Source organism: Culex pipiens, chromosome 3 (assembly GCF_016801865.2).
Source record: "Culex pipiens pallens isolate TS chromosome 3, TS_CPP_V2, whole genome shotgun sequence".
Classification (NCBI taxonomy): Eukaryota; Metazoa; Arthropoda; class Insecta; order Diptera; family Culicidae; genus Culex; species Culex pipiens.
Genome location: NC_068939.1, coordinates 142,347,579 through 142,491,757, shown reverse-complemented (window position 1 = coordinate 142,491,757; position 144,179 = coordinate 142,347,579). Strand labels below are relative to the sequence as shown.

The 144,179-nt window shown below is 37.2% G+C and overlaps 1 protein-coding gene across 2 annotated transcripts; it reads right to left on the bottom strand.

Annotated features, from left to right (window-relative positions):
* Window positions 1-25,721: 25,721 nt before the first annotated feature.
* LOC120420950 (uncharacterized) lies at window positions 25,722-133,549 on the bottom strand. Of its 2 annotated transcripts, XM_039584085.2 has the most exons (10): window positions 132,667-133,549; window positions 122,714-123,145; window positions 98,516-98,697; window positions 89,086-89,150; window positions 75,493-75,582; window positions 61,966-62,208; window positions 61,683-61,867; window positions 45,469-45,575; window positions 45,008-45,161; window positions 25,722-27,355 (listed from the first exon to the last, which is right to left on the bottom strand). In XM_039584085.2, the coding sequence occupies exons 2-10, from the start codon at window positions 122,722-122,724 to the stop codon at window positions 26,134-26,136; spliced, it is 2,259 nt and encodes a 752-aa protein (XP_039440019.1). In that variant the 5' UTR covers window positions 122,725-123,145; window positions 132,667-133,549; the 3' UTR covers window positions 25,722-26,133. The 2 variants fall into 2 exon arrangements, with proteins under 2 accessions (XP_039440019.1, XP_052566283.1); XM_052710323.1 differs by lacking the exons at window positions 89,086-89,150; window positions 122,714-123,145; window positions 132,667-133,549 and having other exon boundaries at window positions 98,516-98,655.
* Window positions 133,550-144,179: the final 10,630 nt, after the last annotated feature.

The following is a 144,179-nucleotide window of genomic DNA, read 5'->3' as shown; positions in this document are numbered from 1 at the left end:
ATCTCATCACCGTTTCAGGCTGCAAATTATTGAAAAACACCTCTTTTTTCGCATGTTCAAGAATGAAAGGGGTCGTACCGCCCTTCCGTCATGAGATATAAAAAAACGAACCTCGGATTCGTGATCAGGGACAAAAATTACCCCTTAGGACAAAGTTTCACGCACATCGAAGAGGGGTCGGGGCAACTTTTCCCGATATCGTGTGTGTTGGTAGAGAATTACCCATCTTTTACCTTATCTTTATTAGTATTTTTTTTTTAATTTTTATGAAAATCAGTAAATTTTGTACGAAGTTTTTTTTTTTTAATAATTCTTTATTTTCCAATTACTTCCATACATTGTTACAGTTAACTATAATCATAATATCACGGACAAGATATCTTTAATTCGTTTTAATTCCTCTGAACTTAATAGCTTCGACTTTTCGTCAGTCCTTCCCTTAACTTTTAACTGATTCTTTTGATTCTTTTGCTTGCTTTGATCTCCGTCGGTTTTGTTGTTAACCTGGTCTGTTTTTACATTTCCTCCTGTTAATGCACCATTTTCTTTTTCGATTCCGTTCAACATACTTTGTTGCACAATGTCCAAGCTTTCCAGATTCTTGCTGTGTTGCGCAACTAGATGGGAATCTGGTTGAACTACTGCTGAATCAAAAATACCATCGAAAGAGCAACAATTTTCGTTAACAGAAGATGGTTGTCTATTGTTCTTCGGTCGACGTTCCAAACAATCCCTTCTCTGATGGTCTTTTGAGCCGCACATAAAGCATGACTTGCACTGTCCCTCGTAAAAAATCCGCGCACTCACACCATGAATTTCAACAATCCGTGGCATTTCCGAGGTCAACTCCATGTGAACTCCTCTGTTTCCATTCCAAATAGGATAACCTGTGTCGATCGAATACTTTTCCCGAACAACCTGTTGTACATTCCCAAACTTCGATAGCGCCAATTCAATGTCCACATTGCCTATTTCAGGTGGAAGTCCGAATAACCGTATATAAGTACTTTTCACGTTAGCATCATTAGCGTAAACCCGTTCCTTTTTACCATCAGCATAATCAAACATAAAAACACTTCAAATATCCTTCAAAGCCCTATTCATAATTCCTTGATTTTTGAATCTAACAAATATAAAATGTTCTTCACGATAAAACGCACTTAATTCACAACATTTCTATTTCTGCTTCCGAAATAGGTCAAACATTTCTTTATCAGAAGGCTTTCTAGCACTAGCTCCGAAATTTAGTCGCAAAGTAAATTCACGTGTCAACTCCATTTTTCAAAGATCCTTTTGTTCAAGTTCCAACTTAACCTTGATCCAAACAATGAGCTCAACGCTCTTCACTGCAGAAACACGTCTGCTTTCCTTGAGTTTCTGATCCAAACTGAGGACTAAAACTCACCAAACGATTGTTGAATTTAGAGTTTCCAAAAATACGTTGAAACATCAAGTACAATAAATAACATCTTGTCATAATTCCAAAGAACTCCCAACCCGACATCCTATCGGAACAGGCGGATCTTCTGCTCAGTTCAGGGATTGCCTCGTTTGTCACCAGGTTCGCATTGATGACTCCAACTCGTGTGCGACGGCGGACCCTTTGTTTTTTTCCCCTGGCTCAATGAGTGACAGCCGGCGCTGAGTGACGGGCTCCTCCGCGGAACAGAACTGCATGTAGGGTAGGGTAGTCATCAATGAGACACTTTTGGTTTTCAACTTTCAAAGATTTTGCTCATTTTTTCATCAGCATGTTTTAATGAGCTTTTTGTTGCATTTTCTTTCTTTTAATGTGTTCTAACATTGACCAAAATATGAGATCGATCCGACATCTACAGCCAGAGTTATTCAACTGTCTCATTGTAGATGCACTTGGCAGGAACAATGAGACAGCTGGGGAACAATGAGACACACTACGAAAATCAAGATTTTTCTAATAAAACATCATGTTTTGTATTGTTCCATTGCAGGTAACTTGCCTTGAACATTTTAGAGCAATTTTGCCAGCATGAAGCTTTAATTAACAAAAGTTATACTAAAAAGTATTTAAATTTTGTAAAATTCGTATATTTATACCAAATAACTTTGTATTTTTGGTTAAATGAAGTTAAAACTCTATAAATAGGCCAAAAATCACTTTTCATTCATGTTTTGAAAGATTTCCATAGATTTTGAAAAGTTTAATGAAGAAAAATCAAAGTGTCTCATTGTTACCCATGAGCTGCAATGAGTGGGGAACAATGAGACAGTCCTGTATACTGGGTATATTCTAAATTTTGGCCAAACCTAATGAAAGGACATTGTAGCCCAACTCAATCCCTATGGAACGTCGAAAGAAATTTGAAGAAATATTAGTTTTGGTGTAAATGGCAGCCTACGAGCGAAAAAGTAATTTTTGTCCATAATTTACTTTTACACCCCAGAATCAAACATTTATGAATAACTTAACTCAGGGGGGCGTCCATAACCAAAGCCACTATAATGGCAGACGTGTATCCAGTAGACACACCTTTCCCCCAAATATGAGCCTGATTGGTTGAAACTACGACTTGTGAGAGCCATTTTATCATTGTTCCCCGTGTCTCATTGATGACTACTCTACCCTATCGATTATTGTTTCCCCGTTCCGTAATTATACGGTTCCATTCCTCTCATTAGCACCATCTCCTGGTGAGGTGCTGATATTGGGAATTGATTAGCCTTGCGGAGATGAATGTTAATTAATGCATGATGGGGATTGTGACTAAATAACGAGAACGTCGCGAGGAGTTCCGCGGAACTCGGCGATGCCCGAGCAGGGGTAAATAACACGGGAATACCAAATTTTGGTATTACTTGGGCAAATAACAGCGACCAAAATGTGCCCTTGGTTGCCCAGTAATAGATGGTAAAATACCATGAAATCATACCAAAATCTTGTATGTGTAAGGGCACAACAATACCAAATCATGTTATTCCAAGGGTAAAATAAAACCTCAAAATAAAACCATTTCAATACCAAGTTCAGGTCTTCTGGATTTTTGAACATAGCTTGAATACCAAAACTTGGTATTGCCATGGTTTTATTTTTAGGTATTCCCGCGCCCTTGGAAAATCATATTTTGGTATTTCTGTGGTCTTTCACATACATGATTTTAGTATGATTTCATGGTATTTTACCATCTATTACTGGGCAACCAAGATCACATTTTGGTCGCTGATATTTGCACAAGTAATACCAAAATTTGGTATTTTCATACCATTTTTAGTGCAGCAGTTGCAGTTAGTGAAAAAACGGAAATTATTCATATGCAACAGCCAAATCTACTCACCTGATGATTCCATGTTGTTATTAGTGATATTCTTCACCACACCGAATGCATTTGTCATTGATGAACGGCCTGTGCTTGAAGTTCTTGAAGCTTTTGAAAAATAACAAGATTGAAAAATAAGTATTATTAAAATGAAACTGAATTGAAATTCACCAAAATTCATTAATCTGTCGATTGACTCGTTTTTCAAAGTATTTGGTTATCCCGACTTAGAGATATTTCAACGTTTTTGAAAAAAATATTAGTGGGTATATCACACTAATTTTTGAAATCATCTTTAACATTTTTAGGGTTTCAAGTCATTTTAGCGCAAAATTAATTAACTCGTAAATTCTTTTTAACAAATTTCCCATAGTTTCAGAGAAAATTGATGAAACCTTTCAATATTCAAATAATACCAAAATGTGCCATCCTGACTAGGAAAATTTTCCACAATTTCAAGTCATTTCTGTAGGGGGTATATCAAAAATGTTTAAAATCAAGTTTGAAATTTCCGGTTTTGAATGAAAGCATTCGCTTTGAGACATCATTTTAGCGCAAAATTAATTATTTTGTCAAAATTGGCCAAAATTTTCCCATAGTTGCAGAGGAATTTGATAAAATACTGTAATACCAAAAGAGTACCAAAATGTGGTGTTCGATCATTGACAAATTCTGCTATTTTGCAATATCAAAACAATACCTTAAATTGGTATGATACCACATTTTGCTCTTGCATAATCCTTAAGACAAATTTTAAAGGGTCCAAGAATACCAAAATTTGGTATTGATACCAGAGAAAGGTATTATTACGCATTTCCCTTGTTATTTACCCATGCTCGGGTGATGGGATAAGGTGAATCAGATTCCGGCAAGGTTAAGTTATTGGTGCGAGACTTGGATCAGATGTACTGTACAAAATAGTTGCTGTGCACATGCAAATCCCAACCCCATTCAAAGCGGCCCAACTCTGGAAATTATTATTCATTGCCGGAGGTCTAACGAAGATTCGCTGGTGTGTGTCTTCATGATCCGCTTTTTTGATATTACCTGTCGATAATGTCATAAGTTCGAGTCCACACGGGCAGTAAAAACAAGCCCATTTGCGACAGCCGAAGCATCTGCGCGCGAGAAAAGGGCGGCGCAGACGATTAAATGGCCTGACTGTTCCGAAGTGGCCATCGGAGATAATCGAGGGCGCGCTGATCGCCCAGGTCGCGGCCGTTGGGGTGCTCAACAAAGTAACTTTCGAGCAGTTCAAGTTCCTTCGAATACCACCTTGAACATCCCTCCACTTCTCGGTCGTCTTCACAGCTCGAAGAAGTGCTGTTTGTAGGCAGGTCACCAATATCTCGACATGTCCGCGAGCGCCCCCATCAGGCGGACCTCCAGATCGGCGATACCGCGGCCAGCATCGATGCTCCAGAATAAGGCCCAGACCGCAGAGACACATCGCCCAGGAATCGATAAAAGCCTGTCCGGGGTGATGATTGAAATATTCAATTAAATCTTTCCCCACCGTAATCCGGTCCGCAGATCATCTTTGTCTTTGCAGCGGCGAGAGAGCGGACCGATGAAATATAATCTGTTTATATGTTGGTATTCAATTTAGTTCCGATGGGTCCATTTGGCCGGGTGGAGGCCACTGCTGCCGCGGCCAATAATGAAAGCCTCGAGGAGGAATACGCGAGAGAGAGAAATAATCAATTTATGTGCGATAATAATCGTCATAAATATCGTCCGGACCGGGGCAAAAACTGAGCTGATTTACGGGAAAAAGTTGCGTAGTTTACGACCGTCGATGACGTTATCAGAATGTTTGGCGATCGGAAGTTTCACCTTGCTTGTGGTGGGAATAAACTGATTAGGATTTGTAATTTGCTGCGCCAAAACCAAAAACACCTTGATGAAATTCTTCCGCGAGGTTCGCCCTTTCTATTACGGTTGACCGCAGCGTGCAATCAATTGGATGCCAGTTTTTTTTTCTTTTCACTCGGCCCAGATAACCACAAAGATTATCTCGGCGCGATGCTGTTGGACGACGGTGAAGAGTGTTATTTTGCGCAGATGAACGCAAACCACAATCCAAATTAATCCTCAAAATTGGTAGGTTGATTGGCGTGGCTTATCCTGGGGTCAAGAAAAGAGCGTTCGATTTGATGTGATTTTCAATTCAAAGTTTATTTAATAGAATTTGTTTTGAGATTTGGTGATCATAGTTTGCAACAAGCCGTAACAGCTATCGAGCAATTCCAGCTCAAATCAGGAATTTTTCTGGTACTTTTGTACCCGACCCTCTCCGATTTCAATGAAACTTTTTAGGCATGTTATCCTAGGCCTATATAAGCCATTTTTGTGTATATGGAGCCAATTGTACTCGAAAATGACATTTGAGAAGGGCGTAAGTAATTTCAATATTTTTGTGTTTTGTAATTTGAAAATTACTGTAACTCAAAGCCGTTGCATCGTATCAAAAAGTGGTCAAAGACAAACTTGTAGGAAATTTGACGGGCTTTCTGAAAAAAATACACTGAAAGAAAAATACACGCCACTTCCATGAGATTTTTAAATTTTTAAGTTTAAAAGTTAAATTTGAAGGTGATGTCACGATTTTTTTTCGTTCAAAATTTTTGAGGAAATAGCCTAAAATGTAACAAAAAGACACACGAAAAAAGCAGGATGGTATGTCTCTCCTAAAAAAATACAAAAATCATTTGAGCAATTGGAAATGGATTTAATTTGTATTTTTTGATTTGGCTCAGACTTTGTGGGGGCCTTCCCTAAGACCAAATAAGCTATTTTGCGTTATTGGTTCACCCATACAAGTCTCCATACAATTTTGGCTGCTGTCCATACAAAAATTGTATGTAAATATTCAAACAACTGTAACTTTTGAGTGAATTTTCTGATCAATTTGGTGTCTTTGGAAAAGTTGTAGGTATTGTTGAGGACATTTGAGAAAAAATAGGTATACGGAAACAAATTTGCAGATTTTTTAATCAACTTTTTTTTCACTAAAACTCAATTTCCCAAAATACGTATTTATTGATTTTCGAGATTTTTTGATATGTTTTAGGGGACAAAAATCCGCAACTTTTGAGCCATAGAGAAACATGGTCAAAAAATCTGCCGCCGAGTTATGATTTTTTGGAAAAATAGCGATTTTTCGAAAAAGTCGAAGTTTCATGCAAAATCAAATTTCACATTATATGTATGATATGTCTTGGGTTATGCTGATTTAGCTTATCTCAGCATCGGCTTTTTCCTCAATCCCGTGGATAGCCATTCACGGCGTAATTGCTGGGCAAAATTCGAAAGAAAAAATAGTCATTGCTACTTTCAAAAGTGTCATTTAGGAAATTTTCTCAGCTCTAGGATACTTCAAAGAGCGAAATGTTTCATCGAGAAATATCTGTTTGCCGCACTTCTAAAGTATCTTATTTTATGTAAAAAATCACGAGAAATCGACTGGTGATACTCTCATTATCGGCAAATGACCCATTTTGCCCCATTTACCACTTTTTTATGTGTTTTTCTTTAATATCTCGAATTGCTCTAGTTCCCTAAAATTTGAATGTATGTTATTTTATGTAGAAAATCACGAGGTATCGATTTATGATTTTTGCATTGGCGGCAAATGAGAGCAAAGTCCTATTTCGCCCCATTTTATGTGTTTTTCCTCATTCATAACCCCATGACGAATAACACACAAAATGGGGTAATTGGGGCAAAATAAACTCTTGCTGCTATTTGCCGCATTATTAAAGTTTCAAGTTGATTAGAAGTTAATTGTTTGCCTAGAAAATTATATAAGATGTGGATTTAAAAAAAAAAGGATTGAGAATATGAAGTACATGTTGTAAAAATTTTAAAATTGTAAAATTTTTGATTTTTTTGAAAATCTTATTAAAATGCTTAATAACAGTAAAAATGGGTAACACGATACAATAGTCCTTGTAATCAGGATTCCGTGTCTTAATACTCAAACAGAAAAAAAAAAACATAAAAATCAGTCTTTTGAACGTAGCAATTCAGGGTTATGTTTTTGAGAAATGTGTTGTTGGGAGCATTTTCAGAACTCAAAAAACGAACATTTTTATTTTCTGCCAAGTTATAACCATTTTAATGTAAAAAAGATGCAAATTTTAAACTCAAATATGTCGAAAATATGCAGGCCAAATTTTAAGCGTCACGTTGCATTCGAAACAGGAGATCTAGCACTATAAACGCTGAAATTTTTTCTTTAAACTCGAGAAATCTTCATTTGAAAATGTCTTATTTTCAAAGGAAAAGTGTATGGGACCAGTGCTAGATCTCCTGTTTCGAATGCAACCTGGCGCTTAAAATTTCGCCTGCGCCGTTTCGAGATATATGAGTTTTAAATTTGCATCTTTTTTACATTAAAATGGTTATAACTTTTGACCCTGAAGTTCAAATTGACTTGTCATAAAAAAAATAAAAGTTTTAAAATTAGAACCTTTTTTACCTTTAAATGGCTGTAACTTTTGACCCTTAAGTCCAAATTAACTTGTCAGAAAATTAAAATATTCGTTTTTCAAAGCTCTAAAAGTGCTCCTAACAACACATTTCTCTAAAACTTAACCCTGAATTGCTACGTTCTAAAACTGATTTTTGAAGGTTTGCTCAGATGCTTTCTCTAAATTTGGTCGTAGAAGGCGTAGATTACGAGATAAAATGTTGATGTATTCGACAAAGTTGCATGGATTGGCAAGCCCAACAATTTTTTAGAAGACGAAAAAATTCCACCCTAATCGGTAACCACCCTTATTTTGAACCAAACCAAAAGTTACCTTTTTCCATTTGCAACAACTCTTCTCAAGACACCAAAGCTCCAAAACTTCACAATTTTTCGGAAAATCCAATTTCCACTTAATTGTGCGATCTGGACCACTGTGCATTGCTGTTACGGTATGTCATTACTCGCGTTTAAATGGGACGAAAGGCCGTAAGAGCAATGTCGTACCGCCCTTTTCAAATGTTGCTCCAGGTATAACAAAATTCAATAATTTTTAAGTTGTGTTTCGAATGCGACAAGCGATACTACGGCAAATTATCAAAATAGCTTACGAGGTTTAGTTGGTTGCATTAAGCCTTTTCTTCAGTTCTATTCGGTTGAGAATGCCATTTTAAGACCGATTCTAAGGAACAATGAAGTTTAAAATAGACTCTCTATCAGTGTCACTTTAACAAATGGATTTTACTTTATTGAAAGAACTCTAATCAATTTCAACATAAAATTTTAAAGGCTTTTTTAAAACATTTTTCATGTTTCGTGAAATTTCCTCGAATGTTTTGGAATTATGATACTCAAGAACATGTCAATCGTTAAGCCGAAAAAATCACTAATCCTATTAATGGTCATCCCAATATCCTAGGTTTACTATAACAGTCCATCACCTCTGAGTTTTATTCATTGGTTTTTGACCTTCCTTACCTCATCGAACCACGGTGGCTGATCCTGCAAAAGCTTTAAATTCGGAGTGAAAGATCTGGTGGATGATTCCCGTTTTGAACACATGTTCTTCAAAAACAAAAGCTCGTTCTATATTCTCTCAGTCCGTTCGCTGTACAATGTCCAGTCCTTGGAGGTCCTAAATCAGTCCACCAATCAGCCGATCAATCCAGCCCTCGAATCAGACAGATTCTTATCGCGCACTTACCTCCGTGATCGATTGATGTAATTTCCGACCCCCCGCACACACACACACACACACACACACACACACACACACACACACATGAGCCACGGCACACGTCTGACAGTTATTGATTTGCAATAAATGTGCTCTGATTTCAACGACGAAGCCAAAGATCTTGATTGGTCCCGTCGCGGAGCTATCAGTCGAGAGATCAAATCTGGGGACCCAGACTGTGCGGCATCGAGCAAAAGTCCGCTCGAAGATCGAAACATGGCAAAATTGGCTGTGACACTGCGGCAAACATGCGATGATTTTTATGTTGCGATAAATCTCACCCGCGGGACTATCGGTTATTGGACGGGCTCTCAAGTCTGTGCTGGCGGCCGAACCACGATCGCAACAGATCTCAACCGATCTCGATGGATCAATGAAAGCACATGTTCGGCCGACATGTTCACGATGGGCGGTTTCGCACGTATCAATAACTGCTAAACGATATGGGTGCGTTTATGGGGACATGGAGATATCTTGAATGGGATATTGTTTTTTTTCTATCTCCTTTGAGGCCTGACTTGTCATAAACACTAAAAAATCAAATAAGCAAAATAGTTTCAAAATTAATCAGCTTAAAAATTTTTTAGAAGATTTTTAGTATTCTAAAGTGAGACAATGTTTTTGTTGTAAAAAAAAAACCTCTAGTTTCAGCTGGGCGATGACGATGGACTTTAAGGTATTATTGTCTAACGAAGCCCACTCTTCTAAATGATGACAGAAGAGTAATGATATCCTACAAAGAAATCTCTCACTCTCTAAGCCTTTTACTCGTTGGCCCATTTTCGCCCCGCTGACATAACATCATTTATGAAATGTCGTTTTCGCGGATTTGAATAATCTGCAAATAAATGTTCGCGCGATGGGGACTTTCGAAATGAGCAAACGGTTAATGGAGTGCCGAAAAATGTGTCCCACCACAACTTTGGGGACGGGTAATTAATCTGGATCAATGCAGAAGGAATGACCTTGTTTGAAGATTTGCTACACAAAGTGGAGCCACTTCACAAATTTGAAGAAGAAAAAAAAAACGCTCCAAATAAACAAATGCACAACAACACATCGTAAAACACGTAATTTTTTCGTGAAGAATAACGAAATACAATGAAGAGAAAAGAAAAAAAAATCTGAAAAATAACAAATTAACAGCAGTCCCGCGATGATGACCCGACACAATCCGAACATGACCACCGGTTTTTCGACGAGAGGCGCCTTGACAAAGCTTACCGTGCACACTGAAAAAAGTTTTGAACCACCTCGCAGACAGACGAAGCGAGTACAACGAAAATGCACAAATACTTACGGTGGAGTCGTCGCCGACGCCGCCGCCGCCGAGCCATGCCGCGCTAATGTGCCGCGTGGATGCGATGATTAATTGCCTACATTATAAGTTTATCAATAACATTATAGTCTTGGCTGTTTGTTTGAATCATATGACAGCCAAAAATGTTTTTGTTCTTTCAGGTCACTCTACAGTGTTTTAGTTTTGCTCACAGTAAAATGGATTTTTTTAAACAGCTACACAGTAAATTTTTTAGTAAATTTGGAAGGATGAATATTACCTCTTTTATGATGTAATTTTACCTCAATTCGACGTCGTCTTGCTATCTTGTCGCACTCGCCATTTCGGCGTTCCGAGAAAAACGCAATTTAATGTTTGACCTTGAATAAACAAAAAACAAAAGCACGCAATGTAAACAATAACAAACACGTTTTGTATGGCTGACCATTATGTGCATTGTCCCGAAGTTTGGTTGAAGTTGGTTGCTGGAGTCCCGAGTTATAATTAGTCTAACTTGTGACAAGATAGCACGACAAGATTGAAAGTATTTTCATATGTAAAGTGACAAAAATGCACGGAGTTTTTTTTTCGGATTCTCAGGATTGAAATCGAATTTTGGGGATCTGTGAAGGTCATAAGGTGAGGCATTGTGAACTGGCCAAAATGGTGTTCTTAACTCAATTTGGCCTAAAATGCACGTACGACAAGTTAGCGACGGCGATGAATTCAGACTGAAAAAGTGACATTTCACCAGGAAAGTGGTAAAATTACATATTTTCAGAGGTAAAATCACACATTTTTTCTGACAAACAAGATGTACCCCTTCCTATATGTAATATTACCATCTTTTATTACTGTGTATCATTACTTTTCTTGCAATTATTTTAAGACTTTCTAAAATGTCTTGACTCCTTTTTTAAGAATATATCTTAATTTCACTTTCCTTTTGATTGCTATTATTTTGTTTGAAGCCTCTTCTTTTACTTTTAATACGGATGCTCAAGATTATGTTTCTTTAACAGGTTCGTGACAAGTATTACTTATAAACCGATAGTAACTTTTCAAAACGGCGAAACCTTAGATGTAAACAAATAATCTATACCACTTGTAGATCACGTTGCCTTTGTGTGGGATAACCCTTTTGAAAACCTACTACACACAGCTAAAAAAGTAGTAATCCAGCTGCGTGTAAAAGGCCTGGGTGTAAAAAAAAATTGCATTATTTTATGCAATTTTAATTGATTTTACACTCTGAAATATGTAGCCCATCAGTATGGGAAACCTACTTGACCGAAATGTCAAGCTCATATATGCGTTTATTCTTACAACTTTTCATCGATCTGGTGGCCGAGTGGGCTAAGGCGCCAGTCCTTACTGTTGGTGCTGGGTTTGAATCCCGTCGGTTCAAACTTGTTTTTTATTTTGAGTTTGAAAAAATTGTACATGCAGTGTGTAATATTAAGTGTTTATTTTGACGAAGGTGATGTGCATGCTTTTGCATGCGATTTAACCATCGGATTTTTTGCTGTGCAAACCAAACTCGCATTACTGAATTCAGTTAAATTTACAGAAATGTCAGCTAAAGTTCGAGAGCTCCATAAACATTTTTACTGATTTTTGTTTTGATTTTGTATTCAGTGAGTTCAAAAAAACTTTTAAAATTTCAAATTGAATTCAAAATATCATTAGAAACATTATACATTATTTTTCTCCGATAAAAATGTTTGAAAAATTGACAATTTTTAGCAATTTAAAAAATACGGGAAAAGGCTTGCAGCAATCTAAAAGCTCCTGATTTTGTATTCCCGAATTTTCCTTTTTCTCAAACAGTCTCGATTCAAATAAATACATGTAATAAAGTAAATATACCCTTTCTAATCAAACACACAGAAAAAAAGTTGAAAATTTGGTAGGTTGAATATTACCTCTTTTTTTGAGCAATATTACATAAAAAATGAGTAAAAATGTGAACCTAATGAATATTCATCAAAAACTGATGAAAACTCATCATTTTCTGAGGTAAAATTAATCATTTTTAACACAAAATCTGTCACCATTCCTGATGAATATTACCATCATTTTTTTCTGTGCACCTATCTTCGTCATATGAAGAGTTTGATGCTCGGTTAATGCTCCAAAAATACAATTTCGGCTATAAACTTACCAGCAACAGCACCTCCTCAAGTAAGCACGCAAATTTATGCCATTTACTGGCCAAAATGATCAAATTTAATGCACTTTTGATCATAATATCTATTTTGCAAGATCATTTCTCATCATTTTGGCGGCACACACATCCACACGCAACATGAGAGCTTAACTGCTAAACGAAAGTCGCCATCAATATCTTTTCACTTGCGCTAACGTTTTCAAAGCGCTTAAGATATAGAATTGCTTCCAACTACCGGCATCATGTTCTTTTGCACATTAGTTAGTCACTCACTTGAAACATAATCTCAAAACTTGTAAATAATTAGCAAGCGCCATAAAAAAAACAATTGTGCAAAGTCTTTTGACGTTTGACTTTTGACGACCCATTCCAATCGAAGGCTGAAGAAAACCGAGCGAGAAGCGAAGGCAAATGAAGAACAAAGGGTGGCCACCAACACCACCAGCAGCGCCTGTTGGAGTGGGCCAGTGATGCCAGGAAATTTTCTCTATAAATGTTACTTTTCGTGAGTGTTCGCTTAAAAATTCATCAATTTTGGCAGCACTAAACAGACCCAAAAGAGCGCTGGATAAAAATGAACTAAGCTGAAAATAGGAAAATGGGCGTGTCCTGATACATTCCGACTGATTAAAATGCATTTGGGAAATATTTTTTTAAATCCTTGTAAAAGGAATAGTATCATTTTTAGTAAAAGTGAAAATAAACAGAAATGTTCACAAAATGTTGCTCTACTCGTTGGTGTACTTGGTTTTAAAAAAATCCAAGGAACAATCCAGATTATTCAGCATCATTCAAACTCGACCGCTTATTAGGCTTAAAAAGGGCATATTTCCATTATTTTATGATAACAAAGCGGTTCCTCTCTGCTCGAATGGTAATCCTCCATTTGCCTTAATATGTAGTACGCCTAATGGGAGCTTTTTGGATAGTGTCGTATCAAAGACGACGGATTACTTAACGATTATGTAATAATATTCGGTTAATTTGGCTTTTTCTTGAACAAAAATACACTCAATTTACATCAATTTATCAAACATTTTCAATCGAAATTGCTCAAAAGTAACAAATACGAACATTAAAGATAGTTTGAAATCTATTCCCATTCCCTTCCAGTAAATCAATTAAGCTCCAGCTGGAGGTCACAAAGAGCAAATCCGCGCACCAGTTCGGAACATTACTCACATTGTGTCATAAAGTGCACTCCGAAACATAATTATTATTTCAGGCTCAAACGGGCTCTCCACAACAACCTATATGAATCGATCAGCTGAACCCATCGAAATGGATCGTTCCGAGCCAGAGTAAAACCCGTGAAGCCGAAGCCGGTGTGGTCCGGCCAAAGAATTATTTATGTGAGAACGGGTCGCACTTGTGGCCGGTTTCGGTCGGTCGGTCGGTTGGTGTGGAGCGAAACTTTGTTTCGTTGGTTTGGCGGAGTTTGGTTTTACCTTCGCGGGGGGAAAGCGAGGCATGAGCACATGTTTTACGAATATGGTTCACTTATTCCGTGAGGTGTTGTTACAAGTTGAAACATAAAAAAAACAAGAATTTTGTGAAATCAAAAGTTTTTGTGAACCCGAAATAATCCGTTTAAGTTCCAAAAGAGAACGAATTACCCTTGAAAAGTTTGCCCTCTCCCGTGGGGGAATGCTTTCGAAAGTTGACCTGTCGCTTCGCTATGTACTCCCTCTAATTCCTTCGTCCTTTCCCAACACCATCATCCGACACAACACACAGCATCCCCACTTCGTATGAATTATGATTTCATTGCTAATCATACGCTCTCGAGTGCCGTCTCTGGTTCAGGTTATGCGAGCACCATCCTTGGATGGCCTCGGCAGCTCTCTTTCTCTCTCTTTCTCTGGTTGACTGCAACATGGGAAGAGAGTTTGGGGTTGTAAAGTCAGAAAATACAATATTTATACTGAAAATCGCAGCACAGTTTCATTGTTTTGTCTTATATTTTGAAAATAATGCATGATTTATATTGCCCTAACTTCTGAATTTAAAACGTTACTTAATCCACCTTTAGGTGTTTGGTGCCTTCCTCACAATTTATAGAGTGATTCCAACTTCCCTAAAGTGTCTACATTGTTTATAGATTTCCGCTAACGTGATTGCAGCACTTAAGAGGTCCTAATAAAAATAAGTGATGAGTAAAAAAAACAGACTACCTACAGACTTTTTGTCAAGACTATACAGACAAAGCCTTTGAGGAAAATGGCATCTCTCTATACGGCTTTTTCAAGAATTTTATTGGAGTGGTAATATGGGTATCAAAATTCAGCATTTTCAAAAATAAGCTTTCATGGGAGTTTAGGTGTTAATTTCAAAATTCACAATGCTTCTGAAAGGGCTTAACAAATGCAACAAAATGCAGGGCATTTTAGGGAAAAAATAGAACAATTCTAAAACTCATATAACAAAGTGTTCCATTCAGATATCAACTCAGTTCGACCTGGAGCTTGTAGGGGACATCTGGGAATATCATCTGAGACTGAGAACGCTTTGGGTAAGGCAATTTAACATATTAAATAGACACTTTTTCTTTTAGTGATTTTTTCGTTTGTAATTTTTTGCTCGGGGGACCCCTTAGATCATATTTTCCGGGGATAATTTTATCCAATGGCACAATAGAAACATGCATACAAATCTTTATTGTTGTCCAATTTAACCCTTTCAAAAAATTAAGTCCTGTGATACGAAATTTTAATAAAAAATAAATTAAGTTTTTTTAAACTGTGCACCTTAAAAAATCTGATATATCTTTGAAACATAAAGAAACTGTACATCTAGCATCTTTGCAAACATTTCGAAACGATGAAAATGAGTTTTTCTGAGTGTCACCTGGCAACTGACGATATCTCGAAAACTATGGGTTCGATTTTATGGGTGAAATTTTCTGATCTTTTCAAAACAGAATTTTAAAATCAATTTCATTAGAAAAGAACTACAAATTAATAATTTGCTCATTTCATGTTTGAGACCAAAATCCGTAATCCAGTGATTTTTTTTTCTTGAATTAATTAAATTTCGGATCCTGTTAAGAGCGAGTTTTTCACCAATGTGTAACAGGTCGTATCGAGGTGCTCCGATTTGGATGAAACTTTCAGCGTTTGTTTGTCTATACTTGAGATGAACTCATGCCAAATATGAGCCCTCTACGACAAAGGGAAGTGGGGTAAAACGGGCTTTGAAGTTTGAGGTCCAAAAAACCTAAAAAATCTTAAAATTGCTCGCATTTGCGTAAAACTTCATCAATTCCAACTCTCTTAGATGCATTCGAAAGGTCTTTTGAAGCACTTCAAAATGTGCCATAGACATCCAGGATTGGTTCGACTTTTTCTCTTAGCTTTTGCAAATTACTGTGAAAAATGATTTTTTGTAAAACCTTAATATCTTTTTGCATCAGCCTCCAATACCCATACTCCCATAGGTCAAAAGATAGGTAATTACATGGACTATTAGCCTACGGTGTTAACTTTTTGGCCAATCGCAGTTTTTCTCATAGTTTTTAGATTTTTCTAGAACAAACATTTTACAACGTTAGTTTTTGCCGTGTAGGCCGCCATAGCGGCACTTTTTGGTCTCAATTTTGTCATATTCGGAATCCTCGGACAATTTCACGTAAGTTAGAAGTATTGGAATTGTAAATTTGATTGGAAAAAATGCCATTTAGAATGAATTAAAATATTTTTTAACAATTTGTTGGATTAGGGGTAAAACAGGTTTTCGCCTACTTGATACAGCATTTGACGTATTGATCATAGGGTAAATAAGATCTATTTCTTTTTTCAAAAATGTTTTATTTAATTATTTTTTAAATCAAATTTACAACTCCAATACTTTTAACTTACGTGAAATTGTCCGAGGATTCCGAATATGACAAAATTGAGACCAAAAAGTGCCGCTATGGCGGCCTACATGGCAAAAACTAACGTTGTAAAATGTTTGTTCTAGAAAAATCTAAAAACTATGAGAAAAACTGCGATTGGCCAAAAAGTTAACACCGTAGGCTTATAGTCCATGTAATTACCTATCTTTTGACCTATGGGAGTATGGGTATTGGAGGCTGATGCAAAAAGATATTAAGGTTTTACAAAAAATCATTTTTGACAGTAATTTGCAAAAGCTAAGAGAAAAAGTCGAACCAATCCTGGATGTCTATGGCACATTTTGAAGTGCTTTAAAAGACCTTTCGAATGCATCTAAGAGAGTTGGAATTGATGAAGTTTTACGCAAATGCGAGCAATTTTAAGATTTTTTAGGTTTTTTGGACCTCAAACTTCAAAGCCCGTTTTACCCCACTTCCCTTTGTCGTAGAGGGCTCATATTTGGCATGAGTTCATCTCAAGTATAGACAAACAAACGCTGAAAGTTTCATCCAAATCGGAGCACCTCGATACGACCTCTAGAACAAACCGAGCAAAATTTACAAATACTGCCTCTTAATGAATATACATAATTTCTAGATTAATTACGTAAAACACCCTGAATCATCTTAAACAAATCGATGCCTCTGTGCTCTCGTGTACAAAATGAGCTGGTTTGAATATCAAGTTAGCATTAAAGAGTACAGAGGTATTGAAATATTTTCAGCTTTAAGCGCTTTGGTCCCGAGGCGTTTTAATCACCAAATAAAATCTCCAATCGAAGTTTTTGTAAATCAAGTTAGGCCGTTGCAAATATTTTTCAAAATTTAATTCGCCCCCCCCCCTTCAAAATTGGTCCGAAAAATCAGGGGGCAAAAAAATATTTATTCAAAAAATATCAAAATGTCAATGGAAATAGAAATCTAATCAACCGAGAACAATCTTAAATGCTTTTTTCTGCATTGATAATCATATTTAATATGTTTGGACGCGTTTAAAAATATTTTGAACTTTTATGAAATAACATTGTACAGTACCGCAATTTTTTTTTCTCGCAAAAATATAATTTTCGTCAGTATTTAGAAATTTTGGAATTCAATGATTGCAAAACAACTGGACAGGTGTATGATGCATTTTAAAACCCTTTTTTGCCTTCCTCACTGAGGTAAGGCTATAATCCTATGTATGTATGTATGTATGTATGATCCCCATACCCGCAGGCAACTTGGTCCTGGAACACATGTGAGCGCTAGGTGAACAATTCGATCATCTTTTACTCTGTAATCTGTACACCCACGTGCATAAGTTTTTTTGCACGAATTTTAGTGCTACAAATACCGGCGCAAAGAATAAAAAGAAACCCCTTTCCCCTCCCCAAGCACCGGAAATTTGTAGCGGGTGTAGGGACACTTTGTATAGACGCCCTTGCTCCCATCACGTCACTGAGGGTATGGAGCGACGAGAAATTAATAAGCATGCCCCCCTAGTCGAACCTTCATTAGAGAAGCAGGCAATCCACAACTCACAGCGAACGACCAAAGGAACACCCTACCGCGTATATAGTAATATTGGCGTGGTTTGTGTTCATTGATGTGTGTGTATGTCAGAATAAATGAAAGTATGGTTGTCTTATAAAAAGAACGAGCTCACCAGTTGATAAAATTTTCAAAATCAGCTTCTCTTCAAAGGTCACGCATGCCCGAAATACACCGAAAAAGGCCGGTTCCTGCTTGGGCTGCTTCAGCTTGCCGCCGCCCCACTCGTAATCTGCTCCGTCGTCTTCCTTTCTCTCCTTTCGTGAAAACTGCGGCAACGGAACCTCCCCGCTACAACTGCGTTCCACCTCAACTGGTTCCGACGAACTAAACCGTGCGCCAAGGCTCCGATTCCCGTTTGACCTCGACGAGTCCATCCATGAGGAGACCGACGACCGCTTCGCTCTCTGCGTTCCTTCAGATTCCCGGAAGTTGTCCATTTCCAGGCGAACCCACATCCACCCTGGTCGTCGGGGAAGTTTCGAAGGCCTCCGCGTTCCATAGCAGTAGCGCGACCGACCCGGAACGAGCCACGTCCTTGATTGAACCGTCCTGTTCAAAATCCTCCGCTGGAACCATTGCTTGAACATTTCCACCACGAACAACACCATTCACCACTGCACTGATTAGTTCCGGAACCACTTTTTATTTTTTGGAACAAAAATTCAAAGAAAAGCAGCAGCGAAAATTTTTGACGTCTTTCTCCAATCGTAGACTGCTTCGATCGATCACTGAGGTAAGGCTATAATCCTGCTCTAAAAATGAACTTTCTATTAAAAGCTCCTAGACCCACCTTCATGTATACATATCTACTCAGAATCGAAAACTGAACAAATGTCTGTGTGTGTGTATGTGTGTGTGTATGTGTGTGTGTATGTGTGTGTGTATGTGTGTGTGTATGTATGTATGTGACCAAAATTCTCACTGAGTTTTCTCAGCACTGGCTGTACCGATTTTGATCGAACCAGTTGCATTCGACTTGGTTTAGAGTCCCATACATCGCTATTGAATTGTTAGAAGTTTCGATAAGTAGTTCAAAAGTTATGTATAAAAATGTGTTTTCACAAATACCCGGATCTCAATTATATGCATGTAAACGATGTCCGGATCCATCATCCGACCCATCGTTGATTAGGTAATTGAAAGGCCTTTCCAATGAGTCCAAGACATTGAAGATCTGGCAACCATGTCTCGAGTTATGACCACTTAAGTGATATTTATGTACTTTTTTGAAGCCGGATCTCACATAAATGTATGTAAACTATGTCCGGATCCATCATCCGACCCATCGTTGGTTATGTAATTGAAAGGCCTTTCCAATGAGTCCAAGACATTGAAGATCTGGCAACCCTGTCTCGAGTTATGACCACTTAAGTGATATTTATGTACATTTTTGAAGCCGGATCTCACTTAAATGTATGTAAACTATGTCCGGATCCATCATCCGACCCATCGTTGGTTAGGTAATTGAAAGGCCTTTCCAATGAGTCCAAAACATTGAAGATCTGGCAACCCTGTCTCGAGTTATGACCACTTAAGTGATATTTATGTACTTTTTTGAAGCCGGATCTCACTTAAATGTATGTAAACTATGTCCGGATCCATCATCCGACCCATCGTTGGTTAGGTAATTGAAAGGCCTTTCCAATGAGTACAAGACATTGAAGATCTGGCAACCCTGTCTCGAGTTATGACCACTTAAAAGGTATTTATGTACTTTTTTGAAGCCGGATCTCACTTAAATGTATGTAAACTATGTCCGGATCCATCATCCGACCCATCGTTGGTTAGGTAATTGAAATGCCTTTCCAATGAGTCCAAGACATTGAAGATCTGGCAACCCTGTCTCGAGTTATGACCACTTAAGTGATATTTATGTACATTTTTGAAGCCGGATCTCACATAAATGTATGTAAACTATGTCTGGATCCATCATCCGACCCATCGTTGGTAAGGTAATTGAAATGCCTTTCCAATGAGTCCAAGACATTGAAGATCTAGCAACCCTGTCTCGAGTTATGACCACTTAAGTGATATTTATGTACATTTTTGAAGCCGGATCTTACTTAAATGTATGTAAACTATGTCCGGATCCATCATCCGACCCATCGTTGGTTATGTAATTGAAAGGCCTTTCCAATGAGTCCAAGACATTGAAGATCTGGCAACCCTGTCTCGAGTTATGACCACTTAAGTGATATTTATGTACATTTTTGAAGCCGGATCTTACTTAAATGTATGTAAACTATGTCCGGATCCATCATCCGACCCATCGTTGGTTAGGTAATTGAAAGGTCTTTCCAATGAGTCCAAAACATTGAAGATCTGGTAACCCTGTCTCGAGTTATGACCACTTAAGTGATATTTATGTACTTTTTTGAAGCCGGATCTCACTTAAATGTATGTAAACTATGTCTGATGCACTGAGTTATCTCGGCACTGGCTGACCCGATTTGGTCCATTTTGGTCTCATTTGATCCGACTTGGGGTCCCATAAGTCGCTATTGAAAATGATAAAGTTTAATTAAGTACTTCAAAAGTTATGCTAAAAAACGAATTTAACATAAGTCCGGAAGATTGTAAAAAGGTTGGTTTTTGTAAGAAACCTCGTCATGTTATACATTTTTAGAAAGGTATTCGAAAGACTTTTTCAACGAGTTCAAAAGATTAAAGATCTGACAACCCTATCAAAAGTTATAAGCACTTAAGTCTTATTTATGAACTTTTTAGAGGCCGGATCTCTTATATTTCGATGAAAACGTTGTACGAATCTATCATGCGACCTGTCGTTGGATAGGTAATCAAAAGAACTTTCCTGCGAGTTCAGTAGATTGAAGATCTGACAACCCTATCAAAAGTTATAAGCACTTAAGTGATATTTATGAACTTTGTGGATGCCAGATCTCAGATATTACCTACACCCAAAGTTAAAGAACGAGGGGATAGTCCTCATGAAAAGAAACGTGAGGAAAGTGCTGTATTGCGAGAGTATAGTCCTCTCGCGTGTTCATTCGTTCATTGGAACAGTTCATCCTATGAGTGGCTTATATGGACAAACGACCGCCTCTTAGTCACCGAACCATGGTGGCCCATACGGCAAAGGCACGGTTCAATTTTCCGAAGGTCTTGGGTTCGAGTCTCGGTACCGGTACTTTTTTTTGATAGATGAACTTTTTTGGAAAATGAACCATGAGTAAAGTACTCTCGGTAATTTCCGGATTTATCCTCTCCGTCCGCACACAGTACCATTTTACTACCGAATCGTGCTCTTTATCCTCTCGTATGCCGATGCCCAGTTTTGGGTGTAGCATTACACTCAAAATGTGAGGAAGGCACCAACCACCTTATGGTGGATTAAGTAACGTTTTTATTCAAATGTTGACACCTTGGCCAGTTATTTAAATTTTTAGCTTTTTTATTTTTTTGCCCCCCCCCCCCCCCTTGACTTTGATCAGAGTCGAGGAACATAAACTTAAATACATAAATTCTCGTATGTTTGGCAGGTTAAGCATTCGTTCCTAATTCCATCCAATTTGCTGATTTTCACTATTTCAACAACTAATTTTGCAAAACTTTTGATAGAAACTTGCTTGCTCACTTCTTATTGAGCTATTTATCACTCGATTTCAGTTGAAAACGCTTTTAATTAGCTTTGATTGAATGTCAAAGTTTTGACCTGCCAACATTAGAGGCACGCTGGAATTAGATGCTGTTCCCCTAGTTATTGTTTAAATTTTATTACAATCGGTTACGTGGTGTTCTGTTTTCTTTTCGTTTATATACGTTGATCGTAATAATTTATTCCAATATTCGATTAAAAAAAACTTTTAAATAATCAATTAACTATCTTTCCGCAGCCGGCTGCCTAAGATTTAAAATCCAACCAAAAACAATGGCACTGCCACTTGTGAATCCTGACCTCATACCCATCTACTAACCCCCTCAAAACTCATGTGATACTTTGTCGGAGATGCAGTCGATTGGGCGGTCTCTATCACTCAAGTATCGGACTAACATTCCCATCCACTTCCCCGTGACCCTACCACTGGTCGTGGCCGGCGCCGGTATTGATCAGCATGATAAATGGTGGTTTAGGGGTAAGCGTGGTTGCCTCTCACCCAGTCGGCTTGGGTTTGATCCCAGACGGTCCCGGTTGCATTTTTCGAGACGAGATTTGTCTGACCACCCTAGTAACATTTTTAAACTTACAGGTTTTATCAGAGTTCTGGAAACCCTCATACGGCCTAAATAGGCTTTTATGACCTACTTAAAACCTAAAATGTTACTAGGGCACGCCTTCCGTCGGATGGGGAAGTAAATGTTGGCCCGGTCTAACCTAGAGGGTTAGGTCGTTAGCTCAATCCAGGTGTAGGAGTCGTCTCTCTGGGTCCTGCCTCGGTGGAGTCGCTGGTAGGCAGTTGGATTAACAATCCAAAGGTCGTCAGTTCGAATCCCGGGGTGGATGGAGGCTTAGGTGTAAAAAGAGATTTGCAATTGCCTCAACAATCAAGCCTTCGGACACCTAGTTTCGAGTAGGAATCTCGCAATCGAGAACGCCAAGGCAATGCTGTAGAGCAGCGATTCTCAACCTTCTTCTAGGCTGGTACCCCCTACCATGTAAATCAAGTAGGCCCGGTACCCCCGTTGAGAATCGCTGCTATAGAGCGAATAATTTGATTTTAATTTTTTTTATAGGGGCCTTTGAGAAGTTGCGAAGCGAGGAAAGATAGCTCCCACTCATCTTCCACGGCTCGTGGATGTACCTTCTGGAGGTCCTGGTCAATAACGGAGTAGCAACTGCGGGTGGGCACCTATGCTTATGCTTATGATTATCAAGTTTTACTTGAAAAGCTTCTAAGTATTATTCATTAAAACCTTATCACTTTTCTGTAACAATACGGCAATCTAAGATTGGTTTATTAGTTTCGGAGATTTAATCCTTGCGATTTTTTTAAATCGATGAAAAATGTATTTGATTTTCTGAGACCACCTAAATCACCATATAAAAATTTTCAGCCAATTTCCCGGGAATTTCCGGGAAATTTTAAATTTATTGAAAGTTGTTATGATCTTGGTTTTAATTAATTTTAGGCAACAAAATTGTATAGGACATCAACATCAATGGTTTAAATTAGTGTGAAGATCAATTAACAGCTTGACTGCATGTCAACTACAAGAAAATGTATTTTGGTATTTTTTGATGAGAAATTTTAAATTTGCCTCTGTGACCAGTTTATTGAAATGGGAAAAAACATACATGCAGAAATCATGTTTTTCATGACAAATACTGGTTTCAGCTCTTAAACAAATCGTAAAGCTTTTTAGTGTTGGTTTTACTTCAAACAACCTAATGTTTTCAAATATTTGAAGCAAGCTTTGAATATATTTTTGCATTTTTTGAGAACAAACAATAGATAGTAATTTTTCAATGATTTTTTTGTATTATTATGCAACATGATTTGAATTTTACGATAAATTAACATCATTCCACAAAAAGTCTTCTATTTTTTCACATTTAACACTCTAACACCTGTAGTTGCACCAGTGCTTCATAATTCTTTTACTTCAAATTGTAATTTCTTTAGTACTAATTAATTAATTATTTCTTTTTTTCAAAATTCGATTTTCATCTCATTTGATCATGGTAAACAAAAACGTAAAAAAAATCTCAATTTTAATTTGGAGGTAAGAAGTTAATATTGTTTTAATGAAATAACATCAATCTGTTAAAAGCTTATTTAATTGTAATAATTTAATACTCATTAAGCGAGATCTATTCCCAGGTGCTTAAAAAATTACTACTATTAAAAAATAATTCTGATATCATAATTTCTGATAATCTGATTATTTATATATAAACCAAACAATACATTTAATTGAACAAAATCATGTTGAGTTTGTTCATTTATTATTTTTTCAGAGCAATTTCAAAAAATAAATTCAAAAATTTAGGAAACTGTATACTTCCGCTTGAATTTCGGAAATTCCCGGGAAATTTGTAAATTTCCCGGGAAACGGGAAATATTATTTTTCGGGAAATCCCGGGAATTCCCAGGATTTTTTTTCCCGGGACGGGAAATTGGACGCTCTACTTGTTGCCTTCTTGATGCCACTGAAGGTATTTTTGATTTTAATCAATTGTGCTTCAAAATTTATATAATTTTGTGGCACAGTCATTGACGTCCTAGTTGGCAATCATTGTTTAATGACGATTTCCATAACTTTACAAGGAATGGGATAATCATAACCAAAAGGAATCAGCATGTGTAGAGCACTATTCTAAACAACTTGTTGAAGGAATTTTGTCAAAATATTGAAAGCGACGCAAGATTTATATCTTTGAGTGAAAAATCATGACAATGATGGAAGTCTTCACGTTAAGATTATGTACGATTAAAAATATTCTTTTGGTAAAAATTGCGTTTTCAATTTCATTTGGAAAACAGATCATTTATAATACCTTGCTTTCATCATAATATTTTTTTTATCACTTTCTTTTGTGCTGACGTTATAAATAAACAAAGTCGATATTATAAATTGAAAGAAGTTATATTCTTTAGTAAGAAATGCTCTATCTCACTCCTGGTGATATTAAATCGGGTTTTGTTTATCGGGTATACAATACGAATATTTTTTTTTACACTATTTAAAAATATGTATGCTGAAAGGATTTGAATGCACAAAAACTTTGTTAAATAAGATCTTTTTACTTTTAGCTGCATTTTTTTTAGTATAGATTTTACAAAAGTCTTTACCTTCCTGAATCTCCCCTGCAAAGTTCCGAAAGCGCGCGTGTGCCTCTCCGCAAATCCCCCGGGATCTGCCGCATTGTGGCCAAACGGCGCGCGCTCGCTTCCCAGTCCGGAGAATTCCCACGTGAGTTATGTATGCCGGTTGTTCCACCGGCCCCGATTGATATCCCCGAGAACCAGCAAAACCGTTTATGGCTTCATAATAAATATCCGTGAACTCGTCAGGTTCCTCCACAGCCACACAGCAAAACCTGTTGCGCCCACTTGAGGGTGCCCCTGCTCTGGTCCGTTTTTCACCTGTTGCAGGTCGTTTGTCCAACGTGGTGGCGGTCGGTGCATTACCTGATGGTTCTCCGCAAACTGACTATTACGGATCATAAATATCACACAGTTTTAATTAACTCGTTACAGTGCCAGTCCGGTAATCGATCATTTTTTCCCTCCGTGTGCTGCTGCTAAACGCTAATGTGGTTTGTTTAGCATCACGAGAGGAGAAGAATCTACGCGCGCAAGCAGGGTTTTCCATTCATCAGAGCCACATAATGCTGGCTATCCGGGTTAATTTATCGTCCCGCGATCGCATTACTTTGGTGCAATTTAGTACTGGCACTGGCCAATTTACCAGCGAGATGATTGATATTGCACCGGAGAAGGATGTTGTAAATTTACGGTTTTGTGTTTTTTTTTTTCAGATTTCTCGGAATTGATCAATCATAGAATCTTAATCTAATTGATTTTGTAACGAGGTTTTCTATTAAATGCAAAGCATTGTTGTAATTTTGGCTATGAAAGCCATAACAAATAAAGAATAATGTTTCAACCCAACACCCAATTATCAATTTCATAACCTAAGTGACGCGATAGAAACAAGGGCGTCTATGCGAAGTATGTTGGGGTGGGAAGGATGGAATCCAAAGTTGAACCAATAGCCAAAAATAACATTGATTTCACGAGTGAAAACGAGAATTTTGTGCCTGAATTATGATTTATTCTTACCTTTCCTCGTTGATCTCAACAAATCCCTTTAAATCATCGGAAACAAATATAGAATAAACAAAAATCGGTGAAGGCAATTTCGGCTGTTTTATTTAAAATGACAAACAATGATATTTTATAAATATGACATTTTTATTTAAAATAATTTCCTTATTCACAAATTCACGAACAATGACAAAAATAAATAAATAAAATACTGTTGGTAAATAAATATTACAAAGGAATCATAGTTTGAGGGGAAAAAACAAAATGCACGTTTCACGTGACACTTTTCCGCTCTTTTTGAAATTTTCAATCAAGAAATGCCAAACAAAAACAAGTTATTGCAGTCTGTTCGATTGCACATTGAAATGTTAATTAATTACATAAAACGAAAACTCTTATTTACACGCGTGCCTCTTCTTCTGCAAGGAATTTGTAGGTCCCTTAATCGCTAAGCTGTATTCTAAGGATATTCTACTGAACCGCAATACTGATACTGGATTTCATGGAATGGCATTTTCTGTTTGTTTTTCATTTTCGGAATCAATGAGATCGTTTGTACTCGCGAAGTTCGCCGGAACTTCCCTGCTGCTGCGGGTGTAAATGCTGCTCTTCCGGAGGTTTTCGGTCACCGGACGAGGACGAGGAGGCGCCGCTGCTGTCCAGCGCGAGAAGGCGATGGTCCGAGGGCCACGGTGGAGGTGGAATCTGCATGGGGACTGGCATGGGCAGGGACATTGCCGGGACGGGCAGGCCGTCCTGGGTGCAGGGAAGCGGGCCGGAGAACGCGGACGAGCCGGCAAAGCTGCAGTCGCTCATGATGGGCACGAACTGTTCGGGCATCCAGTCGAAGGAAAAGGTGGTGGGGACACCGCTGGTTAGGTAGTGGGGAGGGGCGCTTGTTGGGGTGGGCGGGGTCGTGGTCATGTACGGACTCAGCTCCTGGTGGGTGATGTCGGGGACCTTTTGGACGGTGGTGTCCGACCAGGGCGGGCTGGGGTTCCACTGGTCTATGAAGTCCGTGGGTTCCGCGGCGGTAATGGTGGCGGAAGGAGGGCCTTTGAGGAGTTGGCGATTGCTGCGCGTGTGCAGCGAGGTAGACAGCGTCATGGTCTGGACGGAACCGCCGGAGATGGGTTGGATGGGGATGCCGCTGTGGGCGCCAACGCCACCGTCCGGGTGTTCCGGATGGTTGACGGATGCGTGCCCCGGCGGGTGCAACTCGGTTATTGAACTCTCCGGCGAGTCCTGTCCGTTTTCGGGAATGTACAGCGGTTCCAGCCGATTAATTGCACGCTTCTTCACCGGTGGCGTCCCGTTCCGATCCGGTTGTACGCTTTGGCTACTGCCGGTACTCTCGCACCGAATTTGCCCACTGTAGTCCACCGGTTGACCCGGATCGAGCTTGTACGCGTACGGCCTGTAATGCTCCCCCCCAACTCCAGCCGTCAACCCATGGTGAAAGTGCCCGGAAGTCCCGTTGTGGTGACCTCCACCGCCACCACCTGCTTGCCCCACCGGCGAGTGATACCCGTAGGAAACATGGTGCGGCGGAGCAATGTACCCGTGATGACCCGCGGCACCGACGCCAACGCCGGCCGCCGAAATCGGCGAGTGATGGCCGCCCCCTTCGCCGTGGTAGTACGAAGTGCTCGCCGGAATCCGGGTGGCGCCCTCGAACGGAATCCCAAACTGCATCTTGGACTGTACCGTGTAGTAGTGGTACAGCCACGAGTTGGACAGCATCACCGAGGCTTCGCGATCGCTGCGAAGAGAGAGAGAGACGAGAGAGCAGCTTGTTAGTTTTGGCGCGCACAAAATTACCCGCATTGCGCGGATTTGAGGGGAAAAATTATGTTTCTGTCAGGTCGCGCTACCAGCACGTGATTGGAGTTGGTCGTGATTGGGAGTCTTTCGACACGGAGTCTTGTGTCGTACACCTGGTAGTCATTTTGAGCAGTGTCTCAGCAGCAGCAACCGCCTTGGTGGAATTTAATTGGCTTATTCATTTCCCATTGATAGATAAATCTATCTACTTATCGGACAACAGGTTGATTCCCGGCAGGGGGGTCCGGTCCACCTGCTGCATAGGTTAGGTGACCGACGCGGCCCGGGTTTTTTTCGCTTTCGCAATAGGAGCGCGCCCTGAAGGTGCAAACAAATGACCGCCATTTCCAAACTCCCCAGTCTGGGATAGCTGTAATTTTGCGCATTAGGGGCAGGGGTGCCAAATGAAATGAATGTTGAAAGACTGAAGTCAGGCTAGTTCAATTTAATGAATTTTGGTATGGGGGTATGGGTCATAACACAGCAATAAAGTTGTGGACTTTTAACTCGGTACAGTAGTTGTTCGGTAACTGGGCGCTCGATAACTGGACCGTAGCCCAGATAAAAAGCAGACAAACGTCAAAAAACCAAAACAAACCAAAATGACCGAGGGGTTAATGGATGCAAAAAAAGTTTTCAATAAATACAAAAAACTTTTTCAAACATTTATTTAATTTCAAGTCACAGTTCAAGAAAGCAAGCATTGTAAATTAATTGGAGTAACTTTTATTTTTATGTTTCATCAGGAAAATATTATGCATCTGTGGTCCCCTCGTGATTTTTCGTTCAGCCTAGTTAGCGAGTAGCATTCGGTGACTGGGCTACATTCTCAGCCCAGTTACCGAACAAGTACTGTATTTCTTTATAAATATATCTTAGAATTTCTTCCAGGTTAATCAGACTTGGCTAAAGTTACATTGGAGTGGTTGTATCCGTGTCCGTGAGTCTGTGTTTGCAAAAAAGTAATTAGTATGATACTTGAAAGGTAAGGTGTGGAAAAAAGTTGGACTACCCTGTCAAAAAATATGCGTACTCGTGAGAAAACAAAAACTTATTTAAATTGCGGGGGATATTTTTTTTAATTTTAAACATTACCAAGTTTAGGATACGAACATTTTCCATCAGATTCCTCGACTCTCAAAATTGCTATAAATCATATACTTAAAAAAACTTGCTTACTCTTTGCTTTCACAGCTATGCAAAACTCGACTTCAGTTCTTAGCTGTCGTGCTAACTTGTCGCACATGCATTTTTTATTTATACAAAAAATTTTCCTTCCTCATTGTTTGGGAAAACTTTGAAAGGGGTAGGAACAAAAACATAAATAAAAAACTAACTTAATCCACCTATGTGGTTGGAGCCTTCCTCACTTAATACCAACAATGGCTGATATGATGGGATTGTACAAAAATTTCATCTGTTTTTAAGATCCGGAACAAAAAAGGTGCAGTGGTAATCCTACAGGCATAACCATCATGACGAAGAACTTCGGACACAAAAGTAAATGAAATTTTTATAGTTTTTTAATATTTACGTTTCTTTGCCACAAAATCAATCACGAAATAGTTATTTCGTAAGATCTATTATTTTTGCTCAAAGATGGTCTCATGGTATTTTGACGTTTGATAACGTTTAAAACCTTCAAACGCTTCTTCAGCTTATCATAATGGCAAAATTTTCGGGCCAGTTGATATGAAATCATTTCATCAATTCTCTGTTTCGGCACTTTCGGCAATGAACAATTTTCAAGTAATATTTTGCAAACAATAAAATTTATTACAAAGAGTAATTCAGAACCATGTGTTAAAGACACATCACACAAACCCTAGAGTTTGATACCCATATTGCCCCAAATCTTATGGTTCCGCAAATGTCCCCTTATCGGAACATCCCCGGGGCCTCCGGCCACTCCAGGTGGTGGCCACTACTGCCAAAATGTCAAATTTTATGTCCAGTATCAAAATCCCTAAAGTTTGATACCCATATTCCCCCAACTCTTATGGTTCCGCAAATGTCCCCTTATCGGAACATCCCCAGGGCCTGCGGCCACTCCAGGTGGTGGCCACTACTGCCAAAATGTCAAATTTCATGTCCAGTACCAAAATCCCTAAAGTTTGATACCCATATTGCCCCAACTCTTATGGTTCCGCAAATGTCCCCCTATCGGAACATCCCCGGGGCCTGCGGCCACTCCAGGTGGTGGCCACTACTGCCAAAATGTCAAATTTCATGTCCAGTATCAAAATACCTAAAGTTTGATACCCATATTGCCCCCACTCTTATGGTTCCGCAAAAGTCCCCTTATCGGAACATCCCTGGGGCCTGCGGCCACTCCAGGTGGTGGCTACTACTGCCAAAATGTCAAATTTCATGTCCAGTATCAAAGTCCCTAAAGTTTGATACCCATATTGCCCCCACTCTTATGGTTCCGCAAATGTCCCCTTATCGGAACATCCCCGGGGCCTGCGGCCACTCCAGGTGGTGGCCACTACTGCCAAAATGTCAAATTTCATGTCCAGTATCAAAATCCCTAAAGTTTGATACCCATATTGCCCCCACTCTTATGGTTCCGCAAATGTCCCCTTATCGGAACATCCCCGGGGCCTGCGGCCACTCCAGGTGGTGGCCACTACTGCCAAAATGTCAAATTTCATGTCCAGTATCAAAATCCCTAAAGTTTGATACCCATATTGCCCCCACTCTTATGGATCCGCAAATGTCCCCTTATCGGAACATCCCCGGGGCCTGCGGCCACTCCAGGTGGTGGCCACTACTGCCAAAATGTCAAATTTCATGTCCAGTATCAAAATCCCTAAAGTTTGATACCCATATTGCCTCAACTCTTATGGTTCCGCAAATGTCCCCTTATCGGAACATCCCCGGGGCCTGCGGCCACTCCAGGTGGTGGCCACTACTGCCAAAATGTCAAATTTCATGTCCAGTATCAAAATCCCTAAAGTTTGATACCCATATTGCCCCCACTCTTATGGTTCCGCAAATGTCCCCTTATCGGAACATCCCCGGGGCCTGCGGCCACTCCAGGTGGTGGCCACTACTGCCAAAATGTCAAATTTCATGTCCAGTATCAAAATCCCTAAAGTTTGATACCCATATTGCCCCCACTCTTATGGTTCCGCAAATGTCCCCTTATCGGAACTCCCCGGGGCCTGCGGCCACTCCAGGTGGTGGCCACTACTGCCAAAATGTCAAATTTCATGTCCAGTATCAAAATCCCTAAAGTTTGATACCCATATTGCCCCCACTCTTATGGTTCCGCAAATGTCCCCTTATCGGAACATCCCCGGGGCCTGCGGCCACTCCAGGTGGTGGCCACTACTGCCAAAATGTCAAATTTCATGTCCAGTATCAAAATCCCTAAAGTTTGATACCCATATTGCCCCCACTCTTATGGTTCCGCAAATGTCCCCTTATCGGAACATCCCCGGGGCCTGCGGCCACTCCAGGTGGTGGCCACTACTGCCAAAATGTCAAATTTCATGTCCAGTATCAAAATCCCTAAAGTTTGATACCCATATTGCCTCAACTCTTATGGTTCCGCAAATGTCCCCTTATCGGAACATCCCCGGGGCCTGCGGCCACTCCAGGTGGCGGCCACTACTGCCAAAATGTCAAATTTCATGTCCAGTATCAAAATCCCTAAAGTTTGATACCCATATTGCCCCCACTCTTATGGTTCCGCAAATGTCCCCTTATCGGAACATCCCCGGGGCCTGCGGCCACTCCAGGTGGTGGCCACTACTGCCAAAATGTCAAATTTCATGTCCAGTATCAAAATCCCTAAAGTTTGATACCCATATTGCCCCCACTCTTATGGTTCCGCAAATGTTATCGGAACATCCCCGGGGCCTGCGGCCACTCCAGGTGGTGGCCACTACTGCCAAAATGTCAAATTTCATGTCCAGTATCAAAATCCCTAAAGTTTGATACCCATATTGCCCCCACTCTTATGGTTCCGCAAATGTCCCCTTATCGGAACATCCCCGGGGCCTGCGGCCACTCCAGGTGGTGGCCACTACTGCCAAAATGTCAAATTTCATGTCCAGTATCAAAATCCCTAAAGTTTGATACCCATATTGCCCCCACTCTTATGGATCCGCAAATGTCCCCTTATCGGAACATCCCCGGGGCCTGCGGCCACTCCAGGTGGTGGCCACTACTGCCAAAATGTCAAATTTCATGTCCAGTATCAAAATCCCTAAAGTTTGATACCCATATTGCCTCAACTCTTATGGTTCCGCAAATGTCCCCTTATCGGAACATCCCCGGGGCCTGCGGCCACTCCAGGTGGTGGCCACTACTGCCAAAATGTCAAATTTCATGTCCAGTATCAAAATCCCTAAAGTTTGATACCCATATTGCCCAACTCTTACGGTCCCGCAAATGTCCCCTTATCGGAACATTCCCGGGGCCTGCGGCCACTCCATGTGGTGGCCACCACTGCCAAAATGTCAAATTTCATGTCCAGTATCAAAATCCCTAAAGTTTGATACCCATATTGCCCCCACTCTTATGGTTCCGCAAATGTCCCCTTATCGGAACATCCCCGGGGCCTGCGGCCACTCCAGGTGGTGGCCACTACTGCCAAAATGTCAAATTTCATGTCCAGTATCAAAATCCCTAAAGTTTGATACCCATATTGCCCCCACTCTTATGGTTCCGCAAATGTCCCCTTATCGGAACATCCCGGGGCCTGCGGCCACTCCATGTGGTGGCCACCACTGCCAAAATGTCAAATTTCATGTCCAGTATCAAAATCCCTAAAGTTTGATACCCATATTGCCCCCACTCTTATGGTTCCGCAAATGTCCCCTTATCGGAACATCCCCGGGGCGTGCGGCCACTCCAGGTGGCGGCCACTACTGCCAAAATGTCAAATTTCATGTCCAGTATCAAAATCCCTAAAGTTTGATACCCATATTGCCTCAACTCTTATGGTTCCGCAAATGTCCCCTTATCGGAACATCCCCGGGGCCTGCGGCCACTCCAGGTGGTGGCCACTACTGCCAAAATGTCAAATTTCATGTCCAGTATCAAAATCCCTAAAGTTTGATACCCATATTGCCCCCACTCTTATGGTTCCGCAAATGTCCCCTTATCGGAACACCCCGGGGCCTGCGGCCACTCCAGGTGGTGGCCACTACTGCCAAAATGTCAAATTTCATGTCCAGTATCAAAATCCCTAAAGTTTGATACCCATATTGCCCCCACTCTTATGGTTCCGCAAATGTCCCCTTATCGGAACATCCCCGGGGCCTGCGGCCACTCCATGTGGTGGCCACCACTGCCAAAATGTCAAATTTCATGTCCAGTATCAAAATCCCTAAAGTTTGATACCCATATTGCCCCCACTCTTATGGTTCCGCAAATGTCCCCTTATCGGAACATCCCCGGGGCCTGCGGCCACTCCAGGTGGTGGCCACTACTGCCAAAATGTCAAATTTCATGTCCAGTATCAAAATCCCTAAAGTTTGATACCCATATTGCCCCCACTCTTATGGTTCCGCAAATGTTATCGGAACATCCCCGGGGCCTGCGGCCACTCCAGGTGGTGGCCACTACTGCCAAAATGTCAAATTTCATGTCCAGTATCAAAATCCCTAAAGTTTGATACCCATATTGCCCCCACTCTTATGGTTCCGCAAATGTCCCCTTATCGGAACATCCCCGGGGCCTGCGGCCACTCCAGGTGGTGGCCACTACTGCCAAAATGTCAAATTTCATGTCCAGTATCAAAATCCCTAAAGTTTGATACCCATATTGCCCCAACTCTTATGGTTCCGCAAATGTTATCGGAACATCCCCGGGGCCTGCGGCCACTCCAGGTGGTGGCCACTACTGCCAAAATGTCAAATTTCATGTCCAGTATCAAAATACCTAAAGTTTGATACCCATATTGCCCCCACTCTTATGGTTCCGCAAATGTCCCCTTATCGGAACATCCCCGGGGCCTGCGGCCACTCCAGGTGGTGGCCACTACTGCCAAAATGTCAAATTTCATGTCCAGTATCAAAATCCCTAAAGTTTGATACCCATATTGCCTCAACTCTTATGGTTCCGCAAATGTCCCCTTATCGGAACATCCCCGGGGCCTGCGGCCACTCCAGGTGGTGGCCACTACTGCCAAAATGTCAAATTTCATGTCCAGTATCAAAATCCCTAAAGTTTGATACCCATATTGCCCAAACTCTTATGGTTCCGCAAATGTCCCCCTATCGGAACATCCCCGGGGCCTGCGGCCACTCCAGGTGGTGGCCACTACTGCCAAAATGTCAAATTTCATGTCCAGTATCAAAATCCCTAAAGTTTGATACCCATATTGCCCCCACTCTTATGGTTCCGCAAATGTCCCCTTATCGGAACATCCCCGGGGCCTGCGGCCACTCCAGGTGGTGGCCACTACTGCCAAAATGTCAAATTTCATGTCCAGTATCAAAATCCCTAAAGTTTGATACCCATATTGCCCCCACTCTTATGGATCCGCAAATGTCCCCTTATCGGAACATCCCCGGGGCCTGCGGCCACTCCAGGTGGTGGCCACTACTGCCAAAATGTCAAATTTCATGTCCAGTATCAAAATCCCTAAAGTTTGATACCCATATTGCCCCCACTCTTATGGTTCCGCAAATGTCCCCTTATCGGAACATCCCCGGGGCCTGCGGCCACTCCAGGTGGTGGCCACTACTGCCAAAATGTCAAATTTCATGTCCAGTATCAAAATCCCTAAAGTTTGATACCCATATTGCCCCAACTCTTATGGTTCCGCAAATGTTATCGGAACATCCCCGGGGCCTGCGGCCACTCCAGGTGGTGGCCACTACTGCCAAAATGTCAAATTTCATGTCCAGTATCAAAATACCTAAAGTTTGATACCCATATTGCCCCCACTCTTATGGTTCCGCAAATGTCCCCTTATCGGAACATCCCCGGGGCCTGCGGCCACTCCAGGTGGTGGCCACTACTGCCAAAATGTCAAATTTCATGTCCAGTATCAAAATCTCTAAAGTTTGATACCCATATTGCCCCCACTCTTATGGTTCCTCAAATGTCCCCTTATCGGAACATCCCCGGGGCCTGCGGCCACTCCAGGTGGTGGCCACTACTGCCAAAATGTCAAATTTCATGTCCAGTATCAAAATCCCTAAAGTTTGATACCCATATTGCCCAAACTCTTATGGTTCCGCAAATGTCCCCCTATCGGAACATCCCCGGGGCCTCCGGCCACTCCAGGTGGTGGCCACTACTGCCAAAATGTCAAATTTCATGTCCAGTATCAAAATCCCTAAAGTTTGATACCCATATTGCCCAAACTCTTATGGTTCCGCAAATGTCCCCCTATCGGAACATCCCCGGGGCCTGCGGCCACTCCAGGTGGTGGCCACTACTGCCAAAATGTCAAATTTCATGTCCAGTATCAAAATCCCTAAAGTTTGATACCCATATTGCCTCAACTCTTATGGTTCCGCAAATGTCCCCTTATCGGAACATCCCCGGGGCCTGCGGCCACTCCAGGTGGTGGCCACTACTGCCAAAATGTCAAATTTCATGTCCAGTATCAAAATCCCTAAAGTTTGATACCCATATTGCCCAAACTCTTATGGTTCCGCAAATGTCCCCCTATCGGAACATCCCCGGGGCCTGCGGCCACTCCAGGTGGTGGCCACTACTGCCAAAATGTCAAATTTCATGTCCAGTATCAAAATCCCTAAAGTTTGATACCCATATTGCCTCAACTCTTATGGTTCCGCAAATGTCCCCTTATCGGAACATCCCCGGGGCCTGCGGCCACTCCAGGTGGTGGCCACTACTGCCAAAATGTCAAATTTCATGTCCAGTATCAAAATCCCTAAAGTTTGATACCCATATTGCCCCCACTCTTATGGTTCCGCAAATGTCCCCTTATCGGAACATCCCCGGGGCCTGCGGCCACTCCAGGTGGTGGCCACTACTGCCAAAATGTCAAATTTCATGTCCAGTATCAAAATCCCTAAAGTTTGATACCCATATTGCCCCAACTCTTATGGTTCCGCCAATGGCCCCTTATCGGAACATCCCCGGGGCCTCCGGCCACTCCAGGTGGTGACCACTACTGCCAAAATGTCAAATTTCATGTCCAGTATCAAAATCCCTAAAGTTTGATACCCATATTGCCCCAACTCTTATGGTTCCGCAAATGTCCCCTTATCGGAACATCCCCGGGGCCTGCGGCCACTCCAGGTGGTGGCCACTACTGCCAAAATGTCAAATTTCATGTCCAGTATCAAAATCTCTAAAGTTTGATACCCATATTGCCCCCACTCTTATGGTTCCTCAAATGTCCCCTTATCGGAACATCCCCGGGGCCTGCGGCCACTCCAGGTGGTGGCCACTACTGCCAAAATGTCAAATTTCATGTCCAGTATCAAAATCCCTAAAGTTTGATACCCATATTGCCCCAACTCTTATGGTTCCGCAAATGTCCCCCTATCGGAACATCCCCGGGGCCTCCGGCCACTCCAGATGGTGGCCACTACTGCCAAAATGTCAAATTTCATGTCCAGTATCAAAATCCCTAAAGTTTGATACCCATATTGCCTCAACTCTTATGGTTCCGCAAATGTCCCCTTATCGGAACATCCCCGGGGCCTGCGGCCACTCCAGGTGGTGGCCACTACTGCCAAAATGTCAAATTTCATGTCCAGTATCAAAATCCCTAAAGTTTGATACCCATATTGCCCCAACTCTTATGGTTCCGCAAATGTCCCCCTATCGGAACATCCCCGGGGCCTCCGGCCACTCCAGATGGTGGCCACTACTGCCAAAATGTCAAATTTCATGTCCAGTATCAAAATCCCTAAAGTTTGATACCCATATTGCCTCAACTCTTATGGTTCCGCAAATGTCCCCTTATCGGAACATCCCCGGGGCCTGCGGCCACTCCAGGTGGTGGCCACTACTGCCGAACTGTCAAATTTGTCAAAGAGAGATCAGCTTTCTGTGTAGCTGTGGATTCCGTCACCCCTCGCGTCCTTCCTCGGTTCCGTGCCTCCATGGCAAACACGATGCACGAAATCCGGCCGCTTCCTCAACCCGGATGGTAAGAACAGGTTTGATAAAGGATCATGAGCAGCAGCTACCTCGAGCTGTGAAATCCGTCACCGGTTTGGGGGAGCGGGGTGAAGGCAGCTCGCCGAGCTGTGAAATCCGTCACCCCGCGCGTCCTTCCTTGGTTCCGTCCCGCAAAATCTCCATAGCAACGTCGTCCGATCGTGGATTCTTCGTGGCTGGTTTCCTCCTCGGTCCAGCATCAGCAGCAGCAGGAGCTCCTTCCAGGTCGGCGTCCAAAATTGATTTGCCTTGATTTTGGATCGGCACCTCCTTTTATATCAAATCGTTTTGGCGTTTGGCGAAGCAGCAGCACAAAAGGAAAAAATCGCCAAATTGTGTCAAGGCCAAACGCAGGGCAAAGCATTGGGGGCGGAGTCAAGAGAGAGAGTGTGCGCGTGTGTGTGTTGTGTGCGTGCTTGCTTGCTGTGTGGAAGCAGTTTTATTAATTTAAACTCAGTTTTTAAGTGCTTTAACTAAATTTCATGGCCATTAATTAGGTATAGTAAGAATGCGTGAAATCTCCCCTTTCGTTTGGTGGGTACCACTTTTACGTGTGTTGAACAGGAGCTGAGATATTAATGTTACAAATCTTGCAGTCGCGTTTATTTTCTTTTCGTTACATTTCGCTCCGCGAAATTTTGGATTGCTACCCTGTATAGAGCCCTAAGACGAAGTTCTTCGTCAAAAGTACATAAATATCACTTAAGTGGCCATATCTCGAGACAGGGTTGCCAGATCTTCAATGTTTTAGGCTCGTTGGAAAGATCTTCTGATAACCTAACCAACGATGGGTCGGATGGTGGATCCGGACATAGTTTACATACATTTAAGTGAGATCCGGCATCCAAAAAGTACATCAATATCACTTAAGTCGGGATATCTCGAGACAGGGTTGCCAGATCTTCAATGTTTTGAACTCGTTGGAAAGGTTTTTTAATAACCTAACCAACGATGGGTCGGATGGTGGATCCGGACATAGTTTACATACATTTAAGTGAGATCCGGCTTCCAAAAAGTACATCAATATCACTAAAGTGGGAATATCTCGAGACAGGGTTGCCAGATCTTCAATGTTTTAGGCTCGTTGGAAAGGTCTTCTGATAACCTAACCAACGATGGGTCGGGTGGTGGACCCGGACATAGTTTACATACATTTAAGTGAGATCCGGATATATGTGAAAACACATTTTTATACATAACTTTTGAACTACTTATCGAAACTTCAATCTGTATAAAACTCGATCTATGGGACCCTAAACCAAGTCAAATGCAACAGGTTCGGGTCAAATCGGTTAAGCCAATGCCGAGAAACATGAGCTAGTTTGTTGGTCACATACATACATACACACACACATACACACACACATACACACACACATACACACACACACACATACACACACACATACACACAGACATTTGTTCAGTTTTCGATTCTGAGTCGATATGTATACATGAAGGTGGGTCTACGACGTTTTTATGCAAAGTTCATTTTTAGAGCAGGATTATAGCCTTACCTCAGTGAGGAAGGCAAAATGTAATGGAGTAGTCCAAAAATCTAAAGAAACTTTATCGAGAGAATTATACAACTTATAACGTCATGATTCGAATTCCCGGACGCTTCGAAACCCGGACACTTCAACTTGTTTTATCAATTATTTGGATATAAGTTCGCATTATGAATGTCAAAACTGTGTTATTTGATGAATTCTAACATCAGCTTTCATTTAAAGTTTGTTTGAACGCTGTAGTTAATGCCAAAACAATTAAATAAAATAAAATTATAAGTTTACCAAAAATGCGAAATATTTCAACGGAAATATTTCATAGGCGTCCGAAGCACCGGGAAGGCAAAGCAGAAATTTATGTTTTTGATTTCCTTAAATTCTAGCAAATTTTTATATAAACTATCGATTGTTTTGATGTTAACAGCTTATTTGAGACCTAAAGAATGCCATTCACTAACATTTCAGTCAAAATTAGTGCGATTCATAAGCAAATTCGAGTGTCTGGAATTCGAAGCAAAAGTGTCCGGATTTCGAATCAGCTTTTGACAGTGTCCGGGATTCGAAGCACAACAAGTCATTTTAATTTTCAAATTGTGATGAAAAATTGTTAGAAAAGATATATTTTACATGCATTCTCTTAAAACTGACTGTTTATACTTAATCCTGATGATATTTCTACATTTCCAACTTATTACATGATTTTTTGCCAGCTATAACAAAAATAATATGGTACTAAGTGTCCGGATTTCGAATCATGACGTTATTGGCCATGGGAAGCACCCACAAATTTTCGAGAGCCTTGTTAAAATGCCTAAATAAAATGATTTAAGGTTTATTTTCAGATTTATTTTCAAAGCAAGTTCAAAAACACCAAATTGTTTGAATTTGTTTGAAAATCTTTCTTCTCAATCTTCTCGGATGTTTTTTCATTGTTTCGGATATTTTATTTTTCAGCTTTGATTTGTGTTTATCTGATCTTTGATATAGAAACTCTGCGAAATTTCTGAAAAAAGTTTCGACTAACATTGAAAAAAGATTTTTAATCGCAACATTTCGTAATTAACGCTTCAAATTTGGTGTTTTTGAATTTGCTTTGAAAATAAATCTGAAAATAAACCTTATATCATTTTATTTACATTACACTACACTACAAATTAGATATTATTTTATTGAAATATCCAGTGCTGAAAATGTTAGGGGTCATGACGCGAAAATCGGGTACGCTGACACGAATTTTTCATCTTCATTCACCAAATCACAAAACCGTGACATAAACAAACCCGACTCAGTCGTAAGTGCCCTAGCTCACTAAGCAGCTGAACTGTGTGGCAGTCAGCTATGCCAGATATACAGATAAATCTGTATCATACTGATTTTTCGATCCCAAAAATCACAAAATTTGTATATACAGATTTTTTTTAAATGGCTAAATATAAAAATTCAACAGTTTTATAATTGGATAATGCTTTCATATGATTGAAAAATTTAAATCGGCTGTTGATAATTTTAGAAAATCGTTTATGGCTTCGAATTTGACAGGATACAGATTAAATACAGATTTATTATTAAGAAAATACAGATCTCTTACACAGAAAAAAAAATCATGGTAATATTACATCTGGGAAGGGGTACATCTTTTATGTCAGAAAAAAGGTGTAATTTTACCTCTGGAAATGTGTAATTTTACCACTTTTCTGATGTAACGTCACTTTTTCAGTCTAAATTGAGGTAAAATTACATCATAATAGTGGTAATATTCAACCTTCCAAAATTACAGCTTCCAAATTTACATTATTTTTTTCTGTGTATAAAATAATCTGGCATCGTTGGTGGCAGTAGTTGTCCATAGCTCACTCGTTGCTGCACGCACACACACATAAAAAAAACAAGTTTTTACACAAAAAGTTAGTATTTATGCGTGGAAATGTAATTTTTTGCACAGTCTAGAACAATTCATTTGCTTAAATGTAGTCAAAATAGTGTTTAAAGAGGATTATACGAGTCAGTCACACTCTTTTTTCACGTCTTTCATTCTCCAGCAGCCGACCGGCACGAGTCAGGCGACAGTGGTTGAACAGAAATAGTAGGCTTACAGTCACAAGCTAGCAGTGAACCGATTTTTTGGTTTGCTTCATGTGTACGCTGGGTTGGAAACTTTTTGTAGGCCTGGAAATATCATTAAAAAATTATCAGTCGAAAACAAATTGTAACTTTAGGCCATAGTAGTCTTGCAATAATTAATTAAAAAAATAAATATCTCACTTTTTGAAATTTATTTTATTTGTTCGTCGAAATCAAACAAACATTCGAAATATTTTAAAATGAAACCTAACATGCCTAAAATGATATTGAAAAAAAGTGTGTTGAAAATGAGGTTGAAAACTGTTTTCAGTTGTTTGCACTTTTGTTTCCATAAAAAATTGAAGGATTTGAAAAAAGCCCCTTTGATCTTTCAGGAGAACTTTCGAAGAGATGACATAAACTTTTTTCCAAATATTTGCTATGGCTCAATGTAAACAACAAAAATCAAGGACTGTTAAATAAGTTAAATGTGACTTTTCCAAATGTTTTGTTCCATGTAAAAAATAACTTAAATAATCATTCAAATGCATTTTTCTATTATCTTTTGGAAAGATAACAAAGAAATAAATTCTATACTCATTCATATTAAATAGAAATAATTGATCAATTCGTATTATTTTTAATTTACTAGGAAGTGGAAAAGCTTACGTTTAATCGTGAATGATCAAAATTCTCAATTCCGACTTTTGACTCGCATAAAGCATTGAACACCCCTGCCTAAGAGCGAAGCAAACTCCACCACAGCAGCAAACCATTGCAGCCGGAATTGTCGGTTGCTCTCGTGGCTAGGACAAATAATTCACACGCTCGTTTGACCACCGTGCTACTACCAACCGAGCACTCTGGTCGGTCCGGGAGTTGCTTTCGTAATTAATTGGCCAATAATCTCTAATGTGGCAAAGTACAACGCCAAAGAATTGATACGCAAACACCGCACCGGTGATTTCCACCGGCAAGGAGTTGTCGAAGCGGGGAAGAGAGAAGCAAGTTTAATTGAATTACAGTGGAAAACAAAAGACTTGTTGAACAAACGCACATGTTTGAATAAACGCGCGGTTCGTCGCTGGCGACGCCACCACCATGCGTTGAAGTCTCCTCGCAGACGGGGGCACGCGAATGGGTTAGCCTTCTTGTGTGTGTGCCTTATTTTCATTCATGCAAAGTTCACGCCAAGCCCGGAGAGTTGAAGCGCGATCTCCTCCCCTCTTTTAGGGAGGAGGTCCCCCCCCCTCTAAAGTGAGCTAAACATTAAGGTTGGAGCGTGTGGAATAAAATAAAATTTGATTGTTCTGGGGGTAATTTAGTTGGAATTTTTCAGTACATCGCCCGTTACGATGGCTCGTCGTGTGTGTGTGACTTTATGGAAAAGGGATTAACTTTAATTCTCTCTCTGTTGAAGTCTTGAACATTGGAAAAAAACAACGCTTCAACCTGAGTGAATTAAGGGCAATGGATATTGTGTCTGAGGGGTACAATATGCCTTTTTGGCCCCGAGATGGACATGGTCCAACTGGCGACGACGGTCTAAATCGACGAGACACAACGGGGGAACAAACCGGGCAAAGAGCACAGTGATTGTGATTGTTTGTTTGCGTTGAGGATGCGTTGCGTTACGGAGAATGCAGAATGCAAGAAGGACCAAGTCGCAAGACAAACTCAGACGAGTCAATGGAAATTGTTATTGCGGGAAATTGCGATTGCGCGATGAGGCAGGTCAATTTGGGCGACCGGTGAAACCAATTAAGCACAATTCAAATTCCTGGACTAATTTTGAAGTGGTTGTGGATCAACATGAATGATTCAAGAAGAGGATTTCCTTTTTCAACTGTTGATAGTTTTTTTTTCATCTTCCTTTATGCTAATTGAAATAAACTTTGATTATTTTCCTTAATAATTATAAATATTCTTCTTTTCAGCTAATAGCTTTTTATTTTTTGCTGATAACTCTTAGAATATAATTCTAGGATGAGGTTAATGCAAATATTTTCCAAACTTTATTTTCCTTGGCTCCTATTGTTTATTCTCCTTCAAAAATGGCCCGAAAAATCAAAGAGCACATTTTTTTTAGAAGACTTCAATTACTTTAATGAAAATAAAAGCCTTATCAACTGAAAACAATCTAGAATGCATTTTTTGCATTGACGATAATGTTCAGCATGTTATTTTTTTAATTTTTTTTAATGAAATTCCGACGCACAGCACCGCAAAAACTATTAGTGTGTAACAAAAATGACTTTTTGGCGGGCATTAAGGAGCTGGTTTCGATGGGCGTACTGAGGCCAAATCTTAAATACAGTCATCCCTCATATTCGGAACAGTTTACAGATCGTCCAATGTTCAAAAAATCATAGAAAATCGATAATCGAACTTAATGTTTCGCCTACGCCTTCATTTGAAAGCTTTTCTTGCGATCTTTCGATTGCTGTATCGAACAACTGCAAATTTTAACTCTTATATCAAGTTTTTGAAGAAAAAAATTGACCCTTCAAGAGAGTGTCCAAATAGAGATCCTAAAAATAGTAGGGTCGACAGAAAAGATGCGTTTGGCATGCTATTGACAAATTATCACAAAAGTGTTCCGAATTTGTGGATGTTCCGAATATGTGGGATGACTGTATGAGTTTTATTGGACGTAATAGAATCTAGCGCACCGCCCTTGAATATTAAATGAGATTTAACCCGTAAAAAAAATGAGATACTTTGGATATGCGTTTCTTCTTCTCAGACTTTATCAGCTTTTAGTGGTGAACAATTTTGAAAAGACTGAAGGAAATATTTTTTGGATTATTTATAAAAGTAATATGAAAAACGAAAAATTTCAAAACTATTTCGTGTCAAAAAATAAATTAAAAAAGATGAGTTTTTTTTAAAGAGTGTTACTCTTGTTTTTCTGAGAAGTATGAAGCACAACCTACAACTTTGCGGAAGATACCAAATGGATTAGAAAGTCAATTCTAAAGATACTGATTTTGAATATTTTAATGGCCGTTCATGGTCACCCGCGACAGACACGGACGACGAAACGCAAAAAGAAACTTTTTCAAAACTTTTTTTCGTAAAATCGCGATAACTTGTGATGTTTACTAGCAAATTCCTTATGTTTATGCATCATTTTTTGTAATTGTCTCCTCTAAAACTTTGTAGAATATTGTTACACCCTAAGAAAACAGCCCTGCAAAGCTACAAAAACACGAAATTTTGAAATGAAAATTTTTGTTCTAAATGAAAAATTACCCTTTTCTTAACCGGTAGATTCGAATAGAACATTACTACTGTGTTAAATTTTGGTAGAGTTTTTATAGTAGTTTATGAGTTGCTTACAACATTTTTTGCAATCCCGAAAAACACATCTTGAATGGAATTTTATGCCAAACATTCATGTGTTTAGTCAATTCACCGCTCAAAACAAAAAAATATTGAAAAATGTTACTATTCGAAACTAGTGTTGAAAAGTTCAACTTTTCAGCACCCTATTCAGTGTTGAAAAGTAGAACTTTTTAGCACTGGTATTGAAAGGTATTAATTTTCCATTCAGTTATTTTTGGTAGGGAAAAGTACGCCGTTTCGTTTCTCCAGAAAAACAGGAAAAATTGACAGTTCACAGCGGAATTGCAAAAATACTTTTTAAGTGTTTTTTTCGATGAAAAATACGTTTTTTCGGAATTTCGAGTACGCCATCAAATCGGGCGTCCAATTTTACAAAGTTTCGAAAAAAACGAAACTATTGGCACTACGCCCCCCGGGGCATGGCCTTCCTCTAACGTGGGATTTCTGCTCCAGCGCCTCTGACGAGACAGGAGAAACCGGGACCGACGTTTTACTTCACCATCCGATAGAAGCTCAGTGGATAAGGCGGGAATCGAACCCGCGTCTCATAGCATCATCGGGATCGGCAGCCGAAGCCGCTACCCCTGCGCCACGAGACCCACAAAGTTTCTTCGACACCAAATTTCTATCTCATTCTGCAAATTATTGTAAAAAAACCGCTTTTTTCGCATGTTCCGAGACGACCTATCAAAAAACGGATCACGAATCCGTGATCAGGGAAAAAAGTTACCCCTTAGGACAAAGTTTCACGCAAATTAAGGAGGGGTCGGGGCAACTTTTCCCGATTTCGTGTGAGTTGGTAGAGATTTACCCTTATACATTAAAATTCGGTTATTTGAAGGCTACGTGGTTTATGCACGACCCCCATGCTTGTTGAATTGAGATTTTGAACATTTTCTGTTATTTGGTTCAACTGAATTTTCAAAAACAGAAATTGCTCAAAATTGAAAATATTAGTTTCGCTTTATCGAGCGAAAGGCATACACCCATAACTGGGCATCGGCATACTAAAAAAAAAATAAAAAAAAAAAAAGTACCGGTACTGAGACTCGAACCAACTTTGGGTTAACTATTTTAAAGTTTATTATGGAATTGATTGTAAAAGTTTCAATTGATTTTATAAAAATAAAAATCGTGATATAAATATGTGTTGCACTTGGTTTGGCACTTAGTAACAAATCGAAATCTAAAATATTTAAAATGTCACAATCAAACAACTCAGACAAATCCTTGCAGCTCTCCAAATGACCAAAATCTCCCTAGATCTTGTCCCAGTCATTGCCGATACCGATCTCTTTATGAGGACCTCGCAGCTCAAATCAGCTCGATGGCGGCCGGTCCGATATCGATCGCGACTTTTTAATGCACTTTTCCCCACAAATCTGTCCGCCTGTCTCGCTATCGCCTTTTAGGACCGCAAGTCAATAACTGTCAAAGTGTGTCCAATAAACACGCGAACCCGCTCTGACTGGGGCTAAAAATTACATCCATCTCGATCGAGAGGGGCCTGGTAGCGATTGTGATCTCCCCAACAGAGATCGATGTTTAGGGCGAGATTTGAAACTTACCTCAAGACCTGGTTCGTGCACACGATCACCGACTGTTGGTTCGAGTCCTGGCCGTCGCGCACTTGCAGCACCACGTGCACCCAGATGAAGTCGTTCTGGCGACGCTGCATCCGGACCAGCAGGATGCACGACCGGTCCTGCTCGGATTGGGTGACTGGAAGTGGACATTTTTTGGAGGAAAGAGAAAATTGTTGTCAAATTATCGAATCACCCCATTTGTTACAGCACAATCACTGACTGACAGTAAAAAAGTGAAAAAAAGTAAAAAGTGTCGTACTATTTTTCATTTTCCAATTTAATTTTAGCAAATTTTACGCTCAAACAAAACCAAAACAATTCCCGCAGGATTCGATAACTTTTTATCGCTCATATCTGTCCAACCGTTGATTTCCGTGACAGTAATGATCACTCGTCAAATTGTTCAATAACACACACAAAAAAAAACTCTGACAGATACTCACTCAGTCGATGTTTGCTCTGCGCTTCCCGCGTCGATTCCCAGTGCAGCAGCTGGTACCAGGAGATGCCCTGCAACTCGCTCCGGCTGTACCCGAGGTGGAACTCCCCACTGGAAAAAGAAGAAGAAAAAAAAGTGTTCGATTCTTAGTGTTGTTGTCCAAGGAAAAAAAATGGAAACAGGTCCCCACCCTAAAAGTACACACACGGTTCGGATCGATATTGTCTTCTTATCGCACGGGAATCTTGGCCTTGCCCAACCCAGATTGCTGGAATTTTTGAAGATAATAATGATTTTGTCGACGGAACAGAGATGGGAAAATGTTTTCTCAGAAAATTATTTAAATCTTAAAAAACAAATCTAATTTTGAAAAGGTTTGTGTCTAGGCTAGTAAAAAAAAAAAAATCTGAAATAGAATATCATCTTACACAGAAAAATTCATCAGAGAATGCTGTCAGATTTTGAGTCAAAAAACGCATTTTTTAAGGTAAAATTACTCAAAACAGAGTTTTTTTTAGGTTTTGGTTCAACCAACCAAATTTTTAACCTTCCAAAATTCAACTGGCAATTAGTGCGTCCATCCCGGAAATTCCCAGCTTTTTTCCAAAACCAGGAATTCCCGTATCCCTGGAATTTTTAATATTTTATCCCGAGAATTTCCGAAATTTAAAAAAAAATCAAATTGTGGTCTCGAAATTTAGATTTGGTTGTGGAAATAGATGGACAGTTAATGGACAGTTGTATTTTGCATAGGTATATCAGCTTTAATTTGCCTTATTAGGAAAAAATCTGCTTTAAGAATATTGTTTTAAATTTTATATATTTAGATTTAAAACTTGTAATCTTACAGACAAAATCTAACTAATCCTTTTTCAGATGACACTATAATAATAATAATAATAATAATAATAATAATAATAATAATAATAATAATAATAATAATAATAATAATAATAATAATAATAATAATAATAATAATAATAATAATAATAATAATAATAATAATAATAATAATAATAATAATAATAATAATAATAATAATAATAATAATAATAATAATAATAATAATAATAATAATAATAATAATAATAAATAATAATAATAATAATAATAATAATAATAATAATAATAATAATAATAATAATAATAATAATAATAATAATAATAATAATAATAATAATAATAATAATAATAATAATAATAATAATAATAATAATAATAATAATAATAATAATAATAATAATAATAATAATAATAATAATAATAATAATAATAATAATAAATAATAATAATAATAATAATAATAATAATAATAATAATAATAATAATAATAATAATAATAATAATAATAATAATAATAATAATAATAATAATAATAATAATAATAATAATAATAATAATAATAATAATAATAATAATAATAATAATAATAATAATAATAATAATAATAATAATAATAATAATAATAATAATAATAATAATAATAATAATAATAATAATAATAATAATAATAATAATAATAATAATAATAATAATAATAATAATAATAATAATAATAATAATAATAATAATAATAATAATAATAATAATAATAATAATAATAATAATAATAATAATAATAATAATAATAATAATAATAATAATATAATAATAATAATAATAATAATAATAATAATAATAATAATAATAATAATAATAATAATAATAATAATAATAATAATAATAATAATAATAATAATAATAATAATAATAATAATAATAATAATAATAATAATAATAATAATAATAATAATAATAATAATAATAATAATAATAATAATAATAATAATAATAATAATAATAATAATAATAATAATAATAATAATAATAATAATAAATAATAATAATAATAATAATAATAATAATAATAATAATAATAATAATAATAATAATAATAATAATAATAATAATAATAATAATAATAATAATAATAATAATAATAATAATAATAATAATAATAATAATAATAATAATAATAATAATAATAATAATAATAATAATAATAATAATAATAATAATAATAATAATAATAATAATAATAATAATAATAATAATAATAATAATAATAATAATAATAATAATAATAATAATAATAATAATAATAATAATAATAATAATAATAATAATAATATAATAATAATAATAATAATAATAATAATAATAATAATAATAATAATAATAATAATAATAATAATAATAATAATAATAATAATAATAATAATAATAATAATAATAATAATAATAATAATATAATAATAATAATAATAATAATAATAATAATAATAATAATAATAATAATAATAATAATAATAATAATAATAATAATAATAATAATAATAATAATAATAATAATAATAATAATAATAATAATAATAATAATAATAATAATAATAATAATAATAATAATAATAATAATAATAATAATAATAATAATAATAATAATAATAATAATAATAATAATAATAATAATAATAATAATAATAATAATAATAATAATAATAATAATAATAATAATAATAATAATAATAATAATAATAATAATAATAATAATAATAATAATAATAATAATATAATAATAATAATAATAATAATAATAATAATAATAATAATAATAATAATAATAATAATATAATAATAATAATAATAATAATAATAATAATAATAATAATAATAATAATAATAATAATAATAATAATAATAATAATAATAATAATAATAATAATAATAATAATAATAATAATAATAATAATAATAATAATAATAATAATAATAATAATAATAATAATAATAATAATAATAATAATAATAATAATAATAATAATAATAATAATAATAATAATAATAATAATAATAATAATAATAATAATATAATAATAATAATAATAATAATAATAATAATAATAATAATAATAATAATAATAATAATAATAATAATAATAATAATAATAATAATAATATAATAATAATAATAATAATAATAATAATAATAATAATAATAATAATAATAATAATAATAATAATAATAATAATAATAATAATAATAATAATAATAATAATAATAATAATAATAATAATAATAATAATAATAATAATAATAATAATAATAATAATAATAATAATAATAATAATAATAATAATAATAATAATACTGTGGGTATTATACTTACGTATATTTAGAATCAAAGATTTAAAAAAAAATATCATATTTAATCATTTTTCAAAAAAACATCACCATATTGGGCAAATCAGGAAAAATATAACGAATTAATGCAGTTGTTCATGTCAATTTTCACGCATAATGTTTTGATCTTTGATTGATTTCTGTTAAAACAGGAACCAAACAACAAAATTAGTACTCGTATTTTCAAATTCATTGCTCCAAATTCTCCTGTACCTATTCAAACTGTGGTTCCAATTTTCCCCATTTGGTTTTAGTGACTTAACAATAATCTGTAAAGAATGTTTTAAATCAAACTTGAAATTGTACACTTTTTTGAAATTTACATTGACAGGTATACAACAAATAAAAAAAGGAAAAAAATATGAATGCCAAATTACATTGGATTACAAATTGTGGTTCATTTCAAATCCAAGACACACCAAAGAACAAAAACCATTTTTATTTAATTTTAAGCTTTCTAAATACTGCTGTGATTTAAGTGTAGATTATCACAATTCAATGGTATTGTGTAATTCTTTGGTTTTAAGCTTAAAAACATAAAAAATATAATAACAAAAACATTGATTTTATTTGTGTTTCATTTCCGTTTCTCGGAAAATTCAAAACCCGGGAAAATTGGACTGACAATAACAAACAAAAATATCAGATCTTATATCATCAAAATTCATGTGACATACAAAAACATTAAAATTACAATAAAATACAACTTTTTTGGCGGCACAGATAGGAATTAAACATTAGTGTTTATAAACAAACAAAAAAACGGGAATTCTAAGACATTTTATTTTTTTTACGGTAGCTTAACTATGTTCATAACTTAGACATTTTATGATACCGTAAAACGGGGAGACTTTGATAGGTTTGAGATTTTTCCGCAATATGATGAATACAAATTAAATACGTACGGAATGGTAGTAAATCATACTGAAAGTAGTAGAGAAGTGTTCAAAGTACCTCAAGAAGAACTTTTCATAAAATTTTGAAATGTTTGAAAAGTCAGTTAATTATAATTAAGAAAGTGTTGATGAATAGCAATATTTAAATCTTCTCAAAGAGTCATGTTTTTCTCAACGAACATGATTTTGAATCGGAAAACGGATTGCATTTTTGGATTCTTTGGACAATTTTCTGCTAAGAGAAGGTAAAATAAGTTTGTAAATAATAAATATTATGAGTTTTTGAAACAGTAATCGAAAAAATCCCTTGTTTTATAAGCATTTTCAGTTGAACAAATTTCATATGAAATGTGAAAACTTTTGATGTTTGCTTCTAATTCAGTTTGAAATGCAATATTAATCGATAATTTCATAACTAAAACTAGTTTCAAAGAATTTCAGGCAAATTTCAAACTTTTGAACCATTTTTCCTAAAATTTATATGTTTTTTAATAAAAAGCTTATAAACTTAGTTAACTTAGTTTAAACATTGATTTTTTCCTTGAAAACTATATTAGCAACCTTAGTAATGGTACATTTAACGTAAAAATAAAGTTTGAACACCTAAAATCTGATTTGAACAAGAAAAACGGAATTCAAACTAAGAATTTTTAACGTAACTATTTTTTTAAACACTATTGAAATAACTTTTTTTCAAAAATGGTGTATGGATCTCATGTGGGCTACACCAGTACATGTTTTAAAAATAATAGTCTTAAGAAAAACCTTACCAGTTGGCAAATATTCCAAAAATAAATTGAAATTCAATCAAAGTCACCCCGGTTTATGGTACTTTTTAGATGGATTAAGAACGGTCTTTTATAAACAATCTCATCTCAGAATTATGTGCATGAGTATTAAATATTTATCTGCGTAACGGATAATTTTTATCCATTATAAAATTGTGATTTTTGCGAAAACCGTTGAAAAACTAAATCAACACTCTAAACACTGCATTTCAGCTAAGACCACCCACCCTAATCACCAAACAAAAAAAATTAAGGGGTTACATACATTTAGAAAATACCGAAATTTCATATTACGGAAAATTTATCAATCCACTCAAAACATGATTTCCTTTCACTCCTCAAAGTTTCATGTAGATATTTCATGATTAAAGTAAGGTAATAGGTGATTTAAGTTTGATATTTTTCAATGCGCAAAGCGAACTGTCAAACTTTCTGAGCGTTTTTCTCGAAACACCGAGTTGATTTACGGGCGTCACGATATCTCAAGATTGGATGAACCAAATTGGATGAAATTTTTTTATATAGAGAACATAAAAATATTTTTATCTTTTTTTGAAAATCGGCCTTCGCCATGCACACGGAACCAGTTTAACAAGTCTGCACCAAAAATTTTAGCCGATTTGGTCAAAGCAGTGTTGAGATATCGTGGCACCCGTTTTTTTAAACTGCTAACTTGAAATAGCTATATCTCGGCAATGATACAACCAAATGTCTTGATATTTATTTTGTTATTAGTTAAAAAAGATATTATTGTTCCCTGAAACAGATTTAAAAATAGTTAAGATGTGTGCTCAAACCAACCCTTGAATTTTTTGCCGATTTACATGTAGTAACCCCTTAACTCAATTAAAAAAAATCTAACATATAAAAATGATTTGATCAAACTAAGAAACGCAAAGGCTAATAAGTTTGATTTCTTAAAAAAACAAATGAACTGCAAAATGTCAAACAAACGGGATTTCACTGTACTGTTACCTCCACTTCTGGCTCGATACTCATCGTTTGGTCAGGTTTTGCCGCCCTTTCTGAGCAGAAGATAAAGAGTGGAGACCAACCTCGGTGACTAAATCCGTCCTCCGGCAATCGATTGATCCGGAAAGATTTCACTGTTTGGACCCACCCTCGCACGGGGTGTACCCCATTTGGCATAATGGACATTTGGCATAACGGGTTTTCAAGATGGACGTTTGGCATAATGGACGTTTGGCATAATGGACGTTTGGCATAATTCGTTCAAAACCCATCAAGGACGTTTGGCATAATTTTTGCTAGCTATTTTGTTCCTTTTTTTTAAGCAGATAACTTTACTTTAAAAATGATTTTTGTTTTCAAGAAATCTAGTATCTTTGTCATTTTCTCCCAATAGATGTATATTTTTTTCCTTTTTTTCTTAATAAAGCTTGAAAATGCAATTTTTCATAAATATAAAATGCATTTTTTCATAAATATATAATATTGAGATTTGTCTTCTTTTGAAATATTTTGCAGCTAATTTTTTGTATTCAATTATTCCTTTTCTTATTTTAAATTCAACCTAACAAAGTGATGTAAGTTTTGCAATTTTTTCTTCTTTAATATTCATCCTTAATAAGGGATGTACATTTATTCTTTCTTTAAATATTTGACAAATGAGTTATGAAATTTTCCCTTCTTTTATTTTAAATTCAACTTTTAGAAGGGAAAATCTCTAAAAACAATACTTTTTGAATATTTGACAATTAACTTCGATTATGAAATTTTTTATAACATTTATATTTATTTATATAAAATTCAACTTATGGAAGGAAAAGTAAATTTAAAGATTCACATTTTGACACTCTTTAAATGTTTGACTATCGCAAAATTTTATGTTTTTCACCTACCTCTCTTAAAAATAACATATAATCAGCATTTTTTTTTTTGGGCAGTTGTCCCTTCTTTAAGATTAGTATTGAATAAATAAAAGAAGGGAAAATTCCATAAACAACTTTATTGCAAAAATTAAACCAACAGAGAAAAAATGTGCAGAAATTATATAAATGTTTAAAGACAACATCTATAAGAGAATTTCCCTTCTTCAAGTTAAATATAAAAAATGATGGGAAAATTGAATGAAAAAACTTAATTGCAAAATATTTAAAGAAAAGCAACATCGACATCCATTCACCCAAAATACAGGATCGAGAGTATAATTCCATCAAAATTTATAGAGAGCTCAATGCTAAACTCCATAGAATAATGGTACCAACTCACACCTGCAAAACAATTAATTTAATTAATTAATTGAAACAGTAAATCTGCAACATACATCGAAATCTGACTACTCTTGTGTCACCAAGCTGCTGTGGCCAAGGCAGTTTAGTCATTGAGTTAGTCTATTAAAGGTCTCTGGTTCAGTTCCCGTAGAGAACACTTTTTGTTTTGAAGGATGAACTTTTTCTTGAAAATGGACTCGAGGGCATAATTCTCTCGGTCATCTAGAACTGTGTTCTCTGTGTCTGTGAATCTTTCCGCTAGTCTCGTGTCGGATGAGTGCTGCCCAGTTTTGGGGTTTCTTTAGATTAAATTCGAAAAAGAAGGGAAAAATGAGAATTTATTTAGAGATTTCCTTCTTCAAGTAAAATTTTGATCAAAAGAAGGGAAAATTGCATTATAAAAGCTCAATTGTCGAAAATTTGAAGTGGTTTTTCTCATCATGAATTTCATATAAAATTGAAAATTTCATTTAAAAAATTACTGCTAATTATATTGAAAGGGGAAAAATCTTAAGCTAACAAGAGATATTTTCTTCTTTATACTAATTATTTAATAAAAATATCAAAATTTCATTGAAAAGATTTATTGTGAATTATTCAAAAAGGAAAGAATTGACTATTGGGGAAAAAATATAGAGATACCTAATTTTTTATAGAAAAAAATGATAATCTCTTAAAGTAATATAAAAAAGGCAAAAAATATACATTTTCGTTCGTGAAAATGACAAATACTTAACAAAAAAAAAAAAATAAGCTAGTAATAATTATGTCAAACGTCCATTATGCCAAACGTCCTTGATGGTTTTTGAACGAATTATGCCAAACGTCCATTATGCCAAATGTCCATTATGCCAAACGATGATGTCTTGGACCAATTATGCCAAACGTCCATTATGACAAACGTCCATCTTGAAAACCCGTTATGCCAAATGTCCATTATGCCAAATGGGGTACACCCCCTCGCACGTGTGGGGAATGTGGATTCACTTTTCATAAGGACGAATTTCTTCAAATTAATTTCAATTCTGACTTCAATATCTACGAATTCGACTAAATTTCTAATAATTTTCACAAAATAAATATTGCAAATGCCCTTTTACATTGTTACCCCCGGCCACATACGACCCGTATGAAGATGTTTATTATTTCCTTTCGATTTTCTGCATTAAAATTCAATAATCCTTCCCCAAAAGACCGCGCCACGGAGGGGAGTTGTTTGCGAAAGATCGAACCAGCTGGATGTGACCCCCGGGCGGTAGCAGCGGTGGAATTTTCGAGGGAGGATGCACTGCAAGCACCGTCGTGTGTAGAATCAGGTATCTTTTGAGTCCGAAGCGTGGCGGAATCGATCTCGATCTGGTTGAAGCTGGTACCTACATGATACCAATTGATTTTACTTGGATTACGAATGCCTAGGGCGAAGTGATGGTGAATGGTGATGGAAAACTTGTATTCGTTCATTGCAAAATGAAGATTGTTTGGTTTATTTGATAATATTCCAATTTATTCTCCTCACCAGATCTTTTTTTTTAATTTCAAAATAATAAAAAAATGAAATGCTAAGCGAACGTGATATGCGCCAACTGCGATGGAAACCCAACGGCCAACTTTCGAAGCATTACACGGAATAATCAACAGCGAATGCTGACGACGTCTAAGCCTGACATAGAATTAAAAAAAAATTCTTCAACAAAGATAGGAACTTTTCAGTAAAGCTGACTTACAATCAAAATTCTGCAGTTTAGAGTGTACTTACACGTTTTATATCGACAATATTTCCTTGTAAGATCTCAATTGAGAATTTATGACCCCCGTGCCATCGCGGCATGGGTTTGGTGGCCAATGGGCTCAAAAAATGCTAATGAGCCAAGGCTGGAATTACAATCTTAAGCGAAACAATTCAATTAACCCACATGTGTATGTGTGTGTGTGCTGAAAAGCCACAATCACACACGCGGATCTAAACTCCAAACAAATCCTCCCACCAGACAATCCCCGTTGCGTTCTAGGTGTTCAACCCCAAAAACCCTTATTGCCAGCCTAGCGATCCAACTGCAGACCTCGGATGGTTGGCATGTTTTGCAATATGTGTGTGTGTAAGTGTCCAACATACACCATAAACAACATAAAATTTGTGATCATCGACGCCGAAGCTGCTGCCGTCGTTGAGCGCGTCTGCGAGCTCGCTTGAACCTCGGCGGCGTACATCCCAGGTATCGACGACAGCGGCTGTTCCGCGACAAGTATCGGCACACATGGGTTACCACCTCCTCGCCGCCCCTCAACCAAACCTCTCTGAAATCTTGGCGGCGCATTATAAATATTAAGCATATTGTGTCCATTGGGCAAGAAAAGTGAGAATTCCACAAACGTTATGCTGTATGTGGTTGTTGCTGCTGCTGGCATAGATATGCTGAGCCGTTCTCTGGGAAATTGCAAAACTTTTTCTGATCAAGCTCAAATTTTGTTGGGCTATTCTGCCCTTGGTCGTATATACGTACCATATGCAAAAGCGGAGCACCAAAAGCGAGGAAGCCACACATTTCTTCCTTTCCTGGAGATTCAGAAATGTATTGCTGTTTGAACATTTATGCTCAAACTCAATTCATTCAACTCCTCATCTCTGCGGTTAACTTCTCGCAGTTGGTCTGGCCGTTTACACCCTTACCAAAAATCATGATTTTTTGAGTTCCAAATCCCACTTTTCATACGATTTTTTGTGTTCAGGTACTACAACCATAAAAATGGTTACATGGGTTGAACTGAAAAAATCGTATGAAAAGTGGGATTCGGAACTCAAAAAGTCATGATTTTTGGCAAGGTGTAGAGAAGAAGGATCTTGGAAGTAATCACCCTGACATTCTCCAAGATGCTTTTGATAGGATGGCTGTGCTAGTGTTAGATCAGACCAGATCAGATCAGATATCGGGGTTGCCAAGTTGCCTGATAGATCTGGGAATGCCAGATATTTCAAGTGTCAGCCAGTATAAAGATTTAACATTCTCTGTTATAGATTCTTACAAATGTTATCAGGTCTTTCTAATTGAAAAATCTAGAGAAAAATTATTAAAATTTAAATGTATTTTTTTCCTTTTTGAGCCCAAAAAACAATAAAACCATCTTAATCCGACAAACTTTTGAATTCAATCATAACTTCCTTCCCCTCTCCCATTCATATTGTTAGATTTTGGAATGCTAGATTTTTCCCAATTTTTTTTCGGCGATTTTTTTTTCAATTTTTGAACCCAGGCCTAGGATCTTCCCGAGAAAATCAGGGGGACGAAAATTTTTTTTTTTAATAACTTCTAATTTGTCAAGAAATAGTTTTCATTATCAATTTCATTTCTGGAGTTTTTTTTAAATGGTCCTATAAACCAAATTTTGAATTATTGCTTTTTGGGTGTTTTTAGAACCGCCTTGAGTCAGGGGTATTCAAAAACACCCAAAAAGCAAAAAATGATAATTTGGTTTTTAGGACATTTTCAAAAAAACTCCAGATTTCAGCTGTGTGTTGCTTCATAATCCATTTTGGAACAATTATTTCTATTTGCGTGAAACTTTGCCCTAAAGAAAAATCCTGGTCACGGATCCGGGGTCCGTTTTTCTCAATATCTCGTGACGGAGAGGCAGTACGACCCCTTTTATTTTTGAAAATTTATAATAGACGTGTTTTTCAATGGTAATGTCCCTAAATTAAAAAAACGTATTTTTCATTTTAAAACAAGTGCAAAAATAGTTATAACCGCAGCCATTTTCGTTACTCAACTGTAAAAAATCCTATAAATTTCTTTATTAAGAAAAGCAAAATTGTGAGAACTGTCATACGACGAGAAATTGAATGTAATCTTTGAATCTATAACTTCGTAGAATTGTCTGCTCTAGAAAAATGTCCATGCCAAGTTATGAAAAACGTGACTTTTTTAAATGAAAAACTATGTATAAATTGAAAAAATACCATTCTGAGTTATTACAGATTCGAAAAGTAAATTAAATTTCGCTTTTAATGACACATCCCACAATTTTAGAGAGTTGAGTCATAAAAATTGGCTGAGGTTTTAAAACATTTTTTTTCTTATGTAAGGCCGTTGCAAATATTTTTCAAAGTTTATGTCACCTCGCCCTTCAAAGTTGGCCTGAATAATCAGGGAGCAAAAATTATCTTTTCGAAAAACTTCAAAATTTTAATGAAAATTAAAATTAATCAACCGAAAACCAGTTATATGCATTTTCCCGCGTTTATAATCATTGGGGTGGGTACGTTTTTCAAAAAGTTCTCGAATCAAGTTTTAGTATGGTTCCCCTTGTAGGGCATGCCCATAGGGACTTTCATGCCAAATATCAGCTCATTTGGTTGTAAACTGGCTGCGCGCATCAGGGTTAAAGTTTACATGGGAATTACTATGGGAAATTGGAACTTTTTGTTCAAACGCTCCTACAGGACTGGGAAAATCACGCGCCAACTTCTGGTATGGTCAGGCTTATGGGGAATGGTCTGGAGAACACTTTTCCCGAAGAGAGCATATGGATTCGTTGTCCTTAGACCTGGCGCATCGGCAAACAATCGGATGTCTCCGGAATCAACGGTTTTCCCTCGAAAAGCATCAAATTTTCCTTAGCATGCTATGATAGTTTGATGAACACCGCGACGCCATATATCAGACAGCCACCACGTGGTTGAAATATTTGCAAAAAAAATACAAATTTGCTATGCAAAGATTTTGAATTCGACTAAATAATATCAGGATTACTCGAAATGATCATTTTCTAGTTAAAAGAAGGTTTGCAATTAAATATTCCAGCCGTTTCTCACCCACGTGGTAGCTGTCTGACATATGGCGTCGCGGTGTTCATCAAGCTTTCATAGCATACTAAGGAAAATTTAATGCTTTTTGAGGGAAAACCGTTGATTCCGGAGACATCGGATTGTTTGCCGATGCGCCAGGTCCAGGGACAACGAATCCATATGCTCTCTTCGGGAAAAGTGTTCTCAAGACCATTCCCCATAGGCCTGACCATACCAGAAGTTGGCGCGTGATTTTCCCAGACCTATAGGAGCGTTTGAACAAAAAGTTCCAATTTCCCATAGTAATTCCCATGTAAACTTTAACCCTGATGCGCGCAGCCAGTTTACAATCAAATGAGCTGATATTTGGCATGAAAGTCCCTATGGGCATGCCCTACAAGGGGAACCATACTAAAACTTGATCCGAGAACATTTTGAAAAACGTACCCACGCTAATAATCATATTCAGCATGTTTGAACTCATTTAACATTTTAATTTTTCATGAAATTCCAATGTACAGTCCCACGAAAGGTTTTTTTTTTGTGAAAAAAAAAAAATCCGTCAATACCTCGATGTTTTCAAAACTAATGATTGGAAAGCATCTGTAAGCCTGTAAAATGCAAAATTGCAATCAAAAAGTACTCTAGTGGAATTTTGATAAAGTGCACCGTTTTCAAGTTAAATCCATTTTTAGGTGACTTTTTTTGAAAATAGTCGCAGTTTTTATTTTTTTTTAAATTAGTGCACATGTTTACCCACCTTTGAAAAAAAATTAGAAAAGCTGAGAAAATTCTTTATGTTTTGCATTTTTGAACTTTGCTGATAGGACCCTTAGTTGCTGAGATATTGCCCACCCAAACAACACACCATTTTCTTATGTCGATATCTTAGCGACTAATGGTCCGATTTTCAATGTGAAATGAAACTTTCGTGAAATTTTCCGATCATTTCGAAAAAAATATTTTCAAAATTTTTAAACCAAGACTAACATTTTAAAAGAGCGTAATATCGAATATTTGGCCCTTTTAAAATGTTAGTTTTAATTTAAAAAAAATGAAAATATTTCTTCCGAAAAGATCGGAAAATTTCACGAATATTTCATATTTTAACATTGAAAATCGGACCATTAGTTGCTAAGATATCGACATTAGAAAATGATGTGTTGTTTGGGTGGGACGTAGAAAACATAAATTTTCCTGTTTTTAAACCTTTGCATGACAATATCTCAGCAACTAAGAGTCGTATCAAAAAAGTTCAAAAGTGCAAAATATAGAGAATTTTCCTAGCGTTTCAAAAATATTTTTTTCAAAAGTGGCCAAACATGTGCACTAATTTAAAAAAATGAAAAACTTCGATTTTTTTCAAAAATGTCACCTAAAAATGGATTTAACTTGAAAACGGTGCACTTTATTAAAATTTCACTAAAGTACTTTTTGTATGCCAATTTGATTTTACATCGAAAAATGAAGTTCAAAAATTTTTGCGGCCAATTTTTCGATTTTTTGAAGTATTGATTGATTCAAAAATTCATAACTTGTTCAGAGATTTTTTGCACAACCTGGAAATTTCTGAAAAGTTGGCATTTGATGTCCTCTAAAACATATCAAATAATAAAAATAAAAATAGTGTTTTTTTGCAAATCAAGTTTTAGTGACAAAAAGTTAAATAAAAAATCACCAATTTTTTTTTACCGTGTATCATATTTTTCCTGCAACTTTGCCGAAGACACAAAATCGATCAAAAAATTCCTTCAAAAGATACAGATTTTTGAATTTTCATACATCATTTTTGTATGGCCAGCTGCCAAATTTGTATGGAAAATTATATGGACAAACTAATGATGCAAAATGGCTTCTTTGGGCATACCGAAGGCACCAAAAAAGTTTCAGTCGGATTAAAAAATACAAAAAAAATCGAATGACCGAAATCTAAGAGAACTGCTCACGTCCTTAAATTTTTTCAACTTGCGATATCTCAAAAACTGTTGTTCTGATTTTCAATGTTGAAAATTGAAAATATTGCAAATTTTTTACTATTTTTAATAAAAATTGTTACGAAATTATTTAATCAACAATAACTTTTTGGAAGGACTGAAATCTCTTAATTTTGACATTTGCAAATGTTGGGCTAAATTTGTAAAGATCATAAAACTTACAAAAATGTCAGTTTTTAACATTGGGTTGATTCAATAGTTTCTAAAATATCGCAAGTTAAAAGTTGAGAGCTTGTTGAGAAAAACTCATTTTTCAAAATATAAAAAAAACAGAAAAATTTAATAGTTTGTAAACTATGTGCTAAGAACCTGCAGTCCGATAGAAAAGTCTAGATTGGAAAATTGTATGAAATTATTTTTTGCAGGATTGCTTTTCCTTCGTAAAGTATTTCGCATTTTTTCAAATATTTAGAACTCTGGTACCAGATTTCGCACCATCTTGAACGCCAGCGTATTTTTGTCCTCTACATTATTTTATTATTATTTTTATTTTTTTTTATCAAAAAATATCAAAAAATTAAAAAAAATATTCTTTTTAAGAATTCAACTTTTAGTGCTCAAAATCAAATAATCAAATGAAATCAAACAAAAAAAAGGAAAAAAATCCGTGTATCCACTTTTTCTGAAAAGTTTCAGTCATGCCGAAGACACCAAATCGAACAGAAAATTTATTCTCAAGACAAAAATTTTCGAATATTATAATGCCAAATTTCTTTAGCCATTGTATGGAAAACTTATGATGCAAAATGGCTTCTTTTAACATAGGGAATGCATGGACAAAGTTTCTTTCGAATCAAAAAATACAAAGCAAAGTCGATGTGTAGTGTTACTAACATCACAATAATATCACAATCGAGTTTTTTTTTCAAAAAACAAAAGTTGTTTTGAGTTACTGTTTAAATCTTTTAGAAATTTCCAATTACATAGCAAAAATATTCAAATTGAATTTCAGAAATACTTGGATTTGTGTATTTTTTTTTTCAATTTTTTAAACTATTTGCAACAATATATATGTCAAATTTGCGATGATTTGAAAGCCATAGCATAAACGTGAAATTGGAGTATTTTGTTTCGAAAATACGTTAATTTGTGAATGTTTCGAATATAGTAAAAAACTTAAACTGTATATCAAATATAAAATTGAAATAGTTCTTTGTTGGCGAAAACTTGATGAAAATAACGATGAACCCCAGCGCAAACCCCAGAGAATCGCTCTCCCGAGAGTGCAGACAGCATCCTAGCTGGCCAAACCATGCTGCAAATCCAACCAGCCAGCCAGCCAGCGCGCTTCTCTGCGCGGGGACCTCTCGCAGAGTGGGGGAGCATAAAATGTTGGCAAAATACGATCGTCTGGCCGAGCCGTTGTGTCACTGCGAGGTACTGTTTAACCTATTCAGTGACCTCCTTATTAGAGTTGGGAACCTCGCCCCATTTGCGAGTCGCCGAGCTTCCCTGGTCCAGGACTGTTTTTGATGGGAGTTTTTTTTTCTGTCGGGTTCAGCAGCTCAGTTGCGCGCTATGTTTCGATTGACCGGAAAGTTTAATTGAAGATTGGAAAAGTCACTCTGGTTGTGCGATACTTTGTTGCAAAGAGTAGGGAACTCTCTTTCTAGTTTCAATTTAATGAAATTGAAGCCTTATAAAACATTAGGCAAGGCTAATTTTCAGCTCAAATTTCGATGACCACTTTTTCCTAGACATAGCCGTGGGAAACGACCACAGCGCGCTCGCAACACGCTCATTAGCCGATCGCAGGTCCCACTTGGGCAATCTAATCTATATCACCATATTCCTAAAAGCACTGCAACACTACACTTTTTCTCTCAATCGCAGATCTTGTCCATCATATAAACAGCAAAAAACGTTAGTGTCCTAATCTTAATACGTCGTCCCTTCATCTTGAAAAAAACGGGCATCAAACTCAAGCCAAGGGGGAACCGAAAACCGGCCTGATTTTATGGACAACTATAACTCTGCTCTAACGCTAGTTGCGCCAGTTGGCTCCTTAATAGCGGCGACCTCTCTTCGTAGAATGGCCAGGCACCGTCGTCGCGCGGATTGAATGGTCATCTTTGTCTTATGACTCTTGCTGTGGGAGACCAGGGGGGGCTTGCGTAACGCTTGATTTGAAACGACCTGGTTTATGATGAGACCTGGTCCGCCGAGTTTCTCATGAATAATTGATCTTTCATTCAAATTTCACGGGATTTTGCTAAATTGGCACTCAGCGTGGCCAGCAGCGTGCGACCCAGCATGGCACTGTAACTAAACTTCGAGTTGACCGTTGGATAGTTTGGACTCACTTTCTATCGACGTGCACAATCTTCATGTCCATCGAGTGGATCGTGGTGAACACGTTCGTGGCCCCCTGGACGACGCACTCCCGCGTCTCGGGCATCGCGATCGGCGTGCAGGTCGCGATGAACACCGGCTCGTTCCGGCTGCACAGGGGCAGGTACGACAGGTAGTGACCCTGGACGAGGACGACCTGCAATAAACACGGAGAGAAGTGGTTAAAAAGCGTTCAGTCTTCTAAGTTTAAACAGTAGCAACCATAACATCATAAATGCATTTTACGTTTCTCACCTTCTGATCCCCGAACCGCATCTGCCGGCGCGCGTTCCGGCTGACGTTCATCCGGCACAGGAACATCCGCTGCTCACCGTCCAGCTGGGTACCGTGCGTTCCGTGATGGTGGTGCCCGTGGTGCAGCGCCGACGCACTCGTTTGGTGCTGCGGAACGCCCCGGCCTAGCTCGGCCTGGATCGCGCCGTGGTCCTGCTTGTCGATGATGTCGTACACCGAGTCACCATGGATCAGCAGGTCCTCCTGAAATGGGGAAGAAAAAGTAGAAGGTCGTTCATTAATTGCTACAAAATTGGAACATCTTTACATATTTTTAAGAACTTCCTCTTTTTCACAAACAAAAACAAAAAATGCTTGTCAAAACATTGATATTTTACTGTTTTCAACAATCGCAAAAACCAACATCGATCCAACTATCTTTCCCCTTGCAAACATTTCCCCAAGCTGTCATTCAATCAACAACCTCCTCCCGTCAACCAGTCTCCCCCCTCCCACAGAGCTGTCATGAGAAATTACAGAAAATCCATCACATTAGATCACCTGCAAGACCCTCCCCTTTCGGGGTGGTCCCAGCAACTCATCAACCTTAATCCAAACTCTCTTCGCCGGCAAGTGTGGTGAGTCGGGAGGTGACCGAACTGGGGAGGGGGGCTCATCATCGAGCACATGCCTCTGTGCTGTTGCGAACAGGCATTGGGGCGAAATGAAGCTAAAAAAAAATCAACGTCATTTGCTGTGCCATTTCATGCGGCAATTCCCACCACCCCTCTTCGGTTTCGCTGAATTGCACTGGCACACACCGACTGGGGTAAAAAGCTCTGGCAAGCGAAACCAACCGTGTGGGCTCCACCTTGTTTTTCAAAAGGTTTTTTTGTGTGTTATTGTGGCAGTAAACATCACCACTATCCGGGGGGCTCCCACACAGAGAAAAAAGAGTTTCCAAAAACGTGAAAAAGCGTTCATGAATATGGGAACCACGAACAAAGTGTTCAAATCCCATGGTACGTTTTTGAAAATCGTACCATGCAATTTGAACACTTTGTTCGTGGTTCCCATTTTCATGAACGCTTGTTCACGATTTTGGGAACTCTTTTTTCTCCGTGCAGAGAGGTTAGGTTATTTTTTGGTTTCAAGAAAAGTTTCAAACTTAAAAATTCTTAGAACTGAAGGTTTTCTTTTTTGGGTAATTTTTAGCCTAATTAACACATAACTTAAATTATAAACACGGGTAAACAAACTGGATTTAAAATTCATTCATTTAATTAAAAAAAAAAAGTTATTTTGAAAACTAATCTTAAATTGTTGTTATGATTTTTTTTGTCAATTTCGCACAATTTGCGAGAATTTCAAAATTGGTAGTTCTTCATTATGAGAATTTCAAAATTGGTAGTTTTTCATATTCAGCACATTTTTTAATCGTATAAGGCTTTTAAATTTTCGTAAAGATTTTAGACTGCCCTGACCTACTGGACAAACTTTGAATGTTTTGAATGTAGCAGATTTGGAAACAAAAATCAAAATTAATTTTATGATTTGGTGATCCGTTTTGTATGTCAAGAGATGTTGAACTTTTTTGAAACTTTTGAATAACACAAAAGCCACATTACCTGTGAAACCATGATCCAAAAACAAATTTTAAGCCTTTTCCAATGTTTTTGTTTTTAAGATATTCTATTGATATAAATTTTGATGATACAAGCCACGGTGGGTAAGAAGGGGATTATTATGCAACTTGCATGCACCTCGGAAATTCTTTCTGGAGGTTGTTGGGGGAACTATTCTGAGTCAGAAAAATTAACTCCCAAAATATTCTGTCGGTGAAAACTGATTTTATCTCGATTTGAAGTTTAAAAACCTAATATATCACCTAAAAACTCAAAAATACGTCTAAAAACTCGGTCTATCTCTGGACAAAGATGTACATTTTCATCTAGATATCAATTTTTAGTTCACAAATTATATTCCTGACATAGTACACCTTAAATCGATCCATTACTTGAGTCCCAGCGTCATCAGGAGGTGTAAAATAATGTTATTTCTAAAAAAATATTTTCAATTTGCTCTTTTAAATAAATTGTCATGTCTGAAATCAAAAACTAATGTTGTAGCATTGTTGCAAACGAAATGAAGAACAATTTTGCAGAAAAAAGTATGACATTTTATCCATTAACAGTAAAGTAATGTCTATTTTTGTGGGAAAATTTCTGCCAATTTTCAAAATTCTTCTATATTTTACCCATTCCTGTTATAAACAGCTACTATGATCATACTCAGGAGGATGTAACAAAAAATGTAATTTGGAAGCTGGTTACGGTGGGAATACTGAGCTAAAATTCCAAATGTGAGCTTGATTGAACTTAACAGGAGCTGGCGTTTTGCATTTGAATTTTGAATGAGATTTAACCCGTAGAAATCACTTTTTTCAAAAATGTAGATTTTTTAGTCACTTTGGTCACTGAAGCTTTTATTTGTTGTGTAGGACAGATCCTTGCGGATGTTTTGACCTATATAACATTGAAGTTTTGATCAAAATGAAATGGCGCGACGCTTATCTTTTCTGCTGAGACGTTTTTCTAAAAAAAAAATTTTTTTTGAAGGCCTGTACAGAGCTCCAGAGTGCTTCAATTCAATGTTCTATGTACCAAACCATCTGCAAGGATCTGTCCTACACGCCAATGATGTTGAAAATGAACGCTTCAGTGGCCAAAAATACTAAAAAATCTACATTTTTGGAAAAAGTTATTTCTACGAGTTAAATCTCATTCAAAATTCAAATGCAAAACACCAGCTCCTGTTAAGTTCAATGAAGCTCATATTTGGAATTTCAGCTCAGTATGCCCACCGTAACCAGCCCCTGAATGATCGCCAAAATATAATTTTTGTTACATCCCCCTGAGTATGATCATAGTTGCTGTTTATAACAGGAATGAGTTAAATATCGAAGAATTTTGAAAATTGGCAGAAATTTTCCCACTAAAATAGACATAACTTTACTGTTAATGGATAAAATGTCATACTTTTTTCTGCAAAATTGTTCTTCATTTCGTTTGCAACAATGCTACAACATTAGTTTTTGAATTCAGACATGACAGTTTATTTAAAAGAGCAAATTGAAAATATTTTTTTAGAAATAACATTATTTTACACCTCCTGATGACGCTGGGACTCAAGTAATGGATCGATTTAAGGTGTACTATGTCAGGAATATAATTTGTGAACTAAAAATTGATATCTAGATGAAAATGTACATCTTTGTCCAGAGATAGACCGAGTTTTTAGACGTAGTTTTGAGTTTTTAGGAGATATATTAGGTTTTTTAACTTCAAATCGAGATAAAATCAGTTTTCACCGACAGAATATTTTGGGAGTTAATTTTTCTGACTCAGAATAGTCCCCCCAACAACCTCCAGAAAGAATTTCCGAGGTGCATGCAAGTTGCATAATAATCCCCTTCTTACCCACCGTGCGTACAAGTAAATAAAAATATATTTGTTTTTTCTGATCTGATTTTTCTAGGCGTTATGATTTTTTTATTATCAATGTTCGTAGTTTGTTCAATGACAAAAAAAAAAAAACAAAAACTTTACAGAATTATGGTAATATTGGGAAATCTACGCATTTTTTATCAATTTGTCTCCAGATCTTTTGTTAAATTTTGTTTAATAAATTTAAATTGTTTATAATTAATGGCTCTCAGACTCTTGATCTTTGCTGATAGAAACTGTTATTATAAATCAGTGTTCCTCAATCCTTTTATTTTCTTTTTTGAAGAATGCAAAAACTCATGGTTATATTTTAATGGAAAAAAAAACTTTTTTTAACCGTACTTGTTATACATTCCATTGTACCATTCAAAAAATCTTCACCAAATTTCTAAATAATTTCTAATTTTCGTACATGCACAAAAACCACTGTAGTGGTTAAAAAAATAATAATTTTTTTTTCGTCTGAAGAACTCATTCTTGAATGCAGAATTCAAATTTTCGAGAATTAGGGAAAATTATCAAATAAATCTTTTAAGGGGTTACATACATGTAAATTGGAAAAAAGCCAGAGGTTGGTATGAGCATACATTTGAACTTTTTTTGAATCTGTTTTCAGGGCATTAAAATATACATTTTCATCTGTTAGCAAAACAAATTTGAGGACATTTGGTTGTATTATTTCCAAGATATAGCTATTTAAAGTAAGCAGTTTTGAAAAACGGGTTCCACGATATCTCAACACTGCTATGACCAAATCGGCTCAAAATTTTGGTGAAGACTCGTTAAACTGGTCTTGTGTGATGAAGGCCGATTTGATTTTTGTATTTTTTAAAGGCAAAATTTCAAAATCGGGCTTCGTCATGCACACGGGATATGTCTTAAGAGTCTTCACCTCAAATTACAGCCAATTTGGTCCATCCCAACTCGAGATATCGTGGCACCCCCCCCTCCCACCCACCCACTCCCCCTAGAATGTGACGTACTTTATGGATGACGCCTAAGTACAGTTAAAGTTTATTTAAAAGTTTTTAGTGTTCAAACAGAAATAAAAAAAAAATCAGATCGAAATGCATTATCAACAGAAGAAGTTTTTAAAGGATCCATTACACTACCGCAAACAAACAAACAAACTCGCACTTTTTGACAGTTTGCCAGTTCGTCTGCTTTGTTTGTTTGTAGAAACGTCAGCATACATTTTGCCTTGTTTGCGAGTTTGGTAATCTGTCAAACACGAAAAAGGGCGAGTTTGTTTGTTTTTTTTACGGTAGTGTAATGGTTCCTTAAGTAAACTTGGAAATATTCTGAATCATGCTGCAAAATTTATTTTGGTGGCAACAAATCGATGCCTCTATGCTCTCTTATGCTAACAAGATAGGAAAACCAGCAAGTACAAGAGAGCACGGAGGTATAGAATTATTGAATTTGGAACTTTTTATTTACTTTACCCACAATTTATGTTATTTTTAAAGAAAGAAATTAAACTCAAATTAACAAACATTTGATTGTAAAATTTTCAAATGAAATATGTTATACGCATGGATAACAATGTCTTGATTGTACTTCAAAACTACACATTTCTGTCGATTTCTCGAACAGAATCATTTATAACTATTTCCCAATAAAGTGATCTATATGTCACACATTTTCTTTTCCGACCCCATGTACCAATAATGTACACATTCACATGTTTCACCGGGCTTCGGTTGACAACGATCAGAACTCATGTCCTTCCATAGATCAGCGTTCGCGTTCCACCTTGGAGCCACACGACCCGAACCTGCTGCCCCATTGCATCGCGCAAGGGGGAAGAAATTGCGACCATGTTCACATGTATTATCATATCTCATTGCCTGAAACCATTCGCAAAATATGTAGGCACCTATTTAAAGTTCACTAAATCTATTAGTGTGTCACATAAATTATGCCGTAAAGCGAAACCGATTTGAGTCATGGGCACTCGTCGCCGGGACCGACCCCCCTCGCAAGATATTGGAGGATTCCTTCGCCCTCTCTCTCTCTGTGAATGGGGAACACATGTTTTGCGCTCCCCAAACAAGAGCCTTAACTTTGCATATATCTCCGAAGGGGGTACCCCCGTTGCATACGAAACACCTGACAATTATGACAGTCGTTGGTAGTTTATGACTTATTACCTCGAATTTATGGCCGTTCGAGCAAGTGCAACACTCCGTCGTCAACCTAGCCTTAAAGACCGAGGAGCATTTGAAAAATTTGTACAATTAAGCGTGGCCACAGCACAGAGTTGGTCCCCACAGTTTGTCATGTTCCGTGTAGCAGCCAGGTGACAGCTTCATACGAGCACTGCGTCAGCTGAGGTGGGATTCGATGCTGCTGTCACGGCGGCGGTGGGGTTCAAGGAGAACCGGCTGCCGCGGCTGTTATCGATTCCCAGTCAGGAACTTTCCGGCCGTCGTCGTTGGTCAGCGGCAGCGATGAAAATCAATTAAAGTGCGCCCCTCTTATTTATTTGCTCATTAACGACGTGACATGAATGAAACCTCCGACCGTCATCGTCGTTGTCGCTGTTGGTCACAGAGCAAAGGTACAGACTTGTTAGAGGGTTTCCCGTAACGGACACCGCCGCGGTGGTGATGGTGGACAACGCTACCATGCGAGTGCCACTGATAAGATCTTAGCGGATAAATAATTGCATAAATAAAGGTAATAATCCAGCAAGTGCGCAAGCGTTTGTTCGCTGAAAAGCGAATCAAACACGTGGTTTTTCCCCGGGGTAGAATGAATGCGATTTGAAAAAAAGAGGCATTTTCACAAAAAGTTTAACTTTTTAGTTCAAATTGAATTTATTGTCTTTTAATATGGTTACAAATGTCATATTATTCGGCATGGCCTAAAAACATGTCTAAACTTGCTTGAGAATATGTTTTCTTGATTTCATGTCTGTCTGTAGGACCAGGCACGATTATCCGAAGCCTCTATTATCTGAAATTTAATTTTTCCGAAGCTTTTTGTTATTTTCTTACTTGAAACTTCAAATCCTCTGCGACTCAAGTTTAGTAAAATTTGAGTAGTTGATTGCCTGTTAGAATACCAATTGCATTTTCTCAAAAATTTATCACCGCCATTTTGGCAGCCATCTTGGATTCAAAAATTCTTAATCGATTTAGAGTAGCTTTAGGGTAATATTTAAGCTCAACCATTAAACAAGATAGCGAAAAAATAAATTTTTGAAGCCTTTAGAACAGTTCGACCGAGCCACGTAGCCCAGTGGTAACGCTTCCGCCTCGTAAGCGGTAGATCGGGGTTCAAATCCCGGCTCGGACCAACACAACTGGTGATCTTTTCCTTTCTGGAATCGATTGCTTAGTAAAGGGAAGGTAGTGTATCGTCACAAACTGGACCTTATCACGACACCTTAGGGAGGCAACCTATGGAATGTTAACATTAACCTTAACATGTTAACATTAAGTTGAGAATGAAACTGCCACTGAATCCGCTTTGTAAATGCCGGCCCCGATACTCTTCAAGGGTGTTCCCTTCAGGAACTGGGAAAGATTTACTTACTTTTGGAACAGTTGAGTCTGGACTGAATCTTTAATGAAAATTTTTTTAAACTGTGGAAAAATATTATTTGTTTCAAATTTGAATGCACAGCAAAAAATCCGAGGGTATAATCGCATGCAAAAGCATGCACATCACCTTCGTCAAAATAAACACTTAATATTACACACTGCATGTACATTTTTTGCAAACACAAAAAAAAGTTGCAACCGACGGGATTCAAACCCAGCACCAACAGTATGGACTGGCGCCTTAGCCCACTCGGCCATCAGACCGATGAAAAGCTGTAAGGATAAACGCATATATGAGCTTGCCATTTCGGTCAAGTAGGTTTCCCATACTGATGGACTACATATTTCAGGGTGTAAAATCACATACAATTGCATAAAATAATGCAATATTTATTTTACACCCAGGTCTTTTACACGCAGCTGGATTACTACTTTTTTAGCTGTGTGTAAACAAATGCCTTGTTGTTTAACTAACAATATTTTGAAGACAAGTAATAAAGTGGTACATCCATTTGTTTCCATGGCAATTTTCGACATTTTTTGAGACAATAGTAGAGGTGGGCAAAACCGCTCTTTTTAAGGAGCCGCTCACTTTCATTCGCTCTTTAAAAAGAGCCGCTCTTTTTCAAAATATGGATGAAAATGTTTTTTTTTTTCAAGAATCGTGTAATTTTATAAGTTATTTCACATTAGACTTTAATAAATTAGGCCGTACCAAATATTTTTTGAAGTTTATGTTCCTCAACTCTGACCAAAGCCGCAAAAAAAATAAAAATAAAAGCAAAGCATGGTATAAAGATTTCAATAAAAAAAAGAGTTTTATAATGCATTTTAAACATCTCCAGTTGTATTACAATCATTAGTTTTCAAAATATCGAAGTATTGATACACTTTTTTCTAGCCGAAAAAAATGCATTACTGTGCAACGGAATTTCACAAAAATTCAAAATATTTTTGATCGATCCCAAAATGCTTTTTAATTTGTTTTCAGTTGATAAGACTTCAGTTTCCATTAAAATTTTGACGTTTTTGGACGACCGATTTTGATGGAGAGGGGTGACATAAACTTTGAAAATTATTTGTTACGGCCATATTTGATAAAAAAATAAAACTGAAAACAAGAAGATGCCCTTGAAAACCATAGGTCTTGGTGGTCTCTATGTTAACATTTCCACTCAAAACTATTGATTCGAGTAATTGAGTGTTATCCAAACTTAAATCTATTAATGCTATTTATTTTAAAATTGCGTTTATTTCTGCAAGAATTCAACAAATGCTGATATTTTATTTGGAGAAAATATTCTGTGAAAGAAAGTCCGAAGTTTAAAAAAGAACCGCGGAACATGACTCAAAAATGGGAGGAAATCATGAACATGATTACAAAAAAATGGATAAAACAAATAAATCTGGGTCTTTCAACACTCAAGCGTTTGGCGTTATAAATGAAAGAATTAATAAATTAATAAAAAAAACGAGAAAATTCTGTTTTACTAGAACTGCGAGGTATTTTTTTACATTTTTGGTTTTGCGTGGAGCTGTAATTTTTTGGGAGCGGCTGTGGCTGACTGGTTACGGTGTTCGCTTTGTAAGCGAATGGATCTGGGTTCGATGCCCATCTGCTCCCAACGAGAAAGTTAAGAACACATAAAATTTGAAATTGAACGAAAAATCATAGTCGCTCTAGGCGGGGTTCGAACCCCCGTCCTATGGATTGGTAAGCAAAAATGCTAACCACTAGGCCATGACGACTTGGTGAGCATGGACTGGAATTAGGAATACTATTACAGAGAGCGGGTTGTGGCGCTATAACCACGGCAAATAGTGTCCAGGGCATTCGTGGAAATACAATGTCCCATCCCAGAGGGTCCCAGAGTACCAAACCTTCTTAGCATGGTGCTCCCAACGAATACAACCAAAATCTCGGAGCGTATGGTGGTGTGTCCCCACGCTTCTTCCTCCCCTGTCGATTCAGAATTGTGTTGTTGTTCGAACACTCAGTGCTCAAACTCAACCCAATTACGAGTCATCTCTGCGATACGGCTTTACGCAGTAGGCCTGGCCGCTTTAACGCTTGTGATGTTTCAATGCATTCCGATGCAATGGCGCACTACAAATGTTAATAAATGACAAGAAGAGTGCTAGGCGTCATCTAACCTAAGGCACTCTCCAGGATCCCTTCGAAAGATTGGCTGCGCTAGGGTCTGATTAGATTAGATTAGATTAGATTTGCGTGGAGCTGTAATTTTTTTTTTGAAAAAATGTGGTGCTTGGAAAAGCGACGAAAACGCCAATTTATTGAATCAGAATAACATGCTACAGGTCACCCTAATGGCCAGACAAAAATACAGATCTAGTTATGTTGGCGAGGCGCCAAATTGCGAGCCCTACCCGAGCACTTTTGAATTTGAACATGCTGATCACCAAATTTGTGTTTAAGGGAGAGGTGCTAAAAAAATAAGTGAAGGTCGAAGTTCATTATTCGATTATAACAAGTGATTTTTAGGTTTTTTGGTTATTTAGTAACTTTTTTCCTTCAATAGAATTACTCGATACTTTGAACTAAACAGCTGTTGAAAGGTGGTCCACTTTTCTGCTTAGGATAGTAGCTTTACACAAGTTATTCTTAAACAACGAAATATATGAAATAATATTTCAAACTTCAAAATGTTAAAAATAGAAAAAATCTAAAGATTAAAAAAAAAACTAAAATGTTTATGCAAACGAAACAAATTGCAGATTGTAAAATGGATACCATACAAAAACAAAAGAAACTGCAAAATATGTAGAACACGATAAAAATGAAAATCAAAATCGCAGACAAAACTTGACTAAAATAACCTCTGGAATACGAGGAATTCAAAACTATTATACTCTTATGTCTGTAACATTTCTGGTCAGCTTTATGTATAATTTTTAGCCATGATATTATCGGTAGTATTTGATTTAACAGGATTACAGTAACGGTAAAAGAAAAAGAAAAACTAATTTTGAAAACATGAATGCAAGGATAACTCTAAACAAGAGAATCTAACGCAGGGGTGACCAAAGTATGGCCCGCGGGCCAAACGTGGCCCGCGAGTCGATATTTTATGGCCCGCGGACCCATTTTGAATGATCATGTAAAATGGCCCGTTGACCATTTGTAAAGTGATTTTTTACTTTTTAAAAATTAGGGTTTATTTTAAACTGTTATGTGCTAATCATTTTTATTTTTTGTTAATAAAAAAACTTATCAATTTATCAATATTTTGATGCCTTCTTTAGGATACAAATAATTTATTCAAAAAATCTTATAATTAAAACAATTATTAAAACACGTTTCAATGTTAGTGAAACTAGTAAATATCGTCAAAACTTTCATCAAATATTTTTGGAAATATTAAAAAAAATGTTAAAGTTTATTAATTTGCAAATCATAACGACCCTTTTATGAACTGACCCACAAACTTACATTGCACTTTCTTCGGGATTCGAACTCATTACAGTTAGATAACGAATCTGATTGACTACCAACTGATTCAGGCAGACAAAATGTGGAAATCAGAGGATCAAGTTTGTTGCAAATATTTTACAAAGCTTTCGTAGATCAACCCACCCCTCCCCCATTATTAAAAAATTGGCTCGAAAAACCAGGAGCAAAATTATATTTTCAAAAAACTTCAAAACCTCAAAAAATAAAATTTAAGTGCAATCAGCTGAAATTAATGAAATATGCATTCCTTTGCATTTAGAATCATTTGAGCATGTTTGTGTTTATTAAAAATAATTTGAATTTTAGTGAATTTTCGATTAAATAAATAAATGTTTTTTTATCGCTTAAATGTTTTTTTTTGTCAAATCTTATTTTTTTTTAAATATTGAGTACAGTTTAACTATATGAAAGCTTAAAACATTTTCTTAAATTTTTTTCATAGAAATGTTAAGATGAATTGTTTAACATGTAATGTCACCATTTTCGAATTATAAAACAAAACTTTATTTTTGAAAACACAAGTACATTCAGCTAAAAAAAATTTCTTCAAATACCTGAAACAAAAAAATCAACAATACCGATAAAAACCGTTATTTTGTGGTTTCTTTTATTTTGAATTGAGTTTTTTTAAATAACAGAAATTAAAACATTTAAATTAAAATAACGATATTGATTTTTTTTTACTAAGAATTTTCTGTAAATTTGGCCCGCAAGCTTATTTGAGTTTCAAATTTGGCCCGGCCTCCAAAAACTTTGAGCACCTCTGATCTAACGTCATGATTCGAATTCCCGGACGCTTCGAAACCCGGACACTTCAACTTGTTTTATGAATTATTTGGATATAAGTTCGCATTATGAATGTCAAAACTGTGTTATTTGATGAATTCTAACATCAACTTTCATTTAAAGTTTGTTTGGACGCTGCAGTTAATGTCAAAACAATTGAGTAAAATAAAATTATAAGTTTACCAAAAATGCGAAACATTTCAACGGAAATATTTCATAGGCGTCTGAAGCACGGGGAAGGCAAAGCAGAAATTTATGTTTTGGATTTTTTTAAATTCTAGCCATTTTTTATATAAACTATCGATTGTTTTGATATTAACAGCTTATTTGAGACCTAAAGAATGCCATTCATTAACATTTCAGTCCAAATTTGTGCGATTCATAAGCAAAATCAAGTGTCCGGAATTCGAAGCAAAAGTGTCCGGATTTCGAATCAGCTTTTTAACAGTGTCCGGGATTCGAAGCACAACAAGTCATTTTAATTTTCAAATTCTGATGAAAAATTGTTAGAAAAGACGTATTATGCATGCATTCTCTTAAAACTGACTGTTTATACTAAATCCTTATGATATTTCTACATTTCCAACTTATTACATGATTTTTTGCCAGCTATAACAAAAATAATATGGTACTGTACTAAGTGTCCAGATTTCGAATCATGACGTTACTTTTACGAAAAACAAGGGTTGCTCTATTTTGATTCTTTAAAATATTTTACAATTTTTTGTGAGTTGATTTCTTGTTTAAAGAATGATGCTGTTTGAGTGGTAACTAGCCTGCGTTCTATTTCAAAACTGATTAATTACTGCAAAATAGGTTAAACCATTCCAGCGGAATTCCACCTCTCATATCCAGAAAAGGATTTGCAGCTCATCAGTACCCATGTCCGTCCGCCCAGTGCGTCAGAAATCTCCAACAAGCTGTCCTCCCGTGATTGCTAAAACAAACATGCCCGTGCTCTCTCTCACTCAGGTTGGTTGCGTACGCGCGCGCGCGCAAATCACGCGGTAATTACAGCGCAAACATGTTCATTTTGTGCCGCTTAACTCGCAACACTCTTTCTCGCTCTCAAATGAATTTTCCCTTTTTCTTTTTGTTTATGAGAGGGAAAAAAGTGGGGAAAATAAAGAGCGAAGCTGAAGTTGATGGCTGTTCCACCTGAGTGAGCATTATGACAGCACCCGGGGAACAGGTTGGCAAACGCGAACGAATGCTGCTTCTCATATTTGCAGTCCACGGTTTTGATGGGAGGGATTTTGGATTTGGAGAGAGCGAGAGGGGGAAAGGGTTAATTAATGCATATCAAACAGAGAAAAGCAAGGCGCGCGAGTGCTCAAAGTTGATTTACGCGCCAGAAGCAGAGACCATTTGGAAATAAAAAAAAACGAAGTGACTGAGCAAATTCACCTAACAGATATAAAAGTAGCGTTTTTTGGTAAAATTTTAATTGGTTTTTAATCAAATCTCTTATTCATGTGAAATAAATACTGAATGTCACATAAACTAAATTCAATAATTTTACTCTTCTTACTAAGGTAAAAAGCAGTTGTCAAAAGAACATACAAAACCAATTGCAGATAAGAAAAAAAAACAATAAAAAAAACTGAAGACTTACAAAAATATGTTTTATTATATATTACTTATATTTTAAAATAAAAATTGAAAGAAAAATAACTATAGAAAAAACTCGGTGATCCTCAGCATCAATTACATTCTTGCAACTATCAGTTAAGCATCAGTTTAGTCCCCCGTCCAAAAAGTCCATCCAGTTTGACCTCATTCCGGATGCACCCGCCAGATGCATCGCGCAGTTCATTTTTCATTCTGCGCACAAACGCAAATTACCTTCTCACAGCTTGGGCAAAATTCAAGATGATATCTTTCTCACACCTTCTCGCGGGCTGTCAATTTTGCCGGACAGCCCCACAAGGTCTGGGGGGAGTCCTGCCGTGAGAGAACACCACCAGCTGGGGTCCAAATAGGTAATCATCCCCAGGTCCGGCAAATGAGCCGAGGTTAAGAGGCTCTTTAGGAGCTGTCCGAATGGGGGGCATGATGCGTACAAGAAGTTGAAAGAAGTACTCGAAGGTTAGTGTTGTGACTTAAGGACAGGAAAGAATTGAGATTGAGTAAATTAAAACAATTGAATTTGTTTTCCATCACTTAAAGAAAGATTAAACATCAAATTACCATATTTTTATATTTTTAAATAAAAATATTTCAAATCGCTCACCATCGAATGTCCCAGGTACTCGGCAGCATTATCGGAAATGTAAAGCAGCTTCCCATTTTGTGTTAACATCATCAGGAAGCCGGACATTGCCTAAAACAAAACAGAAAATAAAGTTAGATTATTTAATCTTGAAAATTCAAATGAGAAGAAACAAAAAATCAGGAAAGAAAAAACCTCTAAATCAAGACAGGGAAGATAAGAAACAAACGCAGAAATTAATTACGGCCACTTAAAAGGTGATCCGCTCACCTCCCAGACATTTTAAGCCAGATCAATCACAAAACAAACGGGGGGTTTGCCGACTGGTGATCGCATTGTTGTCCCATGTGAATATATTGTAGTTTTCAGAACCATTGAGTTTATTCTTACAAAAAAAAATAATGTTAACACAATTTTGTCAAATAAGCCAAACATGCCTTTATAACCTCAAACACACAAAAAAAATCGGTTATCGTCCCCGTCGGGATCTTTCTTCGGTGGGGATTTGTTTGTCAAGAGAAGTCTCCCCCTCAGGGCCAAGGCCGCCGGATTCGTGATGAAAGTGAACGATTTTCACACGGCCTGTCACCAATCAGGCGACGGGGATCACATTTGGTAGCGCTCGAATTTAATGCTTTGGCATTGGGGAGATATCAGCTGACACACTGAAAGTTTGGAAGGTTTTTTGACGATCTTTGGATTGTTTTTATTTTATAAATTCTAATGGTTTATAATTGAACTCATTTAACACTGATTTGGATGTAAAAAAAATATAAATCCGTCATTCCAGGTCAACTGAGTACACTTTTGGACTCGACCTTCACCGATTTGGACCAAACTTGGATGGAACGTTTATCTATCGATAGTTAACAGAAATCCCAAGTTTGGTGCTGATTGGACCATCCCTCTATTTTTGGCACTGCCCTCTTTTTTTGACGATTTTCAAAAAAAAACTTTTTTTTTCTTTTAATCATAACTTTGCAACTATTTGAGCAAAAGACTTTCTACGGGTTGCATTTTATAGAAAATTGTCCAAGGAATTTAATAAAAATAAAAATTTTCACCCTTAAATGCCCAATAATTTTATTTTTTAACGTTTTAATTTTTAAAATTCAGTTTTGACCAATTCCTTATATTATTAATTGTTTTATTTTATAACCATCGTGTTCTCCGAACAATTTTACATAATAATCAATGAAGACCTCAAACTAAAATGAACTATTGGCGAGTTACAGTGATTTTACTGAAAAAAGTTGAACTTTTTGCGTTTCTCTTTGTTTCGTCGTCCGTGTCTGTCGCGGGTGACCATGAATGGCCATGATCGATGACGACCAACTTTTTCAAAACTTTTTTTCGTAAAATCGCGATAACTCGTAATGTTTATAAGCAAACCCCTTATGTCTGTATATCAAAATTTTTGTAATTGTCTGCTCTACAACTTTGTAGAACATTGTTACACTCTAAAAAATAACCCTGCAAAGTTAGAAAAAACACGAAATTTTAACATGAAAAATTTTGTTCTAAATGAAAAAAGACCCTTCTGGGACAATGTAGAGTCGAAATAGTACATTAAATTTCCGATAAAATGACAAGTTCCAAAATTTTTTACAGTCAAGTAACGGAAAATGGGAGAATTATTAATAAAATTTTAGTGTTTTTTTCGATGAAAAATACATTTTTTCGGAATTCTGAGTACGCCATCAAATCGGGCGTCTAATTTTACATAAAAGTCCTTTAGACACCAAATTTCTATCTCATCACCGTTTCAGGCTGCAAATTATTGAAAATCACCTCTTTTTTTGCATGTTCAAAAATGGAAGGGGTCGTACCACACCTCCGTCACGAGATATCAAAAAACGGACCTCGGATTCGTGATCAGGGACAAAAGTTACCCCTTAGGACAAAGTTTCACGCAAATCGAAGAGGGGTCGGGGCAACTGCTGTGCCATGGTTTCAAAATTTTAATGTAAAAAGTGTTTTAAAATGCATTATTGACCTGTCCAGTTGTTTTGCAATCATAAGTTTCAAAATTTTTATGTATTGACAAAAAGTTTATTTTTGTGCGAAAAAAAAAAAGTTTTTGCATTGTAATTTCATAAAAGATCAAAATATTTTCGAACGAGCTCAAAAAAGCTAAACATGATAATTAATGCATCGATGGTTTTGAGTTGATAAAACTCCTATTTCCTTTGAAATTTTCCAGTTTTAGGAATATTTTTTTTCTGCCCCCTGATTTTTGAACTAACTAATTTTTAAGGAAGGGGGGCGACATAAACTTTGAAAAATATTTGCAACGGCCTAATCTTTTAAAATGATCATTTTTGCTCTCAATGGAAAAATACCTCTCTGGGTAATTTCAGATTCAAAAAGTACATTAAATTTTACAATAAATGAAATGTCTCTTTTTACAGTTGAGTAACAGGAAAAAGAAGCGATTTTTTCAAACTTTTTTTGATGAAAGATGCTTTTTTTTCGAAATTTCGATTACGCTACTTGGGCGTCCAATTTAACATTTCTTCTATCTCTTCACGGTTTCAACCTATAAATCATTGAAAAACGTGTCTTAAAAAAACCCGGAAAAATTAAAGGGGTCATCATACCATCCCATCGTCACAAAAATGGACCTCGGATTCGTGATCATGGACCAAAATTACCCTTAGAGCAAAGTTTCACGGAAATCGAAAAGGGGCAACTGCAGTGTGAGTTGGCGAAGAATGACCCTGATCAAAACAAAGACGATCGCAAAATTTTTTGAGTCAGCTTTGAGTGACTTAGCGCAATCGGTCTCTCTGAGCCATTCTCTGTACTACCCGATTGGGGTGAGAGGGAGAGCGAAGGGAGAGTATTCAGTAGCGGTTGGAATTGAAGTGACAAACGGTGGGAAATGGTGAGAGATTTGTGCTCGCAAGTGAATAGGTATTTTTGAAGCTTTGTTTTTTTTTCGGAGAAGGAAGCCGGGGAGGTACTCTACAGTTCGGCTGAGCTGTGGGGGATTTTCTCCGAGTACATCGGCAGGTTCAAGACCTGCAAGACCCGCTTGGACCAAGTAACCCTCGTCAGTTACATGATCTCCAAGTATGGAATTTAAGGAGTTTTTTTTTGTATATATTGTTTTACTGATCCTCGGTCCCAACCTGGTCACAGCACCTAAAAGGACCTAATAAAAATAAGTTAAGAAAAAAACAAAAAAAAACTTTGTTTTTTTAAATTGTTGTTTAATATAGTTTGAAGGTAAAGTGCCCCAGCAAAAATATTTTTGAAACGATAAGAAAATTTCCTAAAAATTTTAACAGACTTTGTTGATCGGATTGCTAGTTACTGAGATATACCTAACCTCTTAAAGTTAAAATTTGTAAAACCAAGAGATTTATTTTACTGTCTTTTAATAAACTATCATATTTTAACTGACGATATCTCAGGGTTAGATTTTCAAAAATAAATAAATGAAATTTTTGAGAAATAACTTGCTGTTTACAATAAAAATAATTGTCACTATTGATTGCATTGAAATATTCCTGACGTCTAGGCGACCACAATTCATGGTTCCAAAAGTGTCAAATCAAATAACAACACTTCGCACACACTGCAAAGTATCACGTTCCGATCCAGTTCGAACAAGCCGTTTCCCACACCGATTGGGATCGATTCGCAATAAAGCAATCCTGGCTCAGTACGACGAAAACAGCTAAAACAAGCAAATCTGTAGCTATAAAGACAGCGTAAAATTCAAGAGAAGAAATAAAGAAAGACAAAACATCGCAAAATCACATCACATTCGCGATTCGATAATCGATTATTGTTTATTTTGTCCTACCCCTCTGCGCTGCTCTGCTCAGCTGAGATGGGATTGTTTGCCGTTCGGATTCGCGTTTTTATTTACCTCCAATTGCACCATAATGCGATGCAAATAATATATTAAGCCCCTCCGTGTGTTTGACTCTGCCTTGCAAAACTGTATATCGTCGTCGAGTACCTACGTTTATTCATCATTCGAACGAGCAATTTGAGATTTATTTCTGTTTTGGGGAAATTCCCATAAAGTTCTCATGGGCAAATTTGCCACTCATATCAACGGAGTGACGAGGGGTGGTACGATTTGTGCCTTGAAAGAGATAATTTCAAGAATATAGGTTTTCAGTATTATTTTACTTAAAAAAAACTAACTTAATCCACCTATGTGGTTGGAGCCTTCCTCACTCATTACCATCAATGGCTGTACACAAATTTCATCTATTTTTTAGATCTGGATTAAAAAAAGAACATAAATATCACTTAAGTGGCCATATCTCGAGACAGGTTTGCCAGATCTTCTATGTTTTGGACTCGATGGAAAGGTCTTTTGATAACCAAACCAACGATGGGTCGGATGGTGGATCCGGACATAGTTTACATACATTTAAGTGAGATCCGGCATCCAAAAAGTACATAAATATCACTTAAATGGCCATATCTCGAGACAGGGTTGCCAGATCTTCAATGTTGTGGACTCGATGGAAAGGTCTTTTGATAACCTAACAAACGATGGGTCGGATGGTGGATCCGGACATAGTTTACATACATTTACGTGAGATCCGGCTTCCAAAAAGTACATAAATATCACTTAAATGGCCATATCCCGAGACAGGGTTGCCAGATCTTCAATGTTTTGGACTCGTTGGAAAGGTTTTTTGATAACCTAACCAACGATGGGTCGGAAGGTGGATCCGGACATAGTTTACATACATTTAAGTGAGATCCGGCTTCCAAAAAGTATATCAATATCACTTAAGTGGCCATATCTCGAGACAGGTTTGCCAGATCTTCTATGTTTTGGACTCGATGGAAAGGTCTTTTGATAACCAAACCAACGATGGGTCGGATGGTGGATCCGGACATAGTTTACATACATTTACGTGAGATCCGGCATCCAAAAAGTACATAAATATCACTTAAATGGCCATATCTCGAGACAGGGTTGCCAGATCTTCAATGTTGTGGACTCGATGGAAAGGTCTTTTGATAACCTAACAAACGATGGGTCGGATGGTGGATCCGGACATAGTTTACATACATTTACGTGAGATCCGGCATCCAAAAAGTACATAAATATCACTTAAATGGCCATATCTCGAGACAGGGTTGCCAGATCTTCAATGTTAAGGACTCGATGGAAAGGTCTTTTGATAACCTAACAAACGATGGGTCGGATGGTGGATCCGGACATAGTTTACATACATTTACGTGAGATCCGGCTTCCAAAAAGTACATAAATATCACTTAAGTGGCCATATCTCGAGACAGGTTTGCCAGATCTTCTATGTTTTGGACTCGATGGAAAGGTCTTTTGATAACCAAACCAACGATGGGTCGGATGGTGGATCCGGACATAGTTTACATACATTTAAGTGAGATCCGGCATCCAAAAAGTACATAAATATCACTTAAATGGCCATATCTCGAGACAGGGTTGCCAGATCTTCAATGTTGTGGACTCGATGGAAAGGTCTTTTGATAACCTAACAAACGATGGGTCGGATGGTGGATCCGGACATAGTTTACATACATTTACGTGAGATCCGGCTTCCAAAAAGTACATAAATATCACTTAAATGGCCATATCCCGAGACAGGGTTGCCAGATCTTCAATGTTGTGGACTCGATGGAAAGGTCTTTTGATAACCTAACAAACGATGGGTCGGATGGTGGATCCGGACATAGTTTACATACATTTACGTGAGATCCGGCTTCCAAAAAGTACATAAATATCACTTAAATGGCCATATCCCGAGACAGGGTTGCCAGATCTTCAATGTTGTGGACTCGATGGAAAGGTCTTTTGATAACCTAACCAACGATGGGTCGGATGGTGGATCCGGACATAGTTTACATACATTTACGTGAGATCCGGCTTCCAAAAAGTACATAAATATCACTTAAGTGGCCATATCTCGAGACAGGTTTGCCAGATCTTCTATGTTTTGGACTCGATGGAAAGGTCTTTTGATAACCAAACCAACGATGGGTCGGATGGTGGATCCGGACATAGTTTACATACATTTACGTGAGATCCGGCTTCCAAAAAGTACATAAATATCACTTAAATGGCCATATCTCGAGACAGGGTTGCCAGATCTCCTATGTTTTGGACTCGATGGAAAGGTCTTTTGATAACCTAACAAACGATGGGTCGGATGGTGGATCCGGACATAGTTTACATACATTTACGTGAGATCCGGCTTCCAAAAAGTACATAAATATCACTTAAATGGCCATATCCCGAGACAGGGTTGCCAGATCTTCAATGTTTTGGACTCGTTGGAAAGGTTTTTTGATAACCTAACCAACGATGGGTCGGATGATGGACCCGGACATAGTTTACATGCATTTAAGTGAGATCCGGCTTCCAAAAAGTACATGAATATCACTTAAGTGGCCACATCTCGAGACAGGGTTGCCAGATCTTCTATGTTTTGGACTCGATGGAAAGGTCTTTTGATAACCTAACCAACGATGGGTCGGATGGTGGATCCGGACATAGTTTACATACATTTAAGTGAGATCCGGCTTCCAAAAAGTACATAAATATCACTTAAATGGCCATATCTCGAGACAGGGTTGCCAGATCTTCAATGTTGTGGACTCGATGGAAAGGTCTTTTGATAACCTAACTAACGATGGGTCGGATGGTGGATCCGGACATAGTTTACATACATTTAAGTGAGATCCGGCTTCCAAAAAGTATATCAATATCACTTAAGTGGCCATATCTCGAGACAGGGTTGCCAGATCTCCTATGTTTTGGACTCGATGGAAAGGTCTTTTGATAACCTAACCAACGATGGGTCGGATGGTGGATCCGGACATAGTTTACATACATTTAAGTGAGATCCGGCTTCCAAAAAGTACATCAATATCACTTAAGTGGTCATATCTCGAGACAGGGTTGCCAGATCTTCAATGTTTTGGACTCGTTGGAAAGGTTTTTTGATAACCTAACCAACGATGGGTCGGATGATGGACCCGGACATAGTTTACATACATTTAAGTGAGATCCGGCTTCCAAAAAGTACATCAATATCACTTAAGTGGCCACATCTCGAGACAGGGTTGCCAGATCTTCTATGTTTTGGACTCGATGGAAAGGTCTTTTGATAACCTAACCAACGATGGGTCAGATGGTGGATCCGGACATAGTTTACATACATTTAAGTGAGATCCGGCTTCCAAAAAGTACATAAATATCACTTAAGTGGCCATATCTCGAGACAGGGTTGCCAGATCTTCAATGTTGTGGACTCGATGGAAAGGTCTTTTGATAACCTAACCAACGATGGGTCGGATAGTGGATCCGGACATAGTTTACATACATTTAAGTGAGATCCGGCTTCCAAAAAGTACATCAATATCACTTAAGTGGCCATATCTCGAGACAGGGTTGCCAGATCTTCTATGTTTTGGACTCGATGGAAAGGTCTTTTGATAACCTAACCAACGATGGGTCGGATGGTGGATCCGGACATAGTTTACATACATTTAAGTGAGATCCGGCTTCCAAAAAGTACATAAATATCACTTAAGTGGCCATATCTCGAGACAGGGTTGCCAGATCTTCAATGTTGTGGACTCGATGGAAAGGTCTTTTGATAACCTAACCAACGATGGGTCGGATGGTGGATCCGGACATAGTTTACATACATTTAAGTGAGATCCGGCATCCAAAAAGTACATAAATATCACTTAAATGGCCATATCTCGAGACAGGGTTGCCAGATCTTCAATGTTGTGGACTCGATGGAAAGGTCTTTTGATAACCTAACCAACGATGGGTCGGATGGTGGATCCGGACATAGTTTACATACATTTAAGTGAGATCCGGCTTCCAAAAAGTACATAAATATCACTTAAGTGGCCATATCTCGAGACAGGGTTGCCAGATCTTCAATGTTTTGGACTCGATGGAAAGGTCTTTTGATAACCTAACCAACGATGGGTCGGATGGTGGATCCGGACATAGTTTACATACATTTAAGTGAGATCCGGCTTCCAAAAAGTACATAAATATCACTTAAGTGGCCATATCTCGAGACAGGGTTGCCAGATCTTCTATGTTTTGGACTCGATGGAAAGGTCTTTTGATAACCTAACCAACGATGGGTCGGATGGTGGATCCGGACATAGTTTACATACATTTAAGTGAGATCCGGCTTCCAAAAAGTACATAAATATCACTTAAATGGCCATATCTCGAGACAGGGTTGCCAGATCTTCTATGTTTTGGACTCGATGGAAAGGTCTTTTGATAACCTAACCAACGATGGGTCGGATGGTGGATCCGGACATAGTTTACATACATTTAAGTGAGATCCGGCTTCCAAAAAGTACATAAATATCACTTAAATGGCCATATCTCGAGACAGGGTTGCCAGATCTTCAATGTTTTGGACTCGTTGGAAAGGTTTTTTGATAACCTAACCAACGATGGGTCGGATGATGGACCCGGACATAGTTTACATGCATTTAAGTGAGATCCGGCTTCCAAAAAGTACATGAATATCACTTAAGTGGCCACATCTCGAGACAGGGTTGCCAGATCTTCTATGTTTTGGACTCGATGGAAAGGTCTTTTGATAACCTAACCAACGATGGGTCGGATGGTGGATCCGGACATAGTTTACATACATTTAAGTGAGATCCGGCTTCCAAAAAGTACATAAATATCACTTAAGTGGCCATATCTCGAGACAGGGTTGCCAGATCTTCAATGTTGTGGACTCGATGGAAAGGTCTTTTGATAACCTAACTAACGATGGGTCGGAAGGTGGATCCGGACATAGTTTACATACATTTAAGTGAGATCCGGCTTCCAAAAAGTATATCAATATCACTTAAGTGGCCATATCTCGAGACAGGGTTGCCAGATCTCCTATGTTTTGGACTCGATGGAAAGGTCTTTTGATAACCTAACCAACGATGGGTCGGATGGTGGATCCGGACATAGTTTACATACATTTAAGTGAGATCCGGCTTCCAAAAAGTACATCAATATCACTTAAGTGGTCATATCTTGAGACAGGGTTGCCAGATCTTCAATGTTTTGGACTCGTTGGAAAGGTTTTTTGATAACCTAACCAACGATGGGTCGGATGATGGACCCGGACATAGCTTACATGCATTTAAGTGAGATCCGGCTTCCAAAAAGTACATGAATATCACTTAAGTGGCCACATCTCGAGACAGGGTTGCCAGATCTTCTATGTTTTGGACTCGATGGAAAGGTCTTTTGATAACCTAACCAACGATGGGTCAGATGGTGGATCCGGACATAGTTTACATACATTTAAGTGAGATCCGGCTTCCAAAAAGTACATAAATATCACTTAAATGGCCATATCTCGAGACAGGGTTGCCAGATCTTCAATGTTGTGGACTCGATGGAAAGGTCTTTTGATAACCTAACTAACGATGGGTCGGATAGTGGATCCGGACATAGTTTACATACATTTAAGTGAGATCCGGCTTCCAAAAAGTATATCAATATCACTTAAGTGGCCATATCTCGAGACAGGGTTGCCAGATCTCCTATGTTTTGGACTCGATGGAAAGGTCTTTTGATAACCTAACCAACGATGGGTCGGATGATGGATCCGGACATAGTTTACATACATTTAAGTGAGATCAGGATATATGTGAAAACACATTTTTATACATAACTTTTGAACTACTTATCGAAACTTCAATCTGTATAAAACTCGATCTATGGGACCCTAAACCAAGTCAAATGCAACAAGTTCGGGTCAAATCGGTTCAGCCAGTGCCGAGAAACATGAGCTAGTTTGTTGGTCACATACATACATACACACACACATACACACACACATACACACAGACATTTGTTCAGTTTTCGATTCTGAGTCGATATGTATACATGAAGGTGGGTCTACGACGTTTTTATACGAAGTTCATTTTTAGAGCAGGATTATAGCCTTACCTCAGTTAGGAAGGCAAAACAGTTCAGTCACAGTCAAACAGACGGAAATCATCGAATAGATTTATCAAAAAAATCATCAATCATCGCTCACTAGTGCCATCTAGTTGTCATCGAGCGAACTGCACAAAATGCAACAGTTTAAATCAGCTGTCAAACGCTAGAAATGAGCAGTGGTGAATTAGAAATAACCGTGGTGAGTTTCTGAAAAAATAAAATTGAGCGTTATATTGTTGATTGATGTTTTTTGAAAACAGTTTTGCGTCCGTTTGTCTGAGCGGCAAAAATATTTCTGACAGTTCTGAGAGGTTAAATTGAAAAAATTAATAGAAACATTTGCTTTGAGCATGTATAACAGATTGATTTGAGTATTTTTTCTGTAAGTAAGTAAGCAATTTTACCACATTGGTGGCCCCTCGACAGTACGGCTACAATCAGCAAACAATTACTGCGCAAATGCATGTTTGTCTCGTAACTAGAGGAAGGGTACGTTGTCCTTTGTATGACTTACCTGTTTTAATAATTCATAGTGAAAATTAAATTATAAAAAGTGAGCTCTATAACTTATTTTTTGTTAAATTAAAATACAAAATTTAAGTCAAAAATTTAGAAGTATGTCCTTTTGAAGCATCCACAATCTCGGATGCTGCAAATTTCAATAAATTTCTACTGCTTTACGTAATTCTACACCCTTCTAGAACTACTTCTAGTAGTGAGCAGGGCCGGGGGGTGAGGCAAAAACTACGCTAGAACCAGACAAAACGGTAATTTATCTGTTCATTTATAGACTCACTCAGCTTATTGCAATGGGAGTCGTCAGTGGGGCATTGCATTTTGTTTTGTTTCCAGTCGGATTTATTTGTTCGTCTGATTGTTCACGTTTGAGTTATTGAATTGTGTGTGTGTGTGTGCACATTTTTGTTCTCTCTCTCTCGCTCTCTGCTGAACGACCCCGTACATCCACGTGGAAAATCAATGGTGATTATTGTAGTTTTTTATTGCTTCGCGATGATTCATCGCGATTGCGATAGCGATTGGAACTGGGAAGACACGGCGGTGTGGTAGGGGCCAGGTCCTCCAGGTCGACAGTTATTACCCGGGTAATAAAAACGGTAAATATCCCATTCCGCGGAACCGCGCGAGGTCGCGGCTGGCTGTAATGAATGTGTCATTCGGAAATTGGCGGTAGCTTCGGTGAGAAGTTCCTGAACCGACTAACTTTTAGTCATAGATCAGTGAACATCCTTCAACTTGAACCACGTGGAAAAATCTCATTGCGATGCCAAATTGCTAAATGTCGGACACGAGCCGCGTTGTTATCCGACTTAATTGAATCCAGCACGCAACGACCTGGGCACAGGATGCACTCGGATCGCAGTCCAAGCTTTCGGAGCTCGGTGAAGGCCTTTCCGGTAATTTGTCCGCGAGTGCGCGCGAGAGAGATCCGTCTCGAGAGGTAAAGCACTGACAGCCAAACTGAGACAGGGGTCCAATCCACCACGATATAATTGTGTCGATTTATCTGCAATGCTGTGCCATTACAACGTCACAGGGCGTCGGTTGTTTGCGGGATTGAAGTTGAGAGCTGGAGTACAGGGGAGTTCAAAGGAGGATTTGTGGAGTTGAAATGAATTTTGGACTTAAATTCATGATCAGATTTACATCCAGTTTTGAACTGGCTAAATAAGTGAAAATTGTTTTAATACTTATGACAAAGAAGTTAAATTGTTAAATTGTTCAATCGTTAAATTATCAAATTGCTAAATTGTTAAATTGTTAAATTGTGAAATTGTGAAATTGTGAAATTGTTAAATTGTTAAATTGTTAAATTGTTAAATTGTTAAATTGTTAAATTGTTAAATTGTTAAATTGTTAAATTGTTAAATTGTTAAATTGTTAAATTGTTAAATTGTTAAATTGTTAAATTGTTAAATTGTTAAATTGTTAAATTGTTAAATTGTTAAATTGTTAAATTGTTAAATTGTTAAATTGTTAAATTGTTAAATTGTTAAATTGTTAAATTGTTAAATTGTTAAATTGTTAAATTGTTAAATTGTTAAATTGTTAAATTGTTAAATTGTTAAATTGTTAAATTGTTAAATTGTTAAATTGTTAAATTGTTAAATTGTTAAATTGTTAAATTGTTTAATTGTTAAATTGTTAAATTGTTAAATTGTTAAATTGTTAAATTGTTAAATTGTTAAATTGTTAAATTGTTAAATTGTTAAATTGTTAAATTGTTAAATTGTTAAATTGTTAAATTGTTAAATTGTTAAATTGTTAAATTGTTAAATTGTTAAATTGTTAAATTGTTAAATTGTTAAATTGTTAAATTGTTAAATTGTTAAATTGTTAAAGTGTTAAATTGTTAAATTGTTAAATTGTTAAATTGTTAAATTGTTAAATTGTTAAATTGTTAAATTGTTAAATTGTTAAATTGTTAAATTGTTAAATTGTTAAATTGTTAAATTGTTAAATTGTTAAATTGTTACATTGTTGAAATTATGGCTAGTAATTTCAATTTTGAATCTTTTTTTTTAATCAATTCCAAGAATCTTAATTTTGCGATCGTATTCAATTTTTTTAACAGTTATTTTGATTTTTGAAAATTCTTAAAATAAAAATATTTTTGATTTAAAATCATGAACCATAATAAAGGTGACAAATATTTTCCATGATATTATAAGTGACTCAACTGCACTTTTCTTTATCTATAATAGCTACGCCACTGTTTCCAGTCCTGTTTTAGTTAATGACTCAATTTTGTTGAATCCAACCGGTCCCACTTACAGCAGTGCTCTGAAGGTCAGCAGCACTTGCGTACTTTTTCACTTTCAACAACGCAGTTGAAAATTTTGTTTTTGCTTCTTTAAATCCACACCTTACCTTTCAAAATCATTTCAACTCTTCTCGAAAACCTTCAAGAGATAAGTGTTCAATCCTTCAGAAACGATAATGACACCGTCTATCATCGTAACTTGTGGAACCTGATGATTAGTACGGCGCTCGGTTGATGGACCAAAACATCCATTCTGACTAACACGATGAAATCGAAACGAAAAATAACCTCTCTTTGGGACAAGGGGAAACCTCATTAATATTCAACCATAGCCATTAGAGGCGGAGTCGATCAATAATAACAGTTTTGTGTGACTGGGGGGTAAGCGCCACCACCCCAGACTTGAGCATAGAATGTGAACATAAAGTTAAGCTTATTTTGATGGTGTTAGGAGTTTTATTTTGCAGAGTGACTTGATCGGTCATTAGCCAACGAACCTGATCAATTTTTGGTGTTGTCCAAAATTCTAACTACATGAGACGGTTGAAACTTAAGCAAAGTCTATGTTAAATGTGACTTGATCGACGAACGACGAACCCGAATATTTTGAGAATCTTACCATCGAAGACCTCTAATTGCCTTTTAAATATTTGAAATTCCCAACTTTACGCCAATGCTTGAACAGGAAACAATCAGTCTCACCGATTTCACTCAACTCGACTAATTTCCATTAAGAAATGGGCTAGCGCCTTTTAATTGTCTTTTCGCAGAGGAAAAAGAATACCAACCTTTGGCCTACATTAAATACAATGTGTCCCGCCCCCCCGCTCATTGAATCCCTCCTTCCCAGTAAACGTAAAAGTGTACCTACCTTAGAGAATCCTATATTTGGCGTGGGAGCCGTGTGCATCCCAATGTCAATGCTCCGTTTGAACACTGCAGAGAAAAGAAAGAGATGAAAAAGAGGGGGTTAAAAATGAGGAAAATTAGTCAACCGAAGAGCGGCCGCGGTCGTGATTGCGAAATTTTGATACAATGTTGAATAGCTGCACTGGGGGGGGGGGGGGGGAGAGAAACGCGAGAGATTCGCGCAACGTAATTGCAGCCTCATTTGCTACAAATTGTGGTTAATTAAACGCGTGAGTGATTCCACTTTGCCTGGTCAGATGTTTGGTTGTGGATAAATGAAAACCTTAGGAAATACTGGGACATTGGCTACAATATAGTGGTGAAGCAATTGATGAGAAAATATTTTCAAAAACTTCAATTTCCCCATAACTTAACGTCTCGTTATGGCTCGAAGAAAAGTTTGCTCATAAAAAGATACATTTGCATAACAGGTTCAATAAATAAAATTAAATTAATTCTGGAAAAAAAAACATATTTTTTTCAATAAGTCAAATTTTAGCTCAGAACAATCAAGATAACTTCACTCAAATGTTCAAAACTCACACCAAATGGCTCTCCCAGGCTTCCAATCTCCTACTAGTTATTAGCAATTAGTGCTGAAAAGAGCATTTATAACCTTTTGATAGCGTGGGTGTGGTCCGCGCCCAAATCGTAGCATTAGTAGCAGATTTCATACCAACCGCCCCTGTGACGGTGTCGCAAATGACTGTAACTAACCACTCAACAAGTCAAGTCAGCAAGCAAGTAGTGATAATCTCCGAGGTCCTAACCAAACATTGCCACAACACACGCGGTTATAAATGGCACACTTTGGCTACCGCAGCACGTCGATGGGGGGGGGGGGGGGGTGCCCTTGTGCATTAGCCAGTAAGTTAACGTTAAGCCCATTTGCAGTTTCGATTTGTTGCACCTTAATTTATTGTGCGGAATTAAACCGGCTTAAATTGACTGTTAAGTTGAGCTTAAGGCAGTATCGAACTTGGTAGATGCTGCCTTTTCACAATTCTAGTTAAGCCCTTTGGCTTTGTTAGTTTCCGCTTTAATCCATTCTCAAGCCCTTTGATTATGGCGTGAGAAACAATCGAATGTGTTAAAATACCTCAGCAAAAAATGCACGTCAAGCGATTGCATTTTTAATTGAATTTAAACCTGCATTTACATCGGTTACTATTAATCGCCCAGCTAAGCCGCAATCCCCACATTGATAATTTACACTGCAAAAGATGTCGACGGCGGCACAATCGCGCCCTGTCAATACACGCGCAGTGTGATTTGAAGCGTATTACGAACGTGGTGATTATCAGCGTTTTAGCACCAATTTGCTAGACCCCCCCCCCTTCTATCCCCAGCCAAACCCTAGCTTCCCTGAACTCCAACCAACAACGTGTGGAGCGCCATTTTACATAATTAAATGACAGCTGACAGCGGCAGCAGCAGCGTCGCGACGGTGGGTTGTCGTCATCATGTGCCAATCTTGGACCCACCACCTGTGCACGCCAGGTGACTGACACAACAATTGAAGGTTGAGCCACTCTCGTGACGACACATCGACGAGGAGGAGGATGCTGGGGGCATCTCAATCATATTTGCGCGGGAAATTTAATGGCAATTTTTGCATGGGAATGCGTTCGGGAAACTGTTTTGCCTTCCTCAACGAGGGGAACTATAATCCTGCTCAAAAAATGAACTTTCTACTACATAAAGATCGTAGGCCAACCTTCACCTATCAGCTAATAAATTGTGAGTCAGAATCAAGAACAACAAAAAATTTCCGTATAATTTTCAAATATTTTATTGGCATAGTCAGTCTTGATAAGGCAACATTATGTCTTATCCCAGGTAGACATCTCGGGAAAACCGGAAAATACTCGGGAATTTGATTCAACAGGAAGAAAACTGGAAAAAAACACGGGAATTGACAATCCGGGAAAATATTTGAAGTTTAGCTAAAATTTACAAACAAACTTGAAATTCGACTTAATAAGATACAAAATTATTCCATCAAATTGGCATATCATAGGGGGAGAGGGGGTAATATGCACCCCCTGCTTTTCTCGGTATTCGGAAGAATTGTTCGGGAAGAAAATCATAGAAATTGGAAGCTTATTATTGCTAAACCATGCTGAAAAAATTTGAGCATCGTAGCATAAAATCAGTTCAAGTTATTTGCAAAACATTAAAATGTTGTGTTTTCATCTAATTTTCATTAAACTTTCATTATGATTTTTGGACAATATAAAAAGCATTTATTGATATTGTAAGTTTTGAGGTAGATAGTTTTAGCCATAATCTTCATTATTCTTTAGACAGATGAGTCCAAACACATCAAAAAATGCATTTTTATGTAAATTTTCTACAAAAAGCGTAGTCGGGGCAAAATGCACCGCTGTGAAGCTCCTTTGTAAAAACAGCGGTGTCATCTAGTGGTGACTAGTGAAAACTACTTTTACCCGGTGCATTTTGCCCCATGTTTTGGTGCATTTTGCCCCATTGTTGTAGTGCATTATGCCCCAATGTTGCGGTGCATATTGCCTCGCATGGTTGTTTGAAATGAATCAGAAATGTTTTTAGGAATTTGATGTTTTCGAACAATTTTAAGGATTTTAAAGACTTTTTTCACATAGATGACGAAGAATAATAGTTGGTTTAGAACATCGAACAAAATTCTTCCACAGTAATGCTGTAATGGTTGAGAAATCACAGTTTTCCCTTAGAGGGTGCATATTACCCCCTCTCCCCCTAATTCAGAAACGAATTCCAAAAAAAATACCCATCAGTATGATTTTTGATGTCTTATACTTTTTTTGAATTCAACCGAATGAATTCATCCTTTGAGCAATTCTCTCTGAAATCGACGGATTTCAATCTTTTTATTTTTTTTTGTATTTTTTGATTTGGCTCAAACTTTGTGGTGGTTTTCTCTATGACAAAATAAGCCATTTTGTGTCATTGGTTCACCCATACAAGTCTCCATACAATTTTGGCAGCTGTACGCAAATAGTACGCAAATATTCGAAAATCTGTAACTTTCGATGGTATTTTCTGATCGATTAGGTGTCTTCAGCAAAGTTGTAGGTATTGATGAGGACTTTTCAGGAAAAACAAGTAAACGGACAATTTTTTATTGCCGATTTTTTAATTGACTTCGAAATCCCTACTTTATAATTATTGATTTTTTTGAAAAAAATAATAATAAAAAATAAAAAAAAACTAAATTAATCCACCTATGTGGTTCATGCCTTCCTCACTCTTTAGCAACACAAATTTCATATATATTTTTTTGAAAGCACACAAATTTCAGTTAAGTGTTCATTACTCGAGACAGAGTTTCCAGATCTTCAATGTTTTGGACTCGTTGGAAAGGTTTTTCGATAACCTAACCAATGATGGGTAGGATGATGGATCCCGACATCGTCTACACACATTTAAGTGAAATACATAAATATCACTTAAGTGGTCATAACTCGAGACAGGGTTGCCAGATCTTCAATGTTTTTTTGTCGACGAGTTATGATTTCTTAGAAAAATGTGTTTTTTGGATAAAATAGAACTTTTAGTCAAACAATTGTTTGACTTAAGTTTTTTATGGTAAAATCAAATTTTGAATCGAAAGGTACTTTACAAATGTTTTGATAAGGTGCACCGTTTTGAGGATATAGCCACTTGAAGTTCAATTTTAACTGAAAAATATCCGTTTTAAAAATTTTGAAAGTAGTGTCCATGATTGGCCATTCTTGAAAATATTTTTTTCGAAAGGTTCAGAAATATCCAATAAAATTGCCTAGGAGACATTGAAGTTAAGACCTCTGGTTGCATAAATACAGCGAATGAAAGAAAAGAACTAGAAAATTAAAGTTTTTTAAGTCTCATAAAAAAAACATTTCCACATTTTCTAATGCCAATATCTCAGCAAGTAATGGTCCAATTGTCAATGTTGGAAATGAAACATTTGTGAAATATTATGGGGTTTTCGAAATATGTTAAAAATTCGCGAATTAAGCCTAACATTTCAAAGGGGCGTAATATTGAATGTTTGGCCCTTTAGAAGTGTTAGTCCTACTTCTTGGAAGAAACTCTCTCTTTTCCTCTCTCTCCTCTCTCTCTCTCTTCACCGAAAATTGAAGAGTATTTCCATAGATGTTGTTATTCATGTATTCTTGAACTCAAATTTTGATCGTAATTTCCTGCTTTCCAGAGAAAATTTAATTAATTCACTAAAACAAAACAGAGTTTTATTGATATTGGGCAAACAGAAACAAAATTTTAAACAAAAAACCTCACAATGACTATGACTAATTCTACTCTGTTGATTTTTTTAATTTTTCAAATTCAAATTAAAAAAAAAACAAAATATCGGTTTTTAAGTTGTGGTAAATAATACACTTTTTATTACGCGCTATACATTTAAAAAAATCATAAGCACAATCATTGTAAGACGTAAAATCGAAAAAGTAACAAAACAAAATCGAGCTAATTCAATGTTTCGGTAAGATTTCAAAAAAAGTTTGTGCAAAAAAAAATGTATCAAAAAAGTTTACTTCACTTTAAATTTATTTTCTCCTACAGTTTATTGCAATTTTAATGTTTTGAAAATGCGATTTTTTTTGGTTGATGAGACGATTTTTTGTAAATTATATTTTAAAAATTTGGAAATTACGACTCACATTTTAAAATGGGTAGGCTTTTTCTACACCCAAAATTCAGAATCGAGATAATCGTTCTCTCAAAATTTATTGAGGGTTCAGTGCCAAAATCGATAGAATAATGGTACCAACTCACACCATCATAACAATTGAGTTCATTCGTTAGTTGAATCAATAAATCTCCAACAAGTGTCATACATCGACTTCTGACTTCTCCATGGTCACCAAGCTGTGGTGGCCGAGGCAGCTAAGTCATTGGATTTGTTTGTCAAAGGTCTCTGGTTCGATTCCCGTTATCGTCACTTTTGGTTTTTTGTTTGACGGATGAACTTTTTTTGCAAATGAACCTCGAGAGAATAGTTCTATCGCCCATCTCGAGCTGTGTTCTCTGCGTCCGTGAATGGTACCACTATTCTCTCGACTCGAGACCATTATTCTCTCGGACTAGCGCTGCCAGTTTTGGGTGTAATTTTTCAGAAAATCAACATAAATTTATCAGGTTTTTAAATTAACCTTAAAACATTTTTGGCTTTTCTCTAATATTATGAACTATTTGATAAAAAAAAATCAATATGTTTTTGGAAGAAATTCTAATCTAATCTAATCTAATCGAACACAAGCGCAGCCAGTCCGAAGAAAGCATCCTGGAAGAACATGCGGTTAGATTACGCCCCAAGTCCTTTCTTGTCAGTGTTAATAATTGCAGTACATTCGAGCTAACCCGAAAACGTATAGCAAAAATTAAAGCGGCCAGGCCTACTGCGTTGCATTAACCGCAGAGACAGATTCTGTGAACGGATCACATTTCACAGAATCATCAGGGGAGGAAGGATGCGTGGACATACCGTACCAAACGCTCCGAATCAGTTAGGTATGGTGTGTTAGTGTCAAGGGGTAGGACAGAGAGTAATAGTGAGAAAGTTGGAATAATGTTGAGTAACATTGAGCCACTCAAAGTTTTTCAATCCTCCCAATCGACGTAACGAACTTTGACACTGACATTTGGCTCCAGAGAGAGACGACTGATTTTGACAGACACAAAACTAAGCCCAAATAGAAACACGTGGAGCGGAAAAAAAATGATCCCGTTCCGGTTTTATTTCTGGCAGCTATTTACGGCGTCGATTCTACCCAAGGCTGTATACCATGGATCCTACCCCTTGCAGGACCAGATCCTTAGAAAAATCCGGAATCGGAACGTAATATTGTGTTTTGGGTGTTTTGCGCCGAGCAGCTGCAGGACGTCTCCGGATTGTCAGGAGGAGGATGATCTGAAGGTGTGTGGTGCGCTGGTGGACATGGTAGAGATCACGTTCCACTGTGGACAAAAAAAAGCTCTTTGAAATCCGTATCGCCGTAACGATCGTCCAAATTATGAAAATTCTCGAACGAAGGAACCAGAACGAGGAGGACACGGAGGACATCGGCGCCTTTCAAGACTGTTCACCCAAACTTTTTTTTCTGCGCATAGAACGGACCAAAGGCATCGAAACCGACCGCATTAAAAAAAACTAACCAAAAAGCAGAAATAAACACTTTTATTTATTGGTTTTGTTTGAATCTTTTGACAATAGCAGATTTCTCGCAAGTACCGGCAGGACATAACCGGAAATTGACTGCTGGAGGCTTGGGTGGGACCAGGAAGACGATAGCGTCATCATGATCCTCGGTGGACTTGTCGGAACGACGAAAGATGTTCTCCTTGATCTCGCTGAACTCCCTAGCAATGTGAGCGGTGTGGCAATCCAGCACGGGGTATCCGTTGGAGATCTGACCGGGGTGGTTCAGCACGATGACCTGGGCGGTGATTCTTTTAGTCATCGGGACATATCCACGACGCAGTTCCTTGACGGGCACGTTCTTGACGTTGTCTTCGAGCACAGCCTCCGGCAGGGCTTCTTGAAGCATTTCGACGGACTTCACATCAGTGGTCAGGTAGATCGGGGTGAAGACGATGGCGATACCGGGCTGGGTCACACCGGTTTCCGTTCCCGTACCGCTGATATTGTAGACGTCCTTAAGGAGCATATGCAGGGGCTTGTCGGTGGGGCGGGTCGGCGTCAGGATGCAATCCATTGTCTCAAACAGGCACTTCCTCTTGCGCTCAATGAGCCATCTCATAAACTAGTACATCTTGGTGGACGGTTCCATCTTGTTGTCTCCGTGCCATCTGAGCAGGACGAGCAGGGAATCCTCTCGGGTCTGTCTGTTTCTGGAGATATTTGGGATATAATAGAGTTATCTAAGGCCGATCTCACACACACTAGCACGCCATTTGTTTTGCTGGCCGGTACAAAATTTAACCTCAATCTTTTTCGTGTACGTACACGCAATACATGCGCACGTAGATAACTCTATGGGCCGGAAAAGTGCGGTAAATCTGGTACAAGGTCAGCAGCTTCCACAAGCTATGCCACAACATCGAGAATTGTTACGTGCCGCAGGAAAGATTCCTTGCGGCAACATCCGGATTGAAATCCGGAACAGACCATTCCGCAGCAAATACAATGGCCAATAGAGATCTCCACGGTTTCTTCCACGCACACCATAATTCTGTGTTAGTATTTGTATTTAAAGTATTGTTTTGGTTTTGATCGATTGTGATTGGTTGAATTCCAAGCAGCTGATTTTGTTTACACTATTTTTACGCAGACATAGGCAAATCGAGTAGCCGGACTGGCCTATAAAAACCAGCTGTTTACCACGTGCTCGTGGTATAACAAAGGACACAGCTGATTTTGACAGACGAATTATTCTACTCGATTTGCCTATGTCTGAGTGTAATTTTGTTAAACATTCTCACACTCTCGCGCGTGTAAATCTTTATTTTGGGAAGTTTAACAGTATCTTGTCGTGAAATTACTTCAAACTTTTTGTAAATACGCTCGCCTGTCAAAATATGTATATTCACAAATTCCATAACCTGTTGCAAAATCGTTCAAGAAGGATATTGAGTAACTTTGAGCCACATTGAGTAATTTTGAGAAAATGAGTCACTCAGTTTCTCACTGTCTTACCCCTTGGTTAGTGTAAATTGGCAAATTATTATATTTTTAGGGGGAAGTGGAAATGGGAAAATTAGGGTTGGGGAAATCGGGATTGGGGAATGGAAAAGTGGGAAAGTGGTAGTAGGGTTATTTAATTTATAATATTATAATTAAGGAGAATATTATCAAATATGAAATAATTATGGAAAGCTCTCACCAAGAAACAGTAAATCTTCAATAACACAGCCAGGTGGTGGTGGTGTCCCGATAGTCTGACCCCAGGATCTTGACAGGACACAGGCCGGTCGGATGAAGTGGATGTGTTCCTTTAGCACCGAATATCTCCACTCCCAACAAATATTTCTGGATTCGCAAAATTCCCATTTAACACCAAAAAATCCTTATAAAAGAATGCATATAAAGGGGAATTATTTTTTTTTTTTTGGAAGATATTCAATGAGAAATTCTTGATCAGATTTAAATTGAATTAATCAAATCAATTTTTAGTCTTGGGTAAATTAGCATCAGGCAATGATTTGCGCTTATTTTGGTTGTCTCGCACCACAGTTGCTTCACCTCAACCAGGGACTCCAAATCAAGTCCCACCAGAGATTAACGAGAGCTGTTCAACATGGACCGCTTTGCATAAATTTCACGTCTTGACATTTCAAACCGTAACGACGACAACACGTGCGCGGCTCCATGTAATTATAACCTGCAACACGACGCTCCCACGCTTCAACTCGATTGTAGAAGTTGTGCCTGGTCGCTTCTTCACGTGCGTGAATCGCTTATCTAACCCTTTTCAAAGAGAAAAGAGACTGGCAAAGTTTTTTTTGTTATGGGGTGCGCCCCTCAACAGTATCGCTCCTTAGTTGAACTGTCAGCAGCGCATTTGTGGTGGCACAATGAGTTCACATCGCGGCTGATCCCCGCCCCCTCCCGTACTCCTTTTGGGACTCCTTGATGATGTTATACTCTTTTGTCGCAGTTGGATCTTTGTTGTTGCTGAAGTTTCGTTCACATTTTGAAACGTTATTTCCAACTGCGGCAGCAGGGCACAACTCCTTCAATGTGTAGCCATCAATTTTTCGCGCTAAATGGTCTCGACAGGCAACAATTACCTGCTGTTGCACGTCAATTGCAACGCCACCCATATCTCTGTCCCAACCCGTGACTGGTTATTGAGCGAGGAGCAGCCTCACCAGACCGCAACGGCAGCGATATTAGTCGAAAATGGGGGGTGGGCGTCGAATCACGAGACTCACGACGATCATCGTCCCGGACGGTGAGTTACCGCAAGTTGGTGGGAGCTTCTGCCAGTACAACCTGTCGAACCTGTGGCTGGGAAATGTTTTCAAATATGAGCTTTTGCTTTTGGGAGAGTTACGCGGAGGTGCGCATTGGGGAGTTGAACAGCTGATTCCAGTCAAGCTGGCTGCCAAGTACGCAGCTACAGGGTGAGGTCGACTCAATGCCAGGGAATAAAATGGACTTTTTTAAAAAATTGATTGTTACAAAACGAAGCTACAACATCTTGAACCTAAATGCATCACATTAAATGGGAGATAGATTTGAAAGTTCTACACCCAAACGAAACATCGGTGACATTTAGTGATAACCAAGCTACTGACATCTGTTGACAGAACTTTCGCCAACCTATGGCGATATTTCGTCACTAGCAGTTTGACAGTTGCGTTCGTAGCGCAGTGGTTTGTACCAGTTATAACCTATTCTAGCAGTTCCTAGCCAAATCCCTTACCTTGCTGGAAGTAATTAGCCTTCCGCACGTACACACAAACGAGCGCCATCAGCTGCAGCTGGGACAGCCGCTGGCGGGTTGACTGGGGCAGCGGCAGCAGGTCCCGCAGGTTCGCGATCTCCGAGTTGATCAGATCGCGCCGCAGCTTGGAGGCTCCTTTGGTGGATTTGTTCGCGTCGAATCTGAGGAAGAAAAGCAAAAAGAAGAAGAAGTAACTTTAGTCTCGCGGATGATTACACTGCCGCTATCGGCCTTCTGCGATCGACGTGGGGGTGACTCCGTCACGGTGTGAGGGACAATTAGCTGTTCCGTGCACGTGGACCGTGCTGGAAAATGAATTTAGAATGCTGATCACATCGTGGCGGCGCTTCACCAGCGCTATTCTTGGATAGGAGGGGGACTGACAAGCTAAATAAAAGCAGCAGTCCTTAGCATATTAATTAAATTTCATTCATAAGTTGTAGTGGTATCATAGACCGCGCGAATGGATCACGTGGCCGGATCTAAGTGATAATCCACCGACTATCGTCGTCGGGTCTATTTGTGATTCCTAAAAAGTTTTTTGGCTAGTTTCGTTCTGGGCGGTCCCCAATTGTGTACAGCTCTCCGTAAGTTGAGGTTACACGGCGATTGCTAATTTATGATCATTATCCGTCACTGCTTCTTGAATTCATAAATAGTTTAATTGCCAAGATTTCCCTCCGTGTAGAACAACGTACCCACTTCAGAGAGCAAATCGATGTCGTTCAGTATCAAATCCAATCTTCAATGCCTTCCTAGAAAGTCCAAGGTCTAGCTTCGATCGATTAGCTACTAATCGACCTCACAGCTTGCCCATTTTGCGCCTCTAGATTAACCTCTTACGCGAGCGCGCACTCTATCACTAGAGAGAGATCACTTCATTCTCTCCATGAGGGTGTCCGTATCGTGCAAGGCTTCGCCCTAGGACGTAGTCCGCTGGCCATTAGCATCATCGATCGGTGGCGGCTCACCTCGCTAAGATCATAAACCGAAGACAAACACAAATTAGAGAAGGCTTCACTAGGTTGGGAGCACGCGCGTTCGAGGCCTTACGAAGACTTATGAAGAGAGTGGCGAGATTACGAGGCGTTCGCTGTCAGACACTTGATTCGATTTTGTTTTCACAAATTTAATGGAGCCAATAAAGAATTTCGGGAATCCATCATCGACGCGAAGATCGTACGGAGAGGAGCTGGTTTCGGTTGATGTAGACCTAATGAAATGACATGTAGCTGAACGTGTCGGTTGATGGTGTGGCTGATAACTAATTAAACTCATGCTGGATAAACAAGCGAATCGAAAAAGTGGACGCTGAAGTGGGTCGTTGGGTATTCAGAACCGCTCATAACGAAAATTAACGCACACCACCTTACCAGCATGCTGTATACTTAGAGATAACAGCATTGCACCAATACTTATACGTATCTGGAGATCGCTCAGCTTGAGGCACGTAATGCGTACACCAAAACCAATTTTACGCACCTCCAATCAATTAGAAAACATCAAAAATTGTGACAACCTTTCCCACTCTCCCACACTCAAAAACCATAAATCGACGGTCTCGGCTTCCGATTTCGATCCAGCCGATGCCGAATAATGACCGTCGCCGTCTTCGTCATACGATATCGCTCATCGCCACCTCACTCTTCTACCGATCACAGCTCTCCCTCTCCATCTCTCTTTCTCACAATCGCGGTTCCCCCTCTCCTCGTAATCGGACCATCTCGGGGACCGATTGGCCGAACCGTTTTTTTAAAGAGTTAATTAAGCGAACTGTCTCCTCCCTGGCGGTTGGCGGCGGGCTTCGGGTCGGTCGAATCGAACAGAGGCCGAGAGAGATGTGTGATACTGAGTTGGCGGCTCTTCGGGATGCATCGGTGGATCGGTGGTTTTGGGGAAGGGATCGCGGTCGATGCGTCGCGTCATTTTCGTCATCGCGGTCTGCACATCTTTTGTGGGGTTGACCGTCGTTGAAGTCACCGGAAAAGCAACGTGAGTTTTTAGCTCTGGTTTTAAGATTAATTTATTTTTGAAATAAAAAAATATTAGATAAAATGATCATCCTTCGACTTATTTTTGCATAGAAATAGAATGATTCCAAAATCTCCGTAAGAAAAAACTGATCAGAATTCAATGTTATTCTTCGACGATTTGAAATACCCAAAACATTAAAATTTGCAAGCTTCAAATAAAGGTAAAAGCAAATCACATGAGAAGATAACATGGTTCGTCGCTACAGATCAGTTCTCTCTCGAAGTGTATGCCTTCTGACCAATCCAAAAGTGTGAGCTCGAATATAACCTGATTGAAGAAGTTTTTGTTTATATTCTATGCTCAATTTCTAAGTCCAAATCCCAAGGGGACGGACTGAGATTTGTTTCCCGAACCTTCAGCTTGTGAAACTCAATGTGTAAAAAATTATGAGTTATGATTTATGATTTATGATTTATGATTTATGATTTATGATTTATGATTTATGATTTATGATTTATGATTTATGATTTATGATTTATGATTTATGATTTATGATTTATGATTTATAATTTATGATTTATGATTTATGATTTATGATTTATGATTTATGATTTATGATTTATGATTTATGATTTATGATTTATGATTTATGATTTATGATTTATGATTTATGATTTATGATTTATGATTTATGATTTATGATTTATGATTTATGATTTATGATTTATGATTTATGATTTATGATTTATGATTTATGATTTATGATTTATGATTTATGATTTATGATTTATGATTTATGATTTATGATTTATGATTTATGATTTATGATTTATGATTTATGATTTATGATTTATGATTTTATGATTTATGATTTATGATTTATGATTTATGATTTATGATTTATGATTTATGATTTATGATTTATGATTTATGATTTATGATTTATGATTTATGATTTATGATTTATGATTTATGATTTATGATTTATGATTTATGATTTATGATTTATGATTTATGATTTATGATTTTTGATTTATGATTTATGATTTATGATTTATGATTTATGATTTATGATTTATGATTTATGATTTTTATGATTTATGATTTATGATTTATGATTTATGATTTATGATTTATGATTTATGATTTATGATTTATGATTTATGATTTATGATTTATGATTTATGATTTATGATTTATGATTTATGATTTATGATTTATGATTTATGATTTATGATTTATGATTTATGATTTATGATTTATGATTTATGATTTATGATTTATGATTTATGATTTATGATTTATGATTTATGATTTATGATTTATGATTTATGATTTATGATTTATGATTTATGATTTATGATTTATGATTTATGATTTATGATTTATGATTTATGATTTATGATTTATGATTTATGATTTATGATTTATGATTTATGATTTATGATTTATGATTTATGATTTATGATTTATGATTTATGATTTATGATTTATGATTTATGATTTATGATTTATGATTTATGATTTATGATTTATGATTTATGATTTATGATTTATGATTTATGATTTATGATTTATGATTTATGATTTATGGAAAATTATCTGATTTTTTCCAAAAAATATTTTGAAAATATTGGAATCAAGACTAATTTTTCAAAAGAGCAAAATGCATTTTTTGACACTGAAAAATGGACCATAACTTGCTGAGAAAATGGCATTAGAAAATGTTGTTTATAGAATCTTTGAAAACTTTAATTTGTGTGCAGTGCAAAAAGTTCTCAAAACTTGCAAAAGTGCTTTCTACTTTGTGTGTATTTACCGCATTCAATTTTTGGCATTTCGATGCCAACGAAATATTTCTAGAAAATCTACCGCGGTCTAGATCGATCAAAAATTTATAGAAGAAAAACAAAATTTAAACTATTGATTTGCTACAAAATCATAACTTAAACTTTAAAATATCAAGTCCATCCTTCACCTTTGCTTCACCATGAATTTATAACTCCCTCAAAGCAACTGTACAGTCCTACGCACGCAAAGCGCAAACATTTTCCCACAGTCATCAAACTTGCAGCCAACAATGCTGCCTGCAATCCATCCCGTGCAGCCACACTGCCGACTGCACTTATTTTCCAATAATTATATGAAAATCCACCGCGCGCCCATTCGTCCGATTGGCTGAGCCAGAACGTTTGCGTTATCCGCCAGAAGGGATAAGCGAATGTGGAGGTCGGGGGAAAATTATCAGTCCTTCAATAACTCCCATACGCTATACACATTCCCACAGGAGTCAATCATCCTGTTTTTTCCGATCTGAGTTCAGCGTGCGCGCAAAACGGCAGCCACTTGCCCGGGAGGTGCCCGGTTCGAGCCCCGTAGCGTTAGCAAAAACCACCGCAGATAAGGCGCAAGGTTTCCCATATCGTTCCATGGGTCGGAGCCGGACCTGCCTGCCTGCTGGGTAAAGATCATTTAAACATCGTGTTTTTTTTTGTTGTGTTTCGTTTCTTGACCACCACCACAAGCCCCCTGCTTGGGCGTCCTCCTACAACCTCCCTCCCTGGAATCGATCCCAGGGATCCCTGCTTGCCGGTGTAGTAGCAGTTTCCTTGTACCATGTTCACTGTACTATGCGCAGAGTCCGCTCCGCGTTCGAGGGGATGTTATTTGAAACACCATAAATTGAGGCTGCTAAATTAATACCTGTGTTTATGCTGCAAAGGTCTGGCCACTGCTGGGAGTTGAAGTGGGTCCGATTTTTGCGCGTAGCGCTCAAGTTAATGAAACGCGTTTGGTGTTTTCTTGTTTCTCCGAGATTTGGTTCGCGTTTTTTTCTGTTTGGACAGTGTTATGTTGATCGCTGTCTCATTTGTTGCTGTTTATGTTTCACTTTGAATTTGATTGAATTGAGAATTTCAAGAAAGCACTAGCGGGATCCACAGTAGGGTGGTTCAAAGCTCAAAGAAACTGTTAGACCAGAAGTCTTGCCTTGGTTGCATTTTATAGGAAATTGTCAAATGAATTTAATTCCTCAAGTGCCCTCTAATATCAGCACAAAATTTAGAATTTCTGTTAACTATCACTAGCACAACTCGAAATATTTTATGGTGATGCGCTTCAGTTTCGTCAAGGTATGAAAGTTTTGGAATTCCTAAACATGCTCCAATCTATAGAATTGAATTTTAGTGATTTCTCGGCCAATAAATTATATTATAATTTTTAAAATGCGCACCATCAATTTTTTTGGGCATATCTCCAAAACATCACTGTTTACATGAAATTAGATTCAAGATTCGGATTCAGCGGCCAAAATTACTATAAGATGTCATACCCTGACCTTTAAGACATATGCTTGCAACGTCGTTTGATTAGTAGGCCTTGCTTCTGAAATATGAGAAATTTTGAAAATGTAGGGCACTGTAGGGTCTAAATTGCATTTTCTCAGAGGAAACAATGTTCGCCGTAAAATCTCCTCGACGTCGTCGTGCTATCGTGTCGCATCCGCCGTTTTGACGTTCCGAGAAAAACGCGTTTTAATGTTTGACCCAGAGTCTCGGCCCGAAACTTCAAACACGAACAAAAGCAGCGAACCGAAGATTGGCAATGACGTTTTGGAATTTTGACAGTCTGGAACGCATGAATTACCCCATTATCGGTTTCCCGCACGGGTGAAGTGGAAATTGTTGCACATGGCTGAAGTTGGCAATTTTAAAAATTTAAACCACGAATCTACAGTAAACCGGTTTGAAAACTATAGATAAACAAAAGGCACAATGATTTGTTGCATAATCTTGCTAAGAGTTGCGATAAAAGCGGTTTGAATTGAGAAATTTAAATATATTTTTCTGTACTGCAATTTAACAAAATTTTGTGTATTATGCATGGTTTTAAAAATATTAAACGGTTATAGAAATTTCTACAAAAAAGTAATCTCCTCCGTGTACGCACGAGTGCAAGCAGCAGTCAAGTGCTCAGTGCTCCATCGTTTTTTTCGAAAATTTTCGCCGTAATTTACCGTGATTAGCCGCGAGTTTGCTCCTGCAGCATGCCAAAGGCCGGCCGTGGCCGTGGCAGTTCGAGTGCGGCCTCGAAAAACCCGCGAAGTTCGTCTACCGGCCGTGTTCAAAAAGGTAAACAAACAAACGCCGCGTCGACCGCCATCGCGCCGGGGAGTGTGAGCGCCAAAGGATTCGACCCCAAGTTACTACACGCTAATTACCGCGTCCAGGATCGCAGCCCTATTAGGCTCCGTTCAGCTACTTCTGGCAATCCGTCGACCGATGGCGCTTCAACATCCGCCAACATTCCCACCAGTAACAAGTTCGCGAGGCTGAGTGACGAGGAAAGCAGCTACAACAACACCGACGGTAGCACTACCGACGACGACGACGACGATGGTCGTGCACGGAAAAAAGTGCCGACGCCAAAAAAAGTAATTACTCCAAAGGAACGACGACCACCACCAATTTTTGTTTTGGACACGTTGGCGGACGATGTTGACGAGCAGCTGGAAGGCCTCGTGTACTGCCTCAAAATAGGTAAAGCGTCAGTGCAAGTGTTCACATTTGACCAAAAGAACTTCGACCTGGTTGTGGAGAAATTTAAGCGTAAAAACTTCAAATTCTACACATTTGACCCCGCGCAGAAGACCGCTGTAAAGATTGTCTTGCAGGGGTACCAAGACCGCCCGACCTCCGTCCTCAAGGAGCACCTCTCGGGTGCCGGAATAACGCCGCGAGACATAAAAGTCCTCTCGCGGAAGACAACAGTCACAGGTACACACACACTGTACCTGTTGTACTTCGACCGCGGCACCGTCAAGATTCAAGACCTGCGGCGGACTAAGGCGTTGGACGGTTTTTGGGTAAACTGGCGGTTTTACTCCAAAAATCCGACGGACGCAGCGCAATGTCACCGTTGCCAGAAATTCGGCCACGGCTCGCGGAACTGCAACCTCCAGCCCCGCTGCGTGAAGTGCGGTGAGTCACACCTCTCGGAGGTGTGCGCACTGCCACGAAAGGCGGACTTGGGGGAAAACGCAGAACAAACCAAGCCGCGCGTAAAGTGCGCGAACTGCGGCGGTAACCATACCGGTAATTACCGCGGATGCGTCGCGCGCAAGTCCTACCTCGAGGAGCAGGAAAAGAGGAAGAAGAAAGCAGCAGCGTCCCACCCTCCTCAACGAAGTACGAGTGCAGCCGTTCCTGCAGCTGGCCAGCGTACGGTTCCAGCGGACAACCCAGCGATCCCTCCTGGCTGGGGGCGATCGTTTGCCAGCGTGGTCGCGGCCGGAAGCAGCAATGCGACCCAGCAAGAAGTCACCGGGGAAGATCTCTTTACCCTGCCGGAGTTCTTTGCTCTCGCGGGGGAGATGATGACGCGGTTTCGGAGCTGCCGTAACAAGGCGGAGCAATTTCTAGCCCTCGGGGAATTAATGATTAAGCACATCTATAAAGGATAAAAAACTGTGATCTAGTTTTAAGATTTCTCTATTTCTATCCCCTTTTCCTAGCAAGTTTAGTAAGTTTTTTTTTTTAATTTTTCTTACTCTTGGTAACACCTTTATTTACAAGCAATAACTGTTCCAAAATGGATTATGATGTAACACACAGCTGAAAGGAACTCCAAAACTCTGTTTTGTACCTCAAAAGAACTTATTGTATCTTGATTATTCACCAATAAAACCGAATTTAAATTTGAAAAAAGTAAATTTTAGGATCGTCCACAAACAATCTCATGTTGGTAAACAAACGACGCCATATTGCTCGGTAGCTCATATCAGGCCATCGCCGGAGCCTTGGTTTGACATTGAATAAACAAAAACGTAAGCACGCAATGTAAACAATAACAAACACTTTTGTTTGGCTGACCGTCATGTGCATTGTCTCGAAGTTTGGTTGAAGTTGGTTGCTGGAGTCCCGAGTTATAATTACAAATGTTTCCGGTAGTCTAATTTGTACGTGCGTCAAACGCGTTTTGACCTGAAAACCCTTTGGCCAGTTATCGCACTTACATCAATTTTCAGGGAGTGACAATATAGCACGACAAGATTGAAACTACTTTCATATGGAAAGTGACAAAAATGCACGAAGTTATTTCGGATTTCGTTGAATATCTCAACATTGGAATCGAATTTTGGGGATCTGTGAAGGTCAAAAGGTGAGGCATTGTGAGCTGCACAAAATGGCGTTCTTAACTCAATTTGGCCCAAAACGCACGTACGACAAGTTAGCACAAGCTGCATGCATTGGTTTTACTGGGAAAAATAGGCTACCCTAGATTCAACCAGCATTTCTGAAAAGTTTCGAAAAAGCGTTTTTTTCGACATAAATCCGAATTTACAATTTTTTTACCGGCAGAGAATTAATTAAAATTCGATTCTGTCGATTGTAGATTGTTCAGAGAGCCTAAATCTATAATACCTTGGCGAAATTGAAGCGTTTACTGATTTCAACTTCAAAATTGTCGAGTTGTGTAGACAAACGCTCCCTCTATGTTTGGTGCAATTCGGTGAAGGTCGAGTCCAAATGTGTACTCAGTAGGGTGCCCAGAATATGAGACTTTTATTCAAAACCTCGCTCCACAAGCTGAATATTGTTCCTTGACCTATTTTAGGACTCTAGGCCAAATATGAGCAATATTGGTCAACATTTACCCATTGATACTCGGAGGTGAAGTTTGTATGGGAAAAATCGAAAAAATGTATGGAAAACCCAAGTTTCTTACGGTTTGGTCTGCATGGTGCGCTACTTCCATCCATATATTCCCAAAAGTGAGATTCTTATTGAAAATTTAATACTTTACAACTTTGTAGAATATACCAAAGCTGTAAATTTCGATCCTGAAAAGTTATTAGCGATTTTAAAAAGTCATTTTTGTATGAAAAACATGTTTTTCACCAACTTTAGGCTCGGGTATCAATGGGTTGATCTTATCCAATTTCGCTCAAAATTTACACAGATGCTTAAAATAACCCAAAAACCCGTTTTCCCCTTGTGGAGCAGGGGTTCATTTTTTCTGGGCACCCTGGTACGCAGTTGACATGGAATGACCCATAAATAACTTTGATGTTTATGAAGAATACTGTCTTCGTTATTCACTGAATCCACTTTCAATTTCTTACAATCGAATCAATCCCCGATCAATACGTTCTACGGGATGACCTCACAAACACACACACACCCAACCAACCAACCAGTACGCAACCTTTGCCCCGCTCGAACCATTACGCAGCAGATTATGAATGGAAAACGCTCCGAATACCGTCCCGAACCGAAAAGTGCTCGCTCAATCAATCAAAATTTAATTTAACTCCCCGACCCGAACAATGGCGAACAAATTCGGTAATCGGGGTTTTGTATTAGAAATGCTTTTAAGCCCCCGACCCCGTGGCGACGATCTGATGCCTGGCAGTGACCCATTGTTGTCGTCCCCGGGGATCAGCATCAGCTGCGGTAGACATATCGATTTCAGCCTCGGTGCGAACTCACAAAGGCAGATCCATTTGTGGCGGTCGACCGTCAATAGACGAGACTCCTTGGCATAACACAGGTGCAACCCCCGTGTGCCACCTATGAGCTTGATGGCTGGCAATTAGAGAGGTCCACCCATTCAGCGGAGAAATGGCCGTATTTTGATCGGTAAGTGTTGCTACCTCCGCCGGAGGACGACCTCCGAGAGGGGAGTGCGCGTGACAAGCGTGACGTACGAATTGGTTCTACACGGGAGTGTGTGGGGTTCCGATTCCATCGTCAGAGGAGGGGGGCTGGCCCGGGTCCTAATTGACGGTGAAAGTAGATCTCTGTTTGGCATCTTAAAAGCTTTGGGACCCCGGGAGAGAAACGGTAATGTCCGGAGTTTGGTCAGCGAATAAAGGTTGAAAATTTCCCTCCGTGTTGAGTGCAGTCTCGAGTTGAGATCAGAGCAGATCTACGTGATGTCTGGCAGTGCAGAACTGTTCTAATTTTCAGCCATGCGATAAACCCCCGGAGAGTCTAATGACGCTCATCGCGTGTTCAAGGCAAGGTGATAATTGAGACCCGCGGTGAGTGCTGCTCTAATTCGGAAGGCAAACGCGCTCTTGGAACGGTTTTAATTTGTTAGAATAGTAAAAAAGTAAGCTTTTTTTAAGATTATTATGTTAGTATCAGCAACCGGATGAAAATTGAAGGCCTCTGTTCAGAAGTTCGCACCTTTGGTGATCATTAGTGGTACTGGCTTAAACAGGATGCGAGCTAGATTGATTGAAAGAACTCAAGGAGAAATATCACAAGAGTTGAAAATTCAGGAAAGTAAGTTACACTTAAAAAAATTCATGGATTTAAATGTTTATCACATAACTTCGAAATGAAACAAAAACATAGTTTTTTTTTCTTGCCGTTATCAGGGGTTCTGTGAAATGTGATCCATGATCAGAACCCTCTGTACGGTAAACACATCGCAGTAGTGCTGGCCGCTTTCTTTTTCAAATTACATTTTCGAGTGATCCCGGATGTATTGCAATTATTAATAATGACAAGACAAGTGCTTGGGGCGTAATCAAATCACAAGACTTTCCAGCATGCTTTCATCGGACTGGCTGCGTTTGTGTTAGATTAGATTAGATTAGATTTGATGATTGCGGTGATCAGGGGTGAAATAAGGTCAAACAAAAAGCTGAAATTTGTATGACCCAAACTCAAAACTGCTTTAAAATCTAACCAAGTGCTTAAAAATATGATTAAAGTTACACTAGTTTAAAGGATTTCAAACAATCCAAGAGTTTGTGCAGGAATAGTTTCTAGAGCGCTTCATTTTGCTATTTGCGATTATAAATGGTCAAAATTTGTCTTCCAAACCTAACGATGAGTTATCAAACAATCAGATTTTTTTTTAATATTTAACGAGAATCTATCACATATAATGGTTGTTTTTCTAAATGAGAAATGTTTAAACAATATTAAAAACTCAATGTACAGAAAAAATAAAAGTGTTAGATTTTATCCGCTGGGGATAAAAGGATTTCAGATATACAGTACCATCCGTTTTTGGCAACACGAAATTTTCAATTATTGCCAAAATTACCGACAATTTTCAAAATTTTCGAATTGTTCATTATTGGGTTTTGATCAACAATTTAAAAAGAAAAATGAAGTCAGCCTCACTTTTTAACCGAGCGGAACTTTATATAAATCAAGTTTAACCTCTTCCTGAAATGGTGAATAGAATCGAACAACTTGCAAGAAACCCAAGTTCAGTAAAGGAGATTCCAAAAAATATTTTTTCCCGGAACAATTTGAAAAACATGTTTTTTTTTATCGAAAAATTTAGCCAAACATTTGAATAGGACTTATGAAACTTTTAAACATCGTTTTGACCGTGTCTAGTTCAAAAAGCCTAAGTCTGAAAATGTGATATCGGATCGGAGTCTGAAAATGTGTTACCGGATTCCAAAGAAATTTATACAAAACATATTTAAAAATTAGAGAAGTTCATTAGAAGAATTAAAAGATACATTTAAAAAACGCGCGTTCAAGCGAAAATTTCTTATGTAAAATGGCTGTGGGTAATTTTCTACCAACTCACTCACGTTTCTAAGCAAACCCCTTATGGCTATAAATCAATTTTTTTGTAATTGTAATTTGTAACTGCTCTACAACTTTGTAGAACATTATTACACTCTAAAAAATTTCCCTGTAATGTTAGAAAAAACACGAAATTTTCAAAAGAAAATTTTTTTCTCGATGAAAAATACGTTTTCTCGGAATTCTGAGTACGCCAACAAATCGGCCGTCTAATTTTACATAAAATTCACTTTGACACCAAATTCCTATCTCATCACCGTTTTAGGCTGCAAATTATTGAAAACGCCTCTTTTTTCGCATGCTCAAAAATGGAATGGGTCGTACCGCCCTTCCGTCACGAGATATCAAAAAACGGACCTCGGATTCGTAATCAGGGACAAAAGTTACCCCTTAGGACAAAGTTTCACGCAAATCTAAGAGGGGTCGGGGCAACTGCTGGGTGAGTTGGCGGAGAATAACCTCTGTACTAGCGACGCGGTCATCTTAAGACACATAACAAACCCATCGAAGCTGGCTGTCGCCGAAAGTTTGGAAATCTTCAAGGCAGGCAACAAACGTTTACTCAACAAGGATTCAGGTAACGGCTCAACGTGGCTGTTTAAGCTGTTACCTATACAGGCACAAAAGAAGAACGAGGAGGTAGTACCTACAGTAACTACAAATACGGATACACCAGCGATGAACCTTCAGTCGAGAACAGAACACTGATGAAGTCTGCAAGTAGTAGACGAAATACGTATCTGTCAAGATATTAAAAATATATAGCGGAATTAAAAGGAACAACTCGTCTCTTTGTAACCTCTGTATTATTTGGGTACCAAATTTTTGTCATGAAAAGATGTATTGTATGGTGAATATTTTTAGAAAATTTTATTTTTTTGGATCCTTCCTATCTTGGTTGGGACTACCCTAATGAACTGATAAAAAATATGTGTGTTACTATTTGAGCTAAGACCGTCCAGACCAATTATGAACAATTTTGAGTTAATTTCCCGTATGGAATTGCTGATGAATTAGATTTCTTATTTAGGATTAATGAACGGATTCATGAACTATAATTATTGCAAAGATAGTTTTTTATTCGTGAAATTTGATTTGTACCGCGAAATTATAAATAATTTGTTTAGTTGCTCATGATTTTGATTATATTAAATTCAACTCAAGCAATCAACCATATTTTTAACAGGTATGTTGGAACTCATTTGAGTAAAATACAATATGAAGTTGAAAAACATGTAATAACACATGATCATTTTATCTTTATTACACAACATTTCAAAATGAACGTGAAAGAACGTTATTGTGATTGTGCCTTTTAAATTATTAATAAATCTCTGTAAGGCCAATTCGAACATTATTCAAAGTTCATTCTTACCGGAAAAATTTGGGAGGGGGGGGGGGGGAATAAAAAGTAAATAATATTTGAAATTACAAGCCAGAATTTCAACACTTCGGTGAAAAAATTATTTGGAAAAAAATTAAACACCCTTACAAATAATATGAAATCATTTGTTTTCAACAGTGAAAAAATGTAATAGTATACGAAAAACAAAAAAAGCAAAAAGAAACATTTCGCGGTTTTGTGCATCGAAAAATCATTTCAATTCAAAACATTTTGGAATCAATCCAAACATGCTTAAAATGATTCTTTACGCAGAGAAATGCATATTAAATTTATTTCAGTTGATTGCACTTTATATCCCATTGAAAACAGAAACATTTTGAAAAAAAAAACATTTTTTGCGAATAAAAAGAGGGGTGACAGAAACTTAAATAAAATTTGTACCAGCCTTTTTCTCTTTTCTCACTTCGACGTCGACATTCCGAGTAAAGCGCATTTTAATGTTTGACCTTGAGTAAACAAAAATGAAAGCACGCAATGTAAACAATAACAACCACGTTTTGTTTGGCTGACCATTCTGTGCATTGTCCCGAAGTTTGGTTGAAGTTGGTTGCTGGAGTCCCGAGTTATGATTACAAATGTTTACGGTAGTCTAACTTGTACGTGCGTCAAACGCGTTCGGACCTGAAATCCCTTTGGCCAGTTGTCGCACTTAGATCAATTTTCAGGGAGTGACAAGATAGCACGACAAGATTGAAACTACTTTCATAAAGTGACAAAAATGCACGAAGTTTTTTCGGATTTCGTTGAATATCTCAGGATTGAAATCGAGTTTTGAGGATCTGTGGAGGTCAAAAGGTGAGGCATTGTGAGCTGCACAAAATGGCGTTCTTCACTCAATTTGGCCCAAAATGCATGACGGCGACGAAATCACACATTTTTGCGTTAAGTTTAAGCAGATTAATTGAAATTTTCGTAAATTTACAATGTTTTGAAATGGTCAAATCAAAACATTCATAAAGAAATATTGAAACAAGCATCCTCTTAAAAAGGTATCATTGAGCATGTTTGATAGACAAATTCAATCGTTCCATCACCACGTCTAGACAAGAACAAAATGTTGATATAATTCCATCGCTGTTACTGCGATACTTGCCATGCCATTACTGCGCGAGTCAACTCGCGCTTGTTTTCACTCTCGAAAAAGCAGCTCGCGGTACCCTTCCAGGTACTGACCTCGCACCATCAACTATATTGTGGGTGGCCAATTATTTGCGTACATCAAAAGCAATATTTCGTCCTGTGCCACCCCTCGCCCCTCGTGTTCTGTGCGCGTCGTTGACTGGTTGTAAGTTTGCAATCTCGGTTCGATCATACACCGGTCGCGACATCAGCAGCCATCCGGGGCGAGTCCATCCAGATTGTTGGCTGGACCCGGGGCCAGGAAAAGTGTCTCTCCGAAGCTGGTGTGGTGTACATACCTGTGGTCAGGGCTGTGGAGTCGGAGTCGGAGTCGGAGCCGGAGTCGGTGGAGTCGGGTCTTTTTGGGGACCTGGAGTCGGAGTCGGAGTCGGAGTCGTTAAAACTCGAATAGCTGGAGTCGGAGTCGGAGTCGGAGTCGGCTAAATTTTATGAGCTGGAGTCGGAGTCGGAGCCGGAGTCGTAGATTTCTGATTGACCCGGAGTCGGAGCTGGAGTCGGAGTTGTCAAAATATTTTATATAATTTCTGAACTTATTTATTGTTCAATATTTGTTATAATTCAGGTTAATTTCCATTTTTTAAATTTATTTATTGAATCGCGTGCACTGCGTTGACATTTTTATAATCAATTTATTTTTTTGGTCAAGATATTTATCAGATGTCATGATGTTTTCGAAGCATTTCTATTGTGATTGGAAAGCTCTTATTGTGTTATTTCACTAAGATCACAGAATCATAATCTGCTAATCCTCTCTTGTCAATGTTTGCATAAACTATACTATAGTGTCATAACTCATAAAATAGTAAATAATTGTGGCTGTGTAGTCAAAAAATTAAAATATATTAAAATGGTTCTTTACTGTCTCTTTTTGCTTGTATTTACAGTATGTAAAATAAGTATTCACACCCCTTGGGCCCTATGCACATTTTGTGATGAAACATGTGAACAATTTAAAGTTTGACAGAAACCTAGTACTACGTTTTGTACAGAAACTCATGCCGAACATTTTGGTACAAGCTCATGAAAAGATGATTTCTATAAAAAGATCTATAACAAGTACTATTACAAAAATCAAAAAAGGTACAAAAATAGTTTGTACACCATTCGAAAAATTAACATAAATAAAGTTATTTGATGACAATTCACCATAAATCCAGCATCCCTACTCCAAATAGGCATCTTTGACCGATTAAAAAAGTAATTTGGATTGAGTATAAAGTTTACTAACTTCTTAGTATAAAAGTTTATATAACTCTGGAAATTCTATATAATACTTATATAAACTTAATTTTGCAAACTTTTAATTCAACTAAATGTCAATATATTACTAAAGAATTGCTTAGGTTTTAAGTAGATCCTTTTTGTTAATAGGAAAATAAAGGTTCACTATCAGTACTTAACAAAAAAAAATGTTAAATTTGTAAAATTGACATTATAACTAAAATAATAAAATATCAACTATTATATCAATCTACTACTTGGACCGAAACATGCTGAAAACATTTAAAACAAACGAAAATATCGAAAAAAAGTTGCAACTATTTTTGAAATAATCATTGAATTGATTAGATATATCGATTACCTCAATATTTACAATTTCTCTTAAAGTGTTGATTCTTAAGGATCCACTACACGCGAACATTTTTTGATTCAATTTTTTAACGGAAATTGTCATAACTCTGAAAAGAAAACAGTTAAAGTTCCACTTTATGTATTAGGTAGGTCCTGTAGAAATGTTATGCAAAGTTAACATAATTTTCGCAAGTTTTTTTTTGCTTTTTGAAGAAACTTTTGAAACAATCCGATCAGTTTAGGTCGTGTAAACTTTGCATAACTTTTCTACAGAACTTAATACAAAAAGTGGGACTCTAACTGTTTTCTATTCTGAGTTATGACAATTTCCGTAAAAAACTCGAAGCAAAAAATGTTTGCGTGTAGTGAATCCTTAAATAATATTTTTGAACAAGTCTAATTTTTTAAAATACCCTCAATCGGGGTGATATAATTGATATAATTTTATTTTTTTTTTTTCAAATATAAGAATTTTCTCATGATTTATATGTTTAAAGTGTGTACTGGGCTGGATCACACAATTTCCATGTACGTCCTCTGAAATAAATTCAAAAGAGCTTTAAAAATTTTGACTTTAAAAATTGTCTATTTCAAAACCAGCGTATCTTTGATAGTTACTGTGTTTCTTTAAAATTTCAGCCTAAAATTATTCAAATGGATTTTATATGTCAATTCGATCATGAAGGTTAACTTTCTTTTAATATTTCATTTAAAAAAGTACAGTTAAACATTAGTGTAGCTAGTATATAAACTTAAAAAAAATGAATGTAAATTTAAAGTAGTTAAATAAAAAGTTCCAATTTTTCAAACATCAAAATTTAAATTTATTTTGAAAATTGTTGTGCAGAAAATGCGTTTAAATCTGAAGATATTTATGATTTTTGTTTCAAAAATGCTGAAAACATGTAAAATAGAACAACGAACACTTATCTACCAAGCTTAGTATGGTTCCATATCATTCTGTTTGTATAAATAATTCGTATGTATAATTTTGTTAAACACCCCGAACATAAATGTCATTATTCGCGCAAGTGTGAACTGAAATGTGAGTGATGTGATTAATTGAAATTTTTAAAATATGTTAAATACAGATTAGGTGGCGGAGTCGGAGTCGGAGCCGGAGTCAACAATTTGTGGAAAGCTGGAGTCGGAGTCGGAGTCGGAGTCAGCTAGAGTTGGAAGGCCGGAGTCGGAGTCGGAGCCGGAGTCATCAATTTGTAGAAAGCCGGAGCCGGAGTCGGAGTCGGAGTCGGCTTAACTCAGAAAGCCGGAGTCGGAGTCGGAGTCGGAGTCGCTTGAAACATGACCCGACTCCGCAGCCCTGCCTGTGGTAGACAGAGCGCGCGCAGCAGAAAGGGACTTGTACCAGCGAAGAAATATACACATTGGACCACTTATCGAAATTGTTATATCAAAATTCGATTTTTTTTTTCTTTAGCTTCAAGTGGTGGTCTTGCTTTGGGGTATTGCTCGTCGCTGTGCGACGAAGGTGGTGTGGTTTTATGATTCCCGGCGTGTCTCGATGACCCAGAAGCAGATGTGTATAGGGTAACTTGGAGGAAGTTGGATCAAACGGGTACTATTTGTTCAAAATGATTTCAGTTTCAAATGGTGATTCCTGCGACCCCAATCTTCTCTAATCTCAAGGTGGGGGAGGACCGTCCTCCCTACTGTAACATCAGCAGCAGCAGCCAAAGTGAAATATTTGAAGGGAGGACTCATTTTGTACCATCCAACCAGCTACAGCAAACGCTTTGGAGCAGGTAATTTAATCTGGATCTTGTCTGCTGTCGAAGACGAACGAGAATATCCAGCAACCTCAGAGCTCGCGCGCCTCGGATGGATCTTCCCGGGTAAGATCTGCGGGTCTGGTTGAAATCGAACAACAAAATTTAGTCCTCCGAGGTTGTCGCAGCCTAAATAAAAAGCTTGAAGAGGGAGGGAACTCCTCGAGGAAAAGTGCCAACCAGGGACCATATGAAAATGTTGCATTTAAGATCAAATCGCTTGGTGCCCTTCTTCTGGAACCTCTTTTCGTCCTCAGGGAGCCTCCCGGGTCGTACTGTGTGCGATATTGTCCTTCCAGCAGGTCGCCAGAGGTTGGTGCCACGCGCGTTCTGGCGCGCAATAATGAGACACTTTTCGTACGGATCCTCGTTGTTGTTTTTTTGGGGGGCTTCTGCTTTAAGGAAGAAACTTTGATGGTCTCCTCCCGGTCGTGGAACGCGGCGCCTGTCGCTGTCAATTAGTGCATTTTTTGGAAAGTCCGCGCGCGTTCTTGGCCACATCGCAAGCATGGATCGAGTATTTTTTTTGTGGTTTGGGGAAAGACCACAACAAAATACGGTGCATTGGAGCAGGGAATTAACGCCCGTACAAATTTCTGCCCAAGCGAGGCTTATCGCAGCTGCCGGGATCGGAGGTAAATTTGGGAAAGGTTCTAAGGAGCTACCCTTGGATTTTGGATGCTCCCTTAGGTACATCCTCTAGTTGAGTACAAGTATAGTGTTTATGACAGTTGAAAACTAATGATCTTTTTGGGAGATCAATATCATGTACGTTGAACTCAAGTATAGTGTTTATGACAGTTGAAAACTAATGATCTTTTTGGGAGATCAATATCATGTACGTTGAACTGAATTCACTGAAGTGCTGAATGACCTCACAATGCAATAGCTCACGCGATCCGTACGTCAAAGCATCGCAGTTATCACACATTTTATGAACGTGAACGATGAAATGACACGCGTGTTTGCAAAGAAATTCTCATCTCCCTGTATAATATATCCAAAATCTTGTTTTCCAAGAGTTACCTGCTCCAGATCCCAACTTTCGGCTGTATGGCTGTGGATTAGAAAAACAAACTCCAACCCGCTTGTTGATCCATGAATATCCGCGCACAACTTAAGGTTGGCCACCTCGTGCGCGCGCGCGTTGTAGAACATCTGTTTTCGATGGTCATTTTAAAAAGCTATCATCACTCATCAAGATGAAATGTTTGTCCGATGACCGATACTGGTGGAGCTCGGTGTTGTTGTTGTTGTTTGTTCAATCTCCAAAAAGGTTGATCCGGGGCTCGTTTTGCGCGTCCAAACCTCTGGGAATCGCGGTAATATAAACATTTCAATAGAGATTCCCCCCCTTTGGCTCTTATCGCCCGACTAGAAATCTCGCCAGACTGTCAATCTGATTGGCCAACAGTTATTTGTTATTGTCATAATTTTTGTTTTGTTAATATTTCATTTTCGGACCTCACCTCGGCCCCGGGGAATCGATCATCGAGCGCGGCGGCGCAGCCGCTCACACAACAAGGTAATTCACTGCGATGAATGATCTCTATTTGGACAACGATCATTGATCACCCTGATTGGCCTCGCGTTTGTCTAACCCCCGGCCGGAGGAATTCCGTCCGCCGAGAGATCTCTATATTATTTTGGGCATCGCCAACGGCCACGGTCTAGGCACGGGCGCGCGCGATCGTTTTGTTTACTTTTCGGCCGAGTGGATAACCCTCGGCTCTCCAGAACGTCAAGCTGTCGACCTTCCCCGTGGGGTTCGCCGAGATCGATCTGGGCTAGCTAGGGGGTTCCTCAAAATAATTTCAAAGAATCGTCTTTAAATTTGTGAGATCGATTCGGATAGCCCCGCAAATTTGATTTCTCACAATCAAGTACCACCCTAGTGTAGAGGACTATGATGTATCAAGATGATGGTGGGTGCTGATGAGGATGATGAGTGCGCGATCGCGTGATGCATTGAGGGGAATTTGATCTGCTGGCCATTTGATCCGCTTCTAATTTTGGGACCTTACCGGAGATGACGATGACGGCCCGTGGTGAGCAAGCACAAAAAAATGAGATGAAATTCCTGATCATGATATGGTTTTCATGTTGTTATGAAAAATGGCGAGGAAGATTAATAAAGTTAAAAAAAAACTTGCAACCACTGGAGAAATTACCTTAACTTCAACCATGTTACCGGATTGAAGATACCAGCAGTTGAAAATGGTTGTTTTCAGAAAGTTCATGATAGGATTTCAATTTATCTTCCAAATATTATTCAACCGATTTCCTCAGGATTTCTGTGTGTCTGTTCAAACTTTTTCTTTATTGGTGCCAGAATATCTCAACACTGTTTGACTTAATTGGCTCAAAATTTTGGTGAAGACCCGTTAAACCGGTCCTGGTGCATGGTGAAGGTCGATTTAAAAAAAAATATTTCAAAAAACGGTAAATATTTTTTTGTTTTTCATATAAAAAAATGAAAATTATTTAATTGATGTATTTTTGCCAAAAAAAAATACAGTGATTTAGTTATAAGCTTTTTCTCTTCCTTTCCTCTTTCCTTTGCAATTTTAGCAAGTGTTTCTATGCTCTTGTTAGTGCCTTAGTTATAAATAATTGTTCCAAAATGGATTATGATGTAACACACAGCTGAATGGAACTCCAAAACTCTGTTATGAATTGCAAAAGAACTAATTGTATCTTGCTTATTCTCCAATAAAACCAAATTGAAAATTAAAAAGAAAATTTAAAAAAACCGACTTACTCATGCACACTCGATATGTCTTGAGAGTCTTCACCCCAACTTTCGGCCAATTTGGTCCATCCCAGCTTGAGATATCGTGGCACCCCTAAATCAACTCTGTGTTTGGAGAAAAACGTTCACGAAGTTTGACAGTTCACTTTGCTCATGGACAATTGTAAACTGAAATCGTATCTTACTCAGATTGAAAATCATCTTTTTGTTATGTTTAATTATTTTCCTGATATATGAAATCTTGGGATTTTTTCATGTATGTAACCCCTTAAATTTTAAATTAACCCTAGTGTTGGGTCAATATTTGATTTCAAAGTACCCAGCTATATATCTATTTCAAATGCATTTTTATTAAACTTGGGTTTTTGAGGTAAAGTAAGGCCGTTGCAAATATTTTTCAAAGTTTATGTCAACCCCCCCCCCCCCCTTCAAAGTTAGCCTTAAAAATCAGGGGGCAAAAAACGTATTTTTTCGAAAAAATCAAAATTTTAATGAAAATTAAAGTTTAACCAACTGAAAACAATGCATTTTCCCGCGATTATAATATTATTTAGCATGTTTGAACTCCTTTGAAAACATTTTAAATTTTCATGAAATACCATTGTAAGTGCGACATAAACTTTGAAAAATACTTGCAACGGCCTTACTTAACCTCAAAATTTATTGCAGAAACAGTGTACACCTTACTGTTTCTGCAATAAGTAAAAAACTTGTTTTTTGGGGAAAAAAAATTCGTTCATTCCTAGATATTTTCAAAACTAATGATTGGAAAGCAACTGGACGTAAAAAGCATTTTAAAACACTTTTTGCATCCAAATGTTGAAACCTAGGCTTGTAATTTTAATTTTTATATTGTTTTATTCTTTTGCAACCCCCGCCCCCCCCCCCCCCTTCGACTTTGGTCAGAGCCGAGGGACATAAACTTTGAAAAATATTTGCAACGGCCAAAATAAAAAAAACGAGTTTAATCAAAATGCATTTGAAATAGATTTATTCATCAAGGTATCAATCTCTTTCCTGGTAAAACCAATTTAGTAGCTTCTACACTAACTAAGAAACTTATTCTGCTGAATTCTTATTCAATAACACTTTAAATTGTAACGAAGAAATTATTTTAAACGGTTCTTAAAGTAAAATTATCCCAAAAATCCGATAAAGTACGCCATTTTCCGATTCGAACTAATAATCATTGAGATAATCATGACACTTTGAGAGTATTAAAATTAAATTTATCAATGTTTTCGTAATTATAGTTAACTAGTCATTGTTACTTTCCAAACTAAGTTGAAAACCACTTCATGTGAACACTTTTCGTAATTTTTTTAATTTTGCAAAAAAAAAAACTTCAACCTGTCAACAATCTTTAATCTTCAATTGTCACCCTGGTTTACGGTACATCTGATAACAATTGACAATGTAAAGTATACAGCACTACCCGAGCAGACGGAAATAACTTGGGAATAACATTTTTTGATATTTGAAAATACTAGGCCAATAACATTTTATGTTATTTATAACAAAATTTGTTATTGAACGATATGATTTTTTTGTATTTGGATTGTTATTGTAATAACAGACTAATATCATTTTAAGCTATTCTTCGAACAAATCATTGTAATTATTTTTTGTCATTTTAACAACTAATCCGATCATCCCAATAACAGTTGAAGGTATTATTCCATAACAAAAATTGTTATTCCAAAGTTGTTTTGGCTTTCAAACAATATCAGACTAATAACAAATTTTGTTATGATAACATAGACCCTTATGCGAAATTGGATTTTTCAAGAAGATTCTATAACACATTCTGTTATATTAACAGTATTTGTTATTGAAATGGCATGAATTTTGTTATTACCGTCTGCCCGGGAAGAGCAATTGTGGTTTGAAAATAAAAGCATCGTGGCTTCCCGAGCAGACGGAAATAACTTGGGAAGGTCAGTTTTTGATATTGTGAGAAGATCGAAATATGTTATTGGGATGATCGGATTAGTTGTTAAAATAACAAAAATCAATAACAAAGATTTGTTCGAAGAATAACTTAAACTGTTATTATGTTGCTATGGCAATAACAAACCAATAACACAGAAGGAATCATGAAGGAATAACAAGATTTGTTATTTTGTGCGGAGAGGTGGAAAAAATGTTATTGAACTGGTATGTCTCCATAGCAAAAAAAGTTATTGTTTTGGTTTATTTGTAATTTGCAAATAAACCTGCAGTTGCCATAACTCCTCTGTACTAGTCAGGGCTGCAGAGTCGGGTACCTCCAAGCGACTTTGAATCCATACTTTGAAGACAACTCCGACTCTGGATGCAGGATATGACGTCAACGACGACTTCAGCTCTCCAAAAATACCCGACTTCACAGATTCCGACTCCAAGTAAAAGTTGCTGAAAATTTGCTGAATCCGATGCAGTCTCCTAGGTTTCACTCCATCTCGAACTTCAACGTCAACTCCGACTTCCTGGATCTGTGAAAATAATAACAGTTTTTGTTATTCACGCTTCAAAAATTCTCAATAAATAAATCAATTCCGTTAGGGAATATAACAAAATTTAAAAAAAATGAACTCTCAAAAGTTAATTTTATCGGATTAATTTTAGCTTGAAACCCCATTTCATGGTGAAATAAATGACCCCGATGAAATTGGTCAAAATTATTTCATAGTTCTAGCCAATTTTAGCAAAGTCCCTTAGGGGGTATATCAAATAATTTAAAAAAATCAACTTTTTAGAATAATTTTAGCTTAAGGATCCCATTTCATGGCCAAAATAATGACACTGACGAAATTTCTCAAAATTATCCCATAGTTCTAACCATTTTAAACAAAGTCCTTTAGGGGGTATATCAAATAATTTAAAAAATCAACTTTCAAAATTTCAACTTTTTAGAATAATTTTAGCTTAAGGACCCCATTTCATGGCCAAAATAATGACCCCGACGAAATGGTCTAAATTATACCAAAGATCTAAACATAGTTAGCAAAAGAAAAAATAATAACAGATTGTGTTATGGACACTTAGAAACTTTTCCATTTGTGCGATTTATGGTAATTTTATTTCTAAGTCAGTATACCGAACGAATAACAAATTTTGTTATTAGGAGAGTTTTTGAAATGTATAACATTTCCTCTTATTAACGTGTTATTAAACATTTTCAATATAATATCACTTCAATACCAAATTTTGTTATTTTATCAGAAACTGTTATTATTTTTTCTTCTTGAAGTTGAACTTCAGGATAAAATAATAACACTTTTTGTTATTTTAACAGGATTTGTTATTGAAATATTATTAATTTTGTTATTACCGTCTGCCCGGGTTGTGTTTACTAGTGAGATGATTCTGTAAACGGATCATTTTTGACAGAATCTACAGAGGATGAAGAGGATGCGTGGACATACCATACCAATGCTTCAAGTTGCAGTTTCAGTGTTTTGAAGGTTGTGCTTGGTGTAATTTTTAAATTTTGATATAATACACCCACCAACAATTTATATGTTTTTAGTAGAAGATCATAAACTTAGTAAAAAATGAAAATAAGCTTATAGGAAACAGTTCATCATGAACGCTTTTCGTACGAGGGGATTCAAATATCAACTCTTACATAAAAAAGTATTTTAACAGAGATTTTATGGCGAGACTTTTAAAACCTCAGGGAAGTATTTCTCGACAATGGCAATGGGTTCTTCAGGAAATATGAAGAACTCACCTCCAAAATCTACAAAAAATAAATAAATTGCAACACTAAACCTGAAATAAGAACTAAAAAAATAGAGGAATGAAGTAATTATAAGAACAAAAAGTGTAAAAAATGTGCTACCGGTCCTTATCCTGACTACTACCACATATTTTAAGCCAAATCTTCACAAAACTTCTATTCTATAATAATAAATGATTTGTTATCCGCTTTCATATCGTTATTCGAAGAATTGAAATTTTGAGATTTGCCAGCTGCAAAATGATTTTTGTTTTACTTACCTCGTGAACATTTTGACGTGCTGCTATTAAATCTGCCTAGAAGTTCAATTCTTCCCCGTAAACTTGTTAGTCAACAGAGCACCTAAATCACACTCGAACACTTTTTCATAACTTTCTTATTCGCGCACCCTCCGACGGCTTCCAGTGTTTTATTCCTTCCGTTCATGAACACCAGCACTTTCCACCGCGCCAAAACTCCCTTCAATTTGTCGGCAATCCCGGTAGCTAACATCCACGGCGACGACGACGACGCAACCCTCTAATAACAATAAATTTAAGCTCCATCAGCCGCCCCAACACTGACTTTTAAAAAACTAGTCTAACTCTGTGGCAGACAACACCAGCAGTTTCCATTAGGGGTTTCAAGGGTCGATGTGTTCGTGCTCCCGTTGTTGACATCTCTTGTTACAGAGTCGGGCTTGTGTACCACCACTGGAATGAAGAAAACAAAAAGAAAAACAGAAGATTCATGTTAGTTTGTTTGAGGTTACGTGGGGGGGGGACTTTCGTTCGAGATTGAAGGTTGACATAGTACAGCTCTTTGGGTAGCGAGCGACCTCTTCAGGAGCTATGAGGTACAGTAGAACTACGATGGTTTGACGGTTGTCTCACGAAAGATTTTAGTTTGTTGGTATAAAACTGAGTTGCTGTTAGAAGACTCGATCAGAAAGTTTGTAGGTTTTTTTCTAACTTTGTCAAACTATCTAGGATCAACGTTGGCCTAAGCCTACCAAAGGGTACCCCAACCTTTTAATGTGTCTCTTTGTACGGTTCGAAATTGTGTTGACAAAATGGATTAGTTAATTTTAATAGCTTACAAGTAGAGCGACTACTTCACCGTGGGGTCTTGGAAAGACGACGGACGTGTCATCTTTGTGAACTCGGCGGAAAACAACTCTATTCGTGGTTAGTCAAGCGGGTTCCATTTGAATATGTAGTGTGACTTAGAGGTCTTTCGGAGTAGCTACATCCCGTGGTCGTGACTTGGACCCATTGTCTGAAGGTGAATAACTCGAACTCCGCACTGACGATGACGCCAATGCAAGTGTTGCAAAAGTCACAGGTTTGTCAAGTTTGCGTTGTCCCGCGCAAATGTCGAGCATGTTGCATCAAGCTAGGACATGGACTAGGTCTGTTGGATGTTTTGCAGGTTAGAAGAGAATAAAGGTCAACATTGTAAAGCCAAATTTAAACCGATTCCGTGTAGACTTGATTCACAATGCGTAAAATAAAAATTTATGCGATTTTCAAAAACTACAATTTCGCTTAAAATTGACTAACTAAACAGCACAGATCTTCCCAGGTTGGCCTCTCAAAAACTCTTTCAGAAGTCCCCCCCTCCAATTTCTAGGTCTCGTTGGCTCCTCCTGGATTACCGTCAGACAACAGACAACAAGAAAAAAAAAAACGAGAAGCAAAGCAAATAAAAGCAAATCGTGAGCAACTGTTTGGCTTATTGCTGAAAAATGTTTTTAAATTAAAAATTAGTTCGGATAGTCTCCGCGAGCTCCACAAGCGGACACAATATGGGAAAATGATAGATAACAAAAAACAGAGGGAGGGATGGTGGAAAAAGAGGGTGTAACTCGGTACTCATGGCCACAGGGGTAGGCTCGTCGACGCCACTGCAATGAATGTGGTGGCGGGTTGGAGACCTGTGGGGGAAATTGCGGATAAAAAGAATGGCTTTCCTGTAGTGGGCTTCCTATTGGAATGCATGGGAAAATTTTGTTGCAAAGAATGATTCGAAATATTGGTTGGATTTTTTATTAAATTTGCAAGGTACAAGATTTAATTTGAATAAGATTATTAATCTATTTAGAGTCCTTAAATATAAAATATCAGTTATTAACAAAACGGTACCGAAGCAAGTTAAAATCAGTGTAATCTAAAAAGCTATACTACTCCGCATTCCTGCATTCTGCTATGACCATCACTCAAAATACTATGAAAATTTGTATAGTCAAACTAATAATGCATATTAGCAAAAATGGCATTAAATGATTATTTAACAAAAGCTTAGAGAATTATTTTTTTGCACTTTACTCAATTTTCTATCAAAAACATGAATTTTCATCTTCTGATGACAAAATCTTGCAGTTTATAATAACGTCAAATTTGAAACAGATCTTGCAGCGTTAAAAAATTGAAGAAAATTTATATTAACACATAATTTATCAATTTGTACACCATTTAAAAGCTTTTCACAGGATTTTGAATGGTATAACAATCAACAGCAAGTTGAATCATTTGATTGAACTCAAGTTTTATCATAGATTTGTGAAATGGATTTTTTTCCCCAAAATTGTTCCAAATTTTGAGTGTTCCGAATTTAAAAGATGTCTATACTGCTCATTATCGCATAAATGTAACATATACAAAAACAGCAAGCTGAGAAAACGGATTTGAAGTTTGTCCCACACGTTAAATTTTAACGAATAAACTGAAATTCCTCTTGATTTCTGGAACAAAGTACTGGATGTTTGAGGCAGTTCTGAAAAATCACACGATTTTTATCCAAACTTCATCAAAAAACTCAAAAGTGATGAAAAATTGCACATGGGACATTTATGCGATCAGGTGCAGTATAACTCTTTAAATTTGTAACGATGTCAATCTGGGGAGATCAAGCATTTGTCTAATTTCCCATAAATCATATATCAAAACTTATGCAATTGATTTATTTATATCAGGGGTGACCAAAGTATGGCTCGCGGGGCAAACGAGGCCCGGGAGGTGATATTTTGTGGCCCGTGGACTCATTTTGGATGATCATATAAAATGGCCCGTTGACTACTTGTAAGGAGATTTTCAATTAGGGTTTTTTTAAACATTTATATGCGAATCTTTTTTTATTTTTTGTTAATATAAAATACTGATGATGTATCAATATTTTGATCCCCACTTTAGGATACAAATAAACAGTTCAAAACATTTAATAATTATAAAAAATATCACACGATTGAATCGTCAAAACTTTCATCAAACATTTTTGGAAATATTTAAAAAAAACCTTCAAGTTTGACTTAGGTAAAATTCTGTAATAGTTGCAAAAATATATGTTTTCTTTATTAATTTGCAAATCATGATGACCCTTTTATGAACTGACCCTCAAACATACATTGCACTTCCTTCGGGATTTGAACTGATTACAGTTAGATGACGAATCTGGTAGACTACCAACTGATACAATCAAACAAAATATGGAAATCGGAGGATCAAGTTCATTAAAACATAAAAAATAAAATCATTAAAACATGTTTGGGTTTATTGAAAATAATTTGAATTTAGTGTATTTTCGATTAAATAAATGTTGAAATTCTGGCTCTCAACGATTTTTCACTGGCCACACTAAACTTATAGATAAAATTACGCCTGAATTACGATGAATTTTTCAATTGTAATGCCACCATTTTAGAAATATAAAAACATTTTTTATTTTTTTTTTTTTTGAAAACACAAGTAGGGGACTATCCATAAACCACGTGGACACTTTTTTTTGGGAATCTCAACCCCCCCCCCCTTCGTGGACAATTGCCCATACAAAAAAAATCTTTTTTGTATGGAGCGTGGACAATCGCTTACCCCCCCCCCCCCCTCCCCCCCTAAAGTGTCCACGTGGTTTATGGATGGTCCCTAGGGGAAATTCTCGTATGTTTGGCAGGATAAGCACTCGCTCCTAACTCCATCCAATTTGCTGATTTTCACTATTTAAACAACTAATTTTGCGCAACTTTTGATAGAAACTTGCTTGCTCTATTCTTATTGAGCTATTTATCACTCGATTTCAGTTGAAAACGCTTTTAATTAGCTTTAATAGAATATCAAAGTTCTGATCTGCCAACATTAGAGGCACGCTGGAATTAGAAGCTGTTCCCCTACATTCAGCTAGAAACTTTTTTTTTTCAAATACCTGAAACAATAAAATCAACAATACCGACAAAAAACCGTTATTTTGAGGTTTCTATTATTTTGAATTGACATTTTTTGAAATCTTTTAAATTAAAATAACGTTATTTATTTTTTTAACAACCTTTTTTGTAAATTTGGCCCGCAAGCTCATTTGCGCTTCAAATTTGGCCCGGCCTCCATAAACTTTGAGCACCCCTGATTTATATGGTTTAAAAATATATATTAAGGTGATGAAATCAGAAATTTAGCAGCCCAACAAACTATAGGGGAAATTCTTGTTTAGCAGGTTAAGCACTCGCTCCTAACTCCATCCAATTAGATTGTTCAATATTTAAACAACCAATTTTGAAAAACTTTTCATAAAAAAAATCTTGTTCACTTCTTATAGAGCTATTAATGTGCTTTTAACAAGCTGTAATTGAATGTCAAAATGCTGGTATAGCAACATTAGAGGCACGATGGAATTAGACGCTGTTCCCTTACACCATTTGTGTCAAAAAAAAAATGTAAAAAACAATCAATAAAAATACTTATTCAAAAGGTCCACTGTTCTTGCGTCCAAAAATGAGTAAATCTACTAAGTATAAAAATGATCGTAATATCACATCTGGAAGTGGTGACAGATTTTGTGTAGTAAAAAAAGTAGGAACTGGAACTTGAAAATTTCAACATCATTGGTGAATTTCACATTTTTACACATTATTTTGAATAACATTCGCTTAAAAATAGAGGCAATATTCACTCAACCAAATTTACCAACCTCTCAAAATACAATTTTGTTGCTACTGTGTACTCTCAAATGCTGTTACGATAAGCAAAAAATAAATCTTGGGTTAGTTTACAAAGGGTCCTAGCGTATTTTTAAGAAGGTTGTTTTCGGTTAGTTCTCGTTCAATTTATGAACTATCAATTTCGAAAATGTTTTGAATACTCTTTAATGAATACAATGGTTAATCTATTTGCATCTGAAATAAGTCTCGAAGGTCGTGCAGGCTAATACGACGTATTGAAAATTACGTAAAGAAATATTCTCACAAAACCGGCCATATATTTTTGCCTTGTGTGTTCAACAGACTCCTTTATAAATGGAATAAAATAAATCAACATAACTTTATTTTTTTTCTCAGCTAGATCTGATTATTTTTTTATTCAAATAAAGTCATAAATCTTCTGGCAAAAAAATGGATTATTGATTCAACGGAATCCTTCAAGTTTTCCATGTTTTTCAAAATAATGTTTACAGCAACTGGCTCCATTATTTCTTGAAATTTAAGACAACACACGGTGTGCTTCCTAGAACAAACATAAGATAAAAAAATCGTCAAGTCTGATATTTCTTCAGAAAAATCGATGGAAATCGATTTCTTATGAATGTGCCTCAAGCGACTGTAAATTACATTTTTGACCTCAAATCAAAAGTTTCCAACCCAAATTTACCAGATTTCTAGCTTTCTTTAAAATAACGCCAACATCCAAGCTGGAAACCTCAAAACGACATCTACCATACAACACTTAACTATTTTAAAATATTTTCGAATCAATCACATTGTAGAGAACAGTTTTCTGAACAATTTCCATAAAAAAGTAACAATTTTGAACCAATATGAGCAGAGATATACCAAAATTCGTAAATCGTTTGAATGGGAATTAAATCCACTCATTTTGGAGAAAGTCACTTTTTATTTTACGAAATTGTGTATATCTATGCTCATATTGAATCAAAATAGTTACTTTTTTATGGAAATTGTTCAGAAAACTGTTCTCTACAATGTGATTGATTCGAAAATGTTTTAAAATATTTTAGTGTTGTATGGCAGAGGATTGAAAAAATAATGTTGGGAACCTTTTGGGTAATAAATAGCTTTTAAATGAAATACTCTAAGTTTAGCAATGGTTTAAGCTCGAATTTGTATCCGGGCAATCTGTTGCTGTATTTTTATGACAAATTGTACAAAGAAAAGATTTTTATTCGGTCGTTTTGAGGTTTCCAGCTTGGATGTTGGGGTTATTTCAAAGAAAGCTAGAAATCTGGTAAATTTGGGTTGGAAACTTTTGATTTGAGGTCAAATATGAGTCTCTTGAGGCACATTCATAAGAAATTTGATGGATATGAACATGAACCCATCGATTTCTATCGACTTTTCTGAAGAAAAATCCTATAAAATCGAAAAAAAATCTTTAAAAAAAAGTTGCTCTAGACCCCCCGACGAAATATTTCGCCGGACCCCGCAAAATGTCGGGAAAGAGCCCTTCTTTCATGGTGCCAAATATCAGACTTGCCGAATTTTTTATCTTTTAGGGCGTCCAATTTTCCCGGGTTTTGAATTTCCCGGGAAACGGGAAAAATATTTTTGAAATCCCGGGAATTCCCGGGATCCCGGGATTTTTTTTCAGTAATTAAATCTTTGTTTTCATTATATTTGTTATGTTTTCAAGTTTAAAATCATAGAATTAGCTTAATAATATTAAATTATGATAATCTACACTTCAATCTAAACAAGGACGACAGTTTTCAAATAGCCTATAAGAAATTAAAAATTAATAAAAAAAAATAAATAAAAATGATAATTTTTTTTTTATTTGCGGTCATCAGTCTTTATGAAAATATTTCCTTATAATTTTTTATATTACATGAGTAAGCTGTTTTACTCATGTCATATAAAAGTTTCTTTTATATTTTTAAAAGAACAAAAAACGACAACAAATAAAATTATACCAGTCAATGTTGAATTTTTGAATAGTTTTGAGTTCATTGTTTTATATAAAATATATTTAACAAATTAACTTCAAGTTACTACCGCCAACCGGAGGAAAATCGGGTCTGATGTCTGAATAGGTACAGGAGATTTTAGAGCAATACATTTGGAAATCGGTGTACTAATTGTTTTGTTCTGTTCCTGTTTTAACCGAAGTCATCCCAAATGTTTGATTAAAAATATTTTAACAAGAGATTTTTTTTTAAATTTTAAATCGTAAACATACGTTAATATATCCATTCTATTTAAAAAATAAAAGAGAATAAAATTAATGCGCTAGGCAGTTTTGTGAACCTGGTAACTAAAATTATAAGAAAATAAATGCTGATATTTGCCGAATACAAATTTAAATTAATTTTATCGATTATTTAGTATTCAGCTGTTATTCTATGTTCATGCTTCGATTACTTAGTATTCTACTATTTCCACAACAAAATCTGAATTTCCAGAACAAAATATGATTATTTTTTTCAATTTCGGGAATTCCCGGGACCCGGGATTCCCGGGAGTTTTGTGAACCTGGTAACTAAAATTATAAGAAAATAAATGCTGATATTTGCCGAATACAAATTTAAATTAATGTTATCGATTATTTAGTATTCAGCTGTTATTCTATGTTCATGCTTCGATTACTTAGTATTCTACTATTTCCACAACAAAATCTGAATTTCCAGAACAATGATTATTTTTTTCAATTTCGGGAATTCCCGGGACAAATTATGGAAAATCCCGGGATTCGGGAATTCCCGGTTTTGGGAAAATCCCGGGATTTTTGTCCCGGGAATTCCCGGGATGGACGCACTAATCTTAATGTTCTCGGAAAAATACACCGTGAACAGATTAAGAATTGACAAGTAAATTTTTCAGTAGCTCGTCAACATATCGACCAACGACTATTTGATACTTTTCGAGAAAATCGATTTTTAAAGATTGATTGTAAATATTTTCCAAACTAGGAATGATGGAGTCAAACTTTTTGAAGCAATCGGATTGTATACTATCGCTGAACAAACGCTCCAAGTTTCAACTAATTTGCTAACACCAGTTAAAAGTAGAGCGTCCAATTTCCCGTCCCGGGAAAAAAAATCCCGGGAATTCCCGGGATTTCCCGGAAAAAAATATTTCCCGTTTCCCGGGAAATTTGTAAATTTCCCGGGAATTCCCGAAATACAAGCGAAAGTATACATTTTCCTACCTTTTTGGCACCAATGTTTTGAAATAATACAAAAAGTAATACTAATTAGCTAACCTGATTTGATTTTATTCATTTCAATCTACTGTTCATTTTGAAATAATCAGCTTGTCTGTGAATTTCATGTCAAGGTTTAATTCAGACAATATTTATTTTTGAAGCATTCACAACTAGGAATATTATTTGCTTACATGTTGGGCAACAAAAATTACGCTATTATGGAATGAATATTATTTATTTTATTTTCGACAACCTTTCTTAACGAATTTTTTTGTTGAATCATTCACCTCTTCCAGCCATGAATTTAGATGTGTTTAACAATTTTGTTTACCTTGACCATATCCGATGAAAATTGAATTGATATAATAAAAATTTTCAAAAAGGGTTGTTTGAAGTTACAAATTTATGAAGCACGTGAGCTACCGAGGCCGTAAGAGGATTAAATATAAATAAAATATCGTTTATTTTCAACCACTTTTACACTATGAAAATTATTTTATTCTATTTAATTTATTAGGCCATATAACCATATAACTGAAATCATACCATAAATGGAACCATGAAAAATCACAAAAAAACAACTTCGTATCATATGAAATTTACCCAAAGAATGCAACCATATTTCAAGAACTCGCTTCAAATATTCAAATATACGGTACGATTTTAAAGACGGCATAAAAAATTAGAAAATTTATATATTTTCTCAAAGTTGCATGATTTTTTACAAGCAGTCAAGCCATTAATTGATCCTCACACTCATTTTGACCATTAAAATTGCTGTTCTATACAATTCTGTTGCAAAATATAAACCAGAAACAGTATCAGAATAATTTTCGAAAAAAATAAAATTTCCCGGGAATTCCCGGGATTTCCCGGGAATTCCCGGGATTTCCCGGGAAATTTGTTGAAAATTTCCCGTTTCCCGGGAATTTTGTAACCCCGGGAAATTGGATGCTCTAGTTAAAAGATACAGTAAATAATGTAAACAAAAATCAGAAAACACGTGTCACAAGTGTGTTTTGAAGGTGAAAAATGTACTACGCGTCACAAGTGTGCACAGAATTCCAATACAAACTAAATTATGCTTGAATCAGTAGTTTGATGGACTTTATCAGTTTATTTTGGAAAACAACGATTGAATTGTATTTAAAAAAATGTGCATCAACATAAATATGTGAAAATAACACAAATTGTCCGAATTTTCCTACAATTTGTATGACGTGTCAAAAGAAAGCACGACCATTGTGATGGGAAATTTGTCTTTGCCACAAGTGTGTATAGAGTTTCCTAAGCCCGAGCTCACGCACACTAGCACCCCATTTGTTTTGCCGGCGGGTACAAAATTTAACCTCAATCTTTTTGGTGTACATACACGCAACACATGCGCACGTAGATAACTCTATTGCGATATCCAGGAAAAAAATCCAAAATCGGGTGAAAGCATCTTGTGCTTTGGTTGAGCGTTTTAACAGAATGCATTACTATAAATACAAGGAGACGAGTTATTCCTTTTAATATCGTCTCTTTATAAAGCATCTTATTTGAGTTTAACAAAACATTATCGTTAACTCATTTTCAACCAATACAAAAGACGATATCGTAATTTTTAAATAATTATTTTTTATGTTGCGTTCGATAACGTTTAATTAATTTAGCATCTCCAAAAGATAAATTCAAGAGAACTTTTTCAAAATGTCTTATGAGCCATCCAACGATGAGAAGACACCTAATTTGTGTAATAATGCTCTGAACATTGAGATAAACAATAAGATTCACGATACAACAAGAACAAGATACTACCGTGGATAATCCCAAAAAATGTGAAGTGTAAATATATGCATGCGGCGCCTTCACACCTTGCCATACTTTCATCCACTAAACCCAGTGTAGTGAAGTCCTTGTAGGTTAAAGGAAGACACTAGTGGTTGGTACTAACAATGGTGGCCGACATCTATAACATCTGAACTAAAGTTGCAAAAGCGATATTTGCTGTTTCGACTCCAACATTTTAAGTCGAAGTCGTCAAGTTTCAGCAAGTTGTATCAAGATTTTGCAATGGACCTATCTGTGTATCGCATATAAATTTATCGTACCTTGCTTCTTCACGGAACATGATCCTCGATCTGCAACAAATCTCACTATCTTCCTAAATTCGCCAAATCCTTGCCATTGCTGCTGAACACTTCGTTCCAAATATTTCCAACAACACTTGCCAATTCCACCACTGATCGATAAAAATCACCGTTGCGTGTGTGTATTTGCGATGCGCGTACCACAAACTCTGTTTCTTCTTCATGCAACAACTCTTGACATCAACAACACTGCACCGTCCGTGTCGCCAACCGTCTTCGAGCCCGATCCGGCTCAAACTGGACCGCTTTACGCTGCGCTCCGCGCTCCAGAAAAGTGTTAGACACCAGTAGCAGCAGCACTTCAGAACATCACCATCTTCCTTCCCGGAGGGCATCAACTCATTACGCTGCGTAAACAGAACCGATCCCGGCCTGGCTGGCCAGCAGCATGGTCTGAACCGGGGCAACTCTTATTTGTTTTGGCCGATCGTCGACCGGGGCACGTTTCTTCTTGTTTTCTGACACATTTGTACTGTAGCACTAACTAAGCTAACTGAACACTGCTGAACGTTACTGTTGATGCTGCTGCTGCAGACCTGCTAATCAGTAAGGTCAACATTACGGGGCATCCGGAAAATCAGAGCACCGTCGTACCCTCGACTGGTGGTGATGGTCCCGATATCTGGATCACCTTTCTCCACTCTAATCCGGAGCACTGCACTTTGGGAAGCTTTCCGATGTAGGTTAGCCGCGGTCTTCTTCACCGTCACTTTTGTCACACCTCTAATCCAGCGGTACCGATCGAACTTCCTGATCAACAACAGTGTTGATCAACTTGAGAGAGAGCGCGCGCACACACACGATCTTCCACAAACGTCAACGTCTCCGCAACGTCGTTCCCCGAGTCGCTTCCAGCGAGTACTGACTTGGTCGCGAAGATCACCACTGGCTCGAACCCACCGTCGTCGTCGGGAAAGGGTTGCTGCGCGAAGAACCGGTTGCGCTGCTTTCGCTCACCTGGGCGCGATCATCGGGTGAGCAGTGCGGCTAGCTGATCCTCCAAGGTAGAAGAACGCTGGAAAGAGAGAGAGAGATCAACACATTTATTCAACGCGCTCCGGTGGTCCCACTCTCGCGTGGTCACTCATCGGGGCGCGGTGATTTACGCCTCGGCGAAGATCACTCACCGGGACAAGTTGTCCCGGAACTCGAGGTGTTCAGAACACTGCTGTTTCGGCGCTGTAAATCCGTATCGTTTAGCATCAACCTGCTCGTGCCAAGCAGGCCGGCCGGCCGGCTACAGACTCCGGTAGATCACGAAATTGATTCATGATCTCGTCGAGACGTTCCGCTTGCTTCCTCCGGCCCCAAGATCTGCATAGGCTAGACTCCGAGATCCCCACGATCGTCGTGGCGTGAACCTCCCGAAAAATCGACGCTCAGACCTATCCAAAGAAGTAGTTTAAATTACACACGCTTTCCGCCGGGAAGATCAACTCACGAATTCTCGGTTTGACGGCGCGGCCTCAAACGCAGGTGTTTAACAGATCGTGAGGGACTGCCGTTGATGCTGCTGCTGCTGATGGGACGCGGAAGATTTGTTTGGCCTGAATTTCGAGAAATGGTGAGCAGGTCCTTGAACCTGAAAACGGAGAAGTGATCGCCGTCGTTGTTTAGAAGAAGAACGGGGCACGCGCCAGCGACGGCAGTGTTGGTCGAAGACGTGACGAGGAAATTATCAGCTCTAGCAACCGAAAGAGGAAAGGGTTCGTCGCGTGCCTGTGAGATGGAGTCTTTTGATTTTGATGATTTTGTTTGTTTATGTTGTATGTTTACGATTTTACACTCTTGTCACATAATGTCAGCCGATGTTTCAAAACTTTTATACAATACAATAATCGTATACGATACATCCAAACCAATGATTGTTGCAAAGCGAATTTATCTCAATGTTTTTGGATTTTATGACATTGAATTGAATCACAATGTCAAATAAATGATAAGATGATCTCACAATCCATTCAGTCTAGCCTAGCCAGTGAAGATTAACACTCTCTTCCATAGTACTTCGAGCCGCCTATAAACAAAGAGATTTAACAAATTAATTCCAGACTAAAACGAAACGAAACTATTGGCACTACGCCCCCCGGGCATGGCCTTCCTCTAACGTGGGATTTCTGCTCCAGCGCCTCTGACGAGACAGGAGAAACCGGGACCGACGTTTTACTTCACCATCCGATAGAAGCTCAGTGGATAAGGCGGGAATCGAACCCGCGTCTCATAGCATCATCGGGATCGGCAGCCGAAGCCACTACCCCTGCGCCACGAGACCCACTAATTCCAGACTATTCATGCTGAAAATGTCAAAATTTAAAAAAAAAATGGTGAGGTGGTAGAGATCATCCAACTTCAAATATACTTTTAACCCAACACTTTGTCAAATACTTACACTAGTACAGTACCGACCGGATTATCTGAAGTCATTGCTAAATTTTACTTCGGATAATCGAACCATTCGGTATGCCCTAAGAAGCCATTTTGCATCATTAGTTTGTCCATATAATTTTCCATACAAATTCGGCAGCTGTCCATACAAAAATGATGTATGAAAATTCAAAAATCTGTATCTTTTGAAGGAATTTTTTGATCGATTTGGTGTCTTCGGCAAAGTTGTAGGTATGGATAAGGTCTACACTAAAAAATGATACACGGTAAAAAAAATTGGTGATTTTTAATTTAACTTATTGTGACTAAAAGTTGATTTGCAAAAAAAACACTATTTTTAATTTTTTTTTATTTTTGATATGTTTTAGGGGACATAAAATGCCAACTTTTCAGAAATTTCCAGGTTGTGCAAAAAATCTTTGACCGAGTTATGAATCTTCGAATCAACACTATTTAAAAAAAAAAATGAACTATTGGTCGCATAAATTTTTCAACTTCATTTTTCGATGTAAAATCAAATTTGCAATCAAAAAGTACTTAGTGAAATTTTCATAAAGTGCACCGTTTTCAAGATATAGCCATTTATAGGTAACTTTTTTGAAAAAGTCGCAGTTTTTCTTTTTTTAAAATTAGTGCACATGTTTGCCCACTTTTGAAAAAAATATTTTTGAAAAGCTGAGAAAATTCTCTATATTTTGCTTTTTTGAACTTTGTTGATACGACCTTTAGTTGCTGAGATATTGCCATGCAAAGGTTTAAAAAGCAGGAAAATTGATGTTTTCTAAGTCTCACCCAAACAACCCACCATTTTCTAACGTTGATATCTCAGCAACTAATTGTCCGATTTTCAATGTTAAAATATGAAACATTCGTGAAATTTTCCGATCTTTCCGAAAAAAATATTTTCATTTTTTTAAATCAAGACTAACATTTCAAAAAGGCGTAATATTGAATGTTTGGCCCTTTTGAAATGTTAGTCTTGATTTGAAAATTTTAAAAGTATTATTTTCGGAAAGATCACGATTTCACGAATGTTTCATTTTTAACACTGAAAATCGGACCATTAGTTGCTGAGATATCGACGTTTGAAAATGTTGGGTAGTTTGGGTGAGACTTAGAAAACATCAATTATCCTACTTTTTAAACCTTTGCATGACAATATCTCAGCACTTAAAGGTCGTATCAACAAAGTTCAAAAAAGTAAAATCAGCTATTCAAAAATATTTTTTGCAATAGTGGGCAAACATGTGCACTATTTTAAAACAATGGAAAACTTCAACTATTTTAAAAAAATCATAAATATAGCTATATCTTGAAAACGGTGCACTTCATGAAAATTTCACTCAAATACTTTTTGATTGCAAATTTGATTTTACATCGAAAAATTAAGTTGAAAAATTTTTGCGACCAATATTTCGATTTTTTGAAAAAATAGTGTTGATTCGAAAATTCATAACTCGGTCAAAAATTTTTTGCACAACCTGGAAATTTCTGAAAAGTTGGCATTTTATGTCCCCTAAAACATATCAAAAAATGAAAAAAAAAATAAAAATAGTGTTTTTTGCAAATCAAGTTTTAGTCACAAAAAGTTAAATTAAAAATCACCAATTTTTTTTACCACCATTTTTTTTCAGTGTAGTCCGTATCCATACCTACAACTAGGGCGTCCAATTTTCCCGGGTTTTGAATTTCCCGGGAAACGGGAAAAATATTTTTGGAATCCCGGGAATTCCCGGGATCCCGGGAAATTTTTGAATCAGTAATAAAATCTATGTTTCATTATATTTGTTATGTTTTCAAGCTTAAAATCATTGAATTAGCTTAATAATATCAAATGGTTATAATCCTCACTTCAATCTAAACAAAGACGACAGTTTTAAAATAGCCTAAAAGATTTTTTTTTTGTCTTTGTGGTGTTTAGGATTTTATATCAACTACTATTTTTAATTCCAGTATGACGACAAAAAATAAAATGATACCTGTCAATGTAAAATTTTAGATAAGTTTTGAATTCATTGTTTTATATAAAACATATTTTACAAATTATCTTCAAGTTACTACCGCCAACCGAGGGAAAATCAGAACTACAGTCTAAATAGGTACAGGAGATTTTAGAGCAATACATTTGGAAGTACAAATTGTTTTGTTCTGTTACTGTTTCAACCGAAGTAATCCAAAACGTCATGCAAATATTTTTTGCTTTAATAGCTGTATTTATTCGTTACATTTGTACGTATTTGCCCTGGATGCCGGTGTTTGATTATAAATAATTTGATATGAGATTGTTTTTTTTAATTTAAAATCGAAAATATACGTAAATATATCCAGTTTTTCAAAAAAAAAAATAATAGAGAAAAAAATGTAAAGCACTAGGCATTTTGCGGACCTGGTAATTCAAATTATAATATTTTTTCCTTAAATGCCAATTTAATGCTGAGATTTGCTGAATACAAATTTTAATTCATTTTATTGTTCTACTATTTTCACAACCAAATCTGAATTTCCAGACCAAAATATGATTTATTTTTTTGCAATTTCGGGAATTCCCGGGACAAATTATAGAAAATCCCGGGATTCGGGAATTCCCGGTTTAGGAAAAATCCCGGGATTTTTGTCCCGGGAATTCCCGGGATGGACGCACTACCTACAACTTTGCCGAAAACACCAAATCGATCAAAAAATTCCTTCAAAAGATACAGATTTTTGAATTTTCATACATCATTTTTGTATGGACAGCTGCCAAATTTGTATGGAAAATTATATGGACAAACTAATGATGCAAAATGGCTTCTTAGGGCATACCAAAGGCACCAAAAAAGTCACAAAGTCGGAGCTCGGAGTAGGAATTCGGGTTCGCTCGCCCCCCTGCGAACCGCACGACATGGGCGTGGCGAACGGCGATGATTGGACGACGAGCAAAAGTCATTCAGGTGTAATAAAAGAATAAAGAAGGGAAAAAACACGGTCGTCAGCAGTCGGACCGTCGGACCAACAACAGGTAGGAATGCAGCGGCGGCAGCAGTTGACCAGTTCAGCTTTTTTTCTTCTTCAGTTGTATTCATATGGGTTGTGCTGGCCAGAGTAGGGGGACAGTGCCTATTTCGATCACTCATCATCAGCTGTTTCAACATAGTTTTAGTTCATCACTGGCCGTTTTATTTATTGGCAGGAAATTCACTAAAACTCAATTCTGTCGATTGGAGCATGTTCGGGGAGCTCAAATCTATCATACCTTGATGAAACTGAAGCGTATTGTTATGAACTTTTCTGATAAAATTTTGAAAAAAAAAAAATGTTTGGATAAAATTCATTTAATAAGTTATTAGACTATGGCACACAAACAAACAAACTCGAACTTTTTGACAGTTTGGCAGTTTATCTGCTTTTGTTTATCAGCCTACATACTGTCATGATCGGAGACTTTCTTTTATAATAAAACACAGATATTTTGCAATTACAAACAACACGTCTTATTCCACACAAATTAACCACAAAACTGATTTGACAATCTTCATTCTCTCTTTCGCCGACCGCGCGCATCTCGTTGTTCGCTAGCGCGCTCTCGCACTCAATCCACAATCTGCCAGCTAACAAGGCAATATTCATGAAGGTGCGCACTTTTTGTTGCGCTCGAAACTCTTATTTATGAATTATATCAATCTAAAAATAAATACTCATTAAATAGTTTATTACATATTCAATCCTGCAACTTAAAATAAAACATTGGTTTTCAATTATCACAACGAAAAGACAAACTTTCTACTTCAAAACAAAACATTTGTTCCCAATATCACAACAACAAGCAAAACATTCATTAAATACAAGGCCGTCAATTATCGCAAATAGTTTTTTTGCCTTTTATCAATTTCAAACAAAAAGTTCAAGCAAAAATCTACCTGTTTCAAAACACAGGCAAAACAACAAAGCGAAACTTCGGACCTGCATCCTTACAGGTAAACAAAACTGTTGCATTTCACAACACAACAATTCAAGCAAAACAAATAATCTTTCATGAATCAAAAGGATCGCCTTACCGGCCTGTGCCATTGTTGTGATCGGGGACTTTCTTTTATAATAAAAATACAGATATTTTGCAATTAACAAACAACACGTCTTATTCCACACGAATTAACCACAAAACTGATTTGACAATCTTCATTCTCTCTTTCGCCGGCCGCGCGCATCTCGTTGTTTTCTCTCTCGTTGTTCTCTCTCGCAGCTCGCTAGCGCGCTCTCGCACTCAATCCGCAATCTGTCAGCTAACAAGGCAATATTCACGAAGGTGCGCACTTTTTGTTGCGCTCTTAACTCTAATTTATGAATTATATCAATCTTATAATAAATACTCATTTAATAATTTAACCATAATTATGCATCTCTAATTTTATTTTCAAAAATATGATCTTTTCCCCTAAATTGTAAGTAACTCATATTTTTCTTCAGGTATAAAATGCTTCTTTTTACTCATAAACTCAATCACACATACCGACTCTCACACACATACTCAACGGATGGCATTGTTGTGCTTCGATTGGTGCTCAACTACCGTGCTCAAAGGGGGGAGCCTCTCCTCTCTCCCCGATCTCTTCTGTCTGCAGCCCGATATTCGTGCCACTGTTGCTTCGGTTGATAATAATGAAGGCTAATTTATGGTTATTAGCGGCGATCAACCGACGACGACGCCGAGTGAGCGAAGGAGAGATGTTGTCGCGCGAACCGATCGGTCCCCCGATGATGACGATGATGATGATTGGAGCTCACTCACTCACACTCGAGCATGAGTGTGTTGAGTTTTGCCGGCGTGACTTTCCCGGCGCTGCTAATTTATGATCATTTTTTGCTGCCGCTGCTGCCTTTTGTTCATGTATCGTGTGTTTATGAGGAAAAAAGAGGGAGGAGAATGGAACAATCGACTTTTTCTGTTGGTGTCATTTGTGGGAAGCGCGCGCACACACACAGACACGTAAATTGATTGTGGGGTGATTTATGCGATCACCGATCGGCATTTCGGTAGCACCAATCGAATACTAATGACTTACACCACGAAAGAGCGTTTTTGTCGATCGAACGATCTGAAACATGACAAATAAACCCATTTTATGACATTGACAAAAGCTACTCGTCTCTTTGTTTTGTATTTGAAGTTTATTTTAGAAAATGTGGAAAGTTGTTGGCAAAAACACACTATTTGATACAAGTTGCTGAATAGTAATCTCTTGCCGTCAAGAATGTGAAAAATGATTTTCCAAAAATAGAAATTTTCCCCATTTCATTTTTAAAAACTTTCTTGGATCAATTCGAATCATTTTGCAGATTTTGCCAAAGTTTTCCAACATGAAATACAAATAAAAATGGCAAATTTAATGACTCTTTCGCTTCATATATATTTTTGAACTTTTCTAAAAGAATTTAAACGCTCTGAAAGAGAACCAAAACTTTTACCGATTTGACTCACGTTCGAATTTGACTTTTAAACCTCAAATTCAAAAATCGTTTATTTTTGTTTCAGTATACTTTTCATAAAGCTCGTCAAATATCCTTCAAGTTCGTCTTCTACTATTTTTAGCTATCGATACACAAAAATCTAAACTACGAAACAAATTTTATCAAATTACTTACGCCCTTCTAACTGGTTTGTAGTTTTTTCTAATTGGTGTGTGAGTTTTTTTTTTGCAATTCTTGCTTTAATCAATCATAATTTTGTTATCCTCAAATACAGTCATGCCCTGGTTTAGCACGCCTCGGTTTTGCACTGTCCCGGTTGTGATACGTTCAGCTGCCTCGTTTAAGCACGGCCCAGTGCTTAACTGAAGTACAGAGCTTATGGAATTTGGCTATATGGGAGACATTGGCTATAATCGTATGAAAAATCATACTAACATCAAAAAAAATTTGTGTTTTGGAATCGGAATGATAACAGCTATCGATTATACTTATAATTACATGAAAATTTTCACCAGTTTTTTTCCTGTATTTTGAAAATGCAATGTTTCTCGAAAATATACTCAAAATTATTTTTATATACTAAAAAAAATACTAAAAAAATCACAAATCTACGACCACGGGGACGCGCTGTCTTGTTTTTGCATGCTCATTTTCATTTCTTTTGTGTCGCTGTTTGTGTGCTTGGGTGAGTGGTTATTATAGTTAAATAATGGCATCATTAGTGGTACGGTATGTCCACGCATCCTTCCTCCCCTGTAGATTCTGTGAAATGTGATCCATTCTCAGAATCCTCTCGGCAGTAAACACAACGTGGTAGGGCTGGCCACTTTAATTTTTGCAATACATTTTCGGGTGTTCTCGGATGTCGGAATTTTTCATACATTTCGAATGTTATAACAACATTTTTGAAAATATTAAAAAATTTCACAAAACTACGTATTTTCGAAAAAAACTCAAAGTTTCAGTTTTTTCAATATGGGTATCAAATGATTGGGATTTTCTCATACATTTCGAATATAGTATTTTTTTGGAAAATACTTAAAATTTTCACATATTTTTTAAAAAAACACTCAAAATTTCAGTTTTTTACAATATGGATATCAGACGATCGGGATTTTTTCATACATTTCGAAAGTTGTAGTTGTATTTTTTTGAAAATACTTTAAAAAAATTTCCAAGCTGCGTTTTGCCTTCCTCACTGAGGTAAGGCTATAATCCTGCTCTAAAAATGAACTTCGTATAAAAACGTCGTAGACCCACCTTCATGTATACATATCGACTCAGAATCGAAAACTGAACAAATGTCTGTGTGTATGTGTGTGTGTATGTATGTATGTGACCAACAAACTAGCTCATGTTTCTCGGCACTGGCTGAACCGATTTGACCCGAACTTGTTGCATTCGACTTGGTTTAGGGTTTCATAGATCGAGTTTTATACAGATTGAAGTTTCGATAAGTAGTTTGAAAGTTATGTATAAAAATGTGTTTTCACATATATTTGGATCTCACTTAACTGTATGTAAACTATGTCCGGGTCCATCATCCGACCCATCGTTGGTTAGGTTATCAAAAGACCTTTCCAACGAGTCTAAAACATTGAAGATCTGGCAACCCTGTCTCGAGATATGGCCTCTTAAGTGATATTGATGTACTTTTTTGAAGCCGGATCTCACTTAAATGTATGTAAACTATGTCCGGATTCACCATCCGACCCATTGTTGGTTAGGTTATCAAAAGACCTTTCCAACGAGTCCAAAACATTGAAGATCTGGCAACCCTGTCTCGAGATATGACCACTTAAGTGATATTGATGTACTTTTTTGAAGCCGGATCTCGCTTAAATGTATGTAAACTATGTACGGATCCACCATCCGACCCATTGTTGATTAGCTTATCAAAAGACCTTTCCAACGAGTGCAAAACATTGAAGATCTGGCAACCCTGTCTCGAGATATGACCACTTAAGTGATATTGATGTACTTTTTTGAAGCCGGATCTCACTTAAATGTATGTAAACTATGTCCGGCTCCACTATCCGACCCAACGTTGGTTAGGTTATCAAAAGACCTTTCCAACGAGTCTAAAACATTGAAGATCTGGCAACCCTGTCTCGAGATATGGCCCCTTAAGTGATATTGATGTACTTTTTTGAAGCCGGATCTCACTTAAATATATGTAAACTATGTACGGATTCACCATCCGACCCATTGTTGGTTAGGTTATCAAAAGACCTTTCCAACGAGTCTAAAACATTGAAGATCTGGCAACCCTGTCTCGAGATATGGCCCCTTAAGTGATATTGATGTACTTTTTTGAAGCCGGATCTCACTTAAATGTATGTAAACTATGTACGGATCCACTATCCGACCCATTGTTGGTTAGGTTATCAAAAGACCTTTCCAACGAGTGCAAAACATTGAAGATCTGGCAACCCTGTCTCGAGATATGGCCCCTTAAGTGATATTGATGTACTTTTTTGAAGCCGGATCTCACTTAAATGTATGTAAACTATGTACGGATCCACCATCCGACCCATTGTTGATTAGCTTATCAAAAGACCTTTCCAACGAGTGCAAAACATTGAAGATCTGGCAACCCTGTCTCGAGATATGACCACTTAAGTGATATTGATGTACTTTTTTGAAGCCGGATCTCACTTAAATGTATGTAAACTATGTCCGGCTCCACTATCCGACCCAACGTTGGTTAGGTTATCAAAAGACCTTTCCAACGAGTCCAAAACATTGAAGATCTGGCAACCCTGTCTCGAGATATGGCCTCTTAAGTGATATTGATGTACTTTTTTGAAGCCGGATCTTAAAAATAGATGAAACTTGTGTACAGCCATTGTTGTGAGGAAGGCTCCAACCACATAGGTGGATTAAGTTAGTTTTTTCGAAAAAAAAACTCATAATTTTAGTTTTTCACAATATGGGTATTAAACGATCGAGATACTTTAATAATTTTCGATAGCTATAATTTTTTTTTTGAAAATATTTTTTTTACAAAACTACTTATTTTTAAAATAGTACTCATGATTTCAAAGTTTCAAAAATGTTTTCGAAATGCTTGAAAAAATCCGATCATTTGTTACCCAAATGAAATTTTGATTGTTTTGTTATTCGAAAATACGTAGTTTTGTGAAAATTTTGACTATTTTTAAAAAAAGGTTGTTATCACATTCGAAATGTATGAAAAAATTACGATCATTTGATACCCATATTGTGAATAATTGATATTTTGAGATTATTTTTTCGACAAAACGTAGTTTTGTGAAGATTTTGAGTATTTTCAAAAAATGTTGTTATTACATTCCAATTGTACGAAAAAGTCCCGATCATTTGTTATCCATAATGCAAAAAACGGAAATTTAGAGTATGTTTTGAAAATACGTAGTTTTGTGAAAAATTTGAGTACACTCAAACCCCGATGGTTTGAAACCAACTGTTGTCAAACGAACGGGGTCACTTTTTAGTTTTACACTCCTCTTGCACGGAGTTCACAGCAAGCGAGTACTGCTTTAGAAATTTTATAGAGAAGAAGCTGAATTTAAAAAAAAAAACAAAAATAATTGCTTTTTTTGTTTTTGTGATATTTCTGTATGTTCCCAGTTTTTTTTTAATTAAAAAAAATCTGAGATGTT

What these genes read in the sequence shown, in the direction of transcription:
- LOC120420950 (XM_039584085.2), bottom strand. An exon ending in GCAGAGCAAACATCGACTGA is followed by an intron (nt 45,162 to 45,468) that starts GTGAGTATCTGT and finishes GTCCACTTCCAG; the next exon opens with TCACCCAATCCGAGCAGGAC. An exon ending in TGCACGAACCAGGTCTTGAG is followed by an intron (nt 27,356 to 45,007) that starts GTAAGTTTCAAA and finishes CTCTCTTCGCAG; the next exon opens with CGATCGCGAAGCCTCGGTGA.